This window comes from Argiope bruennichi, chromosome 11 (assembly GCF_947563725.1).
Source record: "Argiope bruennichi chromosome 11, qqArgBrue1.1, whole genome shotgun sequence".
Taxonomy (NCBI): Eukaryota; Metazoa; Arthropoda; class Arachnida; order Araneae; family Araneidae; genus Argiope; species Argiope bruennichi.
Window position 1 is genome coordinate 72,886,676 of NC_079161.1, and position 109,817 is coordinate 72,996,492.

Genomic DNA, 109,817 nt, shown 5'->3' on the forward strand with positions numbered 1-109,817 from the left:
TCATCATAGCTTAGCAGGCGCTGCCCTGCTACCGCACACACACTCCCTAACGCTACACGATACACTGAAGTGTTTTCCCTTTTGCCGCAAGAGGGCAGCACAGTGACAGGTCGGAACATACCGCCCGCCTTGACATAATGTTGTCCACACACACACAAGGAAAAACTATGAAATATCACAATTCAATGCACAATGCTGAATAAAAACACACAAATTCAGATTTTAAACACTACACATTACAAGGTAATAACATTAATCACACAATAAAGAACACTAATATAAGATTACACATCAATAGGAAAAATACAAATTTTTGAAATGGCTCTTTTATAAACTCCAGTTTGAGTTTTAACTTTTACAACTCTGACCCTTTTATCTTCACCCAGATAACACTCAATTATTCTACCTAATGCCCATTTTTGAGGGGGTAGGTTTTCATCTTTAAGAAGCACTAACTCATTGATTTTTACATTATCTTTTTCTACCTTCCACTTGGACCTCTGTTGCAAATTATTAAGATACTGTATATGCCATTTTCTCCAAAACATTTGAATTAATTTTGTCAGTTTTTTCCAATTGGATAATCGATTGTCTTTAACTTCGATTAAATTTGGCTCTACAACAGTATTTAAGGATCTGCCAATTAAGAAATGAGCAGGAGTTAACACGTCATACACATCGGTATCGGACGACAGAGGTGCAAGTGGTCTAGAATTTAGAATTCCTTCTATTTGCGTAATAACTGTTAGGAATTCTTCATAGCTCAATTTGGAATTACCTAAAATGCGTTTGAAATGATATTTAAATGCTTTAACTCCACTTTCCCAGAGGCCACCAAAGTTAGGTGCTCTAGGTGGAATGAAGTTCCAATCAATTCCCTCTGTTGACAAATAACTAGCAAGACTATCGTCGGGTTTTACAACTAAATTGTATAACTTAGAAAGTTCCTTATTTGCTCCTATGAAGTTTGTGCCGTTATCTGAAAATAATTTCGAACATAAACCTCTTCGAGCCACAAATCTCTTTAAACACGCTATGAAGGCATCTGATGTTAAATCAGTGACCATCTCGAGGTGCACTGCCTTAGTAACTAAGCATACAAATAAACAGACATACACATTATGATAAGTGCCCTTTCTTTAATGTTTATATTTCACAAGAAATGGGCCACAAAAATCTACTCCAGAGCAATTAAATGGGAAGTCAGGAGTCACTCTCTCTTTCGGTAAATCGCCCATCAATTGTTTAACTCCTATGGGTTTAACTCTGAAACACTTAATACAATCATGCACTACTTTCCTACACGTTGCCTTACCTTGAACTGGCCAGAAACTTTGTCTGACATAATGTAGTAAAGCAGTAGGGCCTAAATGAAAATATCTTTTATGAAAGAATTCAATAATAAGCTTAGTTAATTTATGACCTTTAGGCAAAATAATTGGGAACTTACAGTTAAAATTTACATTACTATGTCTTATTCTGCCATTGACTCTTAGTACACCAACCTCATCTAAAAAGGGGTTTAAACATTTGATCTTACTTTTGTCAAGAACAGGTTTATTTTTATTTAAACACCTTAACTCTTCTGAAAATTCCCTACTCTGGATTTCCTTTATTATAAAGGTTTCAGCCTTCCTAATTTCCTCTGTTTTCAAGGGACCCAGTCTCCTTTCAGTTGGACTCCTCAAGTTGTGGAGAAATCTGAAAACATAACTTATTACATGCAATATTTTAGTATAACTATTACTACAATTAAGAATATCAGTAACACATGAATTGTTCAATGTAGTAACTAAAACACTTTCACAGTCAATTTTTTTGAGTTCACAGTCTACATCGTCCTTTATCACAGAGTCAGAGATTTCTCTGCATGGATATTCACTGTTTTTTAGAAAGGCAGGGCCTTCCCACCACAAGTGACTCTCGAGCATTTTGGACGGATTTACGCCACGACTGATAAGGTCAGCTGGATTATCACCTGATGAAACATGTCTCCACTGCTCCCGACACGAAAGGTCTTGAGGTTTTTAACTGGGACGTCTCTTTTTTAATCCATGACAGCACAATCATACTATCGCTCCAGTAATAGATATTGGACACTTTCAGTCGAAGGGCCGACTGGATACGCTGCATCAATTTCACCAGCAGCACAGCAGCGCAGAGCTCCAATCTCGGGATCGTGAGCTTCTTCAGTGGAGCCACTCTGGATTTACTGGCCACCATCTTGACAACAACCTCACCAGCAGGTGTTTGGGATTTGCAGTACACAACAGCTCCAAAGGCAGCTTCAGAAGCGTCGCTGAACCCATGAAGCTCTATAGCTTCGACGTCGGAAAATGGAAGAATACATCTGCTCACCTTGATGTTGTTAATGCACTGTAACTCGGTTGAAAACTTCTCCCATTCACTATGATTTTCAGGAGGAAGCTGATCATCCCATTGAAGATTCAGAAGCCACAATTTTTGTAGAAAGATTTTTGCTAGTGAAATCACAGGACCAAGGAGGCCCAGAGGGTCAAACAACTTGGCTATTGTGGATAGAACTGTTCGTTTAGTATGAACATCCGTTGAAGTTATGGACACCTTAAAACAAAAACAGTCATTAGTATGGTCCCACGTGACACCTAAAGTTTTGTTATCACAGTCTGCAAAGTCGTAGTTGCATCCAGAAGTGGTAGACAACTGAGGATGATTGCCTCGCCATTTATGCAAGTTCATGCCAGCTCGTTTTAACATGGAAGTGAGCTGCTGTTGCATCTCTATGCATACGGGTAAAGTCTTAGCACCAGATAGCACATCGTCCACATAAAAATCTTTCTCAACAACGGGTGCTGCAAGGGGAAAATTGTGTCCCTCATCCCTTGCAATTTGAATTAGCGTTCGAGTAGCTAAAAATGGGGCACTAGTAGTACCGTAAGTAATTGTCGACAGTTCAAACTTTTTCACTGAACCACACTCACTGTCCTTCCAAAGTATTCTTTGTAGGTTTCGCTGACTGGGATGAATGTAAATCATCCTATACATTTTCTCAATGTCCGCAATAAATGCATATGGATGTTTGCGGAATCGCATCATAATTGAAATTAAGTCCTCCTGCACAATTCCCCCATTAAATTGTAAGCTATTGAATGATGTTCCATTCGTGGTTTCACTAGAGGCATTAAATACTACACGAAGCTTAGTGGTCATTTTCTCTGGTCTATATACTCCATGATGGGACATGTAATACACTGTTTCTGGTTCTATCTCATGCGTCACGTCTCTCATATGTCCCAACTTTTCATACTCATTAATAAATTCTTCATACAATTTTAAATAAGTTTTATCACGAGATAGTTTACTCCAAAGTGAAATTAATCTTTTTAATGCTATACTTTTAGACTCGCCTAAACAACTAGGTTCCTCTTTAAGTGGGATTGTGACTACATATTTTCCACTAGGCTCTCTATAATGAGTTTTAACAAAATGTTCCTCAGCGATTTTTGCCTCATGGGACTTAGGGGTCTCTAACTCAACAGTTTCTAGTTCCCAGAATTTTTTCATGGTATTGTTTAAATCTTCATCAATAATTAACCCACAATGAATTTTTGGGGAATCAAATTGCATTACACTACCGCAAGCCAAAAATCCAAAAACACTATTTTGAAAAAACAACTCTGCATTTGATGAGTAGATCTTTTCTGGCCTCAACAAATGATAGAACGATTTGGCACCTAGGAGACAATCAACTTTTTGGGGAACCATAAAATTATCAGTCAAATTAATATTAGAAGGAATTTGTTCTTTAACATTTAAATATTTAACTGGGGTTAACTCAGTGATTTTATCTACAACAAGAAACTCAAAATTTTGCTTAAAGCTCTTATCAGCATTTGAAATTTCAGCTTTAATAAATTTGGTAACAGTCATTGAGGAATTATTTAAACATGAAATTGTTACATTTATTTTTTCTTGTTTTAACCCTAATCTGTTTGCACACTCCGAAGTCATAATATCGGACTGACTTCCTACATCCAGTAACCCTCTAACACATTGCAGATTCCCAAATTTATCTCGAATATAAAATTTAGCCGTGCTTAACAATACAGTTCTCATTTGTTTATTTTCAACCGTACTCGTAGCTGAAAATGTCGATTGCACATTTTCATTAGTTGCGCAAGAAGTTGGATAAAAGGAATTAACTTCCGGGTTTAAAGTTGAACTTTCCCCTTTATTAACTATGGTACTAGTTTCGTTTTTACCACTCCCACTGAAATGATCAAACTCTCTGGGATAATGAAGTAACCTATTATGAGGTTTATTACAAAAGCAATTTCTTGCAGAACACTTTTTCACATTGCACATTGGTGAGAGGCATTTAAAACATAAGTTTTGGGATTTCACAAATGCAACTCTATCACTAACAGAAAGTTTTTGAAATTCCTGACATTTACATATTGAGTGGTTGTTCTGGCACATAACGCATTTAGAATTAGTATTCGATAAGAACACTTTAGAAATATTTCTATTACGATTCTCAAAATTTCCTTTCCCGAAATTCCTTAGCTCATTTCTATTCGGAACGAATGCGCGGGAAAACGAAACGCACTCAGTTTTGGTTTTGGTTTCGGTTTTAGAAGCGACAAATAAATCACATTCTCTACTTAATTCCTGCACATTAAAAACAGATTCTCCTTGTTTAATACTGATATAACTTTTTAAATCTTGAGGAAGAGTGCTAAAAATCTGATCAGAAACCATTAACTCACACAATTTAGAAAAATCATTCACATTACGAAGTTGAATGTAATACTCAAAAACAGATCTAACTCTTGAAGCAAATTGCACATAGTTTTCTGTTGGCAATTTTACTGCACTTTTAAATTGTTTTAGACATTCTTGATAAGTTGGTTGAAATTGTTTTAAGACAATAGATTTAATTTTTTCATAGTCACTCAACTCTTCTTCTTTGATATAAACCATTAAATTGCCAATTCTATCCCCTAAAAGATTTAATAGAATTTCCGCTTTAAATTTATCACTAACTGCTTTTGTTTTGAAAGCTTTTTCGAGCGAATTGAAAAAGAGATTAAAACATTCAGCATTTTTGGGAACAGGAATCGTCAAAACTTTGATACTCTTAATTAAATTCTCTAAACTAAAACTCTGTTCATTATCGTTAAGCTCACACGATGAGGATTTGAGTTTTAAAAGCTCTATTTCTTTCTCTACACGCAAAAGCGAAAGCCTTTCAATCTCCAATTTTTGTTCTAATGAACGCCTTTCGTTTTCGGCTTGATCCGAATTTTTACTTCTTTCGTCTGAAATCTCTTTAATTAAATTTTTCACAACCTCAATTCTTTGCTTATAAATGTCACTATTCTCAATTATACTTATCAAATCTACAACTTTAGCGGAAGATGCAAATTTAATATTTAATTCCGTACACAAACTCTTTAATTCGTCTTTCTTCAAACTAGACAAAGACATAATGAAAATTTAAGTAATTGAACACTTACCCACAATAATTATCCTTGAGAATTGGGACGAGAGAATACGCGAAAACACAGAGAACAGAAACAAAAAACACCACTCAAGCTACAACTTTCGTTTCCTAAGCCTACGCTAATCCACTTAACATATTTTCACACACAAAAAAAACGTAATCCATCGCTGATCGCTATTTCCACTCCTCCGAGACGGACCATATGATTACACATGCACTAAATTTATGTCGATAGCTCTCACATTATTAAATAATCACAACACAAGAATAAATTTGGACTCCTTTTCCTTTTATTCTGGTCATCATAGCTTAGCAGGCGCTGCCCTGCTACCGCACACACACTCCCTAACGCTACACGATACACTGAAGTGTTTTCCCTTTTGCCGCAAGAGGGCAGCACAGTGACAGGTCGGAACATAATGCAAAAATCATTTACGCTATAATATTTTCAGAAAATTTCATGGAAAATGCTGAAATTTTGCTTAGTTTTTGATTAAAATTCTGTTTAATATTTTTAAAAAAAAACTCTCCGAAGTGAGCACTTCTACCCTCCAAAGTAGTCAAGTTTGGTAGCTCAACATAGCTAGGTCAACTTATAGAATGTCAACATACACACACACACATACATTCTTCTTGATTATAAATAAAGATAAATGAATTATTTTTTACATGAAAATGGGTTGATGAACAATATGAAGTTCTTTCTGGTTAACAAAAGTTCCACAAGCGATCTGTTTCAAGATTGCTGTAATTATATCGTATGAAGTCTTGAATTCGAAAACAGAGATTCCCAGCCTGAATTGGGTCCAATTTCGGAAGAAAGCAACGGACCAATTATGGATCTACAAAAGTAATTTTAGTAATGGCGGAAAAACATAAATATAAGAGAATAAAGCAATAAATATGTTATGGGATTTTATATTTGAAAAGAGAAAATTTAGAAGTCCGAAAGCAGCTTCAAAGAATAAGAAAAAGGAAGTATGCCGACATGCATTGAGTTGACAAAAATCATGAACTCAAAAATTCTAAATTTCCGGACATTTCTAGGGTTATAAAAATTTCATTAACGAATATAATTATCTATTAAACCAGTGGGAATGGTCCTGGAACTTACTTCGCAAATTCACAAATGAAGGTGATAAACCAAGAAAAGAGACCTGCAATATATTGTTATGGATGTACCCGCCCTGGATACATCAAAGCTAAATGTCCCACTTGCTCTCCATCAGAACAAAGAGACAGGCTGGCTCTCAACTTTCTGACTCTTCAAGCAACCAGTTCTCCATTAGCTCTGCTAGATGTAAACATTGCAGGATTGAATGTTCGAGCCTATGCTGACACTTCAAAAATAGTTGCTGGAGAAATTCTGTATTCCTGTTTGTTAGAGCTATTCCTTCATTTCCACATAATAATTCGAGACTTTGGAAAAGGTTGTGAAGGCCAACGGTGTTCACAATTTTATTTTCAATGCCCGAAAACTTGAGAAAAACCGAATATGAATTTTGGATATTTTTTTTCAATTGATTGAAACTGAAATTTGACGCAGAACTTTAATTTATTTATTACAAATGCCCAGAAGATTGGCTATGATGCCATTATATCTCTAGCCTTCCAATATTTCTGAACTTTACAGTTTAAAAACACAAGTGCAGAACACGAGTCAAGATGAGTAGCATCAAAAATTTGATGTTAGGACATAAGGGGGAGTCACAAAGTCCAAGCCAATACAAGAATGCGGGCAAACAGCCATGGCCTGTAGTAAGGCAGAAAAGTGCCGCAGCTGCACTTCTATAATAGGAGAATCTGGTATCAACCGTGTAGCCTCAAGCAGTGAAATCCATGGCTTACCGGCAGTGTCACACAGTGCTCTCTGCTTTATCCTGGGGGCAAATCTTTTTATCAGGAGTTTGACTGAATGAAATGAGAAGCCTTTCAAAGGTCTCTGGAGGATTCTTGCACCCGTTTTGGCCGCAAAGTCGGCAGCCTCGTTCCAACAGAGATTGACGTTGAGAGCTCTCTGTACTGCAATATAAAGGTATTATCTGTGTATTATCTATTTGCAAGAGATTGAAGAGCAGACAGGACAGGGTGTCTGACAAAATAACCACTCTGCAGAATGACGAGAAGCAGTTTTAATAGGTACATATCAGATTTCATTTAGTTTAGTCGTTGTGTTTTTTGAATTTATTACATTTACACGTACACAAATTTGAGTTAGTTCGTGTTTTTTGACACAAAAGGGACTTTCGGCTATGCTAAGCCAAACGTATAGTATTATAACATTTTTATTAATTTTTAATAAAATATGAAATGGGATCTTACATACGCAAGAAAGTAAGTATGCAGCAGGCCCTCTATGACTTTGGTTCAAAATTTAAAACCGATCTACACTTTAGATTTAATAAATTTGAGAACTAAATTCATTTCTCTAGCTTTTTTACGATCTCTGTTATCGCGCACATACTTACAACAAGACAGAGATACTTCATGTGCATGAATTTCGCAGAAAATTTGATAGAAATCCACCGATCTGGTGTAACGACTACTTACTAAACGTCAACCGTATAGCTCAACTTGCTTTTGATTTATGATGTTCACAGACAGACAGTTATAATTCCAAAAATACGTTTTCCGGACTAATGTCAACAAAATTTGAATTTGAATTTCTAGATGAATACTATATTTTCTTTTTTAACACTTTTCGATAAGATAAGTGTAATTGATATACACTTATCGATTTGACTTATAAAGAATATCAATGCACCAATTTTAAATTGCATTGGATTACAATAAGAAAAAGAAATAATAATTTCAACTTAATGCCAAAATTTAATAAGGAAAAAACAAACAAAAAAACAACTCTGAGAATTGGTTTAAGTGAGATAGAAAACATTTATATAACGAAGGACTAATGTCGACATTCGTCAAAATCTCGAGTTCGAATTTCTTGACCAATACAATACTTCCTCTTTGTACATTTATCGATGATGTAAGTGTAATCGATGTGCATTTATTGATTAGACTTATAAAGAATATTGATGAACCATTTTTAAATTGGAATTGTATAACTCTATGGAATGAAAAGTGAATGCACCTTAATAATAAATTTTTAGTGAAAAAAGGAACAAAAAAAACTTATTTTAATAATTTTTAAAATTTTATTTGCCATTTAATTTATAGTTTTATTATCATCATGAAATTCAAATGAATTAAATTAAATTTATATTTTTGAATCTTATCAAGTAGCAAGGACTATGAAAAACAATATTTCTAGCGAACAGGTTACTCGACAAAGGCGGTTAGTCTTAAGATATATAAAAATCATTGTGCTTATGTATATAGTATGTTCGGCATCTCCGATGAGACTTTGAACTACTTCTATATTTTTGCTTCAATTTTGAAACGTTTTTGACGACATTTTTTTTATCGATTTTAAATGAATTATAAATTTTATTTAATTAGATTTAAAAAATTACTGCATTAAAATCTCCTGTCACTTATTTTACCTGCATCATCTACGAAGTAATAAATAATATTACTAGTTATATTAAATAATTTTTTCAAAACATTAAAATCTTTTCTTAATACTAAAGTAAACAAAATTGTGGTGAAAATGAGCTATCTGCCTTTTTAAAAAAAAAATCGTCTGGTTCAACTCATGTTTTCAGTTTAAATTAGAAATGTTCCAGATGATAAAAGAATTGTGTGTATTATGTTTTATACAAACTTATACTATTTCTTACATTAACCGTATTAAATATGAAAGCATTTTAATCATGAGCAACGCTGGTCTGAAATATAATGCTGGAGAAAAAAGCAAATTTAAGAATAAATCGTACAAATGTTGTTAAATTAATGTCAGGGATTTAATTCTTATGTTAAATTAAGCCGATAGATTTGATATTAAAATTTTATTGTAGGAAGAATAAATAGTAAGATACAATATAAATTATTCCAAAACTAATAAGATGAAGCAGAGTCTGATGTAAAAGAAAAGTTGAGAGTAACTGTTCTAATGTTATTTTACTGAATAAGAAATTAAAATTCTGTAAGTAAATAAAGCATCAACAGCATAAAAAGTGAAAGAACGTTTCAGCGCACAGATTTTGCAAACTGTTAGGTAATTCTTCTAAGCAAGATGTTTCTTTATCTTTACAACACTAAAGCCGCTATTCTAAAGAATTAGTGCTATTTCCCTAAATTAGCAATTAAAATTCCGTAAGTACATAAAGCCCCAAGAATAGATAAGATAAAAGATCTTTTCAGCGTATAAATCTTCCAAACAGTTAAGTAGTTCTTCTGGGCAAGGTCTTTCTTTATCTGGAATTTCTCATCTTCGGTAAAATGCAGAAGATTTAGTGGCAAGCACTGAATAATTATTGAGGTTTTCTTTATCACTTCGTTTGTAACAGATGCCGGAATTGCTATCAAAAGTAAGAAAGATAGAGAACAATATGCCGAACACAACATCGATAAGAAATATTTCAGTGGAATGTTTCCATCAAATGCGATTTTATATCCAGTCCAAAATAATTCGATTACACTCATGAGAATCGATATAAGCACAGGAAATGACAAGAAATCGTCAAGAATTTTCACAGATTTCGTTATTTCTGAGAACATAACAATTATACCTTTGAAATCTTTGGTGCAACAATTACTCTCAAGACAAGATATCAAATGATTCAAGATACTTCGAACAGATACGCAAAAAAGGTGATAAAAGTAAAGAAATAGAGAAGAACACATTCTAGTTATTAAGTAAAATAAAAAGCAGCAGATTTGATAGGATGCCATATAATATGATGAATCGATTTTTAACATTTTGATCACTGGATTGTTGATTAAGAATGATTTTTGATTCTTTGTAGTTGCAAAACCGTTCATGTGGATTATAAAACCATTAATAACAAAAATCATCTCCATTACAATGAGGTATACTGCAAAAATATACACATTCGAATGACATGCATAGCTTGATGATTGTCTTATAAATTTCTTGAGGTTTTTTACCAGTTGTGTCATTATATGAAATATTCTAAAAACTGAGATGCACAGAACTACTGCTGTCGTCAGTAATAGAAAATGAATGATTTGTCGTTTTTCGTAGGGCAAGATTGCGATCCATGCAATATATATAAAGATTCTTGAACCTAAAATGAGGAAAATGAAATATTTTGCAAAACTCCTGGCATACAAAATCGTCCTCTTCTCAGCATTTATCCTTTTATGTTGAGGAGACATTCTATGGGCGAAAATCCCGACAAACTGAAACAGAAAGAAAACCAACTTGAAATTCTTCAGAAGAATGTTTTCCTTAAATTGTTTTGGGCTTGTAGCTTTATCATTACCCATTTCAAAATTTGAAATAGTTGGTGAAAAAGGTTTTGTTACTTCTGATTTTCGAAATAATTCAGTATGTTTTGATTTAGTATTGAAGAACATGTTTTAACACAGAGTTGCTTTTTTAAATATCTGTTGACTGTTTTAGGAAGCAGAAGATTTTGGTGAAAATGAAATTTAACAGAAGCAGTAATTTTATTGAGCTTGCAAGTTATAGAATCACTTCCCAACAAATTATTAAGAAATGAAAAATCGTAAAAATAGTTATTTTTAGAATTTGCAGATTACTTTCTTATTTAATTCCAATCGTTGAAGACAAAAGAGTTCCACGATCTTGAAAAAGATAGTTTCTTAAAATCAACGATTGAAAAAGAAAACAATATTTTGATCAAGTAATAAAGAAACAAATAATAGGTGTGACAAAATTTTGCAGTTAGAGTAGAAATAATTTAGAGAAGCGATAATTTTGGGAAATACAAGTGAGAATTTTGGGAAATACAAGTGGTGATCTTTCTATTTTGCGACCAAAGTATGAAAATGTTTTCAAAATTGGCCATGTTTCACTGAATCAGTAATTATAGGGCTGGCTCTCTCTTTTTTTGTCAATTCAGCTAGCTATGAGGATAAAAAATTTCGACAGAAATGAAAACTAGCTTTACACAGAATCAGTAAATTTAAACTGAGTTTGTATTTTTCTATCAACCTATTGAGATAAAAACAATACGGAAAATTTAAAAATTAGCGTTTCACAGAATCAAAATGTTAGAGCTTGAAGATTTTCTTCACATATTTCCATCAAAATTGGAATGTAAAATAACCAGATGAAGTTTATTACTAGAAATTGTTTGAAGCAGTAATTTTAGAATATAGAATTCATTTCAACATCTTTCGGCCAATCCATGAAAGGTAAAAGAGAAAGTAAAATGAAAATTAGTGTTTCACAGAACCAGTTGAAACTAGAATGTTCAAATATCTTGTATGGCCATCAGTCTATGAAGACAGAAAAATTCTTGCCCTGCATGATGATCAGTCTACGAAGATAGGAAAGTTTGTGTATTATAAGTTCATCAGTCCATGAAGATAGAAAATTTCGTATATTGTATGATCGTCAGTCTATGAAGATAGAAAAGTTCAACTAATTGAAACTATTATAGAATCAGCATTATTTGGAGGTCCCGTCCATGAGAATAAAGATTTTCGATCAAACTGAAAATAGCATTTTACGAAATGCGAAACTTTATGACCGCAAATAATCTTCACATGTCTCTATTAAGCTAAGTAAATAATATGTTTCTGTTAAATTTTAAACTAAATTTTCACAAAAGGAGTTACTATAGGACTTATGAAATATTTTTGTATATTTTTGCTAATATACAGCAGCAAAAATTTCAATAATATTGAGATAAAAGCTTCACAAACATTATCATTAACATAATGACTTTATATTTTAAGTTGAAATAAAAGTAACTAATTCAATAATATGAAGTAAATTTAATATTTCCTAATTATTCAAAATCATTTATTGCTTACTTATTCAATAATTTATTATTATTTTTTAATTTTATTTAATAAAGTGTTTGTTTCTTTCTCAAGTAACAATAACTTTTGATTCATATTATCTGTTTTATAAATCGTTTTTTATCTCCAGCTCTATATAGAATATAAATTCATAAATATCACGCTATTAGCATAACAATAAATATTTACTGAGTTGTGAAAGAATTATTTTGGTTTCTGATATTTACTTATTGAAACCGAAAAGCATTTTAAAACTAAATTCAAAGAATAAACACATTGCATTGTTTGATTTTACAGTCTAACTTGAATTTTCGTTGTGAAACAATAATCATAATAATTGATCAGATATTGGTTATGTGGACACGCTCGTTTACTGTAATAATTGAAACGATGTTTAGCAATCTCCTATTCCACAAAGTTTTTATTTGAGAAAATCAATAATTGTGCTTAGGTAAAATTCGGAGAAAAAATATAGTACTACTTTTAAAATTAAATTTCATTCAATTCAAGTTTCATTCATTCATTCATTTCAATGAAAGCATTGAGTGGTACAGTTTGAATCGTTTTTGAATGAAATTTTTTCATTGTAACTGTAACAAATTAATGAATAATTCATATAATAAAAATTAACCATGAATCTAAACTATTTTCATATAACAATGAGCACTCAAAAGCACCTGCGTCTTTTAAATGCATAGATATTAGCTTCAGAAATATGGTATAGTTTCTATTTATATTAACTCCTACAAAATTATAATTTATATTGCTGAAATGTTTTTAATTTCGGTAGAATTTGCTGATTTTTTTTTTAATGCTTAACAAAAGAATATCAATATATATGTAAAATATTCATCATTTTGTTCAGATGTTGATCTTTTTTCCACTTTCTCGTATACGTAGTATAAAGTGTAGTAAATGTCAGAAAAATTCGAATTCGATATTTTTACGAATCTCCATGATTTGAACCATCCTGAGTTCGAAAAGCACCTTTTGGGAAAATGTCCACCCGTTTCTCTGTAAGAAAGATAATTCGAAAACGCTCGGAGCTAGATGGCTGAAATTTGGTACACGTTCTTTACACCAAAGTCGCAGATTTCTATCAAATTTTGACTAAAATCGGTTCTGACGATGTCTGTCTGTCCTACTGTTCACATATAATTTAATACGATAGCTACAAACCGAAGAGATGTAGATAGATAAAATAAGGTACACAAATTTTACGCAAATTGTACTGAAACCTGACAAATTTTGATCTTAGGGTGGACTTTCTGTCGGTCTATATTTTCGGAAACATGTATCAAATTTTTATGGGTTTTGTGACTTCAAGTGCAGTTTTCCGCCATTTTTTTTATTTCAATCGGTTGAGAAAAACGTGTCAAAAATCCAAATTCAATTTTTGTATGCTATTAACGCATATCGGGGAATAATCGCCAATTTACTCATCAAGGATGACATGATTGATTCAGTAAAAATTTTAAATTCACGCCAAAAGTTAATATTTAGGAACTATTGTATGTTAATGCAATGTAAGGCGGTCTTCGATAGATTCTGCGCTTGTGCATCACAATAATGAGCGTGTGTATGATATGGTGAAATAATTTCAGTCTTAGTTTCACACAAACAATATAAGTGTTAAATGTTTATTAAAATTCAGATTTTTTTTTTTTTTTTTTTTTTTTTTTTTTTTTTTTGAAAATTTGCAAACAGACCTCGCAACTCTGTTGGCAATCATTCTTCGACTAGAGAATCGAAAACCTTGTCCATAGGTATGGACATGAATAACTCTACATTCATGATTCATAATGTAATATACCCCATTCCCAAACTCCAGAAAATTTTACACTTTTGACAAGGCAGTGAAATGCCACGAAAGCTCATATTTTTATTTTCAGAGAATCGCGTACTAGAAATTCTTACTTCGTACTTCATTTAAGAAAACCAAATATGCATTTTGGAAAGTATGCGGAGTGCAAACCGAAAAACAATTATCCTCTTGATGAATTTGTTTGAAATTTGATACGTATCTGTATTTTAGCTACCAACCTGTGTACCCAAATTTACCCATCAATTTACAGGACACCATTCTCCATCAGTTTTGTAGTGAACATGTTCATTTCCATTCGGATACAGACCTATTTCTTTCGAATGAATTTCATTCGGAAATTGATAGACATCTTCAAATTTGGTGTAAAGACTACATTCCAAAATTTTATTCATTTATCTCAAAGCATTTGTGAATTATAGCGTTTATAAACAAAAAAAATGACAAACATAAAAAAAAAGACAAAAAAATCTAAAATTTTTAATATTATATGAGAAAACAGTCCTGAACAACGCTAAAATTAGAAGGATGGAATTTGGTATATATCGTTATAACACCAAGTATGTAAGTTTCTGTCAAATTTTGCACGGAATTCAATCACATATTATCTATCTAGTTGTCCGAGTACAAGTGAACCCGATAACTAGAAAAACGTAAAGAGATGGGTGAATAAAATCTGGTACGTAGAAATAACATCTAGATCGTGTGTTCTTATTAAATTTTGGACGAAATGTGTCATGGCGTTGATTATCAAATTTTGAATGAAATCCGTTACGGTGTTGATTGTTGAAATTTGAACGAAATCCATTTAGAGGAAGTCTTGTCTGTTTAGTTGTCCGAGTGAACCCGATGTAGATGCTAAATATCTGGTACGGATATTTAGCATCTACATCGTGTGTTCGTATTAAATTTTGGACGAAATGTGTCGTGCCGTTGATTATCAAATTCTGAACGACATCCGTCACTGTGTTGATTGTCAAAATTTGAACGAAATCCATTTAGAGGAAGTCTTGTCTGTTTAGTTGTCCGAGTGAACCCGATGTAGATGCTAAATATCTGGTACGGATATTTAGCATCTACATCGTGTGTTCGTATTAAATTTTGGACGAAATGTGTCGTGCCGTTGATTATCAAATTCTGAACGACATCCGTCACTGTGTTGATTGTCAAAATTTGAACGAAATCCATTTAGAGGAAGTCTTGTCTGTTTAGTTGTCCGAGTGAACCCGATAACTAAAAAAACGTAAAGAGATGGGTGAATAAAATCTGGTACGGATATTTAACATCTAGATCGTGTGTTCTTATTAAATTTTGGACGAAATGTGTCGTGCCGTTGATTATCAAATTCTGAACGACATCCGTCACTGTGTTGATTGTCAAAATTTGAACGAAATCCATTTAGAGGACGTCTTGTCTGTTTAGTTGTCCGAGTGAACCCGATAACTAAAAAAAACGTAGAGAGATGGGTGGATAAAATCTGGTAAAGAGATTTAGTATCTAAATTGTGTGCCATGGGCAAATTTTGAACAAAACCCAGGCTTTGATTTTTGGCAATTTCGCATACATTTAAATTTATAACTCAAAAAAGTAATTATAAGGATAAATGAGAATTGGTACATAGCATGTCTGCACTTTCATAAATATTTAAACGCGTAACTGGGGAAAGCAACAACTTAAAGGAAGGAAATTTGATTTCCGATTTTCTTACCAACATTTTAGTTCTCAATCAAATTTTGCTTTGAACTGATGAAGGAAAAGGCGTTCAGAAATCTCATCTCTCATAATAAATATTATAGCTGAATTATACAAAACCACAAAATAATATTTTTTACAGTTTTGAATAAATAAATATGACTTCATGTTTTGCTTATATATAGCAATTGTTTATAGCAATATATAGCAATTACATTAAAATATTATATAGCAAATATATTAAAATTATATATAGCAATTGTTTAAAGCAATTTGTTTATATGTAGATTATTTTTACATTACAACTTTATAACACATACATCCCATGTATATCAATTTATAAAGATGATATATAACTCAAACATTTCTGGCCAATTATTTCTATAAATTTAAAAAGTAATTTTAAATAAAACCTAACAGCAAAATTGAATTGAAATTGTAATTGTAATAACTTTCAAACATTTTTATGGATCAATCTTATCTTTAAAAAATCATATTATAATTGAAAATATTCTAAAAATAAAATTCTAGATTTCTCTTCAGAGTAAGAATAAAATCAAATTCAAAGCTTAGATAAAATCCAAACATTGCAAACATAATTTTTATCTTCTACAAAAATTTATTTTAATACTTTTCTTCTAATAAACAAAACAACCAGTTTTAGTTTAAATACAGGAAATCAATGATATTAGATTCTTTATTAGTCAGAACAATATCAACTTCTCCATTACGAAATCATCACATGTCGGCTATTGCGTCCGAAAGAGTTGATCAGAAAGTGATATCCGTCGGCGGATGATAAAAAAAATGGCGCAAAACGGGAAATTCCACAACTATTTCGATCTGGAGAATACCGATTTGGCCGTTGGGCAGTGAATAATTAATAATCAACAGATGGTTAGCTACGGTTGGTAAACGTATCAAAACGAAAGGAAAGTTTACTTTGTGAGCTGAGGAAATTATTTCAAAACACTTTCTAATTTCCGCCCTGAATAGCTGCCAGAGGGCGCTGGCTTACATCTAGGTGTTGCTGACCGCTAATGAATCCCATTTTCTTAATTGTTTTTAAAAGATTATGTTTCTACTTATAATAAACGCCTAGTGAGGTAGTAAAACTCTTAACAGGCCAAAAGACATGATTAATTTAGCTTGTCAATAAAACATTACCCAAGAAATTATTTCATTTGGTTTAAAACGAGTGATTTAGAGGACACGACTGCGAGGTGGAAGCCTGGAGTGGAAAGAAAATATTTTAAACAAAAAAAAAGAGAGACGATATTATTTTCTTAAAATAAGCATAATACAAAAGATATTGCAAAAACAAATACAACGAATTACCTAGTTGTTTTCTTTGTTTTATTTTATATGACTTCAAATAATTGATTTTTATAAGTTCATCATCTGCTCTAGTTATGTGAGTTAATTTAATGCTATTAATGTGATTAATTTATTATTATTATTAATGTGAGTTAATTTAAAAATGAATTGCAATAAAAGACACGTAAAGAATCTAATATAATGTACAAAAGAAATTTGCTCTTCTGAAACTCTGCAGAATTCTACATTTCAGCTTTTCTCTAATCAGTTCATTATTGATAAGTTTATTATGAGAACTGTAGTTATAATATACTGTCTTGGAAACTGTTGATATTTATAATAATAAAGATTTATCCTCATGTCTTTCATATTTCATGTTTCTTATTTTATGCGATATACTTGTAGATAACTTTAATTAACTGTAATTTGTAGATAACTTACAGCAAATTTATAAAAAGCAAACATTTAAAAGATTAATTTTACATGACGATTTACAGAAGTTGTTAGAATTTTCTTTTATATTACATTGAATATTCTATTTATAGAGAAAAAGTCTTTGTTGTTTAATTTTTATTCACTATTTACGATTGTTTGTTGTTCATTTGCAGGGAATATGCCGTATAGATACATATCAACAATACTGTACTTACATTTTAAAACATTAAACATTTCATAATGCACAATTACCACTATTTCTGGAAAAGAAATTTATTGAAAATTTTCATGTATCAAATATTGATGAAATAGCTTAGATTTTCTGGGAGATTTTATCAAGGAAATAGGATGTTATTTCTATTTATAAAAAGAAAAATAGGAATTGTTATGCTCTTGCATCGTAGAACTATAACTATTTGTTAAATGGGTGTATCGTTCAAAGGTATTTTAGGAGAAGATGTATATTGTTGATATTGAATTATTAATGATTATGAATAAATATAAATTTCATTTAAAATGGTACTTTGAATGAGTGTTAAATTAATTATTATAAGATTAGTTATATTAATATTTCTATCAATTTGATTTGATAATTTTCATTAAATAAGAATTCAAATATTCTTAAAAATAATTTATATTTTGCACACCTCATTACGAAATTCTATATGTTACCTGGTACAATTTTAAGTATTTCGATGAAAACACACAAATTATTTGATGTGGTTTAGAATGCAGCTTTTCTATGAGTTTGTTTATTATTTCCGGATCAAATTTATTCACTGTTATGCTCAGTGGTGAAATTGTCATTGAAATTGAAATTGCCAACTAGATCCGTACACTGGAAAATGACCTATTGGTCATTAACAAATTCCAGCAGTTATTTTAGATCGAGAATCAATATTCCAAGGTTTTAATTTCGGTTTAACTACATTAATTAACACTTTTTTTCCTTAGACTCTTCTACCTGCTTATTGAGGTTAAACAAAATACCTTTGGTGCGTAGTTTAACACGCATTGCCAAATTTACTTTAAATAAAAGTATTAAAACATTATTAATTGATGAAAAACTGTCGGCCATGTAGGATAACAATAATAAATTTTAATTACAAAATAAATAAACAAATATAGATCATGATACATTGGACGTATATCCATTGACCAGCACGAGGCAGAAGTTCGGAGCAAGCCGGCGAAACCAGGAAGTGAATCACTGGTTTTCGTTGGAGAGCAAAGTTCATCTCCATAGGTATGAGTGATGCTTATCGCCAGCTGGCAAAACAAACAGTCGTTTATCGCCTGTTTAGCCGCTGCATATCTCAATGTGTCTTATGACGATGTATATCAAACGCAGGCCGCATGGATGTCGAAATACATGAACTCCAACTTATACCTCGAGGGTCGAGTCTCGCGAAATTGAGAGTTGTAAACTTTAAATTTCAGCCCTGTCGGAGAGAACATTCACTATTATCGATATTCTTAATTGCAGCAGTTCCGCTAAAATTTATTGAGCGTAACTGCTGAAGTTAAGAATGAGCATTTATTATTGAAAGAGCAAATATAAAGAAAACACCGCATTATTATTGCCACTTGTATTAGCGCCATTTTTAGGGATATTTTTTTGTGAATGCAATCCTGTATGTCGAACCCGATGCAATTACAATGTTATCATCAATGATATAGTTTCGTTTCAGGCATTAAGTTTCGTCATATTTATTTGAATTGCGAAATGCTAATGCATTTTATTTCGATATCATTCGAACCTCCTTCTAGTATTCAAGGTCACAGCGAAACACTAAAATTTGTTAATTAATGATAAGCTGCTTTTATAATTTCAATGCTTTCTTCTGAGACATTCACTTTGGTTGGATCTTTAACTACAAGCATTATATTTAGTATGGATAGATTTTTCTAGGACATATGTGATAAATATAAGCCAGGTTATGATATTGATTTAAAATTGATTAAGGCTTAAGATCATTGTAAACAAATTGATGAGACAATGCTCTATCTTCTATGGCAAGTGAAATTAGAGTGAATTTATGTGATTTTGTGATTCTTCTTTTGTGATTTTATGTGATTTAATTGAAATTTGTCGATAATTTGCAGCAAATTTGTTAAAAGCAAACGTTTAAATGATTAATTTTACACAACGGTTTACCGAAGTTGTTAGAATTTTTTTTTTTTTATATTACATCGATTATTTTATTTAAAGAGAAAAAGTGTCTTTGTTGTGTAGTTTTTATTCACTATGTACGGTTGTTTTTTGTTCATTTGCAGGGAGATGACATATAGATACATTGCAACAATGCGGTACTCACATTTTAAAACATTAAACATTTCATAATGCACGCTTACCGCTATTTTTGAAAAGGAAATAATGAGGTGGGAGGCGCTTGATGAAGCTTAAGTTTCTATTGGCTGTCAGGATGCGATAGGAGGTGCAACAAGGATTGGAAAAACGCTGCCGGAAAATTAATTAAATCTTAAAATGGAAATGGTGAATATAAAATTATTAATTAAAATGAAATCTTATTTTTATTACTAGTATGTTGCACATATTTCAGGCAAAGCTTGAAATTCAACATTCTGTAGAATATATAAGCATTTTGTAGAATATCGAAGCCTTGATGATATATATGAAACTATTAATAATTTATCATCTATATATTAATAATCTATCATCTATCACCTTAATAATATATCACCTAGGCATTCTATAGAATCCCATATGACACGCTCAGTTTTCAACATATCTCTGAATCGTTTCGAATATCATGAAATATCATTTATGAAAGCCTTTTCAAATGTCACTTCAGCAAAAACTCCATCTGAATTAGGGATGACGAATATTTTACAAGCGGTTATTACGTAACCAATATCATAAAGTCACAAATACCAGTGATCGATACTTTTCAAAGAGGGGTGTGATTCAAATCCTTGATACGATCTTACTGGTGATATTTCGATTACAGGTTTTGGATCACGATAGAGAGTAACAATCGATACGATCTGTCCAATGGAAGCTCTCTAACAAAACAGAAAAAGAAAAATCTGTGAATGAGTTGAAAAGTGAACGAACCGGTTATTCTTGGAATTATCGTATCATATCACCAAAATTTATTGGAGCGGTGACTTCACTGGAAAGTGTGATGATAAGAGTGACCTTGACATTCCGATATTCTCATTTGATGATGCATTATTCCATACAAATCATTTTTAATTGCTTGGAACATGACTTTGCATATATTACGTTTACGGCTGGAGCCATCTATTGGTAGAATATAGGACTAAAGTAAACATTTTAAAGAAATAACATATATATTTAATTCAAATTTTTCAGAAAATTGTTTACTCCAATAAAGAAATTAAATAAATAGCTTTGAAAAAAAATCAAATTTAAGAAGTAAGCTGAAATAGATAAATTAATTCAATCACACGTTACTTAAATTAGTAAATTAAGTATTAATTACAATTAATAAATTTTATATTTAATACTAGGTAATAATTTTTAATTGATAATATGATTGAAATAACAGATATTTGGAACAAATATTTAAAAATAACAATAGTAAAATCATTTGTAATTCAAAAAGGCGTGGATTATGCATCTCTAGTACAGGCGTATTAGAATCAACAGCTAATACATCACAACTCAACAGCCAAATCGTTCGTCTCACCTCCGACTCACTGGAGGAAGAGTTTATAAGCCAGTTAACGGCTACTAAATACGTGAAATTGCTTTTGTCTTGTGGTTTTGTTACTCGGCTGTGAACCGCAATTCTATTCTATCCTCGCTCATATCAATCCGCTACAAGCTAATCTTAAATAAGAAACTTTATTTCATTTTCATCATCCATAAGCCATTTATAATATTTGGAACTGTCTAGAAAATAAACTATATTGCAATTGTTTCAGCTCAATTATCATTTAAAATGTAGATGTCTCTTGTTAATCTTTGGTATTTCAAAAACAAAATAAGGTATTATTTTTGATAGGTTAACATTAAAATTGTTCTACTTAAAGAATATATGCTGTTTATCATAAAATTATAAAACAATAATGCTTATATTTGTTCACACTCAAGAGTTCTTCACTGTGATTTGTTACAGTAAGAATTCTTTAGTTTAACATCATTAAAACTCTTTAACATCCAAGCACTTTTCAAGTGGCACTCCCTTTAACATCCAGACTTTCTCAGCGTGTCTCTGAAAGACATGGACTCTTCCTAGCTGAGGGGCAGTTACCCCCCGCACTCTGAAGTAATAAAACTGTCGACGCTCTACCTTGAATAATTGCCTTGCGGTTTTCGACAACGAGATTCATTTTCCATCGGCTCAAGAGTTTTATTCTAATGTATTTATATTTTTTAGTGTAAAGTGTTTCGCTCATCATCTTTGAGGGGCATTTTTCTTTTTACAAAAAACTTGAAATTTCTTCTATAATTTAAAAAATAGTTTTTTTTTTCGTAAGTTTCATGTTAGGCTTCCAAACCATTTAAATAAAAACTGGCTTTACTAGCAATTTCAAAAACATCTTTATGTTTCATTTAATTCTCAATAGGCTTTTACATTTTTTGTTGCCAAAATTAAATAATATGTCATATATTACCATGTAAAAAATTTTTACATAGTAATGTAAAACATACATTATACATATATCAATGCAATTACTACATTTTTTTATATAGTATAGATGTCAATGCTTTTCAGTGATAAACAAGATAATGTTTTAAATCTTCATTTAATACTGAAATAAAAACAATCGTTGGATAAAAAAATGTTATTGCTCTTTTTGAAAGATGTTTCGAAAATATTATGTTCTTTCAACACTCAGCTAAGATTTTTTTTTTTATTGTCTTTAGCATTTTTTTTTTAGTATAAACGATTATCTTTATTAAATTTTTAAATATAAAATATTATTTTGTATTTTCGATAGTGATACTAAGAGAAAAATTTTAGAACTTTAATTAAATTTTTAAAGAAGTTTTCACATTTTTTTTTTTTTTTTTTTTCCAAAACCTTACGCATTCCTGCTTTTACATTAAATAATCGAAAAAGAATGTAGAGTAAATATAAATTCCAAAAATATCTTTATTTTGCCACTCATTTTTACTAATCTTTTAAAATATAAGTATTAAAATTTTTTTCTTACCAAGGGAATATATTACGTCAAACGTTACATATCTCATCTATCGAATTGTTTCGATAGATGGGATAACATTTTTAAAACTTTATTTAATACTTAAATACAAAAATTTATGAAATAAAATTCGGGGGGGGGGAAATTACTCAGCGAAATATATTTCAAAAATACATTCCTTCAGTTTTCAGCCTGAACATTTTACTAAAACATTACATTCTTCATAAACTAAATATGAAGATTTAACACATTTAAAATTACATTAATCACAAATATTACTTTTTTTAGTATGAACTGTCATGTTGAATTTTTCAAGCTGAATTTCTGATTTTAAAATGTTATGTGAAGTTTTCTATAGTATTGTTAAGACAAGATAAATTTTTGAATGAAAGCTTCATATTAAATTTCCACAAATTTACACACGAGGGAATCATTTGCAAATTTTTGATAATATGTATACTATATAACATTTTTTGACTCCTCATCTCTATCTCTCTCGTTCATCTGACCCTCGTTAGTTTCATCTCCTGCTTCTTTGCTTAGAATAAACGAGAGATCAGCTAAAGTATCATTTTTTGGCCAACCATCATCTTCGCTGATAGATCACTGTCACTTTCATCAGAATCAGGTAAAATTGCTTTCACGATTTCTTTTACTCATAATGAAGAAATAATAAGCGTTTCAATAGAAAAATTAATCTGATAATTCAAACACCCGATTCACAGTACATAAAATAAAGAGTAGAAATTCACAACTGAAGAGAAATTTTCAGAATGGCATTCTAAAAAGGAACTCAGTATTTATATAACTTATCTCACTCTTTGAAAAGGGCGATAAAAAATACTCCCAATCTTTTTTTTTTTTTTTTTTTTTTTTTTTTTTTGTCTTTAATTCTATTTTAAAAGCGGTAGTTTGTACACGGCCTCAGAATTTCCGACAGTCCTTTGATGAAAGAATAAGATACTTGGAGTGTAAAACGACTTCTTTCCATAGTAACAAGTGTCGCTACCCATTTTGTGAGAAAACTGCGATGTGAATAGGCCGCATTGACAATGCAATGGTTTGTCTTTATATCATTACAATAGTCTTGATACTGAAAGGGGCTTCTGATGCTTGTCCGAAAAATAAACAACTTGTCTGTATCTTTATATATCATTCATCGTCATCAGAGCACTTCAGTGGAAAATTTTTAATAAATAAAAGCCATAAAAATCTTTCCAATTTTGAGCTAACAGCACATGAAAATAGAAACTAAAATCCTTTCAAAATACAAAATATATGCCAACAACCTATTGACTGAATCCCTCCACAACCCCTACCGCCCTAAGGCACAGGGGAACTACTGTGAAAAAGCCGCGATTGTCGAAGATAACGAGGACCTCCTGGAGTGTTCAGTAGAATAGCCGCTTTTAATACCCATCTCCCCTAAAACGGCTAGCAGCCGCCCCAAACCGACCCACGTGGATGTTATAGGGTAAATTCTCAAACCGCCCCGCTGGAATCGAGAGGGTTAAAACACGGCAGTGTTTTTGGTTTAAATAACAAATTATTTAGAGTTTTCAACTTTTTTTTTTAATTTTAATAACAGTTTAAGCTTCAATTTGAAATATTGTTACAAAATATAAGTTTTTATGTTAACTTACTTTGATTTAATAAAATTTTATACTATTAATTGAAAACTATCTCAAATTTCTATTCATGCTCATTTACCTACTTCATTTTCTTTGAACCATTAATATTTTATTTTATATAGATTAGCACAAATAAAGAATTTATCTTTTAAGTTCTTTTTTCCTGTAAACATGAAATTTATTTCTTTTTTGATTTCTAATCACTGTTAGATAGCATTACAAAGAAGCTTTGATATCTATCTACTGATGAGCAATAGTGAAAATACATTTATACTGCAGAAACTGAACTTTGCTGAACTTTTTTTTAGCGTTAAAAATAAGAAGAAAAAAATTAATATATAACAAATGCACATGCCTTATTTCATAATGATATATTACCTCATATTGTGGTATTTTATACTATAGTTCAAAATTTCTATCATCTCTAGTTAAAAATTCTGAGCACTTAATGGTTTCAATTATCACATTCCTAGGAAAAACAGGTAATCAAGGTCTGATTGCAAAGAATAACAATGACATTAGATTTTTTTTTTCATTGCAATTTAGAATATATGGAACCACATTCTGCTTTAATATTTTAATACAAATATCATGCTTTTAATTGGGTTATTTTTAAAAATTTAGCAAATCAAGTTTATATAAAGGCAAATTACACTAGTCAGATAATAAAATTACAATCTAAATTTACAAGGAGATTTTCAATGTCCTGCTGCATATTAAAATGTTTGTCAACAACTGTTTCAAGGTTCCCATAAAGAAAAAAAAAAAACTTTATTTAGATTTAAAATATAAAATCAATAATGTACCATTTTTATGATTTAACTTGATAAAAATGTCAAAACTGCATAGTTTAAGAAAGAAGTTTAAATATTGTAAAATTAACAGCTTAAACATTGTCATAGGAACTAAACACTGAATTTCACTCAGATGAATGCATTCATTTGAAACGGTGCTTATTATACAATCAGGCAAATAGTATTTATTACACAACACAACATAATGCTAAGCATATTTTCTTCCATTGTAATAATCACTATTATATCTCACATTATTATCTCACACTGAAAAATATAATATATAAATATACAGTAAATTTAATAAATGATGTATATTAATTTAACTTACAATAGAAAGAGTTTTATTAATTAATTTTTTTACAAACAGTTCACTTTTATTAATTCTCTTAACTTCCTTTTGACCAATATATGTAGATTTATGTATTTTTTTAATTAATCTAAATTAATATTTGTCTGATTTTAGAGCTGAATTTAGATATTCATTAATAATATTTTGACTTACAATAAATAATAATTTAAGTTAATGCCAACAAAAAGAATTATTAAATTTATTTAAAAAAAACTTTTGTCTTTAAAAATTTTTAGAATTTTTTTTAAAGATTTTTAATTTTAAAATTATTAAAACAGAAAAAGAAATTCAACAAACAAAAATAGAAAATAATTGCTGCTTCATACCAGCCATTAAAAGAATTAACTAAAATATGAATAAACATCCTACAATGTTTAATGGATTGGTTACTTTTGAATTTTGCTTCATAATGCAGTTAGTGTATGGACATAATTATTATTAAAATCAATTTTTTTAAAAGGATCTTTTTTTTTTTCGTAAAATTTATTTGACAATTCATTCAGATTTTGAGTGTTTAGTCTTTTCCTCAGTATTAATATATATATATATATATATATATATATATATATATATATATATATATATATATATATATATATATATATATACATATTGATTTTCTGATAGAAAGAAATGATTTTTGAATATCGTACTTCTTTTTAGTATTTTTATACAGTAGTATTTCATTATTACGAATGTTATTGAAATATGTCTGTTGTATAAAAAATAATGCTTTTATAAGTTATCTTACCAAACAATCATTTGAGTTATTATTTAAAAATAAATTACATACTAACCATAAAAGAAAATTACTGCATATATATATATATATTAAATTGGTTTCGCTATAAACAGAATCATTGGTCTTAATTTAAATAAAGCTTTTCCTTTAGGCAACAGCTTTTGTATTAAAATAATTTTTAATAAATAATTTTTTCCCTGGTTTTTGATTTATTTTAAAGAGAATTTAATTTAGTGTGCATTAAAATAAGCAATAATTAAGAATATTTTGAAAATAATTTTTTTTTATTGATAACGACGAATATGCATGTTTGTATAAGTTGATGAATTTTAAAACAAACCGTTTGACTTAAGCTATGAAATTTAGCATATATATACTTTGGAGTGAAGAAATCCAAAGTTTAGAGCCCCCTTTTTATAAAAATTTTGATTAATTAAAATTTAAGCGAAATTGTAGCATTTTCCGATGTAACTTATTTTTCCGGTTTCTTACTCAAAATGTTAAATAAAAAAATTGATAATTGATATTGATGATTAAATGATTAACATTCAGGGATTTTACCGATAAATAACAAAATCGGGTTCAACTAAAAATAAAATGCGGTTGGTTCTTTTTTTGCGCGGGAACAATATTTGGCCATGTTGTGTCAAGAAAATGGTAAAAATCTCACCGCAGATTATAAAAAGCAAAAATATCAAGGAAAAACACAAGAAATATAGTACAAATAATAGAAGAAAACAATTGTATAAAATTTCGTTTACACTGAGTGAAGCAATGATTAAAATAATGAAAGAAGTAAAACGATGCAACGTAAAAAAGTTTTTTAAAAAATGGAAATAAACTGGCCATGTTACGCCAAGCAAATGGTAAAATCTCACCGTAGATTTAAAAAAAGTATGAAGAAAAAAGCACAAGAAATATGTTACAAATAATAGATGAAGACAGTGGTATAAAATTTCATTTACACTGAGTGAAGCAATTAGTATTAAAATAAAAAGGAAGAAAGAAAATGTTGCAATGTGCAAAAGGAAGTAAAAAGAACTGTGCGGCTTTTAAAAAACAAAATGTATCTGAGTTGTATTTTTCACTTATCAGGTCAGGCTAAGGAAATGATAAAAGTTGTTGCTTAATGGTATTAATGACTTTTTGATTGTTATCCAATGTCATTGACTTGGCATAAGATTAATTTCTAGTTGCTCGTGAAATGCCCTTTTATTGGCAATCTTTATAGACGCCATCTATTGAGAGAATACAGAACTAAAAGGAAATTTTAAAAAAATTACTTTTCTTTCTTTTTTTTTATAGAAAATTATTAACTCAAAAAAATTAATTAAATAAATGGTTTTAAACAAAATTAAAATTAAAAAATTGCTTAAATATATAAATTAAGTCAATCATACTTTAATTAAATAAATAAATTATTAATTACAATTAATAAATTTTATTATTAATAATAATTAATAATTTTTAATTAAAAGTATGAATAATAACATTATGAATATTAAAATAACAGTCATTTGGAATAAATATAACAGTAGCAAAATATATTAAAAAATAACAAAACTAAAAATATTTCTTATTCAAAAATTCGTGGATTATGCATCTCTAGGCAAGCGTTGCAAACAGACGAATTTTCTTCAAATATGAGATTTTTGTGGGTGAAGCGACAATGGCCTTTACGGAGACTAGTCAATTTGAAATCCGTCTCATGAATTAGAAAGAATAGACCACAAACAAATGTTTTTTTTTAGCAGAATGAAATATATGATGCATATGTAAATGATTAATTTTAAATTTGTTACGATAATTTTGCTTAACAAAATTAATCATGGCCAAAATTTTGCATTTAAAAATGTCCACAAAATTTTATTCCTTAATTTAAGTATTATTCAGTTTTTGAAAATTATTTCTCTTAATTAGTGTTACATCAGTGCTTAATAATAAATGTAACTTAATTTTAAATAACTGCATTCCTTACAATATTCAGTACATTTTGGTACATTCAAAGCGACTGATTGTTTATACAGAGCTCAAAATCGAACAAAGTCAATAATTTTCCACATGGAGCAATTTTAAAAGCTTAGACAACCCTTTATGGAAATTGTCGATTCAAAATCTATTTTAGACATTTGAAATTATTTCTTTTGTTATGAGATACGATGGACGTCCACTATAATTCTTTTTGTACAATTAATTCTAGAACTATACTATAATTCTTCTTCTACAAATAAAGCTTTGTGATGTATTTCAGGTTACAATTGCGGCATGTATAAAAAGAGTAAAGGGAATAAAATTTCTGCACATCTAAAATAGATTAATAAAAAAGTATCATATTTGTTTGATCCTAAATAAAAGGAAGTACAATAAAATATCTATGCACAGTAAAAACAATAAATTACACTTAAATGAGTTTTAGTAACTTTCAATAATTTAATTTTATAAAAAAATAATAATGTAGCATCTGCAAACTTAAACCGTAAATTAATTCTAATCATCATTCATAATGACAATTATTAAGAGTAAATTGACGATTCTAAGCTAAATGAACATTTACAGGTTAATCAGATTAGTCGATATTAATTAGAAGCAATGTCATCCATTCATGTGGCAGTTTTATTCAAATGCTATGTACATGTCATCTACCATGCAATGCGTCTGCCATCAGCATGTCCTCTTTTCGTGTATATTTTTTGAATCGAAAAATTTAAAGGCAAGACGAGATAACGAATTGATCCAGTTATTATGCAAAAGTTCAACACTGATCTGAAGAATTCAGTTCTGAGAAATCTGCCAGATCAAGATGTCGATCCAATTCAGTATAGAATTCAATTATGCTGTAACCGTCACCCTTGATACTAAAAATATCTTCTTCTGTTACATAGCTACCGCACCCTGTCAATTCTAAATCGATTCCATTCTTATACTTTTCCAATATTTCAAAAGATTCCTCGTTGTTGGAATTAATCATTTTTATTTTCCATAGTGTTTAGGAGCTAAGCATCAAGTCCCCATTTTTATTCTGGTTATAGACAGCATCGCTGCGAATACACTCCCTTTTTTAATTCTTCCCAAACAATAATGAACAGCTCGTGATTAAGTAAATTTTACCATTGTATCGGAAGTAGGAATTTCCCATATGGGTCGCCGTTATATCGTATCTCTTCAATGTTTCGGTAAGTAGAAGCTGTAAGTGTTCGCTGTTGGATGTAAATCGAAAGTCGATGCTACTGAATTTAGCTGCCTATTTATGAGCTGGCGATTTCTTTACGTCTGCCAGACTTTTTACCACCAGGCCACCGCAGCCCATGTAACTACTCCATAAGATTGGCGTTAAATTTTGGATGAAATCCGTCAATCGTGATTAGACCGAAAAATGGCAAATAGGAGGGGGGGGGGAGTCAAAAGGTTATTAAACTGTGATCGAATAGTAATTTATTTTTTCTCATATAGCTGATTCTTCGTTGCATGTCTATTGAGTGTGATTCCCTTAATCTTCATCTTATTTGACGCACATTAAAACAGTTCTTTTTACACTAAAAAACAAAGCGCAAAATAGAAATGGCAAATTCTAACCCTCGGCAGATGGCTAAAAGTCACGAACTTTCCGCATGATTTTCGAAACGATTTAGCGATGTATTGAAAACTGAGCGTGTCATATGGGGTATTATTGAATGCCTAGGTAATATATAGGTGATAAATTATTAATAGTTTCATATATAGCATCAAGGCTTCGATATTCTACAAAATGCTTATATATTCTACAGAATGTTGAATTTCAAGCTTTGCCTGAAATATGTGCAACATACTAGTAATAAAAATAAGATTTCATTTTAATTAATAATTTTATATTCACCATTTCCATTTTAAGATTGTTTTTCTTTGAAGTGACAACATGCACGATGCCAAATTCCTGTCTATCAGAAAGAGGGCGCTACGATCGTTGTGAAGCTCCGCAGGAGAAACTATGCAACTTCTTTCAAGTAGAGCCGAATTGTAATGACTTTTATTATTTTCAATACCTGAAGTTCAAAACAATAAAAGGCAAAATAGGTGTGTTGAAACTAGGTATCTGTTTGCTAGTTAAATAGATATTAAAATTTTTGCTTAGCGTCGAAATATTATTTTTAAACATATTTAAAATGTTGCTATTTTTAAGGTATATTTGCATTACCACTACTTTTAAAAAGTGTAATTTTATAAATAAATTTGAAGTTAGTCAACTTTTAATGAACGGATGTTAAAGTTTCAATCTATCATTAAAGCTTTTGAATGCAAAAGCTAATATTTAACATTAGAGTATCAAACATAAGAGTATCTAGAGAGTGATGGTCGAACCTGTTATTTACCACAGGTTCGTAGGCATTGATGTGGATAGCGAAAGAACGGTTACGTAATATCTACGATCTTCTGAATGGGAATGAGTGTCTCCGTTGCATGCTCAGAATTAACTGGAGAAGAAAGTTATATTCTTCATGCTTCCAAGTACGGAATAGAGAAATGTAAATGGAGATTGGGTTTATCATCAACATGAAGATTTGTTTTGCGTTTCAAAGTTGGAGATAGAAGTCACAAAAACATTTATCAGACTATATTTGGAATTTCACTACAGTCCGTGAATTTTCTGTAGGCGGTTCAAAGTCACATTTTCTACCGCGTTACTGGTACCAGACAACCAATAACGAGGTAGAAAATGTGACCTTGAAACGCCCACAGAAATTACACAGACTACAATTAGTTAAAAAAAAAATGTTTAAGATATTTTATCAGTTCCAACTCATAAAAAAAATAGAAACATTTTTTTTAAAGTTAATTAAAAAATATTTTATTACTCAAATTTTAGGTATAGGATTGATTTTTAAAAAAAAAAAAATATTTCAAGATTCAATGACATTTTCTGAAAAATGGTAGTAAAATTAATGTGTCTTAAGCAGTATATTAAGGATCTAAGTTAGGAAAGCCTGATTCTTTTCTTTTTTTTTTAAGTGGAACAAAGATCAGCTTTAATTTTAATTTCTTTTTTAAATGCTTTATTTAAAAAATATTAATGATCCAATGCACAAATCTATGAACTATATATATATATATATTGTTGTATATTATTGATTATAACTTTGAATCTGGAATTGTAACTTGTGTTGCATAAATGCCAAAGCCAATGATGATGGGGGTTTTTGGAAGCGCCTAGGCTCGGCGGCCTTTCATCTTCCGTTCAGCTGAAATGGTTATTAGTAACAGACAAACTATGTTGAGCATTAACTGGAGTAGATATAAATAACAGTTTAGTTAGATTTTTTAATTATTGTGTGCATTTATATGACATGGGACGACACAATACACAGAACAAACAAAAAAAAAAAAAGAAGAGCTATTTACTAAGATGTGTTTTAATTGTCCTAATGAGTTCCATTGGCGTGAATATATTCCGGTTGAGGCTTAGGGAGACTAGGTTTTTAAATGAGCAGGGTTCTCGGTCTTCTTCTGTTTCTATTGCTTCTTGGATCATAAGTAGGGATTTCTTGCAGCGCTGAATTTAAACTAGAATCTAATTTTTGGTAATATTTAAGAGAGATATTTTTGTGGTAATTCTCTATTGTCGGCAGTCGTAGGTCCTTGAGGATATTTTTATTTCTTATGTACCAAGGCATGTTAGCTATCTGTCTTGCTGTTCCGTTTTGAAGGGCTTCAAGTTTCCTCACGTGTGTTCTTGCTGCTGCCCCCCACACTGGGGATGCGTAGCTAATGAGTGGTCTTAGCAGGGACTTGTACAATAGGAGTTTATTTTTGAGTGACAATTTGGAGTGCCGGCCCAGAAGTGGGTATAATGCGCCTTTTGCTTTTTTAAATTTCTCGCCGATTTTCTTAATGTGGGGTCCGAAAGTGAGCGTTTTATTTAGGATGACTCCAAGATATTTGGTGCTATTTTCCCATTTAATGGGGCGTCTGAATAACTGTGTGTTGCATAAAGGCGTAACTCGGGACGGAATGTTGCCACTTCATTGGCGCTGTTTGTTAAAGAATGTTGTAACCATGCGCTGACTTGCCTTCAGCGATTTAATTTATTGTAACCCTGCTGACATGTGATTAGCTCTTGTAAGGAAAAAGAAAAACAGTTCCGTATTGAATCGTTGCGGGATCGGTTGAACCTCGATTGGTAAAAAGGTGGCATTCGAATTGTCGTTTGATTTTAAATAAATTTGATAAATATTATAAATTTTAAATAAATCCACTTATTTAAAAAATTTAAATGAACCAGCTTAAACTCATGGTAATTTCGAACCACCAGCATTCAAGCGACCTGCGTTTGATATACATCGTCAAAAGACTAATTGAGATAAATTATATATTTTGTTTAACTTTTAGTAGCATTCCAATGGGCAGGTAGAAGAGTCAAAAAAGAAAAGCTTTTATTAATGTATTTATACGAAATTAAAAACCTTGGAATATTGATTCTCGGTCTAAAGTAACTGCAAAAATTTGTTTAAAGTTTCTTAATTGCGAATAGGCCTTTTTCCAGTGTACGGATTTAGTTAGCAATTTCCATTTAAATAGAAATTTCGTGAGCAATTTCATCATTAATCACTGCAGTCAATAAGTTTTCTCTAGAAATTTTAAACTAACTAATAGACCACTAACTAAAAAAACCACATCAAATAATTTGAATGAGGTGCACGTCTTCCTCGAAATACTGAAATCTAACATTAAAAATTTCATAGCGAGACGTGCAAAAACATGAATAATTTTTAAAAATATTTGAATTTTTATATGACTTCAATGAAAATTAGCAAATCAAATTGATCGAAATATTAATATAACTAATCTTATAATAATGAATTTAATAATCATTGACGATAATACATTCTTTCCTAAAGTCCCTTTGAACAATACATACATCTAACTAGCAGCTATATAGGCCACAATGCAGATACACAAACAATTTCTGATATATTTTTTAATAACAGGACAGTGGGCCTATATTCTTAATAGAGTAATACACAAATATCAAAACCGACATAACACCATTGAAATTATGAAGTGTTTAATGTTTTAAAATGTAAGTACCGCATTGTTGCAATGTATCTATATGTCATCTCCCTGCAAATGAACAAAAAACAACCGTACATAGTGAATAAAAACTACACAACAAAGACACTTTTTCTCTTTAAATAAAATAATCGATGTAATATAAAAAAAATTGTCTAACAACTTCGGTAAACCGTTGTGTAAAATTAATCATTTAAACGTTTGCTTTTAACAAATTTGCTGTAATTTATCTACAAATTTCAATGAAATCGCATAAAATCACAAAAGAAGTAGGATACAAACAGAATCTGGAGACATAATCACTATTAGTTTGCCGGTTTTCTCTACTTTGACTTGCCGTAGAAGATACAGCATTGCCTCATCAATTTTTTTACAATGATCTTAAGGCTTTATCAATTTTAAATCAATATCATAACCTGGCTTATATTTATTACACAGTTTACATATGTCCAACAAAAATCTATCCATACTAAATATAATGCTTGTAGTTAAAGATCCAAAAAAAGTGAATGTCTCAGAAGAAAGCATTGAAATTATAAAAACAGCTTATCATTATGTAACAAATTTTAATGTTCCGCTGTGACCTTGAAAACAAGAAGGAGGTTCGAATGATATCAAAATAAAATGCATTAGTATTTCGCAATTCAAAAAAATATGATGAAACTTAATGCCTGAAACGAAACTTTGTCATTGATGATAAAATTGTAATTGCATCGGGTTCGACATTCAGGATTGCATACACAAAAAATTATCCCTAGAAATGGTGCTAACACAAGCGGTAATAATAATGCGGTGTTTCTTTATATTTGCTCTTTCAATAATAAATGCTCACTCTTAAATTCAGCAGTTATGCTAATAAAAACTAAACAACAAAGACTTATTCTCTTTATATAGAATAATCAATGTAATATATAAAAAATAATTCCTAACAATTTCTATAAATCGTCATGTAAAATAAATATTTTAAATGTTTGCTTTTTATAAATCTGCTGCAAGTTATCTACAAATTTCAAGTATATCGCATAAAATAAGAAACATGAAATATGAAAGATATGAAGATAAATCTTTATTATAATAAATATCAACAGTTTCCAAGACAGTATACATTATAAGACAGTTCTCATTATAAACTTATCAATAATGAACTGATTAGAGAAGGGCTGAAATGTAGAATTCTGTAGAGTTTCAGTAGTGCAAATTTCTTTAGCACATTATATTAGATTTTTTTAGGCATATTTTATTGCAATGCATTTTTAAATTTACTCACATTAATATTTTCAACTAGAGCGGGTGATTAACTTAGAAAAATCAATTATTTGAAGTCATATAAAATAAAACAAAGAAAACAACGAGGTAATTCGTTGTATTTGTTTTTGCAATATCTTGTGTTTTATGCTTATTTTAAGAAAATAATATCATCTCTCTATCTTTTTTTTTTTTTTTGTTTAAAATATTTTTTTCCCACTTCAGGCTTCCATCTCGCAGTCATGCCCTCTAAATCACTCATTTTAAACCAAATGAAATAATTTCTTGGGTAATGTTTTATTCACAAGCTAAATTAATCACGTCTGGTGGCCTGTTAAGAGTTTTACAACCTCACTAGGCGTTTATTATAAGTAGAAACAATCTTTTTAGAACAATCAAGGAGATGGGATTCATTAGCGGCCAGCACCACCTAGATGTAAGCCAGCTCCCTCTGGCAGCCATTCAGGGCGGAAATTAGAAAGTCTTTTGAAATAATTTCCTCAGCTCACAAAGTAAACTTTCCTTTCGTTTTGATACGTACACCAACTGTAGTTAACCATCAGCTGATAATTAATTATTCACTGCTCAGCGGTCAAATTGGTATTCTCCAGACCGATACGGTTGTAGAATTTCTACTATTTCGCGCCATTTTTTTTATCATCCACCAACGGATATCACTTTCTGATCAACTGTTTCGGACGCCATAGCCGACATGTGATGATTTCGTAATGGAGAAGTTGATATTGTTCAGACTAATAAAGGATCTAATATCATTGATTTCCTGTATTTAAACTGAAACTGATCGTTTTTGTTCATTACAAGAAAAGCAAAAATAAAATTTTGAAGAAAATAAAAAATATGTTTGCAATGTTTGGATTTTTTCTAATGTAATCTATTAAGCATCTTGCTTTGAAGAGAAATCTAGAATTTTATTATCAGTATATTTTCAGTTATATAATGATTTTTTTAAAGATAAGATTGATCCATAAAAAATTTTTGAAAGTTATTACAATTACAATTGCAATTAAATTTTGCTGTAAGTTTTATTTAAAATTACTTCTTACATTTATATAAGTAATTGGTCAGAAATTTTTCAGTTATATATCATCTTTATAAATTGATATACATGGAATGTATGTGTTATAAAGTTGTCATATAAAAACAATCTACATATAAACAAATTGCTTTATATATATATATAAACAATTGTTATATATAAGCAAAACATGAAGTCATATTTATTTATTCAAAACTTTAAAAAATATTATTTTGTAGTTTTGTATATTTCAGCTATAACATTTATTATGAGAGATGAAATTTCTGAACTCCTTTTCTTTTATTAGTTGAAAGCAAAATTTGATTGAGAACTAAAATGTTAGTAAGAAAAATCGGAAATCAAATTTCCTTCCTTTAAGTTGTTGCCTTTCCCAGTTACGCTTTTAGATATTTATGAAAGTGCAGACATGCTATGTACCAATTCTCATTTATCCTTATAATTACTTTTTTGAGTTATAAATTTAAATGTATGCGAAATTGCCAAAAATCAAAGCCTGGGTTTTGTTCAAAATTTGCCCCTGGCACACAATTTAGATGCCAGATGCTCTGTGCCAGATTTTATCCATCCGTCTCTTTACGTTTTTTTAGTTATCTGGTTCACTTGTAGTCGGACAATTAAACAGACTTTCTCTGAATGGATTTCGTTAAAAAATAGGACACTCAACACTGTGACAGATTTCGTTCAAAATTTGATAATCAACGTCATGGCACATTCCGTTCAAAATTTAATTAGAGCACACAATTTGGATGCTAAATCTTCGTATCAGATTTTACCCATCCATTTCTTTATATTTTTAAATTATTGTGTTCACTTGTACTCGGACAACTAGATAGATGATATATGATTGGCTTCCGTGCAAAATTTGACAGAAACTTATATACTTGGTGTTATAACGATATGTACCAAATTCCATCCTTCTGACTTTAGCGTTGTTCAGGACTGTTTTCACATATAATATTAAAAATTTTAGATTTGTTTGTCTTTTTTTATTTCTGTCGTTTTGTTTGTTTATAAACGCTATAATTCACAAATGCTTTGAGCTAAATGGATTAAATTTTGGAATGTAGTCTTTACACCAAATTTGAAGATGTCTATCAAATTCCGAATGAATTTCATTCGGAAGAAATATGTCTGTATCCGAATGGAAATGAACACGCTCACTACAAAACTGATGGAGAATGGTTTCCTGTAAATTGATGGGTAAATTTGGGTACACAGGTTGGTAGCTAAAATACAGATACGTAACAAATTTGGAAACAAATTCTCAAGAGAATAATTGTTTTTCGGTGTGTATTCCGCATACCTTCCAAATGTATATTTGGTTTTCTTAAATGAACTACGAAGTAAGAATTTCTAGTATGCGATTCTCTGAAAATAAAAGTATGAACATTCGTGGCATTTCACTGCCTTGTCAGAAGTGCAACATTTTCTGGGGTTTGGGGAGGGGGGGGGGGGGTATATTACTTTTATTTGAGACTGTGCGAAAAAGTTCGATGAATTTTTTTTTAACACCTGATTGATTCCTACATTGAAAACTGTTATAATGGTTACCACTGTATAATGTCCCCAAAACAAAAATGTTGCTCATGAATCATTCTTAACTCTCATCAGTGAACATTTTAGGGTTACAAAACTTGGCAAGTTATCACCTGGAAAAAAATCTGGTGTGGCGAACAATTGTCGATGGTACAGAACTTAACCTTTTGCTCAATAATTATTTTATATTGACATATACTAAAATATCTTCCCTCGCAAAATTCTCAACAGATTTATTATAAAAAGGCAGTAACTTAACTACAGTGGGGTCAGGTAAGACGAGTGTTCTATACGTCACTACTAGAGGGCGCAAAATAGAGGAGTAGATTCGTTACATGTAAGCGAGAAGTACTTTTTTTAACATATTCTCCTGATTTTTAAAAATTAAAATGCAGAATTTTTCACTCGCTCAAAATCTGGGTACATTTATTTAAACTCAAAAACTTCTAAAATTCTAAACGCTGTTCAAATTTTCTTCTCTAACTCAGTCTCTGATATTGATAATCGGTTGTGGATGTTTGAATATATTTTTTGGATTATTGCGCAGACAGACATATTGCCATTAAACGAGGCCTTTTTATTTTTCATGCTCCGGTGAGTCATAAAAAAACACAAGCATAAAAAATAAAATGAATTTATAATTTACTGCCATAAATTATGAGCAAACCTGTTTATTTTGTAACATTATGAATCATGAATGTAGAGATATTTATCATACCTATGGACAAGGCTTTCGATTCTCTAGTCGAAGAATTATTGCCACCAGTGTTGCGAGGTCTATTTGCAAATTTTCAAAAAAAGAAAGAAAAAAAAACATATTTGTCAAGAAAATATTTATATGAATGGCCTTTGGATTTTCATTTATAAATCATATATGAAGGTTTGCTTATTAATTATCTTTTCTTGTATTTTTCTTCTTAAAATATAAAAAAAATCTAGGCAAAATACAAATCTCATAAAGCGCTCATTACCACACACGAACGTCATAAATTTCGATTTATCCGACATTATGCTTAAAATACAGCTTCCAATGTGTTTTCACCTTTAATTTTATTTTTATTAATGATAATTGCCCTTTTAATTTTATATTATTCATTTTATAGTCAATTTAATTAATCTAATTAGATAATTAAGATGTTTTAATAATCTGCTAATTCATATTTGTCCGAAAATGTTTCATCATCATGTGGATTTCCAAAATAGACATCAGAATCCATTTTCAACATTCAGCTGATGTTGCCATTCAATAATTATTTAATTTTTCGGAATTTTTTTTTATTGTTCCTTTGCAAGCTACAACAACATTACAATTCTTCTTAAAATACGTAAATTGTTTGCAAGGAAAATTTATTAATATTTAAAATATTCAATAAAATAATTCAGTATTTTTCCATAACACAATAATTAAAGAAATTATCAAAAAATATTTTCATGATATAAATTAAATGAAGAAAAATACGAAATCAGCTTATGTTTTTAATTGTGTAATAGAAATAAAAAAAATAATGACATCAGAGTCTCGTGGAATATTCGTCATTGGCAATACAATAAATTTGGAACTGCTACAAAATAAAAAATAAATTTCTGGATTTTAATAAATATTTAACACTTATATTGTTTACGTGGAACAAAGATTGAAATTATTTCACCATATCATACACATGCTCATTTTTGTGATGCACATGCGCAGAATGTATCTCATTGCTTGCTTTCTTTATAGAATGTTGCTTATATAAAATGACATATCTATACCAGAATCTACTGGGGTGGCAGCCCCAAAACCTTCTTGCATATTCTCTGATAAACTTTCATGTCAAAGGTCGTATTACATGGCATTGGCGTTCAATAGTTACTAAATATTAAATTTTGAAGTGAATTTAACATTTTTACTAAATCTATCGTGCCATCATTGATGAGTTAATTAGCGATTTCTTACCGATATGCGTTAATAGCATACAAAAAAATCGGATTTGGATTTTTTACACGTTTTTCTCGACCGAATGAAATAAAAAAATTGGCGCAAAACTGCACTTGAAGTCACAAAACCCATAAAAATTTGATACATGTTTCTGAAAATATAGACCGACAGAAAGTCCACTCTAAGATCAAAATTTGTCAGGTTTCTGTACAATATGCGTTAAATTTGTGTGCCTAATTTTATCTATATACGTCTCTTCGTTTTGTGGTTATTGTATTAAATTATATGTGAACAGCAGGACGGACAGGCATCTTCTGAACAGATTTTACTCAAAATTTGATAGAAATCTGCGACTTTGGTGTAAAGACTGTGTACCGAATTTCGTCCGTCCAGTTCAGAGCGTTTTTTAATTATCTTTTTTACAGGCAGACAGATGAGCGGACATTTTTCAAAAAAGATGCTTTTCGAAATCAGAGAGGTTCAAAGCATGGAGATTCGTCAAAATCTCAAACTCGAATTTTTTTGACGGTCCCTGCACTTCATGCTACGTATACGAGAAAGTGCAAAAAAGATCAACATCTGAACAAAATGATGAATATTTTACGTATGTATTGATATTCTCTTGTTAAACAATAAAAAAAAAAGACAATCAGCAAATTCTACCGAAGTTAAAAACATTTCAGTGATATAAATGATAATTTTATGGGAGTTAATATAAATAGAAACTATACCATATTTCTGAAGCTATTATCTATGCATTTAAAAGACGCAGGTGCTTTTGAGTGCTCATTGTTATATGAAAATATTTTACAGTCATGGTTAATTTTTCATATAAATTATTCATTAATTTGTTACAATTAAAGTGAAAAAATTCAATAGGAAACAATTCAAACTATATCACTCAATGGTTTCATTGAAGTTTGAATTGAATGAAATTTAATTTTAAAAATAGTACTATATTTTTTCTCCGAATTGTACCTAAGCACAAATATTGATTTTATGAAATAAAAACTTTGTGGAATAGGAGATTGCTAAACTTCGTTTCAACTATTACAGTAAACAAACATGTCCACATAACCAATCTCTGATCTATTTAATTATGATTATTGTGTCACAACGAAAATTGAAGATAGACTATAAAATGCAATGTATTCATCCTTTGAATTTAGTTTTAAAATACTTTTCGGTTTCAATATCACAAACCAAAATAATTCTTTCGCAAATTCAGTAAACATTTATTGTTATGCTAATAACGTGATATTTATGCATTTATATTCTATATAGCTCTGGAGATAAATAATGATTTATAAAGTGATAATATGAATTAAAAGTTATTGTTACTTGCGAAAGAAGCAAATACTTTATTTAAAATAATAATAATAAATTATTAAATAAGTAATCAATAAATGATTTTGAATAATTAAGAAATATTAAATTTACTTCATATTATTGAATTAGTTACTTTTATTTCAACTTAAAATATAAAGTCATTATGTAATGATAATGTTTGTGAAGCTTTTATCTCAATATTATTGAAATTTTTGCTGCTGTATATTAGCAAAAACATACAAAAATATTTAATTAGTTCTATAGTAACTCCTTTTGTGAACATTTAGTTTAAAATTTAACAGAAACATATTATTTACATAGCTTAATAGACACATGCGAAGATTATTTGCGGTCATAAAGTTTCGCATTTCGTAAAATGCTATTTTCAGTTTGAATATCTTTATTCTCAAGAACTGTATCTCCAAATAATACTGATTCTATAATAGTTTAAATTAGTTGAACTTTTCTATCTTCATAGATTGACGATCATACAATATACGAAATTTTCTATCTTCATGGACTGATGACTATATAATATACGAAATTTTCTACCTTCATGGACGAATGGCCATATAAAATAAGAAATTTTCTATCTTCATAGACTGATGACCTTATAATACACAAACTTCCTATCTTCGTAGACTGATCATCATGCAGGGCAAGAATTTTTCTGTCTTCATAGACTGATCGCCATACAAGATATTTGAACATTCTAGTTTCAACTGGTTCTGTGAAACACTAATTTTCATTTTACTTTCTCTTTTACCTTTCATGGATTGGCCGAAAGATGTTGAAATGAATTCTATATTCTAAAATTACTGCTTCAAAGAATTTTTAGTAATAAACTTCGGCTGGTTCTTTTACATTCCAATTTTGATGGAAATATGTGAAGAAAATCTTCAAGCTCTAACATTTTGATTCTGTGAAAAGCTAATTTTTAAATTTTCCGTATTGTTTTTATCTCAATAGGTTGATAGAAAAATACAAACTCAGTTTAAATTTACTGATTCTGTGTAAAGCTAGTTTCCATTTCTGCCGAAATTTTTTATCCTCATAGCTAGCTGAACGGACAAAAAAAGAGAGAGAGCCAGCCCTATAATTACTGATTCAGTGAAACATGGCCAATTTTGGAAACATAATTTTCATACTTTGGTCGCAAGATACAAAGATCATCACTTGTATTTCCCAAAATTATCGCTTCTCTAAATTATTTCTACTCTAACTGCAAAATTTTGTCACACCTATTATTTGTTTTTTTTTATTACTTGATCAAAATATTGTTTTCTTTTTCAATCGTTGATTTTAAGAAACTATCTTTTTCAAGATCGTGGAACTCTTTTGTCTTCAACGATTGGAATTAAATAAGAAAGTAATCTGCAAATTCTAAAAATAACTATTTTTACGATTTTTCATTTCTTAATAATATGTTGGGAAGTGATTCTATAAATTGTAAGCTCAATAAAATTACTGCTTCTGTTAAATTTCATTTTCACCAAAATCTTCTGCTTCATAAAACAGTCAACAGATATTTAAAAAAGCAACTCTGTGTTAAAACATGTTCCTCAATACTAAATCAAAACATACTGAATTATTTCGAAAATCAGAAGTAACAAAGCCTTTTTCACCAAGTATTTCAAATTTTGAAATGGGTAATGATAAAGCTCCAAGCCCAAAACAATTTAAGGAAAACATTCTTCTGAAGAATTTCAGGTTGGTTTTCTTTCTGTTTCAGTTTGTCGGGATTTTCGCCCATAGAATGTCTCCTCAACATAAAAGGATAAATGCTGAGAAGAGCACGATTTTGTATGCCAGGAGTTTTGCAAAATACTTCATTTTCCTCATTTTGGGTTCAAGAATCTTTATATATATTGCTTGGCTCGCAATATTGCCCTACAAAAAACGACAAATCATTCATTTTCTATTACTGACGACAGCAGTAGCTCTGTACATCTCAGTTTTTAGAATATTTCATATAATGACACAGCTGGTAAAAAACCTCAAGAAATTTATAAGACAATCATCAAGCTATGCAGGTCATTCGAATGTGTATATTTTTGCAGTATATTTCATTGTGATGGAGATGATTTTTGTTGTTAATGGTTTTATAATCCACATGAACGGTTTTGCAACTACAAAGAATCAAAAATCATTCTTAATCAACAATCCAGTGATCAAAATGTTAAAAATCGATTCATCATATTATATGGCATCCTATCAAATCTGCTTTTTTTCATTTTACTTAATAACTAGAATGTGTTCTTCTCTATTTCTTTACTTTTATCATCTTTTTTGCACATCTGTTAGAAGTATCTTGAATCATTTGATATCTTGTCTTGAGAGTAATTGTTGCACCAAAGATTTCAAAGGTAAAGTTGTTATGTTCTCAGAAATAACGAAATCTGTGAAAATTCTTGACGATTTCTTGTCATTTCCTGTGCTTATATCGATTCTCATGAGTGTAATCGAATTATTTTGGACTGGATATAAAATCGCATTTGATGGAAACATTCCACTGAAATATCTCCTCTCAATGTTGTGTTCAGCATATTGTTCTCTATCTTACTTACTTCTGATAGCGATTCCGGCATCTGTAACTAACGAAATGATAAAGAAAACCTCAATAATTATTCAGTGCTTGCCACTAAATCTTCTGCATTTTACCGAAGATGAGAAATTCCAGATAAAGAAAGACCTTGCCCAGAAGAACTACTTAACTGTTTGGAAGATTTATACGCTGAAAAGATCTTTTATCCTATCTATTCTTGGGGCTTTATGTACTTACGGAATTTTAATTGCTAATTTAGGGAAATAGCACTAATTCTTTAGAATAGCGGCTTCTAACGTTGTAAAGATAAAGAAACATCTTGCTTAGAAGAATTACCTAATAGTTTGTAAAATCTGTGTGCTGAAACGTTCTTTCACTTTACAGGCTGTTGATGCTTTATTTACTTACAGAATTTTCATTTATTATTCAGGATAATAACATTAGAACAATAACTTTCAACTTTTCTTTTACTTTTGACTCTTTGATTAATCTTTCTTATTTTTGGAATAGTTTCTACTGTTAAATCCCTAACTAATCACTCTTTTATGCAATAAAACGTTTAATAACAAAATTATTGGCTTAATTTAATTTAAGAATTAAATGCCCTGAATTTACCTACAGTGGCTCAAACAATTGAGAGTATACCTTAGTTTTACTTGATAAATCCGACTTTCAATATAAATAACACATTACCGAGAAGTTTTTATTTTTACACATAACAAATGGTTTAATTTAAAGTAAAAATAAAGAACAATCAACGAAAAAATTCTAAACTGAAAAGTTTCAGAAGCATTTTAAATAGACATATGCAGATTTTTGCCTCAAAAAATTAAGAACACACCAATGAAATTTTTGCATTATCTCTCATAGAAAGAAACTGCCAATCTTTAATTGATTGTTTTTTGGCTTTTATAATAGCCTCTAAATGTTGCAGTATCGATTCGACCAACTTTTGAGCGGTATCTGAAGATATTTTACCCCATTATTCTTGCAACACTTATTTTAAATGGGTTATGTTTCCAATTTTGTGTTTTTTGGGCCACCATTTCGAGTGTGGCCCACAAATATTCAACGACATTGATGTCGGCGGACTGTTGTAGTGTGTGTAACTGCTGTTTACAATGAAAAAGACATCACATTTTGACGTTACGTGCTTTCTGTTTAGAGTCGTTGTCCTGTTGGAAAATGAAATTTCCATCTAAACCGAAATTTTTATCACTTCCCTTTAGATTGCGGCGAAGTATATCCAAGTATACCATATAGTTCATAATGCCATCTATTAAAACTAAATTCCCTATTCCGATTGAAGTCATACAACCCCAAACCATAACGGAGACACCATCATGTTTAACTGTAGGACGTAAATGTTTTGGATCCCAAGCTTTCTCCATACGGTGCGACGGTCGTCACTGCCAAAAATGTTGAATTGACTTTCATTCCTAAATATAACTTTTTTCCCAAAAGTTATTGGTCTTCAATTGATGAGTTTTTTGCAAACTCTAAATGCTTTTTCTGATTTTGTAAGCTGATAAACGGTTTCTTTCTAGCAACTCGACTTTTATATCCAGCTTGTCTAATTACATTTCGCGCAGTTTCAGCACTTACATTTCTGCCTATGATTTGAGAAGTTTCTGCAGCAAGTTTGACTGTTTTTACTTTAGGAACAATCGTGACTTCTTTCAAAATTTTTCTTTTTGCGACATCACACACAATACCTGCCCTTCCTCTTCCCCGTTTATTTTCAATCAATCCCTCATTTTTATATTCTACAATGATTTTATGAACACAAGTGTGGCTTCTACCAACAATTTCAGCTATTTCACGATAAGATTTTTCTTTTTTAAATAATCTTAATACGAATTTCCTTATATCAATGCTGGTTTCTAATAAACAGGGGTGTTTGTGGGACCCCAAAAAATCCCCTGAAACTTTTACGGACTTACTACCGACATTTTGGAGTTTCGAGAAGGGAGGGGGGAGAAATGAAAAATTACAATTATGAAGTATTGAATGACCTAATTATAAAAGTTCAATGAATTACTTTTTTTGCAAAATTAAGACCTTTGAACCCAGGTCACGTGATCGCACATCTGGTTGAACGAAGTCTCTCCCTTTTTTTTCTGCCGCGCTTACTTGCCGAAAAGAATCCAGAAGAGAATGTCCGAGAACCGGGGAAATGAGTCATAACTCGCAATAAGGAAAGAACAAAAAAGTTTTTCCCCCTTTTCACGCATTATCACTGCCTTTGGAGAAAGAAAGGAAAAGTTTTCACCACACAAACTGACCTTGCGTTTTCTGCTTTCAAAGCAAACAAAATTACCCAGATCAAAATAAATAATTCATTATTATTCCTACTTCCTTTTGAACGACGATCCCCGGAATTTCCGGGTATCGAAGTTCAAAATCCCCGGAATTCCGGGGTTTCCCCGGAGCACAAACACCCCTGAATAAAGGAGCCATTTTCCAATTAAAAGTTTGGCTTTAAGTTCATCAAAGAAACTTAATCACAAGAAAATGACATTTGAAAAGCTTTAAGAAACGATTACAAAAAATTAGATTAAAGTAGCAGTAAAGTGGAAAATATTTAGTGGTAGTTAAAAATGTTCGAATACCTTCTGTATTTTCAATTTTTTTGAGGCAAAAAACTACATACGTGTATTTTAAATGTTTCTGAAAGTTCTTATTCTTTTAAATATTCTTTAAAGTTAGAAATTTTTCGATGATTTTTTTAAAACTTTAAATTAAACCATTTGTTATGTGCAAAAATAAAAACATGTTTGCACTTATCGGAAATGTGTTATTTATATTGAAAGTAGGATTTATCAAGTAAAAGTAAGGTGCACTCTCATTTGTTTGAGTCACTGTAACAGCATTTTACAATTTATTTTTAATTTTACTTTTTCCTCCTGCATTACATTTCATACCCAGCGTTTCTCAAGATTAAAAGGCATTCATGTTTAATACGGTTAATGCACAGAGAAGTGGGTTAATGTAAGAAATAATATAAGTTTGTATAAAATATAATAAACAAAATTCTTTTATCGTCTGGAACACTTTTTATTTAAATTGAAAACATTAGTTGAACCAGACGATTTTTAAAAAACGCAGATTGCTCATTTTCTCCATAATTTTGTTTACTGAAGCATTAAAAAAAGACCAATGTATTTAAAGAATTATTTAAAATAACTGTTCTTATTAGTAATATTATTTATTACTTCTTAGATGATATAAGTAAAAAATAACAGATTTTAACGCAGTAATTTTTAAATTTAATTAAATAAAATTTAGAATTCATTTAAAATCAATAAAAAATGGCATCAAAGTTTTAAAATTAAAACAAAATATATAGAAGTAGTTCAGAGCCTCACAGTCGCCTAGCAAAGGATTATCTATAAATGTCCTTATTTTAAAATCTTCTACGGCTATTTAATTAGTGTATGTGAAAAAGTAATAAAAAATAAAGGTGAATTTGCACAGAAATAAAATAAATATAAATGCGAAAATGGTACAAAAATATTTCATGCGCAATAATTTGCATCAAAATTACTGCTGGAAAACGGCAAAATTTCTATTCATTTCCAACTAACAAAATATTCAATTAACTTTTGCATTTTGAAAAATTCACAACATTTTTTTCTTGCCTTAAATAGTAATCAAAGTTTGGTTGAATTGTTTATGTGCAGATGCCGAACATACTATATATATAACCACAATGATTTTCACATATCTTAAAGACTAGCCGTCTTTGTCGATTAACTTGTTTGCCTGAAATATTGGCTTCCAGATTTTTAAATTCTAATATTGCGTCTTTGCTTTGAGTACTTGATAAGTATTAAAAATACAAATTTTATGAAATATCTATTTACAAATCATTGCGCATGCAAATTGACTAAGAAATTAAAAGGAAAAGGAAAATTCTATTGAAATTAATGTCCAAAACTGGCAAAAGCATGAGATCGAATGGTTTGATGAAAAAATAAAATAAAATTGAATTTCAGAATAATAATAAAACGTTATAGATTATGCACCAAATGAAATTTAAAAAAATTACTAAAATAAGAGAAAAGCTTAACGGAAATGAAATTGGTAAATTAAAAAGATACGGAACAGTGCGAAATTAAAGACATTTTTAAGAGACTCAGCAGAGATATTTCAAAAACACGCAAAAATTTAAATTAATTGTCTTTCTAATTTAAATTAAATTTGAAAAATTAAAATTGGCATTTACCTTTTTGTTTTGAAAAGCATGTGTATCAAATTTCATCATGATCGGCCAAAAATTGTAGATTTGTATAATTCAAAAAACAATCCTCTTTATATGTGTATAGATAGATAAAGAACGGCAATACAAACGAAAACAGCTTCCAAATAGTCTGAAATTAATATCTGATAAAAGAAAATAGTGATTAATCGTGACAATCAATTATTCATAGCTGATTTTCAATCGCATTTCATAATCACATGAAATATGCTTCGAAACGATTTCGAATTTTCTAAAATAAAAGAAGAAAAAAAGACAGCAGAATTGTAGCGAATAGGAAAGGTGTTACTTTTGCTAAGAAATGAATAACTCATTCATAATCGTGCAACATGTTTAATATCGATCAAGGCTATTGGCATTCAAATTTCAATCAATTATCATTTCTTCCATATTTCCAAAAAATATCCTTTGTTTCAGCAAAAAGGTTTTCGTATTTATTGAAGTTTCATGTCTTCTATTTCAAATCAAATCTTATGGCAGCTGACAGCAAATTAGAGAGAAAAATAGTGCAATGAACAAAATATCATAAAGCTTCTTAGCAATATGAGTTATGTGACTACCGAAATTTGAAGTTTAAAATTATTTTGCTGAAGAACCTATTACGAGACCAAGATATGTAAATAATTAATTGAAAATTTTAAAGAGCATTTTGCCTGGCGAACCAGCTGATCGCTAATTTTAGATGAATAACATATTACTATTCTGCTATACATAATTATCTATATCACTCACACACCCTCTGCCCTCCATCATTACACAAATCTCAATGAAAGATATTTTATTTTTATTCTGAGAAATACTTATTCAAAAGAACAATTCAAAATAACAAAAAATAATAAAATAAATAATACTACTAATAAATTCCCATTTCTTAAGTCAATATTTCAGAACAATTTCAAAATAAACACACTGAAATAAACTTTCACAATAAATTGAAATAATGGTACTTTTCCGTTAGCCGGGCGCAAGCGAAAAATCGCCAAATAATGTAGAATTCCGCCAAATTCGCGTTTGGTTCACAATTGGCGACATTTGCGCCCGCCTAACGAAAAAGTACCGAAATAATTATTTAAAAAGATTTAATTGCTGTAAAACAAATACAATCATTCATCTGAAAAATCTTTCGAACTATGTGCATATCGGTGTATAACTCTGCGTTTTAAAGTGCAGATTGTAAACGCCCGATACAACATAAAATAAATATTTCTTATTTTAGGATATTACAACCAACGACTGCAAGTGTTTTTAAAGAAATAAAATCAAAACACAGATTACGTCGATTCCAAGTGACAGCGAGCATCTCATTCGTTCTATTTATTTTTAACAACATAATCATCGTTGCCAGATGCAACAGCAGAAAAACAGTTTCATTTAACACAACACAATATTTAAAATATTTTTGCAGCAATTACTTTAAAAAAAAACATGAACAATTATAACAATTAAACAAATACAGAATACTAACAGTTATTTATAATATTTCATCACATGTGGACCACAATGACTTGCGTTACTCAACCTGTTCCTACATGCACTATGTACCCTTGTACAAAAATATTTCTATATTTTTCAAAATGAAGTCATTACAAAATTTCATATAGCAATAATTATTGATCATAAACAGAAATAACAAACTTTCTATTACGTATAGATTCTACTTACATTTGACTTTTTTAATAAAGAAATGCAATTCTTTCAAGTATTTTAACATTAATTTAAAAAAAAATTTATGAGAAAAATTATCTTGCAGCATTAAAAAGAATTTGAGATCATAAGTATTCACGATTACATAAGTTTCGTATTCTTCCTAATAAAACGGACATTTTTTTTAATGAATTTTTATATTGTAAGTACTGTCACATGGGGAAAAAAAAATATCTGAGGTTGTTGGTAAATAGAAATTTCTTGGTGTACAATCAAATTCTCTCCAGAAATATTAAACATTATTAATAATAATAATTGTACAAATAAATATTTGATCATAAATAGATCAAGAATATCTAAACAAATTGATATCATTATTCAGTACGTTACATTTTGAACTCAAGAACATAGACGAATGTTACACATAAATACTGGACACAAAATTACAATTGAATTCTTTAATTACATAAGAAGTAGAAATAAAAATCATGCACTATTGTTTTAAACAAAGCTGTAAAATATTTTTATAATACTTCTATAAGATACAAAGTTATCTTTCAAACAAGATAATAAAAAATTATAAAGAATTTGTAAACACAAGAACCCTTTCCTGATTTCAGAACAGACAATATTCTTTCCTACTACAGACAATATTTGTTTTCAGATTTATTATTTTTTTTTTTGGTCACACATAAAAAAAAAGTTGACACTGAAATCATTGTAATAGACATAATGGAATAGAATATGGGATAATAATATTATTTATTCCATTCATTTTTTGGAGCTGCCAATTTATCCTTTTATATTAGATATGCTATTTTGATGTGTGCATCTATTAAACTTATTTGAAAAAATAAAGAAGATAATTTCTATTTGTCTAAATATGGACTGTATAACCATTTAAGATTCACAGTTTAAATTTCGATATTTTATATACATATATATTCTTTTTGCTGGTGAATTCAAGGAAAATTACCTTCTTCTATATAAATGGATTCATTTATTAGGATTGAAATTTCTATTTTGTTACAAATAAAATACGTTAAAATTACGTAAAATTTTATGTCAAAAATATACAAAACTTTCCTACAAATAAGGCGGAGGGATTGAGAAGATATACATAACAAACACGTGAAATTTCTAAATAATGAAGTCATAGATTACTTATAATAATAATAATAATAATAATAAACATTTAGCATACAAATAAAAATTTTAAAAATTGTTAAAACTGTTCTTTTAGGGAGATTACCTTTTGTTTGCACAGTTTGCGGCACTTGATAAAAAAAGCACTTTAAATTGTATTTGTAGATTATCATAAACATCTACACACACACATAAAGGGTGTCCCACAATTAAAGCAAGATTTGAAGTTGCCACTATTTGTGCAGTAAAGTGTTGGCAACCCTATTAAAAAAACCATTTGACGGATGATAGTTTAAAGTTAGTAAAATTGGAGTGTTACACAATAGAAGAACATGTTTCCATTGTTGAATAATATTTCAAAAATAATGAATATCTGGTGGCCATAGTTCTAAAATTTGCCTCATAGATGAAATGATTTAATACCATTGGATTTCTTTTTACAGATTGTTTGAAGTCAAAGTTCTATGCCAACGAGCACATGCACATTGAAGGAGAAAATTCAACACTGCATCAACAAAATTCAACCATATTTATGCAAAATGGTCATGGAAAATTTCAACAAAAGAATGTGTATGTACCAACAAAGCAGTGGAAGCCATTTGCACTATGTGTTATCCAATACAAAGCCATATCCTGTGTACTTTACAATTCAATAAAAATAAAACAATTTAAAGAAAAAAATGTTTTTTATTTAATTCAAATCTTGTGTTAACATAGTGTTCTATCGTGTAATGCTCCGTTTTTACTAACCCTAAACTATCAGCTGTCAATGTTTTTTCAACAGTGATGCCAACACTTTAGAATATAAATGGTGGTAAATTCAAATCTTGCAGTAATTTTGGGATTCCGTTTACAATACAAACAAAAATAGAACAAGCAAAACCAAAAAAAATATAGTATCTTTCATGAAGCATTTCCATGCTTCTGCAGGAAGGGGTATTCCACATTTGTTGAGGATTTCCCTATAAAAAAAGCTCTTAGATTGTTACCACTGAGTTTTGGAGGGGTGGTGGGGAATAACATAAAGTTATTAAAATTTTTGTAATTATCAATAAATATACCCGTTTATATGCATATATATAATATATATAAATATTACAAATTCACAGAGAAAAATAACCTTAAACATACAATTTCTATTTACAAAATTATAATATCATCCCATAATAAAAGGCTATCATGAGATTCCATCACCTTTTTACAATAAAGATCTAGTAGATTCGCCAGTTTGGGGTTATCTATATTCCTCAGGAACCAATCTCTTAATGGAGCAGGGACGTGTTTGTCTGTAATACCAATGTATTTTAATACAGCTACAGCAGCAGAATCCTGCAGGAACTTTGTACCTACAAAACATATTAATTATAATAATAATAATCAAATAAATATAAAAATTGCCAACAGAAATTAAAATAATTAAAATTTAATTTAACAATTGGTTGTTCATTATTTAATTATAATTCACAGTGATGAATTGTCTTGAAACTTTGTTAAATACATATTGAAAAAGAAAGAATAAATTTAAGAGAGTTTGAATCTTTATATTGAAATATTACAATACAATAATGCTTCAGGATTATTTCAGATATCTTTATATAAGCCTTTTTAAAATTTAATTTTTCACTACAGCAATAATAACATGTAGGCATATATATATATATATATATATATATATATATATATATATATATATATATATATATATATATATATATATATATATATATATATATATATATGAAATAAAATATCATTACAATATACATAAATAATTAATACAATAAAATCCTGTAACTAATACTATGAAAAATATTGTTGTAAAATAAGTAGAAAAATATGTTACAAAAATTTCTTGAAAAATTGTAGGGAAATAAAACTGGTGTCACTGGAAAGCTAATTCTTTTAAGTTTTAAATGGGGTGACAAATTTTATGTAATAATGCACTCTAAAATTATCAAGAGGGCATATTGGTTAATTTTTTCTAAAAAACCATTTGTAAATACCCAAGAAATAATTATTCACCAAATTTGGTAACTCTGAGTTCAATGATCTGCCTAAAATGTATTTTTGAATATAAGTTTTATTTTTTTAAATCATGAATGTTGCAATTTACAGATAATACGTTAAAAATACTATTAGGTTAAAATAGTGATTGAACTCACTTCTCTATCACATATAGCTAACATCTTTATATATTTTTGTCTTTCCAAACAATAATTACAAAGTCTTGCAGCAGAATATAATTACAACTTCCACATCAATTACATTATTATTCTACATCAATTTTACAGAATTTCAAAAACCTCCCAATATAACCTTCCAAACATATATCATTTAAAAAAAATCTTCCAATCAATCATCACTCACTCATGCACGCTGAGATTAGCTAAGGGATCTCATGTTGAAAACTTTTAATTCTGGTACATAGATTAAAATTTAATGGACTTAATTTTTTTCTATCCTATTCAATTTCATTTCTTTTCTTCAATACTTTTTAACTCCTTGCATAAATACATAGAAATATTATTTTACTAGAAATCCCTTCGTAAAAAAAAAAAAAAATCCAATTCTAATTATAGCTATTGATTAATTCTTTCACTTTTAATTATAATTTTAAAAAATTACACAAGAAAAAAACAATAGCATTCATCTTGGGATCCTGAGTGACATTATCACTACGAAACGAGAACATTTCTGGTAAAATTTTTGAAAAAATAGAAATTCTTTTAAATGGTTATTAATAAATCTCATTATTTCCTTTAGATAAATTTAATGAACAGATTAAATAATAAAATTCAAATTTGATGGGAAATATCTACAGTGGTTACATGTGAAAAAAAAAGAATAAAATATTCATTTTTTATTAATTGGTGAGGGGGGGGGAGTCACCAGCAAAAACAAAAAAATAATTAAAATTCTTAAAAAAAATTATACAATCATTCAGAAAAATATTTTCATTCATTTTAAGCTTCAATGCTCTTCAGATAAACATACATAAGCAAGAAAAAAAAAATCATGACCATTGGCAATTCAACAGAATGCATGCCAGTTCAATGATTTCAAAGAAACTCTTACACAACAAGAAATCATTTAAAAAATAACACAAAATATGCACACACACAAAAGAAAAGATTTATAAATACATTGTAAATAAAAAATACAGCCACATCAACACTGTTTTCAATAATTTCAGAACTATTTAGAACCTTTAGGGCAGAATTTGAGATATATTAATTTTTTTAAAACTCTATATTACATTAAATGTAATTCATCAATTCTCCCTTTGACATCAGATGGCCTTATTAAGTATCAATTTTGATTTTATCTCAGAATAATTTTCTTTTATTAAATATACATTTTATTTCTGAATTCAAATTATTATTATTATTTTTGAGTCCAAAATTTAAATATCAAAATATGCAATTTCTTATAATTAAATTGGCAATTAATTTATTTCATTGAGGAATAATGTTCCTAAAGTGGATATTTTTGCATTTTGTCAGCAAATGTATTAACTATTGCAGTAGATTCTGCATTTTTGGTTCAATTACTCCCTTTCAAAAAAGAGCAGAAATTTATATAAATAAATGTGCATATTTCTTTTATTATCATCATCATCTTTGAAAAGGATTTACATAACAAATTTATTTGGTAAATATTCTATAAAAAGCTAACTATAAAGGATTGTGTTACTAGCTACTTGTTCTTGTCAGTCATTTTTGAAAAAAATCGAATTAAAAGTATTGTTAAGAATGAAAAAAGTTAAGTGCAGAAATTTAATTATATTAAAAAATAAACTTTTTTAATAAAACATGTGAAATGTGCAACAATTAAAACTCAGTAAGGCAGACTATTAGAATTAAAACTATCAAATTTGAAATTATAAATAAATAAAAACAAACCTACAAGGTAAATATGTTAATTTCAGATTTTTTATTTTGAAATTTAAATTAATAAAGAATTAAACATAATTTTGAAGTTTTTGTTTATAAATTAACAGAAAAATTATCACACAAATTTTTTCACTATTTTAAAATTAAAAAAAAAAAAACAGTTTTTATTATTTATATAAATATTTAACTGCATTTTCTCTTCCACTGTCAAAAGCAAAGAACATATCTTAATGAGCTTGACTTTTATTATATCAATTTATATCCAAATTCTGTACTTAAAATCCTCTAACACAACAAGAAATATTTTATATAAGCTCAAAGATTATAAGTGCTAAACTAACTTATTTTATAAGCATGCTTTAATTCTTGCTAATTGTACAATATATCATGCCCTATAATGCATGCATTAGAAATAGGGCCTGTGTAAGACTACTAAAAAATGCAAAATAAATGTAAATCACAATTTCCCCAAAGTCCGAAATTATTTTCTTTAGGCAAACATGAATAACCAAATTATGAGTCAAAAAATCAATTAGAACTAAATAAGATCAATAATTTTGTCGAGCAAGACAGTCATTAAAGATATTAAGTAAAATATTCATTTCATATAACTGAATCTCATATTTAATTCAATATATACATAAAGATATAATTTTATATAAAAGCAGAAAACAATATATATTTAAAAATTTATTTTAATATATAAACTGACAAATCTCACTACCTTGATGAAGAGCCGAGTTGGTAAAAAATTGTAGTAGTTCTTCATAAGGACTTACATTGCAAAAACTGAAAATGTCCACTGCATAAAATAAAAATGTCAAATAAATTAGATGCTCAGCAATTAGATAAAATCATAACTTTGATATCAAACCAAATCAATTTGAATTGACGATAAACAAGTCATAAAAAACTAAAAATTATTTTGTTTTAAGATTTATTTATTAAAGTATTCTAGTCTAATAATACATTTAGATAATGCTAAAAGGCATAATAATATACAAAAATGTTATTATGAAATTACAAAATTTAACTTACTCATTAAAGAAAAATTTACATTGGACAAAAAGTTAAAAATAATAGTATCTAGATAAACAAATACAATGATTACAAATTAGTTATAATGAACATTAATATATATTATTTATATAAAAAAATATTTACATGAAACTGAGAATAATGTTTAGTACAAAAACAATAAAATGATATACACCTAAATATTGCATCAAAACAACTTCTATGACTATGAACATTTTGTAAACAATTTTTATTTATCTCGATTTTTTAAAATTATTATTTGTGAGAGGAAGCAAATATATCAGAGAATTCTACTACTAAGCTGACTGGAAATTTAAGTACCACATACACATTGTTAAGCGAACATTTTGGCTATCAGTTGAGAATTATATCTTGTTTTATTTATTTGACTAATTAAATTATACATTACTACGTATATATTAACAATTTTTTTGAAAGCAAAATAAAATAAGGTCGCTTTAATGAAATTCTTAGATACACTTCAAAACAATTAAAATTACTGTCAAACAAAGTATAAGTATTATGCTAAATTTTCATTATGTTTTATTTCAATTTTATTTCCTTTGTTTATTTGTGCTTTAATAGCAAATAACATAGCAAAATATAAAATGACCAATTTTACAATAAATATCAATATTTCTAATAAATCAGAAGATGATTTAGAAAGAATGAAAAGACAAACCATCATAGCTTTTATCCATATGACGGTATAAGATCCACATTATCTACAAGTAATTATTGTAAATGAGATTGTAAGTGGTCACCTGTTGGTAATTACATAAAATGATTAAAAGTAGCTGATTTTTTCTTTGCATGGAAATATAATTATTTATTAATGAAAATTAATTAAGTGTACTCATTTAATTGTCATGAAACTTTCAATAAAATTTTTCTTATATTTAATAATAATCATAAATAAAACTTTAAGAAAAATCTATTCTTATTGTTTGGATTTCTATGACACAAAAGCAATTTAATTCATTTTAGTTTAAACAAACTACAAATGGTAAATCATATTGACAATTATAATTTATATAATGAAAACAAAACACTACACAACTATTCAATTTTTATAAAGATACATTAAATTTATAGATATACCTAAAGCAGAAGCAATAAATAATGCTACTAATATAGAATAATTATAGATATTAATTTATACAAGCACAATATGCAAATTTATGAATAACTTAAATAATTTTTAATTTACAATGTTAAGCACTAAATGAAATAAAAATTACTTCACTTACCATTCAAATTACAGAATAAATCAAACCCATGTTCATTGAAACACTTTGAAAAATGCAGCAAATTGGGTAATATATATTCATATCTAAAATGCATCTTCCAATTCCAAGTTTCTCTTGAAACAAAAATAACTAAGGGTTTTTCCAGCATCCATAAGTTTTCACATAAACCTATATAAAAAGACAGAGAAATATGAATTCTGTGAAAGCAATAAAATGTTAAAAAGTATTTTCAGAGAAGAGAATTCACCTCAAAAGTATTCACTTCATGCTAACTAACTATTTCCAGGTATATGATGAATATTTCATCTGTCATATGAAATTTTTTGACTAATATTACTTTTTTTAATAAAATGGTTTCAATAAAGCTATTTCCAACATCATTTAATGGTTACACATTTGGTTTTCCACCCTTTAAAAAAAAGGATTTATAGAACTGCAATAACCTTTGCAGCACCAGCATATAATATAACAAAACAAAAATATGGAACTTCAGAAATTACAAAATGCTGGATCATCAAATACTTTTAATCTGTTAAGAAATGATATGAAATAAGACGAATATACTTGTATAACAAAAATATCAGTCACTGATGCTAGAAATGTTTTTTAATTATTATTTATATTTTTATGGGTATTGATACAATTTGTATTCAAGAAAATCTGTTTAAATTATGTACCTGACAATACTGATGGCTCCAAAGAGGGGGGGGGGATCCACAAACAAAATGTTTTTGAGTAAAACAAGTAAAAAAAAGTGACTGACTGATATGTTCGAGGAGTGTTATTTTAATGATGCAATATGTAAGTATACAAAATGTGATATCCATGCAGTCATTAAGAAACGATGCAATAAGTACATTTTTAAAAAACTGAGAAATGGCCTTTGTTTTTATTAACTGATCAGAAAATCAATCAGTTAGACTAGATTAGATTTATTATTACTATTTATTTATTATTTAGATAAGGTTTGGTCCTAATTCAACCAGATAATTGGTGAATGCATTATGAATAGAATGGAATGCAGGATTGTCAATATATTATACCTGAAATCTTTACCAATAGGGCCTCGAAAGGGATATTATGATCCACCAGATATATTATGATTCGTATTTATATATGTTCAATGAGAATAAACAATATTTCGCAGCTGATATATTATTTAGGCCTCCCCAAGGTTCAAAGATGTTCTACATTCAATCAATATATCAACTTATAATTTTTTCATTTTTAAAAATAAATCTCCTTTTTTTTAAAAAAAAAATAAAATTTTAAAGGGAGCATAAACCTTCACAATTCTAGATTTAAGAAAGTTGAAAAATAAAAATTATGGTCATATATACAACATAATTACACCTTATAGTGTAATATTCTTTTGAATTGTTTTATAATAGTCTTGAACTGATAATATAATTAAACAAATCATTTAAATATTAGATTTTTCAAACTGTCAACCATTCACAATATTGAAGAATTTCAATTTTAGATGTATAAGATAATTCTTAATCTGAAGATTCAAAATGAGGCTAGTTTTGCTTTCTTTTATAATAGTAATTTTTAAAATTCGGGCCTAGATTTATTTGAAACTGAAGCAAAGTAAAATTCAATTTAGTCAAAAATCTGAATTTTAAAAAAATGAGCCTAAAAGTGAATATAGTAAGAAAAAATAAACAACAAAGAAAAACAGTAGTAAAGATTACTTTTAATATGCAGTTATTTTAATAAACAACAGAAATTAATAAACTACAATTTTAATAAATTATGTTTTTTAATAAACAAATTCATAATCTAGGTCTCTGAATACATATTGCATAATAAAAATTCAAAATAAGTAGCACAATTCATATCTAAATGTGTTCATTTTTTTAATAAAAGGGAGAAAAAATGGATTAATTTACTTCATGGTCACATAGTCCTTAAAAGAATTCAACAAAGGAGAGTTTTTAAAATTTATCAACTTATCATCATGGTGACACATAGTGCAAAGACAATTAATTAATAAAATATTTTTATTTTATTTATTTATTTTGCAATTTTTGGGTTTGAATTTGAATGTATAAAAATATATTAAAAATACAGATCATATTTTAGCATAATATTAATATTAAATTCAAGGAACAAAAATTAAATTAAAAATGGAAAAAATGGTAAAGTTCCATTGAACTTAGAAAATAATTAAGCATTTTATAAAATATCATCAGCATTATAAGCATATCAGTTATAATAATTCAGAACTGATGGATAGGTATTTACCTTTCGTACACCTTGAAACAATTTCAGAGGTCAAAAACTCTATTGCCTCATGGGGATCTGTTACCAAAGGGTCAGGAAAATAAGCAGATTTTAATTTAAGGGTTCGTATCCAAAGGTCTGAATCCATTAACAATGGTTTTTCTTCCATTCCATAAAAGATAGAATTCAGCAACATAGTTTCTTCCACTAAAATAAATAAACTAAATTTAATACTATCAGATATAAAAACAGAAATAAATGGATAAATAATAAATAAGTAAAATAACTCTACAAGTCATGCGAATCCAATTAACTCTACACACAAACTTTGTTTTCAAGACTGAATTCCAAAAGTTACCCATAGATATTTAAACCTAGAAGATATAATCAAACAAAGCTGATTCAATAATTTAAAAATGTGAATCAATTATACTCATAAAAAGTAAGTAGAAATAAACTAACAACACTGCAAAATAACTCTAAAAAAAAACACATGACAAAATCTATTTTGCACAATTACATTGTGCCATGTTTTTGAATTTCATAATAAAAAATATGATTAATAAATTGAACAAACAGTTAACCAATTCCACACCATTTTGTAACTTTCCAGTAAAAATATTTAAAAATTAAATATGAAGATAAGGAAATCCATACTGAAAAAAAAAATACACAATTGTCTATTAATATCCTACAATATCAAATTTTTTCACGGATTTTATCACACTTATATGATATGAAAGTTGTCCATCAGGATCCATTGAAGAAAAACTATACAGACGTCTCCTTACTAAATTTTTAATTCAAAAACCTTTAAGACTGCATTAATCCCTTTCAAATGATACTTTCAAATAAACAATGCCACAATAAATCTAGGTGGCTCCTTTTTTTTCCCCCTGTGACTGTACATTTATATATTGTTCTGTTTTATGTTGCTGCCAAATATATTTATTTCACTTAAAATTTGATTTTAAATCCAGAAAACTTCAACTAAACCAATAACTTGTTGCCAATTAAAAATATGCTTATAAAATACATAAGAATAATAAAGGAAATCATTCAGTGATGGAATTCTTTGTAATACCAAGAGTGAATAATACCGAGAATGCTACCATAATTTTTGAAATATTTAAGAGAATTTTCAATCGATCCAATAAAAAAAATTAATGAACTTCAATAAAAAACAAACATAAAAAATGATAATATATTTATATACATCCAATCATACACAAAGTACTAGAATTTAAAAATGGATGGAAAATGTTCAGCTCCGTTGTTCAAACAGGCTGTATGCAATGAACATAAATTTTTATTAAATCAAAACTTCATCGAAATTATATTTTAAAAAGAAATTTGTATAACATGAAAAACACTTGAATATTCTTGCTTTGGTTATCAATAATGGAAGAAAGACTGTTGATTAGATATTTAAAAGACAATGAAAGCAATTTGAATTTCATTATAAAAAAAGCGAAAAAACTTTTGTAAAAAATAAAAACATTCTGAAAATTTTATTAAAAATGGATAGGATTTTGTACAGAACCTAAATTAATATAACTAAAAAATTAATTTCCTGAATTTTTAAATGTTACAAAAAATTTATTCTTCTTAAGAAGATAATATTATTTGTAAGAGTTATTGCTAAGTTAATTATCTTAATTTTTATGAATTCAATTAACTGATGTGCATATTCCCACCTGCTAAATTTTATTTGGGCCAAATTTCATATCTATTATTCATATAGCATTCTCATTACATAACGTATTTATTCTTTTATACCATTCATAGATTATTTTGAGCACTTCTGCAATTCACAGTGCTTTTATCTCCAACAGGAAAAAAAGAATTCAAGTATTTAGAACTGTTGGAAACAGCATGTATACTGCAGCATGATAAACCATTTATAAATGACAAACTAATTTGTTATTAACACTCCATAAGTCACTTTTTTCTTTTTTTTCAAATGGATGTGATTGCGCTGCATCTATCTAATACATTAGTATATATCATTAACATTAGTAAATCATAAAGCTTTTCAATAGAATAATATAGATATGTAAACACAATACATTTTTTCCCAAAAAACAAACTAGGAAGATAGTAAAAAAGAATTTTGTCTCAGACAGAGAATCATCTAATTACTGAAAAAAACAGAATTAACCACCAATCTGTCGGAAAAGGTGTGACTAATGGAATGTTAATTAGTGCAGAGAAACTAATAATAAAGAAAATCACATTTGGACACAAATTTGAGTAGATATTTATAAAAATCTTATCAGAGTGATATCTAGATAATTACCTGAAAAAGTATTATGCAAGTTAAATGGATCTCTCCAGACTGCAGCAAGTATGTTAATTAAATATGGTGCTAACGGATGTCCCAATCTCAGCAGTTCACAGCACAAAAAGAGAACTTCCCACCTATCATTGTAGCATTTGCACATCTCCATAAACACTCTACACAAAGAAGCCAAACCATTCAGTGGCATTTTTTTCTTTGAAATTATCACATTATGAATTATGTTTAAAACGTTCTTTCCCAATCCATTCAAGTGAGGCAATGACTTCTTTTCCATTTCAACAACAGCGCGAACAATACAGCTTTCAGAGTATGGTAAATACACATATAAATCTTGATTATGAACGTAAGTAAACAAACTTTCATGTTGCGCTCTATCATGATAAAGATAATCCACTATCAGAAAAATTAAAGATGGCATGTCTAATTTTTTGGGGTCTGAAAAATAATCAATTAAGGATTGCACATGCTGTGTTAAACACGCATCAGAGATTGGACCAGTATCAATATTTCCTAGCATAAAGAAAAGAGGATTTGTACCTTCCCTATATTTATTGAATTCTGAATTTTTTATTGTACATAATTCCATTGCAAGTTTTTCACAATGTTCTGTCATGAATACAATCAATTTCGGTAAAGAAATATGATTTATGTCTTGATGAGATTTTGCATAACATAATTCGATATTTTCTCTTGTGTTTAAAGATACTTGCTGATCTAATTCAGGATATTTAAGCTTTTTTCGCATTTGCCTTCTTATTTTTTTCAATCTTTTTTTTCTTTTCCATTTAGGAGGCAACAGACCGCTTTTTTTATATATGGAAGATGTATTATTACCACAATTATGAAGCTTCAGATAATTTTCTTTCCAATTTGCATTAGAAGATCCAGTGTTTTCTCTTTCGTTTAAGGATATTTGCTGATTTTGATCAAGAACTTCAGATAGTTGTTTCATTTCATTTGAACTGCAAGGATCAGTATGAAATGCATTTATAGAAACAGGAGTTACAAAGGATTTTCTTTTTAAAATTCTTTCTTTTCTTGTTTTCTTCCTTTTTTTCTTTTTAGAAAGTAATATATCTTTTGAGGTTAATGTGGAAGAGGCAATATCACCACACTCAGGAAGTTTTTGACCATTTTCTTTACAATTTAAGTTATATGATTCAGTGTTCATTTTTTTAATTGGTAATACACATTGTTCTTGTACAGGTATATCAAATTCATTTTGGGTTTTATTTGCATTGCACAACTGAGTTTTAATTACAGAGGCATTCAGAGAGTTTTCTTCTACAACTTCCTCAGCATCATTATTTTTTGTGTTAAATTTATTCAAAGAAGCATCGGCTTTAACCACAACTCCTTCGGCAGATGTCTCAGCATCAACTGGAATCATTTCAGGTGAATTCAGATATTTCATTATACTTTCAAATATAGCTTTTTCAACATCCTCATTTTCCATCTCAAATTTATTTAGTGAAGTATTAGAATTAACTGAATTCCTTTCTTTAGAATTTTCAGCATTCATTACTTTTATTTCAGATGTATTCAGAGAAGAATTAGCTTCCACTGAGCTTCGATATACAAAGTCCTCAGCATCGTTACTTATTATATGAGATTTATTGAAACTAGCTCTAATTTTAATTGAGTTGTCATCTACAGATTCCTCAACATCACGAGTATTTATAAAATTAAAAATGCTATTTGGTAAAGACTGAGTTTCATTCTTCGATTGAGAAAAGGGACAGCTTTCTTGTACGGCATTACACAATTCATTAAGTTCAACAGTTGATCTGTTGCGTGAAGATTCCTGGACAACTGATGTGATGCTTTTTGATTCAACATGCTCAGCAACATTTTGGTTTTTTACTGAATTAAAAGTGCTTTCGGTGATGGGAGAATTCTGTGATCTGCTGGAAGTTGAAGACATAAATTTTACAGACTGGGTGATATTTTCTTTTTCCTTCCCAACAGCAGCAGACATATTCCTTGAATTTAGAAAAAGGATACACAGTCAGAAAGTTATTGGAATCATTATTTATAGAAATTTATGGAAAATAGAGTAAATATTTTCCTTCAGTTTTAGGATCTTGAACATAATTTTAAAAAATCAATATAAAGCAAAATTTCTAGAAATTGCAACACACAGTTTATCAACAAATATTTTGCATTCTGTTCTAAGCTTATAGATACAATTTATAATTAAATTCTACTGATAACTCCAATATGATTAGATTATTTTTTTATAATGGATAGTTTTATAAAAAACAATATCTCAAAAATTCTTTAAAAAATACAGATTTTTCTGGGGGGGGGGCTTTTTTTCTGTTCTGTATTGTGTTGATTGAAATTCTTTCACTTGTCAAACAAAATTTATTCTCTTTGTTTAATTTTGTTGAAGATCCCCTTAACACATTTGCATGATATAGGCACTGCCAAAGCTTTGTTATTAAGCAGAAATTGCAAGATTACACTGGCACAATGGAAAATGATGCAAACATGTAAGCATAAGCTAAAACCTGTTGAAATAGTGCACATGCAGTAAGGTCACAAATCAAGAAGCCAGGGTCAGTCCATTCGATTGATCTAAAAATAGAAAAGGAGTGACCGAAAATCCATTCTTAGCGGTCTGAGATACCGTGCCTCCCCAGTTACGGGTTAAGTCAGCATCTTTGATATTTAAAAAAGTCATGCACAATTTATGAATTTCCAAATTATTGCATTATCTTCAAATAATATCAACAGCAATTGCTTCACACATGTTGCTTTATACAGATCAATTCTTCTTTGACAACTAAATAGTCAAAATAAGCAGAAGCAAATAATTTCAAAAGCAGAAAGAAATTGAAATTAAAGATAAAAGTTGAAAGATATATACTATAGTATGAAAATCAAACTAGAGCCTCTGAAGAATAATTTAAAATACCTGCTTATTGCAAAAAAATTAAAATAAAAAAAGTAGAATATATTCAAGAAATACATACAATTCTTCTTCATTCTTTTCTTCAGGACATTCCGGTGGATGGATTTTCATCCTTAAAAGTTTATTCTACAAATCAGGAGGAAAAAAAAATCAAGAAAAAATAAATATTTATTCAAAATATTATTGAACATTTCCAAATTGAATAAATTTGTATGTGTCTGAGTGTATATAATTATGATATTAGTAAAGTGCTTTTTGGTAAAGAAGGAATGTATATGAAAGCTGGAGGCTAATTGTAATAATATTTTGAAAAAATATTTCTATTTAAAAAAATATTTCTATTTAAAAAAATATTTCTATTTTAAAAACATTAATCAGCCTTTACAACTTGTACTCAGGATTGCCACTCAAAACTGGGAAAAATTATTCCTTGTGTTTTTCCTGTATGTATAGTCAAGATACGAAAAAATGCAAAAATAGCATATAATATGGCATAATCGCAATGAATGATATCAAGTGATGTATAATGAAAAAAAAAAAAAAAAAAAAAAAACATGGTAAAATTATCTAAACAATCAACATAAAAGTCAATCTTTAACAGAATTGCACTTGAAATAAAGAAATGAAAGATTGTTATCTCTCACAGATAAGAAAGTTAAGTATTACACCCATTCTTTGATGCCAGAATTGATCAGCCATTTTATTTTCATACTAGAAAGAAGGCATATTCTAAATGTTAATGCTTACAGCACTCTGATTAGACAACTTTCTTATTTCCAGTGGAAGCAATATAAAAGAAGTATCCACATATTTCAGCAAATAAGATATATTCTTTTTGTCCACAGATGCAAATATTCACTTCGATTTAGAATATCCAAAATGAAGAGGAATATTTTACTATTTCTTTTTAATATATCTATGCAGAGATATGTACCAAATATCGAATAATAGCTGCATTTATAATACTATTTTTTTAAGGCTTCGATTGTAGCTAACTCATACACATCTGAAATTTTTGAAGCCCATTCAGATTTCTTTTTATACTTTCTCATTTTGAAGCTAGAAAATAAATAGATGGAATCCTTTAGATTTATAATTTGTTCTGTAATCACTTTCATTTCCTTTGTTACTCTCTCCAATTCGTGATGCAATTATGTACTTTGGTTTGGCACGTTTTAATATAATTGGATAATATCTGCTTGATATATATTTATATGTGTGTTTCCTTTCCACTCCATCATCTCGTCATAAATAATAACATATTTTTACTTTCCTTCAATTAGCAATTGTTTACTAATTACTTTAACAAGAATATAGTAATTGGCTTGGCATCAATTAAAGCAGGAAGTCTAACTAACAAGAGGGAAATGCATGCTACAACATGCCCACTGTACGGTTTTTGGACATTTATATTGATTCATAAATTAATATTGCATTTATTAAAAAATACTTAAATTGCATTTATATTCTGACATATAGACAAAATTAAAAAAATTAAAAACTTTGCGAGATCAATTAATTTATCTCAAATCAAAATTTATAAAATCTTTTTTTCAATTAACAAGTTAAAATGGAATACATTCAATACAATTTCTGACAACCTGTTTCGTCAGGGCACTAACTGTGCTTATTAATAGGTTTAGTCATAAAACACAATTTTAATATAATTTCAAAAATCACTACATAAAATGCATATTACACCTTATCCCTAATGCAACTAAACTCTACTGTCTTTACCTATAATAAAGTGATTATGCTGCATTTATTGAAACAAGTTACAGCACCCCTAGTGAAATAAAGAAGTTACAAAAATAACTACAAAATAAAGAAAATCAACCAAAAAGCCCATGAGATTAAAATTATGAATGTCCCACATCTTGAAAAAGGATTGTTCATTTTAAAATTTAAAAAATGTATTACATGGTATTATTATACAATTTTTCTGAATTAAGCAGTGGCAAAGTGAATTTTAAGCAATGAAGAAAGCAAACAAAAATCACAATAATAAAAATAAATCTGAAGCATGTATTTGGTAGTATGGGATCTAAAGATACAATTTATTAATTTTAGGTTAAAACCCTCTTCTTCTTCTTCTTTTTTTTTTCATGTTATAAAAAGTTCATCTCATATCAAAGTTTTAATCTCAAATATTACTGCCTCTACAGATAACTCTACGAAACTTTATCCTGTTTTTATTATGGTATAACCTTCACTTTTCTAATTAGATTTTTTGAGCAATCTTCTTCACTTTTGCAACTTCCAAATTTTTCCACTATAGGTGCCACTATAAGTAAACATTCCTTCCCTGGCTTCATAAGATGACATTTTGAATGAAAAGAGCTTAAAAGGATTTCATTACTCACCTTGTGTATACGGATATTGCAAATATTCCTATCTAAATAAAATATGGCAAAGCAATTTGCATATTTTTATAACTGAATGCAGGAACCAGAAGCAAATATTAAAAAGTTGAAAACAAAATAAGCAATCACAAACTTCACAATGAAGATAGGGAAAATTTTATATCTTTTTGCCTTCCCTCAGTTCTTAAACTTACATTAATATATATTCTCATTAAATTCCATTATGATATGATAGAAAGTTCTCTAGCTCCCGTTATTTGCGTAAATTTTGAAAATCATAAAATATTCATTGAATAATGCATTGGTTAATTATTTTTAGCCAAGAATTTCAAACTCAAAAAGGATTTTACAAAAAGGATTTCTGAAATTTATTTTTATCTTTCTTTACCTTAAGCATCTGCACTTGTAATTTCAAAGTCGAAATTTCTCTTTCATCTGCTTCAATCTTCTTCTTTAACTGATTAATGTCCTGAAATTAAAATATTGTAGTTGTAGAAGATAACCTTTAAGTCTCTGAAATAAAAGAGCAATATTTAAGAGGGAGGAAGGAAAAATTTTTTAAAATAAGGAATTGTAAAGAAAAATTAGAATTAAAACAATTTCGTAATTCATACAATATATAAATACAGTTTCACTCTTATTTTGCATATTTTAAGGAAATAGAGGAATTATAACACAAAATAGATATCTTTAAAATATATCTAAAAAAGAAAGAGTTATCTAAAAAAAATATATATAAAGATATATCCAAAAAATGAGAGAGTAGATTTAAAAAAAAAATCTAATCAAAGGGAAAACATTAAAAGATAGGATTATAAATATAGGATATTATCATAATTTAAAAATTTTTAACCCAAATTTATTAGTAAGTGCTTTTAGCTTCAGTAATATTTGAGACATCCAGACTTTACCTATGATAAGAAATTAGATGCCCAGATTATTTCTTAAAAACAAAATTTTTAATTAAAAAATTATAATGAGGTAGAAATAAGTTTATTGGCTAAATAATCAGTGGATCTACAGCAAATGAGCTGAAAAACTGTTTGATCAATGAATGAAAAATTACGTCACTTCAGAGAGTGTTTAAATTAGTATTTTAATGCTCCATTAATAAGAAAAGATTAGCAAGATCGAAAGAGTTAATAGAGAATGGAATATCAAATTTAATAAAATAAGCTTTAAAAAAACACTACTATTGGGAAACTAAACAGCAAAATTAAAGAAATTATTTGCTTTTTTTATGTCTTTAATTGTTATAAATGTCAAAACTTCCTGATCTTCCTGATCTAAAATCATAATTGAATGAAAAAAATTACTACTACAGAACAAAGTGATATTCAAAGAATATATTATTCATTAGCTTTATAAGAAAACTGAATTTGAGCAAACTGAACTGAGCAAAGAAAATGTTTTCCCATAGATAATTTACAACATAATTTCTTATTTTAGTACTTGTAAAAATGTGAAACAAATCAACCATACCACATTAGCATTTAAAATATTTGTTTCATAATGAGACACTTGTTCTTCATAAGACACAATCAACCTGAAAAAGTGAAATTATTTTATTAATAAAATAATAAGAGTTGAAAAATTCACAAGAAATGTTTAATAATAAATGACAGATATTTATAAAGAATGTGGAACTTTTTTTCATGGAAAACAAATTTCCCATATTACATTTTTATAACAAATACAAAAAACTCACATTAATTTTATTTGTAATTTTAACTACACACATACTAATAACTCATTTTTGAACCTTAAATTAAGTCTCCTTAGAAGTGCTTTAATTTAGTTAATTTGCAGGCAAGAAATTTTTTTAAAAGATATGCATGTAAAATGCATGCAAAATTAATGCAAGTTTATTTCATATTTTTTGGAGAATATGTATGCAGGAATTTGTTTGGTTTAAAACAAATTTATTTTTTCAGTCATTAATCAGCTCATGTTTTCAATTGCCACCTAATATTGCATAGCTTTCATAGCTTTCTATAATTGAAAATAACCTTTGTAAATAAATACTAGACAGAATCTGTATTTTTTTTTTAACCAAAACAGAATTTTTTAAATTCTAATCATATATCAAAGACACTATAAATCCAAAGAATCAGTATATTTTAAATACAGATTAAGTATGATTATGAAAAGTAAATGGTATAATACAAAAATTTGAAAAAAAAATCTTAAAGTGTAAATGAAAAATGATGAGCATCTACAAATACTTTAAGATCTTTTATTTTTAAATAAATTCTTATGCCTGCATTAAGCCCAAAAAAGTATTACCATCAAAGAAAATTATATAAAGAATGATAGTTAAACACTGTAACAAAACATTTAACATGAAGGAGTGTTATATAAAACTTGATATATATTACAATAATTTTTTTTTAAAAAAAAGTGTAAACAGCTTTTGTATTTTAACTCGTAAACAATTTATGAGTCAACACTGTGGTCATTTTTTTTTCGGAGGGGAAGGAGGAGAAAAATTTAAACTGTAAAATGCGTATTGAATTTTTTTTAAATATAAAAATATTTAAAAAGAATAGTAATATTTTCAAAGCTCCTGAATTTTTAAACAAAACAATTTTGACACTGATAATGAAATTTTTGGCATAATTATCAAAATTTTACATTAATTATTCACATAAAGATTTCAAATTATATATTTTAGCAGAAATTTACAAAATTTTGTACACAATTATAGCTTTTTAATGAGTAAGGTATTTGTCTATGAATTCTAGATCTCTTTCATAAATATAATTTCTAATAGGTACAAATATAACACAATTTTCGAATTTTTCTTGAGGAAAAAAAGAACAAACAAGCAAATAATAATAATAACAATTAAAGGAACATGCTATATGTACTAGAGTAAAGAATGTAAAAATAATTTTCCTGAAAAAAAAATGTCATCAAGATCAGAAAATTGAAATTTAAAGATTCTGATGCAATATAAATATAAATATTCAGTGTAATTATTAGCTTTCCAGTAACTAAAAATCAAAAATTAGTTTAAAACAGTAAAATATTTCCTTATTCAAATGTAGCATTTATTTTTTTTAAATATTTTTTAAGAATAATTACTTAGCTGACTTAGTAGCAGCTGAGTTCATCCTTTAATCAACAAGTGGCTGTTTGGGAAAGTAATAGTGACTTTCATGTAAAACTGAATACAAAAATTAACATTACTAAAATAATTACTTAAAATGAAATTAACCGATTTCATATATTTTTAAAATTATGTTAATCATATAATGTCAGTTTTATTTATTTTATTGGTTTTGTAATATATTGGGATAACAAAGCCATTCCACATCTTACATTTTAACAAGGGCCAGCAATTGTTTCATTAGCAAAAGTCATCTTTCAGAATATAAAAAACTTCCAGTTAATATCATTAACTATCTCATCAAAATACATGCTTAAAGTTTCAGTATCTTTAGGTTTACATATTAAAATTTTATTTATTTGTACTTGAATTTGATACAATCTGATTTTTAAAGTCAATTTATTGATAAAAAAAAACTTGGATCAAAACTTGATTCACAATGAAACTGGTCAGAGAGATACTTGTATAGAAAATAAAATTTCATTCTCGAGGCTTAATAAAACTAAAGAAATCAAGTTCCTGCATGTTTTCTTTCTTTCTTTTTTATTTTGAAACACATAAAATTATTAAAAAAATATTTTAAATTTCTTGTTTGTAAATATTTATTGATACATTAAAAAATTTCACTTGCTATTAGACAGAGATATGACTCTATTATCTTGAAAATTTGTTATTAATACTTGGAAAATCAGAATACTTTCTTTGCAAATAAACACCCTCAAACATATTTTCAAAAAGAAAATATTTATTCCTGGATTTTTATGAAGCTCCGTGTGATTCGGATTCTGTGTTAGGGTCCCCTCAATGAAAATTTGTGGATTTCTAGAGCTACCCTAGAGTAGCCATTTATAGCTAAAAGCGGTTTTTTGGTGACTTATTCTCTGATTTCATTAAAGAACTATTTCATGATTGAACTGTCATTTAATTTTTGTAAATAATATTAACCTAGATGATAAGTCATTATTTGTAAATGTATAGGGTTTTAAATAAAATAATTATTTTGTTACTCTACTCTCTTATATGGTTGGTCTTGGTGAAGAAATTACAATAATAAAAGTTTTAATATAATAACACAGATGTTTAAAAACAACTACAAAAAAGAGCCTTTACTTTTCTTGAAGGTTGATTTTTTCTTTTAGCTCCATATTTGCATTCTTCAAAGTTACATTTTCCTCCAATAACTTATCAAAAAGTTTTAAATGTTAAGAAAAATATACAACTTGCTATAGTTATATTAAAATAACTCATATTTTTCTTTTATAATGCGGAATATACAAAATATCAATAAATAAAATTTTAGCTATTATTTTTGGTTAATTAAAATTAAGATGGTTTTATTTTAACTGCACAACAAACAGTCACATAAACCAGCAGGCATGGTCTTCCCAAAACTTTCTCGCATACTCTCTAATAAATTTTTCACCAGTATACGAGATGTGTATACGAAAAAGTAAAAATAAATTTCAAAAATAAACAAAATTCATAAAATTATGAAGAATCACAACTCACAAATAAGCAAATAAAACATGCATTGTATCATAACTAATTATAAATTGTGGAATATACATTAACACAATAGTGAAACAGCAAAATTATTCCTTTGCAATTCTGCATTATTTTTCATATTTTAATCACGTGTGTCAAAATTAATTTCAAAGGATTAATTTTTAGCAGATAGATAATTTCATATTTAGAAAATAATAAGTAAACAGAATCGTCTAATATCTGCTAAATAAGATTTATAAAGGCATCATTAGGACTACAGAACAATTTGTTGAATGCATAAATATTGATAAAATACATGGGAAGTACAAAAAAAGTAGCTAATAATGGAATTTTAATTCTGCAAAGTACTGAAATCTAAAAAATATAAGCATGCAAGGAAAAAGACTATAATTACAAATATGTAAGATTAATATCCTTTTAAATAAAATAAATCTACACTTGATTCATGTCCCAACAGCTACTATCTAAACCTTTAAGAATAGTCATATTATTCAAATTGGAAAAAAATATACTCCAAATGATGAGAAGAATTATTTGTTCTACTGTTTGAATATTTTTCAGTTTTTATATCTCAATCTGATATGGCATCTCTCTTTCCTACTATTAGTCATATTTAGTAATATATACTTGACACAAACAACTATAACAAAGTTTTATGCTTCTACAGTGAAAACTGATATAGTTATGAAGTTTTAAATATCACCATATTAGACAATTTTAATGGCTACTTCAAGAAATATCATGGGATTTGCTTGAGGTGGCATTTATTGGCCTAACAATAAAATTCAAAAGCTTCATATCTGCGCCAGTTTTGGTAACAGAGAAGCTAAATGTAAGTAGTAGAGCTAAATATGACAAATATATAAGAGCTAATCGTAACCAATAGTACTGGAAATTATAGAAAATTTAGGTATCATAATTTCTTGAGCAATATATTTATTGATTCAAATGTCATAAAATATGATTTTTTTGGGACATTTAGAGCCTTTTCCTAATTGGGTTTATATGTCTATCGCTAAAATATTCTACGTCTAAAGCATAATTCTAATTTTAACTAATAGGCCATATTAGAGTGGACTTCCTATATAATGCTAATATTCAAAATAAAGTAAATACATGATAAAATACAGATATGATGAATTTAAAATATGAAAAATATCAAAGGATATTTGATAGTTCTTCATTGCTATTTCTGGAAAGAAAAAAAGTACTGAGTATCAGCTAGCAAAAAATATATTTTCTATCATTAAAAAATCAAAGATGCACAACTGTATATTGGATTTCAATTAAAAATTATGATAAAAAATAATTAATTACTGCAAGTTATCAGTATTTTGAGCAGATGAAGTTAATGTCACATTGCTGTTTATAAAGAAAAAGGAAAAAAAAAAAAAAAAAAAGCTGATTATCAGCTACCACTACATATATTTTCAATCATCTATATCTATACTTACATATAAAGCTCAATGTGTGTGTGTGTGTTGGCACTCTACAGAAAAGACCATTTGACCTACACAGCTACCAAATTTGGTACATGTATACCTTAGAGGTCCGGAATGTGCACCTGGGGTCCCTTTTTTTGGAATTTTTAATTAGAATTTTAATTATTAATAAAAAACTAACTTTTCCGCCAAAAAATCTTTTCATTTTCCCCTAACGCCAAATGAGTAAGGCTTCAGTTTTTTTTTTCTCAACAGTAATGAGGCTAGGGTTAACATTTTTCGGCCGATTATTTCAAATGATTCTGTTAATTTTAAATGCATCAAACATTAAGAAAATAAAACATTGTTAATTAATCGATCCTTCAGATTCATTCTGAAGTACTTTTGAATTAAAATAACACAGAATAAAGGAAATTAAAAATTTCTAATCTGCATAGCGTTACCCTCAACTGGCGTAGAAAAATTCACGCATTTCCATTACCGTAACTGGCGTTGCAAATTCACGCATGCGCATTGCGTTCTGCTTGTGACAATATTACCAACGGATGATTCTTGATTTAAATTATTTTTAGGTTAGTTGCATGCTTTTGTAATTAAATTGTATTTATGTTAGTTATATATTTTTTGTATATGCTTATAGTTTTAAGTGCATTGTTTTTTAAGTAGTTTTTTTTAAAACCTGTTTTCGACCGATTATTTTAAACGATTCATTTTATTTTCTTAGTATTTGATGCATTTAAAATTAAACATTGTTAATGAATCGATCTGCTCATGGCGAATCTGAGAAAATTTTGTTGACAAATTCTTGAGATATTACATAAGAAAGATATTCTTTAGTGCCCATAAAGTTTAAACGCTCAGTGACTCTGTTATCAATAATCATATTATAAAAAAAATGCTTTGTTTCAGTAAAAAATATTATTATATTAATTGCAGATTAATTCTTTCCACTTTAATTTAAAGCATAAATTCTACGAGAGCTAACAGAAAATTAGAGAGATACATATTACGTTATGACTGAAGGCCTTTATAATATTATGAGTGAATTATATGACTATCAAAATTTGAAGTTTTAAAATATTTTGATGAGGAATCTATTAAAGTAGGAATTGCGTAAAATATTTAATTATTAAAATTTAAACGAACATTAAGATTGGCGAACCGACCGGTCGCCAACGGGGGCTAGTTAAAAAATAAAGAAACATAATTATATATCGGATTTCGAACAAAAAATGATAATACGAAAAATAATGACTTACTGCAAGTTACCAGTATCTTGAGTAGATGTATTCAATACCACATCATCAACATACTGAAAAATAAAATTTTTCATTAAAGAGACATTTATGATTAACAGAACAGAAATATAAAGAGCATAGGGAATAAAGATTAACATATATAACCAGTGTAAATAATCTCCCTAAAATTTTCTCATATACACTCTAATGAACTTGCCAATACAGGCAACATATATGGCATTGATGTACAATACCGACAAAATATTAACTTTTGGTGCATATTTAATATTTTTAGTAAATTCACTTGTCATTCTTGGCAAGTTTTTTGGTGAATGATCCCTGGTAGGGTTAATAGTACCCAAAAATCGAATTTCTGCTTTAGACACGTTTTTGTCAGCCGATTAAAACAAAAATTTGATACAAAAGAGGATGTGTAGTCACAAAATCAAATTTAATATTTGATATATTTAATTTAGAGTATTTTTGAACTATTGTGTTTATATGTTTCAGAAAGTACAGACTGACAGGCAGCTAACCCATAGTTGGATTTAGCTTAACATCTGATAGATGGCTACACTTTAGATGTTAAATCTATGCGCTGAATTTTATCTATTTATTCTTTCTTTTTGTAAATATTGTGTTAACTTATATTGAAACAGACAGACTTCCTCCTAACAGATTTCACTCAAAGTTTGATAGACACCTGCAAATATGGTGTGAAGACTGTATAAAAAATTTCAACTGTCTGGCATTTTTCAGTTATACACAGATCAACAAACGGACATTTTTAAAAAATGTGTTTTTCAAATTCCATGGGATTTAAAATCTCGAACTCAAATTTTTCGATGATTAGTATACTTTTCCTCTATACTACATATATAAAAAAGTTTTAAAAACTAAATTTAAATATGTTGCAAAATTATGGAAATGTTTGTTTCTTTTTTAACACTTTGTTGACCGGCAATTTCATACAAAAATTTATTTTGTTGACCGGCCATTTCGCACAAAAATGTATGCATGGCACCCGCTATTTGATATAGAAAATATCTCATGTCACCGGGGCAAAAAATGTAATTGAATAAAATTCGAAGTGATTTTCAAAACATTTTATTTGCACAAAACAATAGTAAAACTAATAATAATAATAACAACAATAATAATAATAACTAATAATTTTTTTTGTATGGTAAAAATTAAAGCATTCACCGCCGTGTAAAGGTACACAACATGTCTTACAAATATATATCGTTTCGCTGCGCTTTCCTTTTGAAGAGCATACTCGACACTTTCTTGTTGGATTTGTTTTAGATGCAGTAATTATTGGTTCTAAAACGTGGTCCAGAAGTTTTCCTGAAAGCCTAGATACAGGATCTTTGTGTGGAGCTCTTTTAGATGCATGAGAAGTATTTGCTGGTTGTGTGTTGCTTTCAATTGATTCCGAAGATAGCCATATCCTAGCTACTTCTAAGAGAAATTTTTTGTATCTTATTTTATTTTGGCACTTTTTCGAATAAATCACGAAAGCATTAAATAGAAGGCAATTGATAAAAAAAAATGCTGTTTTTTTGGACCATTTGATGCTTTTTCGCAGTATGCTGCTGTTTACCAAATATTGATCTGCACGATCGACTCCTTTCATATATTTATTGTATTCAATTATGCATGAAGGTTTTATTTTATTGTTTATATAATTTTTATTTCGATTTCCAGTTGTTATCATAGACGCATCATGAATTGTTGAAATCATTCGCACTAACCTTTTATCCTTTCATGTGAGGAACAGAATCGGTCCTTTTCGTAAAAATGTCATTTGCCTTCTCTGAAGATTTTTGGATTTTTCTATAAGTAATTTTGGCAAGCCACGGTTTTCGCGAATGGTACCACATACACGTATTTTATTTTCAAGTAAAATACTAGCTGTTGAAACGTTGTTGTAATAATTATCTTGATACACGTGATGATTAAATCCAAAATACGGTTGCAAAATTGACAATATTGTTTCTTCAAGTTTTTTCCCAACACCAGAATAAACTTCAAAGTTGCAAATGTACCCTGACTCACTTTCACAAACCATTCTCACTAAAATTCCGTATTTTGTAATTTTTGCAGGATTATATGTTTTGAATTTTAGACGTCCTCTCCATGGTATCATTGCTTCGTCTAATGATAATTGCTGCTTCGGTACATACATCGATTGACTTTTGGAAATAACGTAGTCTAAGAGAGGTCTAATTTTATAAAGCCTATCTGTACTAAGTACATTTTCAACGTTATCACTGAGGTGGAAAAATGTGAAGATCTGTTTAAACCTCATCCTGCTCATTGTTTTAGGGAATATTGGTATTTCCACCAAAGGGTCAGTTGACCAATAATCTCTCCAGCAAGTTTTTTTCGTTTGTCCCATCAATACCAACAATCCAAGAAACTTTTTTATATCGTTCGTTGTTACTTCCTTCCACTGTAAAGTTTTGGCTGAATTTTTATGCAAATCTTTCATTTGGGTGTGATATAGATTTGTTTGAGAAACAACTAAATTGAAAAATTCTTCATCAAAAAACGAATCGATTACATCAACGATGCTTGGTGGATCACATTCGAAGTTCGGTACTCTCGAATTTCTCGAATAATCTTCCAAAGAAGGAACAATATCAATATCATTCCACTCTTCATCACTATCTGCTTCACTATCGGAAAGAATTCTTCTTTGTCGTTTTGATGGTCTAATGTCTGAATCATCACTATCAGAATCACTGAACTCGAAATCACTCGGACAATTCGACAAAACATCCGCATATAACTCGCTAAAAAGTTCTTCCGACATGGTTCAAATTTTTTAAATTTTTACAATGCAATGGAAACAGAAATCAGAATAGTAATTTTGATTTTGAAAAGCCAACATGACAAAATTTTGCATTGCAAGTTTTTGAAAAAATATTTGCATTTCATGAACTTAGAAAAAAATATCAAAGTGCAAAGACGAGTTATCTCGTCACCGGTCAACAACGTTCGGGCATGAAAAGACGAGTTATCTCGTCACCGGTCAACAAAGTGTTAAATTAAAGTTTAAAACAGAGGAAATATTATGGTAAGATAATATTTTCTAGTAATTTTTGGTATTTCTCTACTATCTTGGTGCAATAGTTTAATTTCAAATGTTTATATTATATATATATATATATATATATATATATATATATATATATATATATATATATATATATATATATATATATATATATAGGGCTATTTTGGAGAGGACTAGATGATGGAAACTATCTGAGTTGAGTCTTCTCTCTTAATTTTCACACCTGAGTGAATTAATGTTACACAAGCGACTTTAAAAAACATTGGTGCCTATATAAAGCAGAATCAGGTTTGAACCAATACCCCATAAGTTAAGAAGCCAAGACTGACACCAAAACATTATAGCCATCCTTCATTTTGAGACAATATGGTTATAGTTATGATCTTAAAAATTGAGCCAAAAACCATTTTGCAGATAACTTATTTGGTTATGCTTGTTCTAATATTTTCCAGATGGCAAATAATTTTATCTTGCAAATATTTAACTATTTTTACATCAAAGTGGCACAATCATTGTAAAATTTTAATTATTAAAACTCAATAAATTCTATCTTCAAATCCCAATCATCATGAATCTAAAATTTCAACAGAGAAAGATATGTTTTCCTTACATAGGAAGAAAAACCAGATGAAATTTACATTCCAAATATTTAAAACATGCAATATGTATTCATAATTCAAGGTTTCAAATTTCTTCATATATCTCTCAAACCATGCAATTCATTTATATGCCATTAATAATAATGCATAATTTAAAAAAATATTATCACATTTAAGGCCTAAAATTTTGGTGGTATGTAAATAAAATATTTGCAGGAATATTAGGGTTACTAAAATATTTCTGAGTCATATGCCATCCACAGACTTTATGTCTGATCATCTATAACAACACAATAAATTTTACAAACAATCCTCTACTCTCTTAATTAGTTTTTTTAAAAATTTGCTAAACAGCTACATAATTTATAAATAGAAATAATTAATTATTGAAATTTTGCAAATAATATTCTATGATGCTTACATCAACTGGTTCAACTTTACACGTCAGAAGCGGTCCAGTCTGCACAGGTGGTGTTGTCACATCAACTAGTTCCTACAAAATATGAACATTTTAATTCTTCCATAAAGGTGAAAATTTGCTTCATTTATCCTTTATAAACAAAAAACATTTTTAATAAAATTTTAGTTTTTAAAAATAAAGAAATATGATATGATGAGAACTCAACCAAGATTCAAAGCAAAGCTTTTCACAAGAATTTTCTTCAGGATGCCATTTTGGAAGAAAAACGCAGAGGAGAAGGGGGGAGGGAGGCGGAATAGTTTAACCACAAATTTTGCAAATAAATAAGAACACTGAATATTTAATAAGAATCACGAAGAAAATTTAATTTAATTCAATGATTAAAACTACCTTTAAATTTTCTAAATCAAGATGACCATCTTAAATATTTTGAAGGATTTCAAACAGGAGGTCTTTATGACAGTTTCCACAATTCCAAATAGAGACATAAACCAGAAGTTGTTGTTGTTACTATCTTAATAGTGACTGAAATTCCTAAAGTTTAAAAAATTTGTTTTGTTACACACTTCAATTTTTTTTATATTACTCTTATCATTTACATAGCAATTTTTAAACTTAATTTTAGCAAATAACTAATACTTTAACTTCAATATTAATACTTTATCAAGAGTTGAAAGTATGGGTTTGAATTTGAAAGCATTAAAAGTAATATGGTTTCAAACTGTTTAGTTAAATTGTAATGCAGATAAATTTCTTGTTGATTGTTCTTTCTTCTAATTATTATTTTCCAATTTGCTTTTGGATCTTCTGTAGCTATTACTGCTTTAAGCTCACCAAAAACAAAACAAATTGTAAATTTAAAGTTTATTGATATAATTAAAATATATTATAACATGATGGATGTGCTAGCTGATTGATAAAGGAAGCAGTGAATCATACAATCCAAGTTTGAAAGGAAATGAAACTAACATTATATTAATTAAGTTTATAAGTTTCTTAAGTTTATTTTAAAACTATATAGATATTCAATTATAATTTTTTAAAAAGCTTTTATAAACTAACAATATATTCTTATAGAATTTGGGGTTCTTCCGATTTGATGGTCGATGAAGAAACATAATCACCAGGCTTCAATAGCAAACAAAGACTTTTATTAAACATGAAGATAAGAATATGCAGACAACAAATATACAACCCTCCTAACTGAGAACTGTACTGCCCGGGACATGCAGTCCTCAGAAGAGGTTCAGTGTTATAAATCTGTAATGTTGCTTCTCAGCATGGTTAGTTCAATCTGGCCAGCATCCAACAGAGCTGATAGTAAAACGGTCTTTCCAACGATTGAACTAACGATGCTTGGAAGCAAATTACTGATTTGTAATAATGTTGTTACAAATTTGTAATGTTGCTTTCCTGGCAAAGAAGATAGTTTACAAATATAGTAATGGTTGCGAAATGGATACCAAGTCATTAACCCCAGCCTTTTCAGCAAAAATGAAGGGTGAGGATTATTTGATAACTACATTAGAGCTTGAGTTTCTGCAGTTACTCTAGAACATTCCATATCCTATAAAAAGTGTAAACAGTTGGGCAACATGCTTTCATAAAATTATATCAAAGTTTAGACAGATACACAGTTTTGTCATTTGCAGCTATTTTCATGTAAAAATGGAAATGGGAAAAATATGAAATCTCAAGGTAGAAACTAGCAAAATCAAGAGAATGAATTTTAAATTAAGTGAATATCAATTTTAAGAGAAAATAATCCGAAAGTTTCTTTGGTCTTAATTACTTAATACTTCTTAGATTCAGTTGTTAAAACATGTAGATTTCATATTCAAGACAGTATTCCCATAATTACAAAATTCATATACGTTCCATTTAATAACTTTCAAGGGATAAGATGCAATATGTACTTAATAAAGTCAATGCCCACGAAAATAACCACAGTTTTTGAAAATATTTCAATTGTGTTTGTTTATTTATTGTAGTTCTTTATTTTTGTTTTCACATGAATTTTGTGATCTACATTGCTTTAGGAGCTGAGATATTCAAATCTTTTTAACGTATAATTAAATATTCACAATCCATTTTTTAAAAATTTCGAACTTGAAGATATGACAGTAATTTTTAGCAGGGGTGGGGGTGGGGTCTGAATTATAGAGACTATAAAGTTAAAAAGTTAACAAAAAAACTGAAATTTGTCAAAGCAAAAAGAAAATGTATATTGAAAAATATAATAAAATTTTGAAAGAGAAGTTATGATATGTATATTACTTTAATAAAAACAGAGGAACTTATCATGTGAAATAAAATCTTATTTATTGAGATCAAACAGAGAACATGAAATGGGATACAATATTTCACCAAATTACAATTCTATATGACAATATTAAGGTAAACAGTAAAAGAGATTGTGTAATTTTAAGTGATACTATTTAATAACAAATTACTGCAAAATACTCAGAAATAAAACCAAATGTGAAAATGTCAGAAGGGGGAAAAACGTCTTAACATTGGTAAAAACATGCAAGCAAGAGATGTTACGGTAAAATAGGTTTAAAATTTCAATGGGTGGAAAAAAGCATTGTTATAAATATAGTGTTTAAATTAGTTCTGAAAATTGATCAAAATTTAAGAAGTAGTTGTACAACAATGAAATCGATGGTACTATAAAGATGATTTTTTAAATTGTAAGAAAGTACAAAATTTGTGGTGCCAAAATTTGTTCAGAAATTATAGTAGAAAACTATAAAATCATTCTGCTCTCTCACGCCCCACCCTTCATTCCCTTTGGCGGACACAATAGTAAAATTTTAATAACGCAGTAAATCTTTTCTAGATGCTAATTGGCATGGCTGCCAAAATTTGTTTGATTCTGTCAAAGGTTGTGGAACTGAATAAGGTTATAATAAACAAATGAATATTCAATTATATATATAGAGAGAGAGAGAGAGAAATTATGACAATGCACATGAATTTAAACCAATTACTAATGCAACAAATATTATTGCTGTAAAACTATACTTTAAAAATTTTATTAAAGTAAGAGAAAAAATTAGTGAATGGCTTATTTTTCAAATTTTTAAAGCAACATAAAAATGATTTATATATGACAGTATGCTAGGCATTAATTGACAGAAAATGCAAAAATTTTGAATCTTTTTATTATTTATTATTTTGAATCTTTTTATTTATTTAAAACTAAACTTTTAGTTTTTAAAATTTTAAAAATGCAAAATTTAATGAGCACCAGAGTTTAAGCACTAATTATGCACCAAACTTGGTAGCTCTAGCTTCAATAGTGTAACCTGTAAAGTTTTTTCAGTTTATACAGCATTCTAGTCTTATTGCTTAATCTTCATTTAAAAGAGAACAAATTAATGAGAATTTTGTATCTTATACTTACTCCTCCAGCAAGAAGAAGTTTTTTCTCAAACTCTTTACTAGGATTTGGAAACATGAGATTTTTTGTCCATAAAGCATTTACTTCGTCATCATTAATGCAAATGTCATAAATGTAGTTCACTTTCTTGAGTTTTGCCTCTTTGCAGAAATACACTTCAATCTCAATGGAAACATTCTGAGAGGTAGATTCTGATAGAATAAAAGGGGGCTTTTCCTTGACTGAAATAAGAATTTAATAAAACAATAAACACACATATACAGCAAAGTAATATATGCTTGTTTCTCTATCACTTCAGGTAAAACTTGACATACTCTTTCTCAATGGCTCATTAAAAATATCCTAAAGCAAAGTTTCTCCAACTAAGATATATAACATTATTAAAAGCATAACAGTTTTTACCCTCCCCCCCCCAAAAAAAAAAATTAAACAGATGTAAAAGAACTCCTCTTAATATTTGTATATTTAAAAATTAAAATCAATAAACTAATTTTAATCACATTAAATTTTGATAATCAATGTTTTTTATGTTTGCTTGTTTTTTAAATATGCAATAACGGGCTGTGCAAATCTTTTCAATCAATTCAGTTTTAAAGTCTTGTATTCCTATGCATTTTTACCAGTTGATAGTAAAATGTTTATTTTATAAATACAAGGGATTTCACATTTTTTTGAAATTTTGTATTGCATTAATAAAAATCTATGTTTCCTAAATGGAGGGTTTATAATCAAAAACTAAAAAATTTAAAATTTATATTATTCAAATATATTTGCAAGCAAATTCTTTTACATTATAATAAAAAAGTAGCTATTTAATAATCCATAATAATAATAATTAAAATTATAATTAAGAGGTTTAATGCAACAAACATTCCTCTTTGAATGAAGCTTTGTCAGGTTTTCATTAATATTAAGTATTCATCATTTTCAAGTTACAACAATATCCTTATTTATTTTTAATCAACAGCATGACAAAAAAAAAAAAAAAAAAAAAAAAAAAATCCAGTTTCACAAAGATGTGTTTCCATGTGTTGAAAGACATTGAGAAATGGATCTTTTTCCTTAGCTCAGCACTATTGATACTGCAACCAAGTCCAATGCCAATATTTCGCAATTATGTCTGGCTATGATTTATATTATACTGCTGCCAAAATTTGGCAACAACTGATGCCAGTATTTTTTGCTTGAAACCAGAACTAATGTGGCATGATCTTGTGCAATATTTGGATACTATTTAATTTAAATATTTTCCATTATATGGTGATAACTTACATCAATATTTAGCTTGGAAACAACTGCTGCAGTGCTAAGAGAAAAATATTTATTTGTATAAATGTATCTGAATAATAAAGATTAAAATAATATGCTATAGAAGAGCTATTTTACATTCATTTATAAATTTTGCATAAAAAATGTAGCATCTGGTGTATGCAATAAAAAAAATATTATTGGTACATATATCATAGTTTGAGAAATCCAGCAACCTATACAGTAATTTCTTATATTTTGTTTTATTTTCAAATACTTACAAGAGTCCTCGTAGATTAATAAGTAAATAAATTCTAAAATACTCATTAAATTTGCAAAATGATTTCTCAGATTGCATTTTTCTATAAAAAACATATTGTCTATTATGCAACAGACTGAAGTTGATTCACTTTTGTAAGGGAAATAGAATGCAGTTTGTAAAATCCATATATCCCTAAATCCATTGATACCCATAAAGCAACAAAGGCTTCCAAAATGTATGGTTGATCTGAATAATAGAATGTATGTATAATTAGATTGAAAAAAAAAAAGAAAATCAGATATTCGCACTTACTTCTTTTTGGATCTGGATAACTGTCAGGTAAATGAAATATAACTTTCTCCACAATATATTTGATTTCATTACCATTGGCACCTTGTACAAATACTGTCCAGTCATGAGTATAGCCTTCTTTGGTAGGCTTTATATTTTTGAGTGCTCTATGGCCAATTTCTATTTTTACTTCCATGTCCTGTAAAAACAAACTATTAGAGAAGGGCAATATTGAGGTTTGGTTTTAGAGTTTCTAAAAATTGCTTCATCATCAAGCGATATTCAATTCAATTAACATTTGAGATTAGACAATAAGTTTGAAAAAATTTGTTTTCACCTTGCAACAAAAAAATCTGTAGAAATATACCTAATTGTTTGAATAAACTTGCTGCAATTCTTTTAAAAGACATAAAAAGGTAGTAAAAAAAAAAAAAATTTAGGATAATAATACTAGATACTGCAAAAAATAAATAAAAGCTAGGATTGTTACTGCCAGACAAAAAAATTTGCCCTACATGCGAAGCCCTTATAAAAAAATTCACATGAAAATTAAACTGATTATGATTATGAAATAAGTATTCAAAAGGAACATTTAGATAAATTGAACATCAATTTAAAATAAATGGGAAACTCTCCAATTAAAAAAGATCAGCAAATTTAGCAATGGTCAAAGAAAATTATTGAGAAAACATTTGATCTTTTAATAATGGTCAAAGAAAGTGAAAATTGTCTTAGCTGCAAAGAAAATTTGACTACTGCTTTACAAGTAAAACTTACTGAAATTGAAAATATACATCGGTCTGCAGTCCTACAGAATAAGGACTTCTTGTATAGTTTAATAGAAAAACTGAAGATCAAATTTGCAGAAAAAACATCCCATATAGACAAAATTCACATTTTAATCCTGATTCCAAAAAGTTGGAAGTCTTGAAAAAAAAAAAAAAAAAAATAGAAGAAAAATATAACTGAAAGAAGAAAAAAAAGACTGAATTTATTTTATGACAATTCATTTACTGAGGAAAGCAAGAAATTTTTTAAAGTATTTCATGTCCTTGGAAAACTTGCAGCAAGACAAGGTTCAAAAATCAGTCAGAGAAATATTTTAGTTATTCAGACTTTTTATGTGTCAGATGACATAAGTCACTTACATCCTGGGAAAAAAGATTTTTTAATGTAAGGACAGATGACCAAAAACAAAAAACAAACAAACAAAAAAAAGATCAATTCTCTACAACTTACAAGAAGTATACAACCAGTTTAAAAAGCAACATAGAAATATAAAAATTGGATTTATTAAATTCAATGAACTCAGATCAAAACTGGATTTTATATAAGCTAGAAATAATGATATATACATTCTATATGTACATATCCACTCCATCAAAATATGAAATTGATGTTACATTCAATTAAGCCTCACCACTCATTATTAAAAATAATGGAACTAAATGTTTGTAGTATAGAAAAAAAAAAATGTATGTTTGGAAAAGGTCCTTAGTATCTTAATGAAACATTTTGCAATGAAATAGCAAAATTTGAGGCTTTCTAAAATGCAAATGAAATAATTTACAAATACTGGATTTCAACTGACGGATCTACCAGTTCAGTCCACTGAAGAATTTCTTGATTCATTTATAGGGTGTATGCTGAGCATAACAAAATATCATTTTATTGCAAAGTCAGAATCCATATAGCTGAAATTTAACAACCCTAAAAAAGGATGCATAGTTTCTCTTTGATTATTCTGAAAACTACTCATTTATTGTTCAGGATCCTATTAAAAGCTTCCACTGAGAAAATAGCCAAGCAGTAACTGTAGTTTATGGAAAAAGAAGTGAAAATCAGCTCTTGACACACTCTATGCACATCATCACGAAAAACATGATACAATAACAGTATTTTCTTTCCAAACTGCTTTTATAAAAGAAAATGTTTCTTTGGTAAAGAAACTTATTTATTTTAGCAATGGTTCTTCAGCTCAGTGTAAAAATTGTAAGAAATTTGCCAACATCAATTTGATTTTGAATTAAATACAGAGTGGCACTTCTTTGCTATAAGTCATGCAAATGTTCATGTGATAGTATTGGAGGGCCTATCAAGTGATTAGCAGCAAGAGCAAGTTTACACAGACCTTACAATAATCAGATTATAACTGCAAAAGACCTTTTCTCCCCCACAGCTTCGATAATGAATATTAAGTTCTTTTTTGTTCCCCAGTAAATGTTACTGAAGTTGAAAGTAAGTTTCAACACAATTTAATGAAATACCAACAACTATTTTGGGGACATGTACTTATCATTGCTACATCCCCATTTCCAAATGCATATAAAATCCTTGTTTCATATTTATCACAGTCATCAGCAAAAAAAAAAAAAAAAAAAAGTTCTAAAAAAAACAAAAAAAACATTGATAGTGAGCCTAAATCAAATTTCAGTATCCTTCTTTTTATGTTGACATTTCACTAGATAAAAATGATTTTCTTATAAAGTTCATGACTCCACATGGACTGTCACTGATAGGGGTTGTACAAAAACCAACTTTTTGAAAAAATGATTTCTGAATTTTTGTCAAAAAAAATAGAATATGGAAATATATTTTCTCTTAATTAAAATATCAAAAAACAAAATTAATATCAAAGTGAGTATATATATATATATAAATTATGGATTACATATACATATTTCTTACACATAACAACAGAAACTGAAACAAAAATTTTGAATAATATTTGTATTATTTTCACTAATTTAGAAAACATAAAATATCAACTGAACTATGGCTAAATCTTGTTCTTATTTTAAACACAATATTACCAGAAATTAAAAATTTCAGGCAATATTTCAATTCAGGCTCGTTCACTAACTACTGAGCTTGGTTTTATAGTTTTCATGGCATCAAATAACAAATCAAAGATTTTTTTTTTTTTTTCTTCTAGGCAACTTCAAAAGTAAGGTAATCTCTTTGTGACGTTTAGCTCTTTATTAGACATTAATTTCAACAATGCTAATTAATTTCCTAAAACTTGAGAAAAAATTAAAAATGCCTTTTGATTTGAAAATGAAATATTTTCAGTATTTTATTATTTAAAAAAATTGAAATAAATTAATAATGCACGTTCCAAACTTTATAACAACATTAAAAAATTTTTGTTCGGATTAACTAATTAATAAATTGCAGGGCTTTAAAAATACAACATTAAACAATTATACGTACACAATTCAAAGTGCTATCTTTTCAGTTGTTTGAAACAACTAAAATAAATAATATGCAAGCAGTACACCGACCTAGTCAGAGGCTATACAGGAAACAAACATTAAGCCAAATTACCTTGGGTATTCTCATATATGCCTAAAGTCAAATTATACACCAAATTTCATAAAAACCCATAGCAAAGTTGCCACAAGTTTTTTATTTGTTTTTTTCATTTCACATGGAATGACTCCATATATAATCTCAAAGGCAAATGGATCAATGGAACTTCAAGGTACAAGATTGGAACTCATTGGGTAACATCTAGCAATCATGAAACTATTATAACAGCATTATTATTGTAAATGTTCTAAGAATAATAATCCCTTCTCTCCCCATAATTTCCAAAAGTGAAATTCAATAATACACTGTGCTGGAACATTTTTCAAAAGTTTAGGAAAACTGCATTTTTCAAGTTCTCAAGACACATTTAAAAAACTAGAAATACATTAAGTATTGTTCAAAAGAAATCAAAATTCAACTGCTAAAGTAAAATAATAAAAAACGTTACATTCTTCAAACTCCTTTATTTGCTAAGGACAAAGATGTCTTGTCAGTATCATTTTTATTTTTTGGAACTCAGTACTATTAAAACTTGAATGTTTGAAAAAATAAAGTCATTTAAATCAAAATACCATAATAGCAGCAAATTCTGCAAAGAACATTGCCATTCATATATTTACATTTGCAATGAAAAATATTTCTAATGCTTTAAATGCAATTGAATTGGTTGTTTTCTTATCTTAATTTTGCAGATAAAGATTTTCATGCTTTTAATATTGGTTTATTGAAACAACTATTTAGAGCCTCTCAGCTCTATAGCAAAAAAGTTATTTCGCAATCAATAGAAACCTTGCTATAGAACACTTGTGACATTTAACTTGAAAAAAATACAATAAAAAGAAGCAAAAAGTAATTGAAATCTAATATTATTTAAAGATAGCAAGACAAATAATGAATAAAGTGCCATAAAATTATTTCAAGATAAAGGAATCCCTCATAGAAATAGATTTTGTCCTCAAAATTACTCAATGAATGCTAGTTTTATTCAAAGAAAGCAATTATATTTTGTTGTCACTTACATTCATGGCAAAAAAGAGAGAATACAAACATGGTTTGTAAGTTTACATCTTTATTTACTCAATGATATTACATTTATTTATGATGTGAAGATTTCAATCACATTTCATAACACAACTCTAAATAAGTACACAATGTAAGAAGTACACAATGGAGGTAAGGAGCCAATTCTTTGATGTCTTACAAAAGAATAAAATCAGCAAATTTAACAAATCAATATTAACAAAAAAAAATTTTTTTTTACCTGATAAATAATATTAAAAAGGTCACAAAAGAAAAAGTCTCTTTTCAAGAGAAATTTAAATGTGAAGATTTGGAAAAATTCCAAATTTTTACATTGAAACTTGATAAATTGAAAATGAAATGATGGAAAAGAAATTTAAAAAGTGCTATTTTTTATCACTTTTATATATAGTTCTCTTTTTTTTTCTTAAAGAGCATTATAAAATAAGAGGAAAAATAATTAGAAAAAATTTACATAAGGGAAAAGTCAGTCCTTGCAATCATCATTGATTAAAATAAATAATCTTAGTTACGTTACAAATAACAATATTTAAATGAGAGAGCTTGGACATACATAAGTACAGATCTTATGCAAGATAACTTAAAATTCACAAAGAATTTCTCTTCTTAAAAAAATTAAAATAATAAGCAAATAAGAATAGTCATCATTATATGTTTCTAGTAAAAAATACAAAAGCAAAACAATGTTTCATTTATTTGTAGTTTTAAAATTCTATATATATGTTTATTTTGCTAAAATGTATCTCATATCTAGTTAGAAAATGACCCCAAATTTAGAATGCATTTGTACCTATATCATCATTTATAATAAATATTCACTTAACATATGTCATGACGCATGATGACATCAGCATATAGGCTCATTTATGCTAAATATTAAAAATATGTGCACTAAATAAAAAAAAAAATTGTTGTATAACATTGAAATAAATCCCTTCTACATTTCCATGACAAACATTCTTAACATGAGGTATGTCAGCAACGTTTTTTAAATATCGAAGCATATCAAACAACACATATGGATAATTAAATTAAGAAGAAATTTTTGAAATTCATAAAAAGGATATCGACGCATATAATATATACAATAATTAATAAAATTTTAAATATAAATTCATAAAGAAAAAGTAAGAGTTACATACCATTACGCCTTTAATTCGTTTTTGCTACTTAAAAATATTATAAATGAATTAGTACATTTTAGTTTAAACAAGATTTCACATGAAAAAAAATAAAAATTTTTGTTAACAGCAACAATATAAAGTAACAGTAAAAAATTTCTCGCGTTATCAAATTACTCGCGTTTGCGTTATCAACATATTAATTGAAAATTATCAGATGATCTTTAAATGTAGTTCACACATTTGTTTCGTAGACGGATCGCATGCCACAAACTTGTTTACCTTTCGTTTTCGACTTGAGTCTCAATTGCAACATTTATCCCTATGGGATGGGCGAATCCATCAAACCGTACTTTTCATAGGTAGAAGCGTTTGAGCAAGAGGGGCACCCGGGATGAGACTCGTTTGCGAATGGCCTTCATTCTCCACTAGAAATCCAAAGGGGTGGGGAACATTAGAAGTGATGGGTGAAAGTAGCTTTAGAGGGCGAGTTTCATTCCGATAGCGATGGAAATGGGGCAAAGATGCTTGCGTCAAAAGGTGAAAATTTCTTTACACGCTAAGAATGAAGCGCATTTTTGGAATGCATAGTGTGAACAACTGTCGATTAGGAAGTATCTACGAAGAAAGTAAACCCTATTTATGCACGATCTTTCTTAATAAAAGGATAATACCGTGATATGATTTATTTATATTTGCCCGTAATTACGTTTTATGAATTTAATTTTTGACTAGAAATGAATGTTGACTGGGGGAGAACAGTGAGAGCTTGGAAAAGCTGAATTTTTCATGAGCGCATTCTATTTATAATTAATTAAATGGCAAAAAACTAATGTGTTAACTCAGAATTAAATTTTATCTTCCATTGATTTGTTATGTGGTGAATAGCATATAAGCCAGTTAACAGCCCTGCTACCCGAGCAATTATTTTGGTATCATGGTCATGTTACTGGACTGCGAACCATAAGGTCCCGGTTCTATCCTCACGCATCCCATGCCGCTAAATTGGTGACCCGGACAATAAACCTTCAACCTTCATACAGCTGTTGTGGTGCCATCTACCCGCAACCAAAGTCGTCATTCACTTGACGCAGCAAAACCAAAGTCGTCAGACTCACTTAATGCAGCAACCACTCACCCACTCACTACTCAACTGGGTACAGGTTCATTAGACAACAGCTCAATACATCACCACTCAACAGCCATATCGTTCGTCTCACCTCCGACTCACTGGAGGGAGTCTGGTGGTGAATAGCATATAAGCCAGTTAACAGCGCTGCTACCCGAGCAATTGTTTTGGTATCATGGTCATGTTAGTGGACTGTGAACCATAAGGTCCCAGGTTCTATCCTCACGCATCCCATACCGCTAAAGTTAAATGAAATTTAATGTTTCCATCGAACTTACAAGACTCATTGAAATTCTTAATGTAAGCTAAAAAGGATGTTTTATTTGGAATACAAATTCGATGTTGTTTTATTTTTATTTCTTGCAATTTGGCTGTATTCATTTGGAAGTATTTTAATTTTTTATACAATTAAATATTAATTTTAATGTTCATAATTTTTTTAATGTATAGAGCTAAAAGTTTTGAAAAAATAGCTGAAATTTGTAAAATGTGGTGAATTATATTCTGCTTTTTTACCTAATTAAGTAATAAATTAGTGTTATAGAGCATTTAAAACATTTTTATAACTGCATGAATGCTTTGAATTTGTTATTTGCTAGCATTTGTATTAGAAATAAAACATTTATATTTTTGTGTTCAATTATAAAAATCTATAACTTCTTTCTTGTAGTTTTAACCTTTTTAAAAAAAATTGCCTTGTTGAAAAAATATATTATAAAACCAGAGTTATTTTAAATTGTTCTTTTATTAATGTTGATAATGTGCATGATACACACTTAAATATTTGTTTTAAAATCGAATAATTCATATATGTAAAAATATGTATTGTAAAGATATATATATATATATATGAATTATTTTTGCTGTATATATGATTTTTGTTATGTTTTTGATAAAATATGACTTATTCTCTGTTAAGAAAGTATGATAACCAAACATCTTCTAAGGAATCATCAAAATATTCAATATTTTAATAATATTCAATATTTTAATCACCAAAATATTCAATATTTAATTTGTTAAAACAAGATTTATATTGAATTATAAGTCAATACATGCATAAGTTAATTAATATTACATGATTTTAAAAAGTGCTTTTTTTAATACATATTGTTACGAAATTTCCGGGTTCGTTTGGATAGTGGAAGTTATATGGTGTGAAGAACGCTCAATCAGCAGACGGCAGTAGAATATAAAACAACGACGTTTATTTACACGAAGACACACAGGACAGCACAAGGACGACAACTATATACAGCACAGAAGACTATTATCTTCAGCCGAGACGTGCAGCATACAACAAAACTCTACTGCAGACAGAGCGCACGGCTTAGTTCAGCACTAGCTTGACTCCGTCGCTGCTCCGCTAATCTCTGGAAGTCCAGCTCTTCACCGTCGATTTCGACTACTCTTCTCTGTCATTTCCGACTACGACTACTGTATTCACAACGACTCCCCGGCAGCTGCAGATCCTTCCTTTTATAGGTCTCAGGAGGCGCGGCTAGAAGCCTCTCAACCAATCAGGAACGTTCGAGGGGTATCTCGGTTCCCTACTGGACGGATCGGGAAATTTCTCGATGTTTCGGGTATAATCTATTTTGGCGAAAAATGGTCGCCAAGCTCTGGGATCTCCTATGGAACCAACTATGCTGGGAAGCGGCATCACAGATTCGTAACAATATATTTCTTATTCTAATTTTTTTTTGTTTCGTAATTGCTAAATAAATTTATTTATGCATATAAGAATTTAATTCCTCTATTGAGGCTCAAAATCAGAATTTTGATAGAAAATAGCTAAACTAAATCTGAAAAGGTATACAATCAATTCTTTCTAATTATACAGCTGGTGTAATAACATTTTAAAAGAAAACTCATACTAAAAAATTCTTATATGTTGGGTATTTTAACTGTTTTCCCTCATTCTTATAAATTTGTTCAAAATGTTGAATCTTCTACTTTTATAATAATGTACAGAAGTAAACACTTTTAAAGAAAATTTGGAATGTAATTTTTAATTTCAAAAAAGAAAAATTATTTTTTAAAATTTAATATAATAATCTTAGTCTATTCTAAATTAGTACAATAGAATTTTCAATTATATTGTATAAAATCATTTGCTAATTTTTGCATCATATTAAATCATATTTTATTCGACACTTACACTTTCTGAAGAAAATTTTCTTTTTCTCAATTTATGGAAGCTTAGATTCTTCTCATTTTGATTTTAAAATAATAATTCATGAAATAAAAGTGATTTGCTTCATGAGAATTTATTATTGTAATATACTAATGTGTATTAGTTAACCAAACCATTAACAAAATGAAAAACATTTGCTCCTTAAAAAGTGCTCTACTAATATTGTTTTAACTGATTCAAATGATGAGTGTATAAATACCAAGTGAGTAGTGAATATTTTTGGGGTATTGTGTAAAAAAGAATTATGGAGGATGAAGAAAATCCTTAAAACCTATAAAATTTATATAGTTTATATACCTAATTAAGATTTCGACTAAATTATTAAAAGAAAAGATAATTTCTATGAGGAAATACAATAAAATGTTGTTGAAAAATAGAATGGAAGGATAATTTTTATTGTTTCAAAATAATGGTAATTACAATTGAATAACACTGTTTATGTTAAGTCGAATAAATTATTCACAATTTGGAATAAATAATAAAGTTAAACATAATCCCTGAATAAACGATCTGCAAATTCATTTGTTCCATAGGCAATTTAATAACTTCCAGAATATCTTTTTAAAACAACTTCCATTGTCTCCATTACAAAAACATGAAGAAAGGCTAACTTCCAAAAATAATTTGATATTGGTCCAATTCACCTTCAGTAAAAATTTTAAAGCTAATGACACAAATAGGTTGAAACTGTCTGAATAGTTTAACTTGCATTTATCAGTTGGATTAATAAAAGAAAATAGATGGCTATCAGCTGAAGACAGATTTTATTCATTACAAAAAAAAAAAAAAAAAAAAAAAAAAAGGATGGATAGAGAATGAAAAATATGAGAAGGATCATAAGGGTTTTGTCCACTATTTTAATGAAGGAGTATGCATGAAACCAGTATTTTAAGAATCAAAGTAGTTTTGTACATTTTAAATGCAACTAAAAGAACTTCCTGTGCCATTGTATTCACAGAAGAAGAAAAAAGAAATTTTTTAGCATATGGTAGAGCAATTGAACTTGGATATATATCATATATTCGGAAACTTCTAATGAGATAAAAAGAAAAATATAACTTTATGAACAAAGAGAATGCATAATCATTTGCAAGTGGAATATATGATATAATATATTCCACAAGATATTGTATAAAAGCCGATAACTCTTGGCGACCATCCACACAGTAAGGTAAGAAACCCCAAACATAAAATTTAAAGCGCGCGTGCTTTGCTGGACATATTCTTCTCTTTTAATTGCCCGCAGGAAATGTATCCTGCATTCTTGATGCTATTAGGAAATATTGTACCGGATTTTATGAAGGGGGAATATTTTGAAAGTATTTAAAAGGTTATACTTATTTATACTTATGGTGGTAGCAATTACATATTGAAATGTTTAATGCTTTAAAATGGTAGTCAATTACGACTAAATTTATGTCATCTTGCTGATAGTTACAATAATTTGTCCAAACAACGTGTTACACATTGAATAAAAACCGAATATTAAATTCACTTTGTCTGGTTTCATAAAATAAATTAATCATTATAATTTGGAAATGTCTTTTCCTGAAATCCCCAATAAACCATTAGTTAATAGTTTAAAGATAACTCTTTAAAGGGACATTTTTTTTTTCTAATCATATTATGTTAAAATATTTTTAGGCTTGAAATTAGAATAAGAAAAGGGATTCATTTAGCTTATTATATAAATTTAATTTGATTAATAAATAATTAAGTAACAAATCAAGACACACCATTTTGTGTAAGATAAAAAACTAAAGCATCTAAGTTTCTGTCCTTCTAAAAAAAAATTGTCAGAACTTATGCCAGCCTACATAATTTCATACAAAGATTGATAAATTTGGTGGGAAGCATACTTCCCACCGCCCTAGAAAGGATTAACTTAAACTTTGCTCTTGTTAGAATTAGCTGATTACCCAAACGTAATATATAGAAAAATATCTGCAAAATAAATTTTTTTATATATGGTAAAGAAAATGCAGCGTTACATCTCATTATCTCATATTTAATGTACTTCATTGTTTTAATTGAAAGGAAATTTATGCTTTGTTTAAAAACCATGCTTCTTACAAAATATAAAGTATCTGCAATTAAGTCTTCAAAACATTTATTATTATCACTGTCAATGAAAGATAATTATGTTAATTATAATTTAATTTCCCGGCATTTTAGACTTGTGAGAACTGAATGAAAAAAAAAAAGAATTTCAATTTAAGTGTCTTCCTCTCTTTTTCTCTTGTATTAGTAATTTATCTATTAACAAACCCACAAACCGGTTAATCTTCATGTGACCAAAGTTGAATTTCAAAACCTACATAATCTCCATTTAATTTTTAAAAACTGCATTTATCGATTATTTGCTCGCTTATATGTTTTTCCAATTCTTTAATAAATCTGTTAACACGATTTTGTTTTTCAAAATAGTATATTTCATTTCCGAAATAGCTGGAAATTACGAACACCTGCTGAATTCCTTCTCAAAATTGGAGGGAAAAAAGTGATAAACAAAATTGTTGCTACATCATGTGACTACTATTTTAATAAACGGTCCATTTGGTTTCACATTTCCTCGCATTTATAGCATCATCTCATTTCCTCACATTTATACCATCAGCATTTTCAACATAATGCGTAATATAATAATGAAAGTTTATTACATAGATAAATGTTTTGTTTTAGTAACTTGTTCACAATACTATTTATTTGTGTACTATGGTTCATGACTAAGCAGAATCCATATTTCCACACATTCAGAGAAGTCAAGTTAGTGCAATTATTATATGAACATTTAATTTTTTTTTCACTCTTGAGCCACTGATAAAAGGACTGTTTTCTTTGCCACTTTTTTTTTCTTCTTTTTACTTTATTCCGATCTTTTGACTGCCTTTTTTTTAATTCGCATTAATCTCAAATTATCTGATATCTCTGTTGTTACAATTTAGCAAATTAAATCAAGAAATCTACCTTAACTGCAAAACTTGCACATTATATTGACATGCTTTTCTTCTTATCCATGTGAAACGGACGGCAGCTCACACAGGCATACTCTAATTTCTATCGAAATTCTTGTAATAATCTCCATTTTAGGTGTAAAAACTCTGCAATGAAATTCATACGTCCAGCAGTTCATAGCGTTTACATGTAATTAGGCTCACATGTAATTTTTGAAGGACAAACAAACATAAATTGTCATTAATGATTTGAGTCCCAATTTTTAAAACAAAATGTACAAAGATGTTGTAAACTAAGCTTGTCAAATTGTATCTCTCTAACTAATTGTATGTTTGAGATTGTGTTATATCTACTAAAAACTTCGAAAGAAATTTAGGTATTGGATGTCCGAGTAAAAGGTCCAGAACGACCTCGACATCCCTTATAGGAGATGATGTACCACTCCGCGTGATAAACAAATTTTCCTCGAAAGGAATCTTTTGCGATTTTCCTCCCTTTTGGAAATTTTTCTTTATGTCCCCCTAGGCAATGACGAGATTTACAGTGCACAAATGAATGGCCAATTCCTGAACTCTGTTAACATGAAAGTGTCAGTACTATAATCAACGACATTTTAGAAGAAAGAAGAAATCATTGCTTTTATCAATTGCACTGAAACAAATCTCGAGATTCAAATGCTGATTTGGAGAGTATGCGTTGCAAGGAAACAGGATGAAACTAAATCGAAAATATTGTTTCAGATGCTGCTGTACATTTCTAGAATTGCTGACACATTTTGGGAAATAAATCGACGGATAAAAATAGTTGCATGCACTTTTTAAGCAACAGCATATGTACGAGAAAGAAGTTTCAATACGTTTCGGACTGTCGAAAATTATACGTGTATTACAAAGATTCAGAATAACTTCCAAAACTTTTGGAATTTCCGATATGAATCGGGCCGTTACATGTATTCAAATGATGTGATTTGACACTTTCGCGCCAAAAAGGAAACTGTTATTTTAAAGATCATTTAATAAATTTAAAGATTTCTATATATGTGTAAAAGTAGTATGGAAATACTTATTTTTTCCTGCTTTATCTATTACAAATGAAAATGAAAAACGTGTGCAAAAAGACCGCGAATCAGTTGCACCGTTGCCTGTCTAGAAGATTTAATTGTTCAAAATTAGTCCTGTTTCGATTCTATATAAATACAAGTACGAAATGTATTTTTCTGTAAGTTTTTCCTAAATAAATAAATAAGCAAAATTTTAAATACACCAATCCGCAACAGATATGCATAAGCAACATAATTCCATTCTTCTTAGATCTTGCACATTATTTAATGCTTAAGAGATTTTATTGAAATTACAGAAAATCATTAATTTCGACGAGCTGCATGGCCTATAAAATCAACTAGTCTCCTGACAAGAGATTTTAAATAACCTTTGCCGTGACATACGGAAATAACAAATGATTTGATGGCGTGTCCCCTTGAAGTAAGTTGATTCCAGATCTTGATCATAAAAATATTTAAAAATAGTTAAAAAGTGATTAAACTAAACAAAATGGTAAAAAAAAAATTTATCATATTCCTAATAAGGAGATAAAATTTCTGTGTAAATTTAGTTCAATTTCCCTTTTTACCATAAAAAAATAATAATAATCAATAAACACCTCCTTCTAAGTCTATAATTTCGTATGATAATTGCATGTAAAAAAAAGACCTCAGAACAGAAAGATAGTTATTTGACAGAAATTCTCACTGATTTTATTATATATAAAGTTCAATTTAATATACTGGTGATTTCGATAAAAAAAACCCATATTTCTTTTTTGATGTAAATGTATCTTTATTACATTGTAGAACAAAAAAAAAGTACAAAACAGCTTCTTATTAAATAAACCTTCAGTGAAAGCTTATAAGCCAGTTAACAGCTACGCTACACCGGCAATTGTTTTTGTATTGTGGTCATGTTACTGGGCTGAGAACCACAAGGTCCCAGGTTTTATCCTTGCTCCTAACAATCAGCCACAAAACAATCCATAAACTGTCGACCATCTGTAAACGATTTAGATTTCTTTATAAGATTTGTAAATTCACTTACTTTGGCGATGAATTGTAAGTCAATACACAATCAGCCTGGGGATTTCATTGAGGCAATTTTTAGGCTCTTTCTGCACAATTTACCACTAATATCACAATAATGGTCGAATGTACGCACAAATTATCCACAAGCATGACTGCTAGAATAATAAAGTTCTCTAATGGATGGCAGAATTTCACCTACATAGCAATGTTTAAAAACGAAGTTCAATTTTATATACACACATCTTTTCTTTTTAAATTTTATTTCTCGTTTCAGTTTTCGGAGCCGCATGAACTATACTTTCACAAAACATTAATTAAATATAATAGTTGAAAGTTCAGATAGATCTGGCACTTGTACTTTATTGGTTGCACTGAACATGCGCCAGCACTTTCTTTTGTCTTATAAAAAAATGTTTCATTTCATTCTTTCTTCATTGCATTGCCAATCTCGATTTGAGAACACACATACTCTCTCTCACACACACACACACACACACAAACATATAGCGCGCCCACTCAAATCGCCTGCATATCTCCTTAATAATTATATTAAAGTGGCTCTCAACAAAGCTACATTAAGGAGTGTTGAACTCAACAGCTCAATCACTCCAAGGAGTAAGCTATCGATCGATCAAAACAAACAATTAATGAAGATTTTTGATGTCCCTGCTACATTACAAGGAATGTATTTCATAATGACCTCCAAACTGAAGCTGTTTCGGAATTTAGAAAAAGGACATCATTTAAGTACTTCAATAATAGCCTAGATTCGCAAGATGCTACAGCGACCATCGCATGATCCTTGCTATCCCCAGCTGTAGAAAAAGGCCTTAAGCTGCAATAACTAACGAATAATATATTTCCTCTCCTTAAAAATAGCGAGAATCAGTCGCACCGTTGCTCATTTGAAGGAGCAAAATGTTCAAAATTATTCTTCTTTCGATTCTAGATAGCTACGATGAACGAAGATTTTCAAAAATAATTAAATAAACCGATTTTTAATGGAAAGATACAAGAAAGATAATTTCATTAAATTTCTCCATACTTCACGAATAATGAAAATAATATTTTTTATTAATTTGATCACATTAAATAAATAAATAAAAATATCAAATTTCATGATGTTTGAGCTTTATGCGTTCGTTCAGACTAGTTCAATTAATTTTAATCTTTTGAGAAAAGTTAATAATTTTTAATAATAACTCCAAATTACAATGTGAAGATGCTCATAACCACGTTGTCACACAACTTAACTCCAAAACATCACGACATTGCCGTAAGACAAATTTATATCACCTTTTTCAGTTGCAATATTTAATGAGAAAATTCCATCTTTCAGGAATGATTTTTTAAAATCGTTGAATGTTAAAGATTTCTTTTCCAGCAAATATTTATTTAATATTTGCCACTTTCATACGACTAAAATAAAGGAATTTGATGATCTCAGACGACATGAATTTAAAATTATTCATGTCATTCCAATTTGTTTTAAACCTTACCATTTTGTTCTTCTTTTTCTAAAAAATGTAAAAAATATTGAAATATCTTCTCAAATAATGTTTGTCGTGGAAGATTAATATCAATTATATTAAAAAAAAAAAAAAAGATGGTTCAGAAGCTGCATTATCGTAGTTCAAAAGATTAAACAATTTTAATATGTAAAATCTACCACTACTTAAGAAAAATTCTCACTTTTAAATAATTATATTTTGCTTTATGTGGTGCATAATTTCTTATGTGAATGAAATTATATCACAAAAGTAAATAAAAATTCTGCTTGTGTTAAAGGGTTAATTAATTCATTGGTTTTCTTTTTTAGTCTTGCATACTAGCACATGTTGAGCTTCACCCCACGCAATTTTGTTCAGGGTGTTAAATCAGTGAGAAGGTGAGGGGATGTGTGTACCATTAACAGTTGAACATTCCTTCATCCGTAAGGAAAATCTGTGTGTGCACCATAACGCTCGATGACCACTTTATATCGATGGTCCATGACTGTTTTTATACTTTTGTGATAATTTCTTTGTACTAACATTGCCAATTCGCACCTTTAAATCTTTCCTTGTGTTAATTTAATGTCGGAAGCATTTTGCTAAAATTTCAGCCAATCCTATTGTTTTGCAATTTTTCTTTTACCTCACATTAACAGAGAAATTTATTTCTCAAGTAGATATTAAGCATGATGATTAAGACTTGTTTATTTTTTCTATTAAAATTTTTTATTTTGATGAATTTATTCCATATTTATGAAATTCTTCAAATTGTAAAACAATATTTGTAAAATTGTGACATGTGTACTGCATTTCATTAAATTTCTTCTTGAAAAAGTAGGTATTATTTTGATTGTTTATTTCTTATATGGTCGTCCTATAAGGCTTTAAAAATTATTTTATAGAAGAATTAGAATTTAGAAACTTAAGAATTTGGAGGAAATCTGAAGTTCAATTTATTTTTTCTCTTCATTAAAATAATTGTTGAAGAAAAATCAAATCTGTGTGGCCAAAACAAACATAGACACTGTTATAGCCGTTTTTAAGTTGACTAAGTGTAGTGTTAATTGAAATGAATTTTTCAACCATTTATAAAAGTTGCAGTTTAAAATAATCCATCGCATCGTTTTATAATTAATAGAAATAAAATCATAATTAATCCATTTATGAAAATTATGATTTCGTATATTTTTATCATTTAACTACTGTGAAACCTCTATTTCAAACTTTTTCTTAAAATAAACAAATTTAAAGAATTTATTATTTTATATTAATTTTAACATATACATACGAAAAATAATAGTAATTCCTTTGATCATTAAATTTATATCATCAAAAAGACAATTTTTTAAAATTTTGAATCTGTGCAGATTTTATTTTTTGTACAATATTTTCGGAAGTCATAGTGGAAAATTTTTTAATGTTATTCCTGTGAAATTGGCAGATTTACCTCTATCCCTCAAGTGATGTAATTTAAAATTTGGATTTCAGTTTGGCTGTCAGCCACTTTTGAGCATGGTAGCTCTGCTACGCAACAAGCCGGATGGATGAAATTAGGTTACTTTAAAAAATTTGCAAATCCCTTTCGACTCGGAATGGACGACCAAAGAAAATTCTGCCTACTTGCTCTCTAATTTAAGCCTGAAACTGAATACGCAAAACGCAAAAAGCTAGATGTCTGAAATTTGGTCACTTTAATTGTGAAAAATTTCATTTCAACTTCAAATGATAATTGTAGGTAAAAATTGAAGAAAAACAGCAACTTTAATTAATATACTGGGTTATAACTACTTTATTACTCAAAAATACTTATTAAAAAGATTTCAATTTTTTTTTTTTTAATTCCTTAAAGGAAGATACATTTCTTTAAGTTTTCTACATTATTATTAAACTAAGTTCATAGATTTGCATATTTGATCAGTAATATTTTTTAAATAAAACATTTAAAAAATAATTAAAATTAAAGCTAATCTTTGTTTCACTTTAAAAAATAGAAAAAAAAACCTTAAAAAAAACAACAGAATCATGCTTTTCTAACTTACATCCTTAATATAGTGCTTAACATACATTAATTGTACTGCCATTTTTCAGGAAGTTTCATTGAATCTTGAAATATTTTTTTAAAAAAATCAAAAATCAATCCTATACTTAAAGTTTGAGTTATAAAATATTTTTTAATTAACTTTAAAAATAGTTTGAAAAAAAATGTTTTTATTTTTTTATGAGTTGGAAATGATAAAACATCTTAAACATTTTTTATTTCTTTTACTAACTAGTAAAATTCCAAATATAGTTCTGCTGAATGTCTTCTGTGACATCTATCTTCGATTTTCAAACGCGAAATAAATCTTCACGTTGATTATAAACCTTATCTCCATTCATATTTCTCTATTCCGTACTTGGAAGCATGAAGAACATGACTCTTTATTTCTTCAGTTAAATCTGAGCATGCGCGGAGACACTCATTCCTGTCTAGAACATTTTCAAGATCGTTTTTTCGCTATCTGCTTCACTCATTACCAACCTGTGGAAAAAATAGTTTCGTCTATCACTCTCTCGGTGTAATTAGATTAGAAACGCCAATGTTAAATGCCAGCTTTTGCAGACAAAAGCTTTCTTGTTATCTTATAGACACCTAACTACGAATAATAAGCAGAAAATTGAAAACTCCATATTTATTTATAAAGTCAGACTTTTTAAAAGTAGTGGTAATGCAAATATACCTTAAAAATAGTAAAATTTTAAATATGTTTAAAAATAACATTTCGACGCTAAACAAAATTTCAATATCTATTTAACTAACAAACAGACACCTAGTTTCAACACAAGTATTTTGCCTTTTATTGTTTTGAACTTCAGGCATTGAAAATAATAAAAGTCATTACAATTCAGCTCTACGTGAAAGAAGTTGCACAGTTTCTCCTACGGAGCTTCATGAACGATCGTAGCGCCCTCTTCCTGATAGACAGGAATTAGGCATCGTGCAAGTTGTCACTTCAAAGAAAAACAATCTTAAAATGGAAATGGTGAATATTCAGAATAATTAAAATGAAGTCTTATTTTTATTACTAATATGTTGTACAGATTTCAGGCAAAGTTTTAAATTCAACATTCTGTAGAATATATGAGCAATACATCTCTGAATCTTTCGAATATCATGAGGAAAGTCAATGACTTTTGGTCATCTGCCGAGGGTCAGAATTTGCCATTTGTATTTTGCGCTTTCTTTTTTAGGATAAAAAAAAAACTGTTTTCTTAAATTTATTTTTTTATCAATTCAGATTAATGTGTGTCAAATGAAAGATGACGATTAAGGGAATCACAGTCAACAGACATGCAACGAAGAATCAACTATCTGTGAAATCAATAAATTACAATTCGATCACAGTTTAATAACTTTATAGCCCCCCCCCCTCCTATTTGCCATTTTTCGGTCTAATCACAATTGACGGATTTCGTCCAAAATTTAACGCCGCTCTGATGGAATAGTTACATGGACTGCGGTGGCCTGGTGGTAAAGTCTGGCAGACATAAAAAAATCGTCAGCTGATAAACAGGCAACTAAATTCAGTAGCAATGACTTTCGATTTACATCCAACAGCGAACACTTATAGCTTCTACTTACCGAAACATTGAAGAGATACGATATAACGGCGACCCATATGGGAAATTCCTACTTCCGATATAATGGTAAAATTTACTTAATCACGAGCTGTTCATTTTTCTTTTGTTATGAATTCGAAAGGGAAGCGTATTTTCAGCGATGCTGTCGATAACCAGAATAAAAATGAGGACTTGATGCTTAGCTCCTAAACGCTATGGAAAATAAAAATGATTAATTCCAACAACGAGGAATCTTTTGAAGAATTGGAAAAGTACAAGAATGGAATCGATTTAGAACTGACAGGGTGCGGCAGCTATGTAACAGAAGAAGATAATTTTAGTATCAAGGATGACGGTTTCAGCATAATTGAATTCTATACTGAATTGGATCGACATCTTGATCTGGCATATTTCTGAGAACTGAATTTTTCAGATCAGTGTTGAACTTTTGCATAATAACTGGATCAATTCGTTATCTCGTCTTGCCTTTAAATTTTTCGATTCAAAAAATATACACGAAAAGAGGACATGTTGATGGCAGACGCATTACATGGTAAATGACATGTACATAGCATTTGAATAAAACTGCCACATGAATGGATTACATTGCTTCTAATTAATATCTATTAATCTGATTAACCTGTTAACGTTCATTTAGCTTAGAATTGTCAATTTACTCTTAATAATTGTCATTATGAATGATGATTAGAATTAATTTACCGTTTCAGTTTGCAAATGCATCATTATTATTTTTTATAAAATTAAATTATTGAAAATTACTAAAATTTTCCTTTCATTTAAGATCAAACAAATATGATACTTTTTTAGTAGTCTATTTTAGATGCGCGGAAACTTTATTCCCTTTACTCTTTTTATTCATGGCGCAAATTGTAACCTGAAATACATCACAAAGCTTTATTTGTAGAAGAAAAATTATAGTTTAGTTCTAGTATTAATTGTACAAAAAGAATTATAGTGGACGTCCATCGTATCTCATAACAAAAGAAATAATTTTAAATGTCTTTAAAAAAGATTTTGTATCTACAATTTCCATAAAGGGTTGCCTAAGCTTTTAAAATTGCTCCATGTGGAAAATTATTGACTTATAATATTGGCTCTGTATAAACAACCAGTCGCTTTGAATGTACCATAATGTACTGAATTTTGTAATGAATGCTGTTATTTAAAGTTAAGTTACATTTATTATTAAGCACTGATGCAACACTAATTAAGAGAAATAATTTTCAAGAACTGAATAATATTTAAATTAAGGAATAAAATTTTGTGGTCATTTTTAAATGCAAAATTTTGGCCATGATTAATTTTGCTAAGCAAAATTATCGTAACATATTTAAAATTAATCATTTCAGATGCATCATATATTTCATTCTGTTAAAAAAACAAAACAAAAAAACATTTGTTTGTGGTCTGTTCTTTCTAATTCATGAGACGGATTTCAAATTGACTTGTCTCCGTAAAGGCCATTGTCGCTTCGCCCACAAACATCTCATATTTAAAGAAAATTCGTCTGTTTGCAACGCCTGCCTAGAGATGCATAATCCACGAATTTTTGAATAAGAAATATTTTTACTATTGTTATTTTTTAATATATTTTGCTACTGTTATATTTATTCCAAATAATTGTTATTTTAATCATACTTTTAATTAAAAATTATTATTAATAATAAAATTTATTAATTGTAATTAATAATTTATTTATTTAATTAAAGTATAATAGACTTAATTCATGTATTTAAGCAATTTTTTTTATTTTAATTCTGTTTAAAGCCATTTATTTAATTAATTTTTTGAGTTAATAATTTTCTATAAAAAAAAAAGGAAGAAAAGGTAATTTTTTAAAAATTTCCTTTTAGTTCTGTATTCTCTCAATAGATGGCGTCTATAAAGATTGCCAATAAAAGGGCATTTCACGGGCAACTAGAAATTAACCTTATGCCAAGTCAATGACATTGGATAACAGTCAAGAAGTCATTAATATCAGTAAGCAGCATTTTTTATCATTTCCTTAGCCTGACCTGATAAGTGAAAAATACCACTCAGATACATTTTGTTTTTTAAAAGCCGCACGGGTCTTTTTACTTCCTTTTGTACATTGCAACATTTCTTTCTTTCTTCCTTTTTATTTTAATAATTTCTTCACTCAGTGTAAATGAAATTTTATACCATTGTTTTCATCTATTATTTGTACCCTATTCCTTTTTTTTTCCTTCATATTTTTTAAAATATTTTTTCTATTTTTAAATCTTATCTTAATTAAGAGATTTTACCATTTGCTTGGCGCAACATGGTCAGTTATTTTCATTTTTAAAAAACTTTTTTACGTTGTATCATTTCTTCCTTTATATAATTCCGATTATTAGCTCCCACTCTCTCTATATATATCTTGTTCAAATTTTCAATCGTTAATAAAATACTTTTTATTCATTCACCCAAGTTCAAATACATTTTTTTTAAACTTATAGTGGATGACGCCTGATGTTAATACAGTTTTTTTCAAATATTAATTAATTAATTAAATTTGTCCAGTAATTTCTATTTGCTCGCCAAATCCATCGCCATGTCGCCAAGCACTATTTTGCCACTTTATATTGTAATTCTGTCATATATATATACATATTTATATTAATTGTAATTATTTAATAAAAAGTAACTAAAATAAATAAAAAAATTGTTGACCTACTAAGTAGGAATTTACTTAATTTTTTGATATATATATTACTTGTTTTAATCATTGCTTCACACAGTGTAAATGAAATTTTATACCATTGTTTTCATCTATTATTTGTACTATATTTCTTGTGTTTTTCCTTGATACTTTTGCTTTTTATAATCTGCGGTGAGATTTTTACCATTTTCTTGACGCAACATGGCCAATTATGGATCTTATGCAAAAAAAGAACCAACCGCATTTTATTTTTAGTTGAGCAATATTTTGATATTCATCAGTAAAATCCCTGTATGTTAATCATTTAATCATCAACATCGATGATCAAATTTTGTATTAAACATTTTGTGTAAAAAACAAGAAGAATAAGTTACAGCGGAAAATGCCAAAATTTCGCTTAAATTTTAATTAATTAAAAATTTTATAAAAAGGCGGCTCCAAACTTTGTAATGGGGTCAATTCATGTGACGTAAAAGTCACATGTCATGACCTATTCGCGCATGGCATTTAAGTTTCATCCGCACCGCTTTCGTCGATTAGTCTGCCATTAACGTTCTCCGCCGAGTATGAAGCGGATTTTTTTGTTTACATTTGAAGTTATAATTTTTGAGTCATTTTCTTTCCTCTTATTATGTGTTAACAGAAGAAATACTGGTGTGCTGATGGATGCATGCTTTGATGCGAAACATAAGAGTGACTGTCATGATAAAATGTTTTCTTATTTTCCTTTAAACAATCCTGACTTGGGTTGATAGCTTTGGTATAGATTTTTTCAAGCCTTCGAAGTCGGTGATATGCTCCGATCATTTTGAAAAATTCATTCAGTGTGTGTCCATTTATTAAATGCAGCTGTTCCAGTAATTTGGTAGAAAAACTCTTCGAAGAAAAAGAAATCGGTAAGCGATTTGCCATCAAAAACAATCAAACAAAAACATGAGTGCATTTCTAATTTACTTTATTCACATTTGATGAAATTTCTGATAATTTTGAATATGCTTAGAAGGTTTTAAAATGTTTACATGAATATTACATTGCATTTTTCTACAAAATTTTATCTAAATTTGATTAATGTAAGTAAACAAATTCCTGTTGTAAAAATAACAACTGCTATAATGTTAAACTTAGGTGGAAGTGAATAAATTTCTTAAAGATTTATTTAGTAAGTGAATCCTTTACTAAGTACTAAAAATCCAATTTTCTTATTGACTGTTATAATATATATATATATAATTGATGTATTCTATTAAAAGTGCTCTTAATTTGATAAATTGAATGCTATATATAAGAAATATATATATATATTTAAGTTTTGAAAACACATGTCATTTAGTTAAGTATATAAATGCAAGAGAATTGATTATTAAGCAAAATTATATGAATTCTGATTTCAGTGGAATGTACTCTGACTACTTCCCAGACTATTTTTTTTTCTTTTTTTTTCTGAAATAATCGACAGAATCAGCAATTTGCAAAATGAGCTACAAGAACTTCAGGATTCTGTAAGAAAGAGATTCCTTCCAGAAAATATTGGACTCTTTTTTTTTTTCCTATATCTTTAACATATCAATCTTGAATTATAAAATTCTGTAAAAGCATAAAAGTGTTTCTTTCAACTACTCTTTATATCCTATTTTAATTCTCTCTCTCTCTCTCTCTATATATATATATATAATTATCATGACCTTATTCTTGTTTATTAAATTTACTGTATTATATGTTTTTGTTTTATTTTATGATATTCATTCAATGCAATTTTTATCAATGTAACTTTAGCATTAAAAAAATTCATAAATGTTCTGCTTTAAAAGTATATTGTTCAACATTATGTTTTTATTGGTGATAAAAAAAAAATGTTGTTTAGTATCTAGGATGTTTCTATTGAATAAAACTGATTTCATTATTTACATTGACATTCTTGTAATACTGTGTTTATATTTTTTCTAAGTGTCTAGAAAAATAGATGTTGATAAATAGTAAATAGCTTTTTTGAATTAATGAGTGCATTAAAACATCCATTTGATCCTATTTTTCCAAATAATTATCATATATATTTTATCTATATTTTTTTTGTAATGTGTAAAGGAAAATTTGATTCAATTTGTTTTCCTTTAATGATTTCTACAAATTAAAATGAAATAACTCATTCATTAAGTTGCATAGATTAAAAAAAAAGTATCTATGCCTTTTATATTTTATAATTTGAAATTGTAAATATAATTTATTCAATATATACTAATTTCAGTTTCATGTTCTTTCCTCTGAGCAAACATAAAACATCAAAGTCTCAATATTAATAAAAATATTTAGATAAGAAAAAAAATGCAATAATTTTATTAGTAAGCTTTAAAATATAAACTTATCTAAGAGTAATAATTATTTTTTAAAAGAACTATATTTATAAGATTTAACATTCAATAATATTTAAATAATATGTAAAAACGAACATATGTAATTTTTCAAAAACACTGCCATAGTCGTTTGTCAAAATGTATCCTTTGGATAAAAAAGGAAGGGATATGGGAAAGGAAAGAATAAAGTGGCACCAAACGAATTAAAAAGCGATGGTAATTAATTATGCAAAAACAATAATTCCATTGAAAACACTAATTAAAATTTTAATATAAAAAATAAAATTATATAACTACGAAAATTTGGATTAAATAATTCAAAATAATATCTTTTTTTTAAAAAATCAGAAGTTTTTCATAATTGATCGGCTAGCTTAATATTTACAAAACGATGGTTTCATCAACGTTATCGACAGACATCACGACATGCGCAGAACGATTGAAAATTGAACAGAAGCGGTTTGTTTGGTACATGACACGTGACCGTGAATTGACCCCATTCTACACTCTGCAGTAAATATATGCTAAATTTTATAGCTTACGTAAAAGGTTTGTTTTAAAATGCATCAATTCATACAAGCACGAACATTCGTCTTTGTCAATAAAAAATTATTTTCAAAATATTCTTAATTAATTTTAATGCACACAAAATTAAATACTCTTTAATATAAATAAAAGTATAAACACCTGGGAAACAACTTATTGATTAAAAATGATTTTAATAAAAAAGCTTTATTTCAATTAAGACCAATGATTCTATTTAACACGACAGCAATGTAAAATAGTTAAGAATTTCCATCAGAAATTCACTTAAAAATGTTATTTGTTTAAAATTTGCTAGAGCTTTATCAAAATATTTGAAATAACCAGGCTAGTTTATTAATATAATGTTATAATACAAATGTTTTTGCACATACGCATATTGATTATTTATAAAAGGAACATAAGTATAGACAATTTATATTAATATAGAATATTTGTTTCAAGGCAACGTAGATCATCAACCAATTTAACCACAAACAAAAAATGACTTGAAATGAGTTCTATAGAATTTTAAATTTAAACAGAAAATTAGCTACTAGAAGAAAGAATATGACATCCATCTAGAGTATTAAGAATTATTATAGTACAAATCATTTATCTGAATTGTTAAAAAATAAATTTTATTAATCTCCCTATTGGAAATAATAAAAGTAACGTAAAGAAAGTGCAAAGTTTATTTCTATTCTGATTTAATATCACAAGCGGTATTCTATACAAATCATAATTATTGTGATGCTATTTTCAAATTATATATGTATATTAAATTCATAATTTAACCCAAATTAATTTCTAAGATTTTATCTTAATTTAGCCCATCGTAACTTCATTCTAAAATATTCTCTTATTTCGTGATCTAATTCCACTTTCGGTATAATTAATTCCTCTGTAAAATTAATGCGCCATCAGAACTACGTTTCAAATGAGAGTGATACTTCGGTGCCCTTGAAAAGGTGTCAAAGGTCAACACATGTATGTAAGGTATTCGAATTCTGTCGGCTAAATAATATGTAACATTATTTTTGGTTGAAGCAGAGACAAACATAATTATTTACATGAAGGCGCAGCTCCGCTCAAAAGCGGAAGGCAAAAAGGGATGAACATATGATCATTAGTCTTATATAACATACGATTTCTGGCCACACGCCAATTCAATACACGAGTTGACCTTTGACACCTTTTCAAGGGCACAGAAGATAACACTTTCATTTGATACGTAGTACTGATGGCGCCTTATTTTTACAGAGGAATTAATGAAACCGAAAGTGGAATTGGATCACGAAATAAGAGAATATTTTAGAATGAAGTTACTATGGGCTAAATTAAGATAAAATCTTGGAAATTAATTTGGATTAAATTAAGAGTTTAAAATATCATTACATGTATTCCATTGCCGCATGGCTACAAATCCAATGTTATATAAGACTAGTGATCATTTGTTCGTCCCTTTTTGCCTTCTGCGTTTGTGCCGAGCTGCGCCTTCATGTAAATAATCATGTTTGCCACCCGAGAGAGAATAAAACGGAATTAAAAATACAACGTCTCGTCTATGTCTTCAACCTGCCCTCTACTTCAACAAAAAATAATGTTACACACACGCAGTAATTTTCTTTTATGGTTAGTATATAATTTCTTTTTAAATAATAATTCAAATGATTGTTTAGCAAGATAACTTATAAAAGCATTATTTTTTATATAACAGATATATTTCAATAAATTTATTAATTTCAAAATTTAATAATATTCAAAAATCATTTCTTCTATCAGAAAATCATTAATTTTTTTTATATATACTGAGGAAAAGACTAAACACTCAAAATCTGAAAGAATTGTCAAATAAATTTTACGAAAAAAAGATCTCTTTAAAAAATTGAATTGAATAATAATTATGTCCATACACATTTTAATCTTTAAAAAAAATAATTCTAAACTTTTTTAAAGACAAAAGTTTTTTTAAAAAAATTCAATAATTTTTTTTGGCATTAACTTAAATTATTATCGATTGTAAGTTAAAATATTATAAATGAATATCTAAATTCAGCTCTACAATTAGACAAATATTAACTGAGATAAAAAAAAATAAAAAAAAAAAATACATAAAACTATATGTGTTGGTCAAAAGAAAGTTAAGAGAATTAATAAAAGTGAACTGTTTGTTAAAAAATTAATTAATAAAACATTTTCTATTGTATGTTAAATTAATATACATCATTTATTAAATTTACTGTAGATTTATATATTATATTTTTTCAGTGTGAGATTAAATTCGATTATATAATAGTGATTACAATGGAAGAAAATATGCTTAGCATTATGTTATGTTGGGCAATAAATAATATTTGCCTGATTGTATAATAAGCACCGTTTCAAATGAATGCATTCATCTGAGTGAAATTCAGTGTTTAGTTCCTATGACAATGTTTAAGCTGTTAATTTTATAATATTTACACTTCTTTGTTAAATTAATTATGCAGTTTTGACATTTTTATCAAGTTAAATCATAAAAATAGTACATTATTGATTTTACATTCTAGATCTAAATAAAGTTTTTTTTTTTCTTTATGTGAACTTTTAAACAGTTGTTGAAAAACATTTTAATATGCAACAGGACAATGAAAATCTCATTGTAAATTTAGATTATAATTTTATCAATATAGTTAATTAATTTGCCTATTTAACTATATAATAATAATTATTCTTATTACATAGTTAATGAATTAAATTAAT

The 109,817-nt window shown here is 28.4% G+C and overlaps 1 protein-coding gene across 2 annotated transcripts; it reads right to left on the reverse strand.

The window, feature by feature from the left end:
- Positions 1-47,997: 47,997 nt before the first annotated feature.
- Positions 47,998-88,451, reverse strand: LOC129957157 (uncharacterized). Of its 2 annotated transcripts, XM_056069333.1 has the most exons (16): positions 88,246-88,313; positions 88,090-88,113; positions 82,616-82,793; positions 80,797-81,014; positions 77,388-77,459; positions 73,304-73,356; positions 71,772-71,794; positions 70,207-70,288; positions 67,467-67,530; positions 66,373-66,453; positions 63,683-63,747; positions 60,702-62,686; positions 58,424-58,609; positions 56,174-56,341; positions 54,610-54,687; positions 47,998-51,338 (listed from the first exon to the last, which is right to left on the reverse strand). In XM_056069333.1, exons 1-16 carry the CDS (start codon positions 88,264-88,266, stop codon positions 51,133-51,135), a joined length of 3,504 nt encoding a protein of 1,167 aa, XP_055925308.1. In that variant the 5' UTR covers positions 88,267-88,313; the 3' UTR covers positions 47,998-51,132. The 2 variants fall into 2 exon arrangements, with proteins under 2 accessions (XP_055925308.1, XP_055925309.1); XM_056069334.1 differs by lacking the exons at positions 88,090-88,113; positions 88,246-88,313 and adding an exon at positions 88,351-88,451.
- Positions 88,452-109,817: the final 21,366 nt, after the last annotated feature.

Coding starts and splice junctions, on each gene's coding strand:
- LOC129957157 (XM_056069333.1), bottom strand. CDS start 88,266: ATGTTGATAACGCAAACGCGA. Junction 58,610..60,701: donor CTTGCATAATACTTTTTCAG/GTAATTATCTAG, acceptor TATTTATTTTAG/TGGAAGAAACTATGTTGCTG. Junction 51,339..54,609: donor CAACTCGGCTCTTCATCAAG/GTAGTGAGATTT, acceptor TATGTTTTGTAG/GTACAAAGTTCCTGCAGGAT.